The sequence below is a fragment of the Nymphaea colorata genome, chromosome 8, assembly GCF_008831285.2.
Source record: "Nymphaea colorata isolate Beijing-Zhang1983 chromosome 8, ASM883128v2, whole genome shotgun sequence".
NCBI classification, from domain to species: Eukaryota; Viridiplantae; Streptophyta; class Magnoliopsida; order Nymphaeales; family Nymphaeaceae; genus Nymphaea; species Nymphaea colorata.
In genome coordinates this window covers 4,869,639-5,013,817 of record NC_045145.1, presented here as the reverse complement: position 1 = coordinate 5,013,817, position 144,179 = coordinate 4,869,639, and the positions used below count along the sequence as shown (strand labels likewise).

At 37.8% G+C, this 144,179-nt stretch overlaps 3 protein-coding genes and 1 non-coding gene across 4 annotated transcripts; 3 read left to right on the top strand and 1 right to left on the bottom strand.

Moving 5' to 3' along the window:
• The first annotated feature begins 23,003 nt into the window (after positions 1 to 23,003).
• On the top strand, positions 23,004 to 26,293 carry LOC116258518 (protein transport protein Sec61 subunit gamma-like). The gene is made up of 3 exons (XM_031635692.2): positions 23,004 to 23,175; positions 23,327 to 23,442; positions 26,135 to 26,293. Exons 1-2 carry the CDS (start codon positions 23,082 to 23,084, stop codon positions 23,440 to 23,442), a joined length of 210 nt encoding a protein of 69 aa, XP_031491552.1. The 5' UTR covers positions 23,004 to 23,081; the 3' UTR covers positions 26,135 to 26,293.
• Positions 26,294 to 27,841: 1,548 nt separating this feature from the next.
• On the top strand, positions 27,842 to 27,915 carry TRNAN-GUU (transfer RNA asparagine (anticodon GUU)). Its single transcript has one exon. It is a non-coding gene; the product is annotated as a tRNA-Asn (tRNA).
• Positions 27,916 to 29,996: 2,081 nt separating this feature from the next.
• LOC116258872 (ATP synthase subunit gamma, mitochondrial) lies at positions 29,997 to 63,376 on the bottom strand. Its single transcript, XM_031636308.2, has 9 exons — positions 63,155 to 63,376; positions 62,312 to 62,355; positions 62,048 to 62,200; positions 60,405 to 60,518; positions 58,667 to 58,794; positions 45,060 to 45,182; positions 44,864 to 44,980; positions 30,533 to 30,654; positions 29,997 to 30,319 (listed from the first exon to the last, which is right to left on the bottom strand). Exons 1-9 carry the CDS (start codon positions 63,250 to 63,252, stop codon positions 30,250 to 30,252), a joined length of 969 nt encoding a protein of 322 aa, XP_031492168.1. The 5' UTR covers positions 63,253 to 63,376; the 3' UTR covers positions 29,997 to 30,249.
• A 7,401-nt stretch (positions 63,377 to 70,777) lies between these two features.
• Positions 70,778 to 79,088, top strand: LOC116259276 (S-adenosylmethionine carrier 1, chloroplastic/mitochondrial). Its single transcript, XM_031637008.2, has 9 exons — positions 70,778 to 70,957; positions 72,268 to 72,383; positions 73,344 to 73,401; positions 74,371 to 74,520; positions 75,565 to 75,775; positions 76,852 to 76,897; positions 77,083 to 77,203; positions 77,516 to 77,588; positions 78,339 to 79,088. The coding sequence occupies exons 1-9, from the start codon at positions 70,876 to 70,878 to the stop codon at positions 78,550 to 78,552; spliced, it is 1,071 nt and encodes a 356-aa protein (XP_031492868.1). The 5' UTR covers positions 70,778 to 70,875; the 3' UTR covers positions 78,553 to 79,088.
• Positions 79,089 to 144,179: the final 65,091 nt, after the last annotated feature.

Below are 144,179 nucleotides of genomic sequence, written 5' to 3'. Positions count from 1 at the left end.
TTGTTCTCTCTCTCTCTCTCTCTCTCTCTCTCTCTCTCTCTCTCACATGTATAACCCGACTTCAATGACACTCCCATACCCTCCACGCTCCTCTCCTTTAGCACCCACCTAGCCAAGCTGAATCCCTACCAAGTCCCTAAGCACCCATGCATGTTATGCCTCCCTCCTTATCCTCACCCTAAAGGTCGCACCACATCACTGTCCTCGGACTCACCAAGGACTCCAAGGAAGAGTGACACCTTGAGATCCTAAAGCAAGGACCTAGTGGCTCGAAAGCCCACTCCTTCTCATAGACATGAACATGAGCTCTAACTCTAGAGGAGACCTGAGTGAGGAAGGGCTCGAACAAAATAAGGCAACCAAAAACTTTACTAGATAATTTTCCTAGCAATAACACACAAATATATGCAAAATCACAATTCTCCCTACTAAACAAAAAATCTAAAACCGTGTAGGTTGGAGTATTGGCTTTGATATGGATACAGAGCCCTAAATAAATAATAATAATTATAATAACTAGAAAATTTCACTAAAAAATTTGTAAAAAGTAAAATTGAAAAATCTGTTTCCTAGATAGAATTCAAAAAACAAGAAATTGAGCTCAGTTTTCAAAATTTTCATTTGTGAGAAATAGAAACAGCGAAAAGTTTAACAACAATCTATCAAAATACTCAAAGTTGAAAAAAAAATTGAAATTTTGTCGGCCGATTTTCACACAAGAAACTTCAAACCAAGAATCAAACTCAAATTCAATTTTATCCCAGATCAGAAAGTCAGAAGTCTTCTGACTCTGAAACAGAGAATGATTTTTGTAGTTTTTATTGGTTTGCCAATCATGGTTAAAAGGACCTGTCTTTGTAAAGAGTTGATACCAAAACTAAATGTTGTATTGACTCAACGGAAATAGTGGACCTTCAAAAATACTGAATGCTTATGATGTAAGGAATGTCAACGACCAGAAACAAATAACGAAAAAACAAATCGATGACTAATATATGTTTGCAAAATAATTCAGCTAACTAACTAGGTTTGACCCATTCAGAAAGGCTTGACTAATGAAGAGAAACAAACACACAAAGTAAATACCAAGGCATAACAGCTCCAATATTCATATACATTCTAAAATATAAATCGGTGTAACCATGCCATGCGCAACTAACATACATATTCAAAATCACAAGCTCAATGAAGAAAACACGACACTTAACAATCAAACACCAACCACTCTAACTAAGATTCAAACAAGCATGAAATCAGAAAACTACCCACGTCCCCACTGGATTAGACTACAAATAAAATATGCACCTAAAGAAGGCCAGTCAAGCACCACAAGAAGAAAGTCTGAACAATTGACCTTCAACAATAGTCTTACATGATAAGGACTCTAGTTAACTGACGCAATACATGAAACTAACTGTAAACTGAGCACGGCCATAGGCCGGAATCACATGGAACATAAAAAAAGATACATACTGAACCTAGGTCTCAAAGTTTAAAGACTATAAACCTGTTTGACACGGAATCACATGGAACATAAAAAAAGATACATACTGAACCTAGGTCTCAAAGTTTAAAGACTATAAACCTGTTTGACACTCACCAATAAGACCTGACCTTAACACGATTCCAAATGGAACCAAGTCCCAACCTGTAAAGAGAAAGTTCAATGGAGGACCCAGCAGCGTGGTGGACAGTGTGCTCAATGATGCTTGAAGATGGAACACCTTCTCTTACTCTCACTTTTGAGACTTGAAAATTCTCTACGCCAGCTAAGAAGAGCAAACAAGAAGGAGGGATAAATAGAAGGCAATCTAATGCATGCTGGAGATGGGGGGTTGTTAAGATGAATGGTTAGATTGTTAAGATGAATGGTTAGATGGCTAGATTATGTGCCGGTAACACCATGGGGCCTTCTCAAGCATATCCAACATTTTAAGACAACTAAACGTAGCAAGACTACAAGAAATAGTTAGCTAGTATAAGATTATGTAAATGAAAAAAATCGAATCAAATAAAATATGGAATCATATTTCAAAAAAACTACTACCTAAACAGCGATGAGAAATAGGACGCATGAGTGAGGAGAGGGGATTAAGTGTGATGCCCTTCGAATTTGTGTCCATAAAGGAAACCAAATAAAATCACGTGCTTACCCATGTTCTCCCTTAGTTTCCTTATTGCTCATCCACATCGTCCCAACTTATCCAACATATGTCTAGCTAGAAACCAAACTCAACTAAACTAAGAATCAAAATCAACTAAAATCATACTAAGACTCATATGCAATTGACGACGCTTTAAAATTTTCAACAAGATGCCCTAGGGACTAATACCTCTACGCAACAAGACTAAAACACAAGTTAAGACATAAAGATAGCTCAACTTGCAATGAGATAAACAGGCATAGCATATATATATATATCATACAGGTACGTACATAATATATTAAATAATATGTGTCATATAATATAGTATACTTATATATAATATGTAACATTATATATATATATATATATATATATATATATATATATATATATATATATATTGTGCATTACATAATAGGTTATAATTACAACATATTATATTATACACAAATATTATACTACTAGTACATATACGTTATATTTCACATAATATATATAACATACATGTATATTATACAGGATATGCATGTGATATATGTCATATGTATATTACATACGTAATATAACATATATATCGTACATACATATTATAATGTATATTATATGTACATTGTACACATGTACATACATATTATAATGTACATTATACATATTATATATATATATATATATATATATATATATATATATATATATATATATATATATATATATATATATATATATATATATATATATATATAATATGTATATGTATTACATAATGTATATTGTATATATTGTTGTATACTATATATGTATGCATACATGTTCATATATGTATATGTATATATACACATGTACATATACATACATACGGTTTATTAATTATGCATACATATTATTTATGTATAATATAAATATAATTATGTGTATATATGTATAATATAAGACATAAAGATAGGTCAACTTGCAATGAGATAAAGTGGCATAGCATATATATATATATATATATATATATATATATATATATATATATATATATATATATATATATATATATATATATATATATATATATATATATATATATATATATATACATGTAGATACATAATATATTAAATAATATGTGTCATATAATATAGTATAATTGTATATAATATGTAACATTATATATACATATTGCACATTACATAATATGTTATAATTACAACATATTATATTATACATAAGTATTATACTACTTGTACATATATGTTATATTTCACATAATATATATAATATACATGTATATTATACATGATATGCATGTGATATATGTCATATGTATATTATGTATACGTAATATAACATATATATCGTACATACATATTATAATGTATATTATATGTACATTACATGTAAATACATATTATAATGTACATTATATGTACATTATACATATTATATATATATATATATATATATATATATATATATATATATATATATATATTACTTAATGTATATTGTATATATTGTTGTATACTATATATGTATTTATACATGTACATATACATACAAACGGCTTATTAATTATGCATACATATTATTTATGTATAATATATAATATAATATATGTGTACATACGTATATTATTATATATGTAATTATAACTATTAATAAAATTGTAGCATGTATTATACATATATATTGTATTACATGTGTAATATTGTATAGTATATGTCATATATGTACATGTGTATATGTATATGCATATATATTATTTATTATATGTACGTAATATATATATATATATATATATATATGTTATATAGTACATATACATGCCATGTGTGTATGTTATATATGTATTATGTTTTAATATATTATATATATATATATATATGTGTGTGTGTGTGTGTGTGTGTGTGTGTGGTAGACGTCATACATAAATGTGCACTTTATCTATATATATATATATATATATATATATATATATATATATATATATATATATATATATATATATATATAGCGCAAATAATTCAAACCAAAAAATTAAATAAATTTTCAACTATATATATATATATATATATATATATATATATATATATAGAGAGAGAGAGAGAGAGAGAGAAACCACACACCAGCTTCAAACAGACTGATGAGATGTAGATAGCTAAAAGAGCTTAAAGCCAACTCCACCTTCCACAGACTCTGCAGAAGCAGATTGACAGATACTATGGAACTTGAACATGTACATGGTAATGCTCAGAAAACAAATATAGCAGACCTGTTTCCAGTACTCTTTTCAACGCCATTCTTTTCATCTTTGATATCTTTACCAATTATAGCAGCATCAATAGCTCCCTTATTATCTTCCCAATTTCTCCTTCCCATACAACCTCGGTAACTGAAAATCAAGACCACATTTTATCAGTAGAGAGCCTCTCAAAAAGTAACACTTACAAGTAACCCATGCACCACAAAGTAGACTAAACATAGGATACTCATAATTGGGCAGTATGATAGTCAGTTGCAGAAAGGATGTAATTGATACTTATCCACTGAATGTGATTAAACTGGAAAATAATAAAAGAAAAAGACAGACAGCCATGCACTTTCTCTTTCACAATCAACAATTCTTGTCTTTAGAATTTTGCTATCGTAAAAGATCTACTCTATCTCTAAAAAGTGTGGCCAAGCAAGTGTCGTTGCAAATGCACCTTTAGTAGTAGGTTTTTACGACATAAAATTTTTCAAAAAAAGAAAACCATCCTAGTGCAGAAATAACGTGTTGTTTTCAATCTCTCTCTCTCTCTCTCTCTCTCTCTCTCTCTCTATATATATATATATATATATATATATATATATATATATATATATATATATATATACACAAATGTATATATGCATAACATATTATACATATACATATGTTCTATATTCTTCGTACAAGCATATAGGTATTCCATTTATACATGTATATGAATACTCTGTGTACACATGTAATATATGTACTATATTACAAGTATACAAGTATACATATAATGTGCTCTCTAATATATATATATATATATATATATATACACACACACACAAAAGCACAGGACGGTATAAAATGAGATTATGCACTATGGCCGCAACTCATTTTTCTTTCATAAAGAGTCATCAGTGAAAATTGCTAACATTGGCAAACACAATTTTGGTGGGCATCCGGCTTCACTATATATATATATACCAGCCACGCATTTTAACATGTGCTTCCAGTTTTAACATGCTCATGATGAATCGACTTTACACATAAAGCTGGGATACAAGGAATCTTTTCCCGAACTAGACTTTACTTGGGCTAAAACAAGAGAGGAACCACGTGCTCATCCTGCTTGCAGGAAACAAACACACCAACTTTCCAAATTACTTTGGAGCTAGGATTTAAAGCCTAAATAGGATTCACAGCTAAACAAGAGTTCACTTCTTTCACTATCACTATCAGGTTGTCCATTTTAAAAGGAGTCGGATTCCAAATTTTAAGTGGCATTTTCTCATCAGTGAAATTGCCGTGAGATTTCAGTTTTAGCTGAGCATTTGCAAATTCTATCTTGTTGTTTTCACTGTCTATCTGTCTGATATGTTTTATAGACTGATGATTTGGAGCTAGTCCAATAGCTTGTTTGGTTATATTGTAATAGTAATGACCAAATTGCCATAAATGGAACAAGAACAAAAGCAAAAAATTGGCAGCAAAACCAGAAGAGAAGAAAATTGTGCATACTGTTGTAATCTTTTTGTTTAAGAGGGGCACACTGTGAGCCCCAAAGATGAAAATGGTAGGCACATTTTACTTTTCCATGGGTACAAAAACACATGCACACATCACATTTTTATTGTAATCTAAGTACCGTGGGCTTTCATTAGTATTACATTTTGCTTCTCTGGAAAATTTTGCATTAATTAATAGAAAAGGTGCCACTTACTCGTGTTACTGATGTCTTCTTTTCACTTGCTTGTAACAATGTCATCTTTGCGAATTCACAGGGAATGCTGCTCTGCAGGCTAATTGCTGTGGCCTAAAAAAATGAAAAAAATCACATAAATAAGCACATTGATCCACACTTCTTTCTGAAACATGATTCACAGGAATAGAACGGTCTCATCATCACAACAAATGCTATAGCTGTTAGCATTGCAGGTTGGAGTAGTCATAGAACTGACAACTTCATCCAGAGAAGTGACTTAACTCCTTTTACGTTAGGCCTAAGTCCAGCATCCATTAATATGATGCTCCCAAATTATTCCAAAAGAATCAACAGCTATGGTGATATCTGTTAGACATCTTTTTCTTCCACAAGCAGGATGAACCCAATTCATGTGACGAAGTGTATTAAGAAATCTCCAGAAATGTTAGCAGCCAGGAAAAAAGGAGAGGAAGGAGGGGCTAGAATATCACGTCTTCAATGAGAAAGACGTGATAAACTTCATTACTTATTAAAAAACATTGCCCTAGTTGGCCAAGTAACATCATAACCTTATAAAGAATGGATATTTACATAAGTGTACACATGTAGGACTAGATTGGATTCATATCCAGATACAAAATAATAAAAAAAACAATATACAAAGAATATAAACGTATGTTGACATTTTGATACACCTTCTAGAAAAGCACCCCATCCTAAGATCAAAATGGCCCTAGTACCATGTGAGAGCTCCAAATATGTTGACAGCAAGGAAATGAGAGAAGAGGAAAGGGATGCCAGAATATATTCAAATGAAAGCAATGGTGCTCTGTTTCATTGCTTATATAAAAAGAGCATCATAGTAATTGACCAATTATAGTAATGCCCTTATGAAGAAAGAGTACTTACATAATGTGTATACATGTAATACGTGGATGGGATTGGATTCAAACCAAAATCTAAAAAATAAAAGACAAACAATATACACAAACTAATATACATGTCTCCTAACAAAGTGAACCTAACTCGGCCATGCGCAAGCTGTTAATATGTCTATTTTTTGTTTTGCCATCACCTGACAAGATATCCATACAATAAAAGTAGATATTGAGAAATAAGAAATAGAACACTGTAGTCACTACGAGTATTATCTATTGAAGAACTAAATTGGCACAGAAAGCAATCCTTTTAGGAGTAGTAAATCAGTAATATCACATTATCAACAACAATACCTTGTTGACATTTTACTATTTGTTTGGACATCACTTGACTGGACACCAAATGCAACATGGGTAGACATTAAGAAACAAGAAATATAACATTGTAGTTACTACAAGTGTTCTCTATGGAGATAGAGACTGACAGAAAAAGCACTTATTATTTAATACTAAATCAGTTATAAGAAGAAACGACTGGTTCCCACAACCAAGGCGTCTGTAAGTTCACATGAAGAAGAAGAAGAAACGACTGGTTCCCAATCCTGTATAGATGACAGCAGTAGAGCCACCTGCTCATGGGTTGAAGAAGACGATGCTCGACCTAACATCAAAGGATGTCCATGAAGATTTTCTGTGTTATGCAAAATAGAGCACAACATTCCTCTGAATTCGTTCTTGAGTTCATTCATTGATCTACCGAAAGAGGCTTCCCATCCATCCTCTTTTCTCGTTAAAGTAGCAACTCCTTGTCTAATATAAGATAAATCAGATTCATGCCTTGCTAAGGTCAGCAAGGTTTGCTGAACTTGGTCTTTCATGTTCGTAAAGCCTCACTCTGATACCAATTAAGCAAAAAAAAAAAATTAAGATTAACGATCTTAATCAATCTGCACTCACAACTAAACTAAACTAGGCTTAAACTAACTAAAACTCAAGCAAATGACCAAATGACCAAGAAGAACAGAAGAAAACTAACAAAACATTTCATTTATTTCAACCCCTTACAAAATGAACCAACATCCCTTTATATAGACAAAGGGATGGATAATGGATCTAGATCCAATTACAAGTTTTGGTTATGCTTTCATCTTGCATCAGTCACTCTCTCTCTCTCTATAATATATATATATATACATATATATATATATATATATATGTATATATATATATATATATGTATGTATGTATGTATATATATATAGTGTGTCTGTGTGTGTGTGTTTGTGTTGCTAACCTGGTATGTTATATCTGGGCGGTGAATTGATCCCATTGTGACAAGTAGCCATTAGCATAACTTAGGTCACCGATATGGCGGACCATATCTATATTCTTCAGGTCCTTGATAAGCTGATCTGTAGTGTTTAAACACCCAGGCTGGTTATTGTTGTACTCGTTTGAACCATCACGCTCAGCCTGAAAAAAACAATCCGAGAATATGCTTTATGGACGTCAGTGACACATAAGTGTAGCTGATAATTTAATATATATTAGGAAGCCTATTAAATTGAATCAAGAAAATAGTTTCCATTTTGCATTCAAAAGCTTGCACAGGGAACATCCAAATCTCTCCCGTATCCCCGTAAACAATGACACACTGCAAACAGGCCTGTCCAGGATAAGGAGATGCTCTAAAACGATATACTTTGCTCCAAATGCATGAGTTGTTGAATAATCTATGTCCCAGGCGCTAGGCGTACCTGTATCAAGAAGTATGAAGGAATAACAGACTTTGGAGATGGGCATATAGAGCTAGCTGTAGCAGAATAAAAGATCTTTGGTGGAAAAACAATAAGCACAAGGAAATAGCAATTGGTAAAAGCTGCTAAAAGACTGATACACTGAGTTAGGCCATAAATCTTTCAGAAAGCTTGTATGAAAGAAGCCAGGGTCATGCCATCCCACTGTCCGTGCAGGAGAATCTGCAAAACAAAATTAAAATGCTGTATTCGTAGCGAATGGAGAAATAATTGTATCTTGGGAAGCATATTTAAAGGTGTTTTTTGTCGACGATAAAAAAATGAGTTTGATATCTCAAAAAGAAGAAGAAATTTGATATCTACTCAATGTTCGAAATTTGATATCTACTCAATGTTCCTTTAATCTGATCAAGAACTGAACCTATACATCAAAATCCTGAACAAGTTTGATCTCATTCAAAGCTCCAAACTTCTAAACAGTGTGAACTTCAAACTGTTGCCTACATCATATTGGTCATCTGCACCAGCCACTTTCATGCAATTTACTAAACTTGGTCACTTAGTCGAATTGGTAGTGAGTTTATTTTGTTTGCTCATGTGTCTCGATGTGGCGCTTAGTATACTGAGAATATGTAACTTGCCTAAGCTCTGGGTAGCAAATTCAACTAGCACTTGGTTGTGTTCTTGCTCTTGGCATGTTCATATTTATGAACAATGTTAGTTTCAACTTTCTGTTTAGATCATTATTGAACATCAAGACCACAGGCAACTGATATTCTTGAATGCATACTTCACGGCATCTAAATTTCGTCCATAAGTGACTTGCGTTTCTATGTGTGCTCATGCTTCTGAAGTGACCCACATTTGACTGCTGTGACACGGTTGCATAACCAGGTATTTTTGACGTTAATCATGTTATCAAACCAAGAATGTAGATGATGCAGCTGTAAATGAAGAATTGAGGTTATCCTTGGAAATATGCTCTGACTTGGACCTTTGTGTTTAAAGCTAATGAATATGTGTATTCATTTATGTTAACAGAATGCAAATTCTGAATTGTTGTGCTGATCATGGTAATAATTTAGAGCAGTCTTTACCAGGGAGTTAGCCAATCTTGAACCACTTTGCCTACACAGATACAATTAATGATTGTAACTGCTTCACCTTGTTCGTTCATGCATCTGAACATGGTGATCTGAAGGCCTTTTTCCTCCCAGAGAAAAACTTGTCAGATAGACATAACAGTATGTCAAGATCCTTTTCTGGGCCCGAGTGTAAGAGAAGCATCGACCTTTAAAAGATCTTGCAAACAACTTATTTGGCAAGAGCAAGGGCCATGGTCTCACCTAATAAATAAATAAAAATTTACATGTAAAATTAAAAAAAAAATTACTTGTCCTACATAAAAATTTTGAAAAATGATATTTCGGCCTAGGTCAAAATTTAGAAACTTTACTTCGGCCCACCTCATAAAAAATTTCTAGCTGTGCCCCTGAAAGGTTCACACTTGAAATCCTTAGTTTGCCTTTTTGCATTGAGAGGAGATCCAATTTAACAGCTAGATTGGATGGAGGGAATGAGAAGGAAATGGAGGAAAAGGGTAGTCAATCCTGTGTTTGGTTGGTTAATTAAGAATAAGGGGAATGTAAGGAAAGCAAAAAGACATGTTTGGTTGCAAAAAAAAGGAAAGGAAATAAAGGAAAAAAAAATAATAACTCAATGCTTAGTCCAATCCCTTCAAATTTGGAGGGATTGAGATGGAAAGGAAAATGGTTGTTCCTTTCTTTTTTATCCAAAGAAGCTTTATAATTATCTCTTTTATAATTATCTCTTTCATTCTCTTCCTTTTTTCCCTTCCCCTCTTTATTTTCTTCCCCTCCATTTCCTTTCCATTCCTTTTCATCCCTCTCTTTCCGTCCCTTTCCATTCTCTTGCTGTTACGACTGTAAGTCAAAGTTCCCGCAGCTCTTATGACTATAAGTCAAAGTTCCAACAGGAGATAGGCTTAGATAACGCATCTAATGCACCAGCTCAGGGTAACGTCCCCAAATCAATAATCAGTGCCCCCAAATCAGCAATCAACAATCTTAACGTCTCTAAATCAGAAATCAGCAATATTAAAGGAGAACGAATCGGGCAAGAAGATAACGCACCATCAGCCAGTGTTAACGTCTCAGATTGTGGTAATGTTGCAGCTCATCATTTCATAAAATCAGGTGCCACCAATATTGCAGGACACAAATCGGGCAAGAGAGAAAACAGATCTTGATAAAAATGAGAAATTTAAGGATGACATTGAACAAAAGGAAAGAATCAAGGCGAGAGGCTGTAATCCAATTGAAAACGGTGGACTGAATTCAAATTTGAATTCATCCAAACTAGGTATAAAATCGTATTGAGTAAGGGAACCAGATCGTCAAAGAATTGATGACTGAGTCGTGGAGTAGGATTTTTCCGAACCACGTTAATTTTTTAGTCATCTTCTTCTCCTTTCTTTTTTCATGGTATCAGAGTTGTAAAGCTTTCACCGGCAAATTGGTTCTGATCGTTAGCTCGTCATCAAATTGCGAGAAGCCGGCATGTAGGGCTGGGCATCGGGCCGGGCCGCCGCTGGGCCGGCCCGGCCAATTTAGGCCTGTTTAGGCCCGATAACTTAAAAAATATATATATTTTTAATTTTTTTTGTTTTAATAATATTTTTTATTCTTAATAAATACATTTTATATTAAAAATGTTATTTTATAATTAAAAAATATTTTTTTAATTTAAATCGGCCGGGCCGGGCCAGGCCGGGCCCGAAACGAGACCCGGGCCGGGCTGGCCGGCCCGGCACGGCCCGATACCCACCCTTACCGGCATGTTACAAGTGCCGCAGCTGATGTTGAAGGAGGCAGCCCCATGCAAACTCGCCAGAGAGGGTCTTCCAGGCGTGACTTTCTTTGGGGTGCATTTTCGACTGGAGGCGATTCACAGATTGTGCTAGGTGGCGTTGGATTTGGGCAAGTGTCTAGTGTTTTTGGACAAATTTGCATATTTTTTGGACAACCCTATGAAGAGATACAGAATTTACAAGTGCCACAAGTCTTCAACATGTCGACATCTGTAACAAATTCGGGAGCTGAGTACCCCTGTCCCTCCCCCGTGAATGTGGCTAATTTTGTTTCAATCAAACTGTCACACAAAAATTTCTGATTGTGGAAAACACAAATTTTTGGTCTCATAGAAAGCCAAGATTTGCTTGGGTTTATTGATGGAACGATTCTCTCGCAATCTTCTACCATTGAAACTTTTGAGAATAGTGAAACCATGAGATGACCAAACCCTGTTTATTCTGCTTGAAAAAAATCAGACTGTCTTTTAAGAGGATGGCTCACTGGGTCTCTCACAGAAGAAGTCCTTGGACTTGTCGTGGGTCTTGAAACCTCTGAACAAGTATGGAAAATCTTGACAAGAGCATTCGCTCGTGAGTCAAAGGACAGAGAAATCATGCTGACAAGAAAGCTACAACTCCACCGCAAACAAGATAAACCTGTGACTGAATATATTACTGGTTTCAAGGCTATATGTGATGAACTTGCAGCGATTGGGAAGCCTCTTGAGGATGACGATAAAGTTTTTTGGCTTGTTAACGGTCTCGAACCAGGATATGAGTCATTCATGACTTCTATCCTCAAGCCGTCGGCTCCCTCATATCTTGATGCAGTGTCACTACTTCAAGGGCATGAAACGATGAAGGACTTACATGCGGGAGAGGCTAGGTTGAACAGCCAAATGGCCTTCTTCACACAACAATCCAGTAATCAAACCAACAGAAAACGATATAACAATAGTTAGCGCAATATCCATAGCAACAATAGTTGGTTCAACTCCAAGGGACGTGGTTTCAATCCTTCAACCCAGACACAAAATCAGCAAGGATCGGCCAATGGAGAGACAAATAAATCTAAGGTACCATGTCAGATTTGTGGCCTAAATAATCACAACGTGTTTAATGTTATCACAGATTTGATCATGCTTATAGCCATGTGATACGCCACAGGCATTTGCTGCTATGAAAATTGCTGATCCTACTGATCAAGATTGGTTCCCTGACACCAAAGCAAGCTCTCATGTGACTGATGATCCAGGTAAACTCAAAAGTTGTATTCCATATAGAGGAACAAAAAAAAATTATGGTAGGAAATGGCCAACATCTTGATATTACACACATCGGAGCTGTTGACATTCATATAGGGAACTGAATGATTCCTCTCAACAACGTGCTTCTCGTGCCTGATATTAAGAAAAATTTTATTTCTGTCAGTAAACTTACTTCTTCTATGCCTTATGTATTTGAATTCTCTTCCAATTTCTTTGCTAATAAGGACAAGGAGACCAAGGAAGTGATTGCAACAGGGTCTAGAGAATGCGATTTGTATGCCCTCAAGCCAAAACCAAAGAACGTGTTCTTTTCAACGAGATTTCGATCAGCTCCCTTTGAATTTTGGCACGGATGTCTAGGGCATCCACATCATAAAATTTTAGAGTTTATGACTGCAAATAAATTGATTACTATGACAGAAAGTTTGCCTAAATATTTTACTTGTGCTAGTTGTTAGATGGGGAAGGTGCGCCATTCCCTTTTATTTCTGTTGAAGATGAGTGTGATTCATTATTTGCTAAAGTTCACTATGATTTATAGGGACCAGCTCCTATTGCTTCTTGCCAAAATATCAAATATTATGCTTTATTTGTGGATCAATTCTCTATATATTCCTGGATTTATCCATTGAGACGAAAATCTGAATTTTTTGTCAAGTTTCTTGAATTTCATAAAATGATTCAAACTCAATTTGATGTGAAGCTCAAGGTATTTCAAAGTGATCAGGGATGAGAGTTTAATAGTTTGGTTCTCGTGGATTACTTAAAGGAGAATGGCATCAAACATCAAAAGTCTTGTCCTAAGATACCCGAACAAAATGGTACAGTGGAACATAAGCATAAGTCGGTTACTGGATTGGGACTTACTACGTTGTTTTGTAGCCATCTTCCAGCTCAATATTGAGTCGAGGCTTTCTCCACTATGGTATGGCTTATCAACAGACTTCCCTCGCAAATTTTACACATGCAAAGTCTACATGAACTGCTTTTCAAGAAACGGCCTGATTATTCTTGTCTTCGTGCTTTTGGATCTAGATGCTATCCCTACCTTAAAGGGTATACTAATCATAAATTTCAGCCCAAGTCTCTACCATGTGTGTTTATTGGATATACCAACCATCATAATGGATATTGATGCCTATATCCTCCCACTGAACATGTATACATCTCACGTCATGTCGTATTCGATGAAACCATTTTTCCCTATCAAAATACCATGCCAACTCATAGAGCCATCACCTCCCATGCTGATTTTGTATCCTTTTCAGACTCGCCCACTGACCATCATCATGAATCCCAACGTCTAGCCCAAATGCACGATTCCGAAGATCCTTCTTCACCGCCATCTGAAGACCTTCCTTCACCGCTTCCTTCATCAATACCAATAACTTCATTACCTTCTCCTCACTCTCCCTAGCCCACCATTACCTTCCACGAATCCCTCTCTTTCCACTCATTCTATGACTACCCGATCCAAATCAGGCATTATCAAACCTAATCCTAAGTATGCCTTTACTACCTCACCCATTCTAACCAAACCCTCACATTATACTCTTGCTCTCAAGCACCCAGGTTGGCATCAAGCTATGAAAGAGGAAATGGCTGCTTTACAGGGCAATCACACTTGGGATCTTGTGCCTCGTACACCAAATATGCATGTGATTGGCAGTCGATGAGTCTTCAAAACCAAACTAAAAGACAACGGACAGCTTGACCGTCTTAAGGCCCGACTTGTAGCGCAAGGATATAGTCAAGTTCAAGGTCTGGATTTCTTGGAAACCTTCTCCCCAGTGGTAAAATCTGCTACTATAAGAATTGTTCTTAGTCTTGCCCTTGCATTTGATTGGCCTCTCAAGCAATTAGATATCAAGAATGCATTTGTGAATGCTTATTTACGTGAGCTAGTGTATATTGAGCAGCCTCCTGGATTTAAGGATCCATCCAAGTCACATCATGTTTGTAGATTGAATCGAGCTCTCTATGGATTAAAACAAGCTCCTCGGGCATGGTATGATAGATTTGCCCACTTCCTGTTTTCTATGGATTTCATTGCTAGCATCACCGTTCCCTCTCTTTTCGTTCGTAGACAAGACAAATCTGTTACTATTTTGTTATTGTACATTGATGATATTATTCTTACGGGTAATTCCCATTCATTCATATCATCTTTTCTGGTAACTGTCAGACAGCAATTTGCTATGAATGATCTGGGTGATCTGCATTATTTCTTAGAAATTCAAGTTGTACGCACTTATGCTGGCCTGTTTATGCATCAGTCCAAATATGCTCAAGACATTATTTCTAGAGCACAAATGCAGCACTGTAAATCTATAACCACACCGATTACTGCTAGTGTTAAATATCCTGAAGGGATTGATGCTCCCTATTCTGATCCAACAGCATATCGGAGCCTTGCAAGAGCACTTCAGTATCTGACTCTTACACGACCAGATCTGTCTTATGTTGTAAATTTTGCATGCCAATTCATGCATGCCCCAATGATGACACATTTTCAATTCCTTAAACGGATCCTCCGATATGTCAGTGGTACCTCTCACTATGGTATTCGATTTTTTAAATCTCACGATTTCCCTCTTCGGGCATACTCTGATGTGAATTGGGCTGGCTGTCTTGATACACACTGCTCAACTTGTCAGCTTGCTGATAGGTTTACCAAACCACTGTCTCAGCACAGGCTCACATTCCTTATTCGACATCTTGGCTTACGTCTGCTAGCTGTCCTTCGGTTGAGGGGGGATGATAACGCATCTAATGCACCAATTCATGGTAGCGTCCCCAAATCAGCAATCAACAATATTAACATCGCCAAATAAAAAATCAGCAATATTAAACGGGAACGAATCAGGCAAGAAGATAACGCACCATCAGCCAGTGGTAACGTCTCAGATCGTGGTAACGTTGCAGCTCATCATTCATAAAATCAGGTGCCACCAATATTGCAGGGACACAAATCGGGCAAGAGAGAAAAACGGATCTTGATAAAAATGAGAGATTTAAGGATAACGTTGAAGAAAAGGAGAGAATCAAGGCGAGAGGCTGTAATCCGATTGAAAACAGTGGACTGAATTCAAATTTGAATTCATCCAAACTATGTATGAAATCGTATTGAGTAAGGGAACCAGATCATCAAGGAATTGATGACTGAGTCGTGGAGTAGGATTTTTCCGAACCACATTAATTTTTGAGTCATCTTCTCCTTTCTTCTTTTTTCAGGCTTGTGCTCCCCCTTTGGGGCCCCATGAAACAAAAGGTTCAGCCTCATCGATGTTGTAGCCGCTAGTCTAGCTGAAGTTTGCAAAGAACATGCCATATTGCAAGCCGAAGGAGAGTACTAAAACCATGTCTGTCTCTCTGACTCTGTAAGCATGCATGTGGGCTCATTGGATGCCGTTAGGCTTATTCCTGGATGTTAAGCCTCTGACTTTAGGCTTTTTTAACAACAGATTTTCTCATTTCAGTTTTATTTTATGCTATAACCTTATATATATATATATATATATATATATATATATATATATATATATATATATATATAGCGAGAGAGAGAGAGGGGAATGGGTATATCGCAGATCACTGTGCTCAGAGTAGAGAGGAATGGGTTTCATTCCAGGACTTCCCTTGAGCAAGGCGTGGATAAGCGGGGGGGCCTTTGCATTTGCAAAAGAAATTGCATTTGAGACTACGACCAGCTTTGGCAGCAGTTAAAAACCTGAACCAGAGAGTTATGCTTCTAGTTTGATACCAGTCATGTACTATTAGCAACGATAATCATCGATTATTGTAACATGCAGAGGTCATTTGGCATGAACGAAACTATAAGAATATAGAATGAGGTAGATTCATAAAACATTAGAACTATTGTTCAATGAATATGCACTCGTTTTTTTAGTAGATTCATGAGACACTCCCAAAGTACCTCTGCTGCTAAATGACCCTCAAATTTTTTGAATATAAAATATATTTTTAATGATAATATATATATGTATATATTATTAAATTAAAATAATAAAAAATTAAAAAAAAATTAATTGGGCCGACACATGCCGGCTTTTTCTAGCCTGGGCCCAGGCCTGATGAAGCCGAGTACCAGGTACCCGTCGGGTATCCGGGCCCATTGCCTAGGCTTAATTCCAAGCCTAAAAAAAAAAAAGGACTGCAAAACTAAATTATGGGACTAGTATGTTCTAGTAACATAGATCTGAAATATAAATTTTTAATATAGTTTAAACTAGAATTTTTAAATTTTATATGTATAATTTTAAATTTTTAAAAATCTAAGGCGAGGCCGTGGCCCCTGGCCGCCCCCATGCCTTTTCCCCAGTGTCTATGTCTATTTGCCAGAATAAGTACCCGCTTAGACCAAAGGCAAAATAGTGGAATTTAAAAGTAGGTACTTCAAGAAATTTGTGAAAAAAATGAGTCCTAACAGAAAAATCAATTTTTTACCCCTAATCACAAGTTTCATCTTTTGGCTGCAGTGCTCGTGCTATAAATCATGATCAAGGATTAGTCTATCTATCAACATCAACTTCAGAGATACCTTCATATGTTTTTTTAAAATACAACAGCTTTAGTTTCATTTCACGAACAAGTGAATTAAATAGGATGTTTTTGCGTGGATTAACACAACAATTGGTATATCAAACTTCAAAAGTAGGGCAGTTCATCCACTCGGTTAATTGAACACAAGCTAGTTTGTAGACCTCTGGGCTTTGATTACCAAGGAATAGAGACTTTGCATGGTAGAAAGAACTTCTACTGATGCTTCCACACTACAACAACTTCTGCAGCATTATTTGTAAGCATGATCACCCTATGCATGGTAGTGCTTTTTGTTGGGAATTAGTGGCAGAAATCCTTTTTCAGAAGCAATACTACAGTGCATAGCGGAATAGAATATTAAAAACTGTTGGAGAGCACTAAGAGCATACATTTGAGATACCCCCTGAAAACAGTGCAAAAGAAAAGTCAGCCCTCTGATTGATCAGTTGAAGTTTCAAAGTCTCAGCCCCTGCTTTTGTGTAGTTTGGATTTGAATAGTTTGCATACCGATACTGCAAATGAATAGTGGTCCGTCAAAACAAGTGTTATTCTGGTGAACATCATAATATACGTCCAAGAAGTACAGCTCCCAGCCAGGGCGGAGCTATAAATTTTTCATAAAGGGAGCCAAATTAAAGTTTCTAAATTTTGACAGAGGTCGAAATATCATTTTTCAAAATTTTTATATATGACAACTGCAATTTTCTAAAATTTACATGTAATTATTATTTTTTTGAGGAGGTGCTAGGGCCCCTATGCCCCCCCCCCCTTGGCTCCACCCTTGCTCCCAGCAAACATTAATAGTGGAAGTACATAACAATGGAGCCAAATCTCTAAGAGTTCACGGCTTCACAGATTGACGCACTGTGAAAACATGCCGAAAATTAATGGGTTTTTTGTGATAGCAAGTTAACAGCATATGGATGCTTAATTGAATTGACTTGGCTATAAGTTCATGGGCTGCTTTTGGGTGAGCGGGGTTTCCACTGTCCGGCAGAAGGCTCAACCTGCCACCCAACCTCTCATCCCCTTGTTTCTGCATGGACCTTGATTTCTGCTGAACAAGGCACTAGCAATAAACAGAAGTTAGATCAGGACAGAATGTCGAATGAACATAGAAAATACTTGAAATTTGAAGGAGAGAAAACGCCTATCTAGTCTTCAGCTGATGGTTTGGAATTTGAAAACTTCAAAGTTACCCATTCAATGTTCTCACCCTGATAAAAATCAAGCAATTTTCAGGTTAGTAGGAGCTAAGACTTCTTGATGGCATGAGGTCATGTATGTGGCTTGAAATGACCAAAGTACCGTGTATGGAAAAGAGAAAATGAGATTGAGTTGCGTGCACCCCTACCATATACATAATAAGAGCTGGGAGACATTTTGGAAATTTTCTAAGAAAGAATGTCCTACTAGTTTTTTTACTTTTTTCAATTTTCATTTTTTTCTTCACAAAAAAAGTTTGTTTTTTTTTCTGTGTGAACTGGGGGTATTTTCATCATAACCATACTAGCACACAAAAAATTTGTGCACCAGCATGGCGCATATAACCAGGTTCGTATGAACAAGAGTAAAAATAATAATAATAAATGACTAAAATACCTATTTTTTTTAATAATAGTAATAACTTTTTGTCCCTTTAATCTGTCTCAAAGATTGTCCTAAATTTGTAAGATGTGTTACTGTATTTCATAATTCTACTCCAATCTTTGGAGCAGATTCATGAGAGATAATAGCTTTTTACTATTGCAAAATAGCTCGATAAAGGAGATTGCAAGTCCTTCTCTTATCTTGGCACATCTAAACGTTTATGAAATATGGTAGCCCTATTATTAATTACTTCAGCATCAGGAAGCTGATATATGCACATGTTCATTAAAAAAGTTATGACACTAGTTTCAAAGACTATTGTTAATAGTCTTTCACACTTCTTATGTGAGTAGGAGGATAACAATTCCTTGAATAAGACATGAAAGGCTCCTCCTTCCTCTTGCTTCTAGGGTTTGGGCTGACCAAGGTGGAGTGTGTATATCCATGGAGTATCATGCTCTCACCTTTTATGATCTAGCACCCACGAGAATCCAGACAGTCATGAGTTGGGTGACCAAGGTAAAAACCTGAAAAGATTTCCTTCGTGGGTCGAGTGTAGGGATGTCAACGGATTTGATTCGGATCAGATACATCTTTAATCATATCCGCTTTTTCGGATATTCACATATTTAGATTCGAATTCGGATTCGAATTTGAATAAAAAAAGTCTTATCCGAATCCAAATCTGGAATCTGATTTTACAATCCAAATCTGATTTTTATATTTATATCCGAATGTGAATTTTGAACCGGATTTTGCCAATTTTTAAAATTTAATAGCTTTAGATACAAGATATTTGTCTAAAAATGAGTCCCATCTGAATCCGTATCTGAATCCGATCAGATGCCATTTATTAAATCCAAATATGTTCTCATTTCTTAATTGACTATTAATTTTTTTTTCATATCCGATTTTTTCAAATTGGTGATGCCGAATGTCCGATTCAAATTTGATATATTGACATCCCTAGTGGAGTGTCTATCTTCAGAAAAGAAGAACATGATGTTCTTTTCTCAACGGAACTTGATACGGAGATTTTTGCGAAAACATTCTTTCAGTTTTAAAGTTCTGAGTGGCTTAAAATTAAACACTGAAACTATTTGCTTCTACCGCTCATAAAGTTCATTTGGAATTGCAGAAGATAGAGACTACCTTCACGCCAAGAACAAGTATGGTCTCATCTACAGCAAGTATGGTCTCAAGAATGGCGATTTAACCGGCTGTTCTCCAGGCACAATCGCCTCACCGAAGCTCAAAAGATCCATGAGACTCCACAAAAACAGCGATCCCCATATCTTTCCGGTCATGCTTGGAATCTAAGATACAATAGTAAAGCACCAAAATCAGAAGAAAGTAAGTTCAAACATTCATGGTACAAAATGTATCAGAAATAGAACACGCAGATTGACTACACCATTCACATGAAACAGACTTCTAGCAGTGCATTCAATCAAAAGCACAAAAAAATTAACCAAACCTACAATGCAAAAACTTCATCCACTTAGTTTTCAGGTGAGCAAGAGATTCATCCATACAACCCAGAATGAGGCTCGAACACCCTCCAATTCCCCATGTCTCTGGGGGTCTTGAGTTGTGTCGATGAAGATAATACACCATTTAACTTAGATGTGGTGTCCTACCATGCCCCTTAAGACACATGAACATAGTGCTCGCGAGAATCAAACTAGAGACCTCGGTTTTTACAGGCAAGATGCCTGACCATCTATGCTATATGCTATACTCCTTGAAGCTCATCCTTTTTGTTTAAGAATGCACATAAAGGAAATGGCCAGTCCTCGTAAAATTTTCTTACCTTTTACTAAAAAGATCCAATAAAGCAATAATGCATGTATGTTAGACCTTTAAGCCAGCAAAAGAAAAACAGACACATACCATCAAAGTTTCTTTCATACCAAATAAACAAGTCCACATCAATGGCAATTAAAGACTTCCGCAAACCATACATGCATGGCTTCAAGATCAGTGCACCTCCAGCAGCTGCTTATGTAAAAAAATTAGATTTGTCTTAATTGGCCATCTTCAATTGCAAACATATATTATACTTATTCAAATTATAAGTTGTGGAAACAAATTAAAAAAAAATCCTAAATAGATGCTATCTCAAGTAATTTAATTAAACCAAAGATGTATAGAAAATGACTTTGAAAAAAAATTAACAAACTATTACAGTGTTTAACTTTGCAGTGAAAATAGCTATACAAGACCATTCTTTGTAATACTAAATTAAGTGTAGAAATGAGTGAAATTTTAAAACCACTACAAACATTGGCTCCTAATGTTCATGGTTAGAGTGTAGCTGATAAAGATTTGGAAACTCTCGCTTGCCAACCCAAAAATTAAATTTTAGGTGACCTTTCAAAACTAGAAAGACAAAGTATAATTATGAATAACATTACCCACTCCAACTTAAGATCATGAAGAATTACATGCTATGGTTATGACATAATTCATAAGAAATCCATATATGTTATCAATGAGGTAAACTAAACATATCATTCATTAGCAAACATTTCTCTCACATGGCTTTTTTCTTTGTAAAGCATATTGCATATTATAAATCTTTGATAGAATATCAAGAATGCGTGTATGTGTATGTGTGTATGTGTGTGTGTGTATATATATATATATATATATATATATATATATGTGTGTGTGTGTGTGTGTGTGTGTGTGTGTATTTTGAAAAATTACATTTTGTAAATGAAAATTTTTAAAATTTTCAGTTTGGCCCCTGTAAGACTTATGAGAAATAACAATTACCATATGAAAAATTTTCAAAAATCTTATTCACTATGTCGCATGACCATTCGTCCACCCTCAAAGATGAAATTCTGACTCGTTCCGTGATGACAACCATCTGGTCAAGTTTCAAGGATGAATCTCTAGTGGAAAATCTGTCCATATAAATTTGAAATGATTCTCAAATCTGCTTGCCTTTATTAATCTCAATCAGATAAATTAATTATCCTACGTGACATTCTCATTTCGAGTCAGATATCTTGGACTTCAAATTAATTAAACTCAATAAAGTCGATTGTTGATTGACATTCTCATGTCAAGTCAATTATCTTCAACCGTAACTTAATAAAAATTGATTATGGATGGGTCAATCATAGAGTCACCTTTATCAGTATTGCCTACTATATATGGCTGAAGAGAATTTCTCAAGCTCAAACCAAAGATGCAATATGTAAGAAATTTTTTGTCCACTTAGGCCCTGTTTTTGGAGGTTATTATACAAACATTTATTTGCATGTTCATAGCAAGAGAAGTCCACATTTTATCTTTATATATATATATATATATATATATATATATAAACGCAAAGCATGTGTTGAACTTGTTCGTCTAATTCTTTAAACAAACGGCAAACAAGGCAAGTTGAAAATTTTGCTTTTATAATCAAAGACTGGACAAAATTACAGCTTGTTCATATGAACAAGGACTCTTTGTCCTTAAGACACTTGACAAGTGTTTTAGGAAGAGTTGTCCTTACAACAAAACAGTATATAAATGTAACATCCTTAAAATACGGTACAAACCAAATGCATCATCCAAACTGACTGTTAATCTTTTTAAAGTTTTAATATATCATGCTATCTTATTTTAAGGGACATAGCGCAACCAAGCGACAAGGTGATTCATAGTTATCTCGTTGTCTGTAAACAACGAGAAGTGTGATACTTGACTTGTAAACAACGAGAAGTGTGATACTTTCAAGTGTATCATAAGTCTACTCAAGTCTAAAAACAAATTAAAACCTTAAAAAAAACCTTAAAATATAAGCCATTAAGGGTATTATGTTGGGGTTTGCGCTAAAGAGGCAGTCTCCTCAATATAGACATAAAATGAAAAACATAACATGATGCGGTATTGCTTCAACTTTTGGCAGTTGTCGCAAAATGTAGGGTTTATATAAAATGGTAAAAATGTGAAGGCTGATTTTGAAATTACAATCACTCTAAATGAACTTTTTTCCGTTTTTCCCCGGCTGTTCTCCCCCTGCTCATTTGCCGTTGCGTCCTTGCGGTGCCTGTCTAGGGTTTTCTCCGTCGCCGGAAAATGGATGCCCTGGACTCCGTTGTCGACCCGCTTAGGGAATTCTCTAAGGACAGCATTCGCCTCGTCAAGAGATGCCACAAGCCAGATCGCAAGGGTGCGTGGTTTCCCTGCAAATACGTTGATTTATCTGCTTTTCCATTTTTTCTTGTTGGATCGTCTTGAATTTCTCTCAATTCCGTGCTTGAGGTGTCTCTTCGTTTTTTTTCCTTGTTGATTTGTGTTGGGTTTACCTTGATCTGGTTCAGAGTTTACGAAAGTGGCGTTCCGGACAGCGATCGGGTTCGCGGTGATGGGATTCGTGGGGTTCTTTGTCAAGCTGATTTTCATTCCCATCAATAATATCATCGTCGGATCTGGTTAGGTACATGGATCATTCTTCTTCTTTGGCGTTTCTTCGCTTCACGTCGGTTTTGCATTGCCTGCTGTGTGTTTTGGTGTATTTTTCCTACTGCAGGAAGAATGAAAAGTCTAAGTTCATTTAAATGCTCCAATTCTATCTAATACGATAAACTTGCTGCCTCCTTCATAGCCTCCAAAGTCCGATGTATATAAGACATTTGTTACCGAAATTCTAATTCTATAATAATTGATCTGCTAAATCAGGAGAGGATCGTCCGTTAGATTTATGGTTAAGTGTTCGGACGCCTACATTATTAAGAAAATGAAAAGGTGAACTGTCGAAAGAGAAATCCCACAATCAATCTACTAGTGTGTTGTCCTGATGAGGTGGGAAGGAATGTGGATTTCTCTATAAACGACGTTGGTAGTGTTTCCTGTGATGCCTTCATGCGGAACACTGTTTTGAGACGGTACGGCTCGCAAGATGGTTCTTAAGCTCAAATATGTCAACAGCATGATCTCCTACTGCTGCTGCTTTCTAGGGTTTCATTTACATTTCACAGTGATGCTACCTTGATCTACTTCTATTGGAGTCGGATCGGCAGGCCAACAAGTTGACTCAGCAGCTGAACCGCGTCAATTCATAAATTTTTATAATGTATTTTTACTACAACTTCATGAAGAAGTTGAAACGGATCTATGAAATCACAAGTGTTGAGTAAATACTATCAAATAACTATAGTTTATGAACACAACTACAAAGTAATAACTAATAAACAACAACTGTCTGATTAGCTTATTTAATGAACAACCATAGTTTGTTTTCTGGTGATATTGACTAATAGTTAGAATTGATGCTGAATAAAACAGCCTGCTTTCAGGATATGTTGCATTTAGTCAACACTTGACTCGTCACCCTGTCCCTTGGTGATCCAAGTTGACTCGTGTAATCCCCAATTTGACTAGGTGATCTGCCACTTATGATTGTGAGGAAAGGGTGTAATGTCATTTCTACTCTTCCTCTGCCTATAATCCTATTGTCACAGATTTCAAGTAGCATCCTAAGTGTGGGAAGACTTGGCAATATTTTCATGCTAAGGATGTTGAGAAATTATAATAGCTGTATGTACGTGGAGTCTCATACTACTTTCATGGTCCTTTCACGGATTACGAAGTTGGCTTTGGGAAAAATTAGAGTCCTGAAAAAGAGAACAGAAATTCAATGGCAGCAGATGTCAAGATGAGAAATTATATATATTATACAAGAGAAGAGAAGTAGAATATATGAAACAAAGAGAAAAGATAATAGAAACAAAAAACCGAGAAGGATGGAAATCAGTTGAAGAATAGTTTCTTGCTTTGGATAAGATGATGGTCACAAAGTTTATACTTTTTGGAATCAACTTTGAGCCCTAGATCTAAACCTGGTTTGTTACTTATCTGGTTTTGGAAGTGCAACAGATTGTGTTTATAAGAGGGAAGAAGAAAAGTTGTAGATTTGGGGCTTGTCTTTGACGTTTACCAATGTGGGCATCATGGCAAATCTTCTAGCTTATATAGATTACAACTTCTGATTGGGCATAACTGTCCTTTAATGTGAAGCATTAATACAAGAATACCCTTACAAACGCCCTTCATGATAACAAAATGGATCTGATTCTGATCCAATCCTGTAATAACTCCTTAATAGTCTGCAGACTCTGCACTTGCACGTGCACCTGTACCTGCACTGATGTGGTCTTCATCACCATGTGTTGATGTTATTTCAAAGTATTTTTAACTGAGCAATTCTTTTGCTCCCGGTTACTACAACATCTTCAGATAAACACAAGAAGGTTGGAAGAGTCCTGTGTTTTCTCTAGTGTTAACCCAATTTTCTTAGGGTGCAGCTATTAAATAGTAATTGCTGAACAGGAGTAAAGATATTATCAACATAATCCCTGAAATTCAGTTAAAAACGAAAAGAAAGTAACTTGAAATTGACAAATTTTACAAGATGCAGTATGATGCATAAGACTACCAGAGTTGCCATGATTACTGTCGTCATCATGAAAGGTTGAGAGTCTGAGACACTTCAAGAACCAAGTCTTCTTGGTCAAATTTTACTTTCCGGAACACTTGTAAGCTGTTCGAATTTCATTTTCAATATTCATGAATCTCTAGCTCATTCGGGGGGGACGCATTTACATTTATCTCAAAAGTAACTAAATGTCAGATGCAATTTCTTGAGTCTTTGACCTGATGTATTTCTTGATGAGGTTTTATATAAAAAGCAAGTCTTGTAAATCAAGTCAATTATGTACACTTTTTATTTATTAGTTTCCACTTATGAAGTGATTCTGACACTAGTACAACCATCGCACATAGTTTAAGTAAAAAATTTCATGTAAGTATTCATTTCTAAGAAATATAAGCCTTGCTCTTCTTAATTCTGTGGCAGCTTTGGAACTTTTTTGAGAAGAAATATATTCAACTAACTTATGCTACTTGCATGCCAATTAATGATAAACCTTAAATTGTTTCTCCATCCTGTGTATCAATTTCTCTTTGTGAGTTACAAAGTGTATTTACTGTTTGCATTTAAGATAATCTGATTGAACTCAGGTAAAACATTTGTACTTTGTTTCACTAAGTTTTTTTGAAAAGCATTAAAGCAGCATGGGCCTTGTGGCAGTGAGTTTCCAATTAAACTGTATCTTTTCAACATGTGACAGGAACGACATACGGGCTGGAAGCATTTCGGAGAATATGAAAGGATGTATCTGGTTGAATCACTCCGGGATCAACTCTACTTTTTGACAGCTTTTGTATTCTGTATAATGAACTTATTTTGCAGATCTTAGAGTCGAAAATATGGATTCATATTTACCTAAGCTCTTGACGTTTCCATCTTACTTTCTCGCATATTAGCTCGGCGCTTTATTACTTCTTGAGATTACGTATCAATAAAGCCAAAAGCGAACATGATTCTGTTTTTTGGCTGGAAAACCATATTAGATTTTTAAAGGCCGTTCTCTCTATCCCGCTTGTGGCAAAGTATCATTAGACGATTGAAGTGGCCAGCCAATCGATGTTGAAAGCGAAGCTGGGAAAAGTAATCTATGCATGTCCACTTATCTTCACAGGCGCACACAGATTGGAGTTGGGTTTGGGAACAAACTTGAGAGCAACCTCTTTGAGAAATATCAATGTTCCCACCCCCCCCCCCCCCCCCCCCCTACCTAGCGAAGTCAGAATGACTAATAGCACTCCAAAAGCACAAAATGGTTGCTCCCTGGACGGGGTTGCAGACGACTAAAGGTCTACTTTCTCTTTATCTTTTTCCCTGGATGCTCAAATATTTTAGAAATGCTGAGTTTACGTTTTTTGTATCTTTTATTTCTTGTTAACATTTTTATCGTAAGGGACGAATTATTGTCAAATATTCGTAGTGACTAAAGGCATGGTCGTGATAGTTAAACGAACTACTCTGAAGAGAATCTGATCATAGGTTATTGAGGTCGTATTTGGACCACAGTGCAGCAATAGCCAAACAACTCTGCTGTTGGTGTTTTTCAAGGGATTAAATGGCTCTGATATTCAGTTATCAGCATCATTCACCAAATATCAATTCAGCTATCATATATGATTACCAGTTGGAGTCTGATCTAGTGCAGGTGCTCATGTTTGAATGCAAGGATGCCTGAGTTGTTCTACACCACACATTTGAACATGCATAAATAATTTGGTTCTTGCCATACGGTTCCATATTTTCGCATAAACCAAATTATCTATACGTGATATGGTTATACAGTATGCAGGATCCATTTACATTACCATCTGTTTAAACTGTCAGAATCCAGCAGCAAAGAGCTTATCTCCCTGATCTCTCTGGGTGATAAGGGGAAATTCACCACCCGGCAGAAAGTCGAAGCTCTCATTCAATCCATTGTTCCCTTAAGTATATGGCATGTTTTCGGTGCTATCCCTATTGCGCTTCAACTTGTGCATTGGTGACCCATTGTGCTGCCCTCTTTGAGACCATCTCTTTGGTCTCTATGATGCCCTTGGGCTTCGGAAGGTTCATGCTCGAGTTACAAAAGGTTGAAACGGGCTCCGATCTTCTCTGCTGTTGGCATCCATCCATCAGAAAATGGGTTGCCCATGCAATGAGGACCATTCTGGTTGGCAGTTTTGGAAACTCTAGTTTGATTATGGATCTGCATAGCACCTGGGCCAGTTTAACAGCCCATGATAATGCGCATGTTCTCGGCATTGCTAATCACCTTTTGAACGAAAAACAATGATGTATAGATTGAAGGGACATGCATGAGGAAGATTCATGGCGGAGACATGAAACTTCTGTAGGTAATAGGCTGCGTTTAGATAAGTCGCACGAATGAAAAAATTGAAAATGTGAATGTGAACTAAGTAACACAACTGCTGGAATAGCTCAGTTGGCTAGAGCGTGTGGCTGTTAACCACAAGGTCGGAGGTTCGAGCCCTCCTTCTAGCGCTCTCGGAAACCAATGTACGATTTTTGTTGTTTGCTGGACCTGTTTCTTCTTTTACATAATTTGGACGCGCTTAGGTTAGTGCAACCCGTTTTTTGGTATCTGCCCCTCTCTCAAGCGACAGCCGGTAGGGAGAAATGCTTCCGGCAACCCGCCAAGCCTTGATGCAATCCAAAGTGTAGTCCCAATGTCATGTCAGGTCACATTATTAGCAAATCTCTAACATCAAGTCGCATCATCACGAGCAAAGCCTTTTGCTTTGATGTGACCTTCAAAAGGTTTGGAGTGCTTACTAAAAAAAAGAATTCATGGTAATTGAAATTTTTATTGAATGGTTGTTGGTATTGAAGTTGAAGTGCTTCACGGCAATTGAAATTTTTATTGAATGATTGTTGATACTGAAACAAATAGTTAAAAGTAACCAAATTTGGTAGTAATTGCAGTTTTTATACAAACGTTTTTTGTTTGAATGTATTGAGGAGTATTGATTCTTTATGATGACATAGTTGGGTTTTACCCCTCTCTCTTTATATATACACAACATATGCCTTACGTTTATTTTACACACACAGATATATATATACATATATATATATATATATCTGTGTGTGTAAAATAAACGTATGACATATGGCGTTGCAAATACTAAAATGATCAACTTGCTTTGAGTTGCCAACGAGCCGTTTGATTTCTTGAAAGTCTACTGGTTGGGATATATATAAACGTAGGTTACATGGCGTTGCAAATACTAAAATGACCAACTGCTTTGAGTTGCCGTTTGATCCCTTGAACGCCTAATGGTATTCCGAGATCATTCCAACATGAAAGAAGTTATCTGAGGACAACTTCTCTAGAAGTAGTTTTTATGGCTCGAAAAAAGAAAGAATACGATTCGGATCTTTGGGGGTCTGACTTTTCTTCTAAACCTCATTTGCTCACTCTTACCAAATTGAGATGGAAGTAATCATATGCTCAGTGCTGATACGTGTCGTCAACGATCGACCCCTTTGAAAAGAATAAAGGAGATTGGTGAGCGTCATTCTGGAGGCTTTGCAAAACTTGACCCTTGCTGAGGTTTCCCTACGGTTACTCTCTTGAACTACCAACTGCAGTTCAAAGGAGTAGTGTCCAGAGCTTCCAGTGGCTCCACCAACCTGGCAAGTTATGCTACGCCTCTTGAAATGAGTTTCAATTAAGTTTCAATTAATGATCATTTCTTTTTATTGGATTTCTAGCTACAAAAAATTTGCCCGCTATACATGTACCTCTCCTAGTGGAGGACATTTACGGCCGACGCAACAACGGGTGGACAAAGTAACAAAATAATTTGGTGCAGATATTATAAAATTTACGTCCTGTAGAATTCCAGAAAAAAATTATTTGCTTTCATAACATATATACGATCTTTGAGTAAGATCGTTACGGCATATAGATTTCCAGAAGTCCTGTAAAATCCTATTCATGCATCCGACTAAACCGTTTCAAAAGTGGATTTGGGAGTTTCAGACAGGCCCGCAACAGATAAAGGGACTCGAAAAGTTTATCATCAAAGTGCACGATTTTTATGCAAGTGAGTTATGGTGTCACCAATTATTTACCCTTTTGAAATCCTCTTCCAAGATCAATGATTTTGAATATGAAGGGACCTAGGAACCTTACTCAAAGATCAAGTGAATATGGATTATAACTTGGCCTAACTAGCATCTTGATCGGAGGGGCAGATCTCTCGTTCGTAGATGAGACCAGGAAGTGAAATGTATACTGTTTTTTTTTTTTATTTCGACAAGTGCTCGATGTATCTCTGTCAAAATTAAAACAAAACCAGTCGCCGCTGCAAGCAGCAAAGGGCGTCTGCCCCTGGTGCCCAACTCCTAACCTCCAACCTATTAGACTTTAAGCTGCGGGCCCATGGAGCCCACTTCACTTGATTTGGGACTATGCAACTCCAGGAAGCACTTACAGGCTAAGTTCAGCTGGCGAAACTGTGGCAACAGAAAATAGCTTCAAGATTAGCATGTTCTTGGTAACGCTACCCCAAAAATATTCACATGAAATGATGGAAAGTGAAATGAGTAAAGAGCCATTATACAACACCGTCTTGCTCCTTTTTCAAGTATAGATTCTCACAATCAAAAGTTCCAGAGATGGATATTCGACAAAAGGCAGATCTTGAATCTAAATACCAAAATGTGGACAAGAAATTTCCGCTATGACATTGATCAAAGGGAAATGTTTCTTTTATTAGCAACTCAGTGGGAAACCGGTCTGTGAAAAGCACCACAAATAATTGATCAAAGTGACTGCTGCTATGTAGCAAAGGTGCGGCAATCCAATGATTAGCCCTCCAGTGCAGATGCACCCGATATAATCTCAATGAGTTCCGTTGTGATAGAAGCTTGACGGGTTCTGCAAGGGAAAAGGAAAAGCAAGGAAAAAGATGGATCAGTTGCCACATTCCATAATGACTCTACTGGCTAAAGTTGACTGACCAAAAGAAGACATGCCACACTAAGGGCTCAAGCACTCCCCTCATAACTAGAGAAAACCACTTGACCAAACCACCAGGCTTCAGCATTTGGTAACCTCAATAAGATGCACGTTATGACTAAGAACCTGTACCTGTTATACGTAAGAGTGAGCCGGTCAAGCATTTCCCCAGCATTTCTGCTTGAACTATCCATAGCAGACATCCTTGCTCCTTGCTCACTACATGCATTCTCCAAACTCGCGTTGAAAAGGACCTAACATTTATAACAGCCAAATTTACAATCAACCCAGAAAAAGGAAATTGTAACAGAATTAAACAACACAAGCAAGTTTGGACTACAGCGTGGAGAACTTAGGCAAGAATCCATTGCATTGTACAACGAACATATATTCCTTCTATATCTATGGAGAAATTTCTGTAGGTGGACTGGCAGCCAGTTACCTAACAATGCTTAATCTAGAGAGAAATATAACCAGCCCTGTAACCATAATTCAGCAAACTCTGAGATTTAAATGGATCATCCAGATAAATCGAGCTTGATAAGCAATCCGACAAAATGGCTTTATCTCAAGCAGCCAATGTCTGTTTGGAACTCAATCGAAGCAATAACATAAGCAAGCTGATGACAACTGTGGGCAAATGGATGCAGTCAACAGACCTATTTCACACTGCTAAACTATACATCAGACGCCAATACTACTTGCCACTGCAGATTAAAGTTTATTAAACAATCAACTGCCATTTTAGCTATGCTGTTGAAAGCACTAGGTGCAGCCGGGAGGATCAGTCATGCATAGAACCGAGGGTGGGACTACGCACATTAAGCAATGCCAGATACTAATAATAATAACAATAACAATAAATAAATAGTAACAGTAATATGAAATGTTAATTGTCAAAATTAACAGCAAAAATGAAGCACTTTCAATGAAAATCATATAACCATCAACTTATAAGTTATAACCAAAAAAAAAATACAGAATAACAATTGCACATTAAACATTCACAACATGAGAACAAAGTAATAAACCTAATTAAAATTTTGAAAGATCAAATGCAATAAAGTTCATAATTAAAGCTTGAAAATATATAAAAAGATTGATTTTGAGATTTAACTATAAAGGATGAAAAATCTTCTAATTCCTAAATATCAACCGCTAAATATTCAATTCTAGTTTCAAACCCACAAAAGCATAAACTGAAACCTAAATTACTAATCTAATAAGAAAATAAATGGAGGGAACATAAAACCCACAACCTAAGTCACATGGGTATGTGGTTTAAGCACAAATTGACGCTGGCATGGCAGTATCGGAACATGGTTACGTCTACTGAATGGAATATGATTGGATAGAGATCGAGGTCAGATCCAGATCTAACCCACTTTACTAAGATTTTTGCACACCTAACCAAAGTTAGCTCACAAGCTCTGTTTTCCTCTTTTCTTCCCCCTCCTCTGCTTGCTCCAGCCTCAGATGACTATTGGCTACCTCCAACAACAGGCTAAGCTTAGAACTGGTGGCAACTCGCAACAATCCTGCAAGGCATGTCTTCTTCTGTTTTCATGTAAGACCCACGATTTTTTTTAAGATTCCTTAAAAATTTGGAACAAAAATTGGGAAGGAATCACAAATGAAAGATCAAATGATTCCTAATGATTTTTCAAAAAACTGTCAAGTTTATCATAAAGGAGACATTTGTGGAAAAGATAGGGATAAGGTTGTACCAGAAAAGGGGAACTATTCTTTTACTGCAGCATTTGAAGAATAGGTCCAGCAAAAGAGAAATTGAGAGAGAGAAAAAACGTGAGAGAAACGTCTTCATTCTTGCTCTCTTGTTGGAATTGAGATTGGTGGCTACTGAATAGAAACCAGAGGCAAAGATGAAGAGAAGCCATCTCAGATTTTCACAGGTATGGAAATATTCAGTGATGAATAGCATGAAACCCTTGTATTTTGACTACTTATTGATGGAGATATATATGTTTGCATGATATACTGTGTTCGTAATTCTGAATATCTATGAGAAAGCATGCTAAATACAGATGTGGAGTATAAAACATGTCAGTCTAAGTTGTTTCTCTTTGTTTTCTATCTGTTATTGCCTTCGTGAAAAACGACACTAGAGTCGACCTTAGGTCCGAGCATGAATATCTATGTTAATGGCTTTGTTAGAGGATTCAATCAAACTAGAAGAAAGAAACTGGTATACCAGAACCCTCTCAGAGTGTCTGGCCACAGAACTTACGAGGATACCAAAACATAAACAAGAACAATAGGAGGAGCAGTCTGTGACGTCGCCGACAGAAGGCGGGAATGCAATGCTCTGCTCGACTTAGGGAAAATCTAAAAATCAGCAACAAATAAGATAAAGGGAAAGAGCGACCGCATTGACGAGCAAACGTTGTTGCCCAATCGACTGGAAAACCAGCCTTTTTCCTCACGCTGGTGGCAGAGAAGCGTTCTGGGTAAAGCTGAAATGCAGCGTCCTCCTCCTGTCATTCCTCCGTGTGGGCCGGTTCATCCTCGTCGCAACAAAAGGGGAGATCGAGAGAGACGCGTCTTGTTCGAATAGTGGTCTTCCTCACGGTGGCTATGCTGGGAGAACGAGAGAAGAGGAGGTGACAGCGATTGAAGGCGTCGAGCGGTCCGTAGGTGAGACAGCATGGAGACCCAACGCCGGATCTCGCGAGACGAAGAGCTTTGCTCTTTGGTTTTGGGTGGTGGAAGAACGGTGGAAGCCCCACCGCCGAACGAACAGGAAGAAGAAGAAGAAGGAGCTCTCGTGCCCTGAGGAGAGAGAAAATCGGGCCAGAAATGAAGGAAAACTTACGGTTCGACCAAGTTTATATTGAGTTGAAAATTTTTAGAAATAGTCCACCTTATTAGCGAAATTCTCAGAAAAACTGTAATAATTTCTAAAAATTCATGCCGCAACGTTTTTGCTAAAAACTTTTTCAGAAAGGGGCTTGCTTGCAAAAGTTATTTTCAATAAAAACCAAAGATTTCATACGAAATTGCGATTTGGGTACTCTCTAAGTTCTTAAAATTTGCAAAAAGGGGGATTTTATAGATTTGTTTGTAAATTCAGTAGAAAGACAAAATGTTATGTATTATTGCGCCTTGGTACCCTTATTTTTATGTAAATTTCAAACAAAGGGTTCTGAAAATAAAATCTGAAAGTAAAAAAAGGTCATGTTCTGAGAATTTAAAATATAAATCTCTTATTTCTAAACGATGATTATATTATTATTATTTGAGATTCCTAGACGTGATATTCGTTGTTTCTTGATTTCTCAACTTTGCGTTGTTTGGGTGGTGGGAGAATATACTTGATACGTATATATTCCATAGGTTGTCCCCACTCCCCACTCCTTAGAAATTGAAAATGACTTATTGCTTCTGTCTGGGAAACCGAGCGTGAGGGTGGTTTCTATGAGAGGTAATAGACGATGTTTAGTGATGAGAAGCCCTCACATTTGAAATTCGAAAGCGAAACGTGAACTGTGTGCAATCGTACATGCGAGAGCGAGATTGTGTTTTTGCCCATGAGCTCACTATTGACGCACACTCCTCCGTCTGCACTGGAGGGCCCATAGGGTATTGGGCGGCACAAGGGCCCGGGATTTTGTTCTGTTTCTGTTGGAGAGCAAGGCATCTCCTAGTCCCTCACCCTGGGTGCCAAGAGGGACCCTGCTGCTGCAGCGGCGATCTGGGATATCCTAGGAGGCTTCACTACAGGTTACCCTCGATCTGTTGAATCGCCTGGTGAAGATATGTTTTGTTCTGCCCGTGAGTGCCCACGGGGATTTCTGTTGTCGCTCAGCACGATGACCATGACATTGTCAAAGAACCAAGGTTGGAAGTCTACGAAATTATGGAGGTTTTGTACACCTCGTTTTTGTAATGTGACATACCTGCAATTTGTGTTAAAATTTGGAGACTTATAGTTATGGTTCATAAGGCCATTTTATGAATTTATTTTACAAAATCAAAGATTATTTTGTTGGGCCATGTTCCATTAATGGCTGGATTTCTCCATAATCAGAGGAATTTTGTCCCTTCTGTCCCTTCTTTATATCTCTACAAGTAGTTCTTGATAGATTTTGGCTCATGGAGTGACGACCTCAATTTTGCGATAGACGGGCAGTGGCAATCTGGACACTGCGTCGGTTTTGGGCTTAGTGGTCATTTTAGTTGTTTGAGTCCAAGTGTTTTATTTTAATACAGTGCATTTGTTTAAGTTTTAGTCATCACTCAATGTTACTTCAGCTATTATTTATGCAAATAAAAAAAAAATTGGTGTCAAATATTGGGTCGTGACAAACTTTGGTATCAGAGTATAGTGTTTAGAGTTTTTGTCCAATGCCAATGTCGATCACAAGCAGAGGAAAGGTCATCCAAGCCTGTTAGAGAAGAGTGTTTTTGATTTATTGTGAATTTTGAAGTTTTATAGTAGTCTTAACGGAATGCTTTACTTACGAATACAATTGTTATATTTTGTTTTCTTCCGTGCGGTATAGTTTAAATGGCACGCACTAGAGGATGAAGTGCTAGAGGTAGAGACAGAGGCCCTCACAGCACCAGGGGTCGAAACGTGGAGACTCATCCTACTCGACCTAGGACACCTGTTGGAAACATCCAACAACAGCAAGCGTTCATTATGAACACCTTGCACATGATTACGGGGTTGATGCATGGACTGGCGCTGGATGTTCCTTCAAGAAGAAACTAGTACAGATACAGAGGGGACAACGAATGGTGAAGCAAGGGGCGCAACTCACCAACAGTTTATGAGCTTACATCCTCCAAAGTTCCATGGGAAAGGCACGACTGACGATGCAGAAGAGTGGATAAAAGAAACCGAAAAGATTTTTACCACCCTAAAAGTACCTGACAACAAGGTTCGGTATGGAACCTTTATGCTAAAAGGAGATGTTGAGGAATGGTGGCAGACGCAACGTGAAGTGAAGTTCGCAAGTCACGAAGCGACTTGGGAAGGATTCAAGGAAGCCTTCACACATGCTTACATCCCAGCCTTCACACGGGAGAAACGCATGCAACAATTCTTGGAGCTTCAAGAAAGAAGTATGAGTTTGCACGAATACGTCGTCAAATTCAGACACCTGGAAAACTATTGCCTCCATGTGTATACTTTTGATACGGACAGAGCGAATAAGTTCATCAAAGGACTTAAAAGACGGGTTGCGAAGCAAAGTAATGGGTAGTCGCCCACGAGACTTGGACGATGCAATTGACATGGTCACACGTTTTGATGAGGACTGGAACAGGACGCATAAAACAGATAGGAGGAATGAATTTCTGCGGTCCAAGCATAGGCCAAACATGTTAAAGAGGAGGCGCAGTGACAAAGTGAACTAGGAGGATAGATTCAAGAGACAGAGGTCATCTTCATCCAGGCAGGACGAGGAATGCCCCAAATGTCATCGCCAACGTCCCGGTAAACCATGTTACAGAGATGTCAGGGCATGTGTCTACTGTGGAACGCAATGACATTTTATTCGTGAGTGCCCAAAGAAGAAAGAGGCGGAGTAGAAGCGTGGTGCAGCCAACCAACCAGCAGAGAAGAAGGTACTTGGGAGAGTTTATACAACCATGGTAGAGGATTTGAAATCCACCGACCTGATTGAAGGTACCCTTCTTGTGCATTCTCATTGGGCACATATTCTGTTTGACTATGGTGCATCACATTCCTTTGTTTCTGAGAGATTTGCTGAACTTTTAAAGTTTGAAAGAAAGAATATGCCTTATGAATTGTTAGTCGCTACGCCCATGTGAAGCAAAGACACATGCAGAACGTATTTAGAAAATGTGAAAATAGAAATACATGGACATTTATTACCAGCACAACTTGTGGTAATAAATATGATGGGGTATGAATCCCTTGCTGGCCAAATCTCGGATCTGTTTCTTTAATTCTTCCAGTTCTGCTAGTGCCATTCTATATGAAGCCTTAGAAATAGGTGCAGTTTCTGGTATCAATTCGATGTCAAATTCCACCTCTCGTACAGGAGGCAATCCGGGTAAATCCTTAGGGAACACGTCTGCAAAGTCCTTCACCGTTCGCACCTCACTGATGGGTTTTAATTTCTGGTCGATTGCATCCACGCTAACCAAATAAGCAATGCACCCATTTTCCACGTATTTCTTTGCCTTAACTGCTGAGAAAACTAACTTTCTTTGATCTTGGGACGCTTTTACCCCATATTCGATCTTTTGAGCGTTCTCCAACTCAATCTTCAACTTTTTCCTTCTGCAATCTATCGTCGTATAGTCATGGCATAACCAATCCATTCATAGGATTACATCATAATGTCCATGTATTTCTATTTTCACATTTTCTAAATAGGTCCTGCATGTGTCTTTGCTTCCCATGGGATTAGCGACTAACAATTCATAAGGCATATTCTTTCTTTCAAACTTTAAAAGTTCGGCAAATCTCTCAGAAACAAAGGAATGTGATCCACCATAGAAAAATAGAATATGTGCCCAATGAGAAGGAACAACAAGGGTATCTTCAATCAGGTCAATGGATTTCAAATCTTCTACCATGGTTGTATAAACTCTCCCATATACCTTCTTTTCTGCTGGTTGGTTGGCTACACCACGCTTCTGCTCCGCCTCTTTCTTCATTGGGCACTCACGAATAAAAAGACCTTGCGTTCCGTAGTAGAGACAAGCCCTGACATCTCTGTAACATGGTTTACCGAGATGTTGGCGATGACATTTGGAGCATTCCTCGTCCTGCCTGGATGAAGATGACCTCTGTCTCTTAAACCTGTCCCCCTAGTTCACCCTGTCATTGCGCCTCCTCTTTAACATGTTTCGCCTCTGTTTGGACCGCAGAAATTCATTCCTCCTATCTGTCTCATGCGTCTGGTTCTAGTCTTCATCAAAATGTGTGGTCATGTCAATTGCATCGTCCAAGTCTCGTGGACGACTACCCATTACTTTGCTCCGCAACCCGTCTTTAAGTCCTCTGATGAACTTATTCGCTCTGTCCATAGCAAAAGTATACACACTGAATTTGACGACGTATTCGTGCAGCCTCATACTTCTTTCTTGAAGCTCCAAGAATTGTTGCATGCGTTTCTCCCGTGTGAAGGCGGGGATGTAAGCATGTGTGAAGGCTTCCTTGAATCCTTCCCAAGTCGCTTCGCCACTTGCGAACTTCACTTCACGTTGCGTCTGCCACCATTCCTCAACATCTCATTTTAGCATAAAGGTTCCATACCGAACCTTCTTGTTGTCAGGTACTTTCAGGGTGGTAAAAATCTTTTCGGTTTCTTTTATCCACTCTTCTGCATCGTCAGTCGTGCCTTTCCCATGGAACTTTGGAGGATGTAAGCTCATAAACTGTTGGTGAGTTGCGCCCCTTGCTTCACCATTCGTTGTCCCCTTTGTATTTGTACTAGTTTCTTCTTGAAGGAACGTCCAGCGCCAATCCATGCATCAACCCCGTAATCATGTGCAAGGTGTTCATGATGAACGCTTGCTGTTGTTGGATGTTTCCAACAGGTGTCCAAAGTCGAGTAGGATGAGTCTCCACGTTTCGACCCCTGGTGCTGTGAGGGCCTCTGTCTCTACCTCTAGCACTTCGTCCTCTAGTGCGTGCCATTTAAACTATACCGCATGGAAGAAAACAAAATATAACAATTGTATTCGTAAGTAAAGCAATCCGTTAAGACTACTATAAAACTTCAAAATTCACAATAAATCAAAAACACTCTTCTCTAACAGGCTTGGATGACCTTTCCTCTGCTTGTGATCGACATTGGCATTGGACAAAAACTCTAAACACTATACTCTGATACCAAAGTTTCTCACGACCAAATATTTGACACCAATTTTTTTTTTTTCATTTGCATAAATAATAGCTGAAGTAACATTGAGTCATGACTAAAACTTAAACAAATGCACTGTATTAAAATAAAACACTTGGACTCAAACAACTAAAATGACCACTAAGCCCAAAACCGATGCAGTGTCCAGATTGCCAATGTCCGTCCATCGCAAAATTGAGGTTGTCACTCCATGAGCCAAAATCTATCAAGAACTACTTGTAGAGATAGAAAGAAGGGACAGAATTCCTCTGATTATGGAAAAATCCAGCCATTAATGGAACATGGCCCAACAAAATAATATTTGATTTTGTAAAATAAATTCATAAAATGGCCTTATGAACCACAACTATAAGTCTCCAAATCTTAACACAAATTGCAGGTATGTCACGTTATAAAAAACGAGGTGTACAAAACCTCCATAATTTCGTAGACTTCCAACCGTGGTTCTTTGACAATGTCATGGTCATCGTGCTGAGCGACAACAGAAATCCCCGTGGGCACTCACGGGCAGAACAAAACATATCTTCACCAGGCGATCCAACAGATCGAGGGTAACCTGTAGTGAAGCCTCCTAGGATATCCCAGATCGCCGCTGCAGCAGCAAGGTCCCTCTTGGCACCCAGGGTGAGGGACTAGTTGATGCCTTGCTCTCCAACAGAAACAGAACAAAATCCCGGGCCCTTGTGCCGCCCAATACCCTGTGGGCCCTCCAGTGCAGACGGAGGAGTGTGCGTCAACAGTGAGCTCACGCACACCACTACCTTCCGAGACGAAACCAAACACTGGGCAAAAATACAAGCTCGCACTCGATGTACGATTGCACACAATCCACGTTTCGCCTTCGAATTTCAAATGTGAGTGTTTCTCATCACTAGACATCGTCTATTACCTCTCATAGAAACCATCTTAAGGCACGGTTCCCCAAATAGAAGCAATAAGTCATTTTCAATTTCTAAGGAGTGAGGACAACCTCTGGAATATACGTATCAAGTATATTCCCCCACTACCCAAACGAATCAAAGTAGAGAAATCAAGAAACAACGAATATCACGTCTAGGAATCTCAAATAATAATAATATAATCATTGTTTAGAAAGAAGGGATTTATATTTTAAATTCTCAAAACATGACCTTCTTTTTCTACTTTCATATTTTATTTTCAGAACCCTTTGTCTGAAATTTAAATAAAAATAAGGGTACCAAGGCCCAATAACACATAACATTTTGTCTTTCTACTGAAATTACAAACAAATCTATAAAACCCCCCTTTTGCAAATTTTAAGAACTTAGAGGGTACCAAATCGCAATTTCGTATGAAATCTCTGGTTTTTATTGAAAATAACCTTCGCAAGCAAGCCTCTTTCTGAAAAAGTTTTTAGCAAAAACGTTGCGGCATGAATTTCTAGAAATTATAACAGTTTTTCAAAGAATTTCGCTAATAAGCTGTACTATTTCTGAAAATTTCCAACTCAATATAAACTTGGTCGAACCCTAAGTTTTCCTTCATTTCTCGCCCGATTTTCTCTCTCCTCAGAGCACGAGAGCTCCTTCTTCTTCTTCTTCCTGTTCGTCTGGCGGTGGGGCTTCCACCGTTCTTCCACCACCCAAAACCAGAGAGCAAAGTTCATCATCTCACGAGATCCGGCGTTGGGTCTCCATGTTGTCGCGCCTACGGACCGCTCGACGCCTTCAACCGCCGTCGCCTCCTCTTCTCTCGTTCTCCCAGTATAGCCACCGTGAGGAAGACCACCATCCGAACCAGACGCATCTCTCTCGATCTCCCCTTTTGTTGTGACGAGGATGAACCGGCCCACACGGAGGACGTTGCATTTCAGCTTTACCCAAAACGCCTCTCTGCCACCAACGTGACTAAAAAGGCTGGTTTTCCAGTGAATTGGGCAACAGCGTCTGCTCGTCAATGCAGTCGCTCTTTCCCTTTCTCTTATTTGTTGTTGATTTTTAGATTTTCCCTAAGTCGAGTAGAGCATTCCCGCCTTTTGTTGGCGACGTCCCGGACTGCTCCTATTGTTCTTGTTTATGTTTTGGTATCCTCATAAGTTTTGTGCCCAGACCCTCTGAGAGGGTTCTGGTATACCACTTTCTTTCTTCTAGTTTGATTGAATCCTCTAACAAAGCCATTAACATAGATATTCATGCTCTGACCTAAGGTCGACTCTAGTCTCGTTTCTCACGAAGGCAATAACAGACAGAAAACAAGGAGAAACAACTTAGACCGACATGTTTTACACTTCATATCTGTATTTAGCATGCTTTCTCATAGATATTCAGAACTACGAATACAGTATATAATGCAAACATATATATCTCCATCAATAAGCAATCAAAATACAAGGGCTTCATGCTATTCATCACTTAATACTCCCATACCTATGAAAATCTGAGATGGCTTCTCGTCAGCCTCTTTGCCTCTGGTTTCTTTTCAGCAGCCACCAATCTCAATCCCAACAAGAGAGCAAGAATGAGAACGTTTCTCTCACGTTCTCTCTCTCGCTCTCTCAATTTCTCTTTTGTTGGACGTGTTCTTCAAATGCTGCAATAAAAGAATAGTTCTCCTTTGCAGTTACAACCTTATCCCTATCTTTTCCACAAATGTGTCCTTTATGATAAACTTGACAGTTTTTGAAAAATCATTAGGAATCATTTGATCTTTCATTTGTGATTCCTTCCCAATTTATGTTCCAAATTTTTAAGGAATCTTAAAAAAAATCGTGGGTCTTACATTTCAATATTTGTTTCTTTTCTTTCCACTTAAATGTTTGTTTTGAGGTTCTTCTCTAACCATATCTGACCCCAACGGCTTTTTTTGTCTTCTACATGCTTTAGAGTTGGATTAGTCATACCTCCTTTTTTTCTCAGATCCATATTTCCTTTTTCAAGGAGATTTCAATTTGGTGGTTCCATGGTCCAGTTTGTGATATATGTTGTTTCTAATTTTTCTCTCTAACATATCCTTCCCAATTACAGTTTGTGTGGTAGCTTTGAATGAGCATATGTTGATCTATTTGTAAAATATTTAAGATTTCATTGAGTTAGTGGCACATTTGTATAAGTCCTATCCTTATGAGATTTGTGGGATGTGATTTGTTGATCCAATCTGATCATGCAAAACCGTTATCATGCACAACTGTTAATATATATATACATATATATATATATATATATATATATGGGAAACTTGAAATCAGGCTGGCTACTTCTACAGTAGGATAGTTATTTCCTTAATTTTGTGTCGCTAAAACCATCATAAAAGACACATTTCGTTGCTAAGGACGGTGGCCAAGCAATTAGCCATCGCTAATACATCTTTTGCAATAGTTTTTAGCGACACAAAAAAAACATACAGCCACAAAGGTAGCTAGCTAATTCCAATACCTCTCTCTCTCTCAATCAATCATACCTATATATATATATATATATAGTGTTAATATTTGTGCACTACTATGTTTTGAACATTTGGAGAGACAGAAAGTCAGTGTTGTCTAAATTCTGGTGTGCCCTAGGCTAAAAGATAGCAATTTCACTTGATTTCATAGCATAGATAAATTCAATGTACTTTTCATATTAATCACATTTTATTTTTATTTTTTTGGGAAACACATCATGAGTTTTTGACTAATCAAATTATGATGTAGCATGAGCCATTGAATTTTTTATGTTCTTGATCTTTGTTTTTATATAGCCAAATGATGTGCTCCAAAGGTTCTTAGTTGTCAAATAAACTAAGGTGTTATTTGTCCATTCAATCATTGGATTGAATGATTTTAGGGTAGGGAACATGATGCACAAGAAACTCTATTTACACCATGTAATTTGTATACACACACACACACACACCCTAATGATCTGGATGAAATGAAATGCAGCAGTCAAAAAGAAAGAAAAAAAGAAAATTTGCACGAAAAACAGAAGAAGAATAACTGCTTCAGACAGTAGAAGAAACAAAGTCTCAAGCAGCACATGAAGGGCAAAAAGAAAAAAAGGTTGACTGTCGAAGAAAAGAAAAAACCCAGACTGATGGGCACCAAGGGGGTGATTGCCTCGGCCACTCGCATGGCAGGTTGCCTAGGAACAGTTACCATAAGTGACCAACCAAGGCTTGGGGCCTAGGCAAGCCATTGTATAAATTTGGATTTTAGACTATTCAAAGTCTTGGAAAACCCACAGGAAGAATTATTTCATGTCTTGCAGGCACTTTCCACCTTAAATTGGGCTAAATTATGTATCTTTGGCCTCAACTATGTACCTTGTGCTACATGTCAACCATTATTTTGCTCTGCCTGATCTCATTGGACAACGATCAAAGAAAAAAGACAAATTTTTCATCCACATTATTTATTTACCTGACTTTTGTCGCTCCATGTCCACCCTAAGGGCACGTTTGATGCACAGGAATTTTCCTGTGCATCGGTTGAAATATGTACGGGCGGGTGAAATTTTACCCACCCGTCTCAAGCCGTATCAAACGGTGTGAAATTTCACCCGTTTAAATGTTATTTGATCGGATAAAATTTCACCCGCTCAAAAGTCCGACCTCACAGGTCGGACTTTTGAGCGGGTGAAATTTCACCCGATCGACTGCTCTCGATTTTTCCCTCACGCCAATTTTCTCCTCTCGCAGTCGAGAACATCTCCAGCAGCGTGTGTTCATTGGCAGCATCCCATCGTCATTGTTGGCGCACAACCAGTCCGCCACCGCCACAGTCGCCGCTCCTCCACTGGGCCACTGTTCGCCATCGCCACATGTAAGGGTTTCTCTCTTGCTCTCACTGTGTCCCTTTCAGAAACACCCAAAAAATGTGTCTTTGTCTTTCTCTCTTGCTCTCGTTGTCTCCCTTTCTCTCTTGCTTAAGCCCTACATGTGGCCGAGAGTGCCGAGGGGTTTCTGCAGCAGGAGCACGAAGGAATGAAGGGTGAAGCAGGTGGTGCGGTCGAACTTCGATTACCTCCTGCGGGAGGTGAAGGAGCGCATTCCCGACACCGATTTCATTTCCATCTCCACTCAGAAATCAGGGCTTTACTCTTCTCCGTGGCGTCGGATTCTTCCCATTGACACTGCCGAGACGGCCTACAACAAAGCGAAGGACGCGGCGGAGAGATTCGAGCTCTTCGAGTTCGCTGTCTGCCCTTTCCACTTTGACGGTACGAAGGTCGTCGCCTTCCCGTGAGTGTCTGTTCATTTTTTCTTCATAATGGTCACCTGACTGTCCGGTCAGAGATGATGATGAATGGGAGCGACTCCCTCGTGGATGGTTCTTTGTGATCTGGTATTCGTTGTGTTAGAATTTTAGGTGAATGTTGCGTTTGCTGATAATGTATCTAATTGTACAAAAATTTTGTAATGACAACTCAGAAATCAGTATGTTAATCGTCACTTCAAGTTTCTGACTTTTATACTGCACGGATGTGATATACAACATTTGTCCCTTACATCAGTTTATGTGAACGTGTGAGTAGAATCTGTACCGATCAGGGCAGAAATTCTCAAGATTTTACAACGTAATCAGAACTTATCTAAGCATCTGAAAAACTGAACTCAAAGGATTTGATCTTGGAATATGTTTCTACTTTCTAGGTGAATTTTTAACATGATAATTACATCTGTGTGATTAAGTTTAGGATTAAAAAAACATAAGGGAAACCGATGTAGAGATTGCAGGGATCCAAGTATGTCAGCCTAGTCCAGTTTGGTTGGTATGAAAGCTAGATAATATGAAGTTAATAGCTGAAGTAGAAAGCTGCAACCTTTCATTGTATCCAGCAAATCAACATAGATATCATGCTCAAATGCGTTCCTTGTAAATTGCAAACACATAGTAAAGTCATTATTCTTTTAACTGTGTTTTTTTTTTTTACATAAAAACTGTTGTTGGTACTGCATGCTTAATGCGTAGGTGTAGACATCAACATTTTGTTGTTTTGAAAGATCATCTTCTTATTTCTTCCCACGTCAAATTGGGGAGAATAAAAAAAAACAACTACTAACAGTTCTGAAAAAAGTCTCCTAATTTTTCTACCATGTGCATCAAACAGGGTTAAATTTATCAGGTTAAATTCTTCTTGTGCATCAAACAGGGTTAAATTTAGCACGTTAAATTCTTCATGTGCATCAAACAGGCCCTCAGATTGGAAGAGGGTAAATTTTCATCCTGTAAATTTTTCCAGAAAAATTTACCATGGTAAATTTACCACGTTAAATTCCTCCTATGCATCAAACGGGCCCTAAATGGTAACATCTTCCTTTTGTACTTTTTTCACTTTCTCTAAACAATTTACAGTATTTATTTAACTGATTTTTCTTTTAAAGCTTAATTACATGTTGTGCCTGCCCAGCTTAGATTTCTGGCTCAGAGCCACTGATATTTAGATATGAAGCACATGATTGCCTTATTCCATCTTCTGGTATAGGCATTTGACTCCGCTATTTCTAATTGAAAGTTAGGAAACCATAGAGCAAATAATACATTACATAAAATGACATGTTAGGGTTAATCCACTAAACAGATAGCTATAATTTAGTGCCTAACAGCAAAATGAACAAGAAAATTAGACACCATAAACGATAAAGATATGAAGCTTACACAAGCAAACTGAAATTCAGTTAGATTCTGAAGAACTTCTGCTTTGGTTTCACCCCCTTCTATTTCATACGAGTCCAGATTACCAAGCATTCCTCCTTCAGACTCTCTTTCAACAGTCTGAGCACATCAAGAGCCAAGTGAGATCAACCAATCAAGCAAAATATAGTTACCAATATAGATAGTACATAAAACTCACCTCAGGAGATAATACAGTTGTCACTGTGGGAATGAAAGAGACAACAGAATGAAATTTGTTAAAGACAATCCTCAAAGCATCATATTCGACATTCTTCAGGATATCATCTGCAAGAACAGCCACCTAAAAGGAACAAATGCAAAGTGGCTAGCATCAGAAGCATCAATAACTCTAAAAAATAGATAATGGGTGACAGTAATCTAACATACACAATGCATACAATAATTTTCACACCCATTTTTGTATAATCAAGCACCCAATGAATTTGTACCGCCAAGTTACTCAGTCACCAAGGCAAGTTCGATCATTATGGAAGCTGAAATACAGCACAAATCTAAATTGTCAAAATTAGACATTAGCCACAAGTCAGTCAAAATTGTAAAAAGACTACTCTTGGATAGTTGGTTCAAGTTGTTTGCATAAAATAAAACCAATGAAGAGGTACACAATATTTAAAGTTCTCAAAATAATGAAAGACATAAAATGTCAGTATCAATCACAGGTAACATATCTTTATAGCACAAAATTTCAAAATACACATAAATAAATAAATAAGGGGTGTGTGTGTGTGTGTGTGTGTGTGTATATATATATTCTACATAAATCATACATATGTCTTCTGCATATTTGTTATATATACATATAAGAACACACATACGGATGTATATATACTACACAGCTAAACAGTAGACATATATGATGCTTATAGCCTTACACACACACACACACACATATAAACAGCGAGAGACAGAGAGCAAGGGAGAGAGAGAGAGAGAGAGAGAGAGAGAGAGAGAGAGAGCAAAAAACATAATATAGCAGAGAAAGTCAAAGTTAAAAGCACTGTCATAGAAAAAGCATCCTATTGGAAGAGAACACGTATAATACGCCAAAACACAGTCAGCCGTATAAACCATGAAAAACGCATCTTTTTTAAAAAAATGCCAGAAAATAAAAACGTGAAAAGACGTGTATTATACGTGTATTTTCGTACTTTTTATGATTTCTTTATAATTTTCAGGATTTATTAAATGTTTTAAATTTTTAAAAAATTTGCCGAGATTTTTCCGTTTTATTCCTGAGATATATAACTTTGTCATACTATACCCGAGAAATTCCTCGCCGTATAATACCCGTACACGTTTTTTGTGACAATGGTTAAAAGGTTTATAATTTATATATAAGTTTGCAAACATATAGGAAGACGTTCACATTGGAAAAATAAATTTCTAAGAATATAATATTATCTACCACAAAAAAGAAGGAAGATGAAAATACCAATACTGACATTTGAAGCACCAAAAGAAAAACTAGTCGGCCAGGTTGGCTGACTAGTCCCTAACAGGGCCTGCCAGCTTAGAGGGTAGGGACTGGTCAACTAACTACCACCTTGCCAGACTAGGCAATTAGCCAGACTGACTTAGTCGCTTTTTGATAACTACGCTCAAATACATTAAACTTTTCTACTGAAAATTATTGTTCTATGCAATGGAGGATATGTGATACTGCTCAACAATGAATTTATTTCCAATAAAATCAAGAATGAACTTTGAGCTTCTTGTTTGATAACATGCAGAAAACATAGTGTAATTAGAATGCAGAACAAGGGTGCGCGGCAGGCAGGTACCTGACCCATTTCAGGCCAGGGTACCAAGCTGAAATAATATCTGAAAAGAGTTGGGCCAACCCTGCCCAATTATAAATAGCTAGGCTCAGGTTTGAATTGTTTGATATTGAGATTTTTACGTACCTCAATTTTATAAAAAAATACATATTTTATCTTTGTTTACCAAAAAACTCCTGCAGAGGAAAGTGCCCTCAATTTTATTGCCAAAATATGATATTCACAATCAAAAAACAAAATCCCACCACGGGGATGTATACATTAGAGCACAGCTGCTGAGACAAGGCTGGCTGTTGAAGCCATTCTTGGAAGTCCTCTCCTTCACTAGTCATAAAAATAGTGTGCATGCTTCATTGGTATGTAGTGAATCAGCAACATGTATCCTGTTTAGCTTGCCCAAAACTTCAGGGAAGGATCAAGGATTTGCAGTCCTGGAGACCCTTGACCAGGTAAACCACTGTTTCCACTTGCTATTGTTGTCTTGAACTACAAAACTACCTTTAAAAGAGCTTAATCTTTGAAGACATCTGTTTAACGCGCAGGTTTCCACTGTATGTGGGCTAGAGACCTTCTATGCTACACATGCAAATGGGAATGCACCATCCTCATCTTTTGACAGAACAGCAATCCCCTGTTTACATGTACCATGCCAGGACACAATCTGAATGGAAAGGGAAGGCGGATGGTCCTGACACCAGACCTCCGTACAAATGCCCGTTCTACTCCAGATCTTGATCATCTTCCGAGATCGCTCATCCATCTCCATAGAGAGAAACTGCTCACTGCACGCTTCCAAGCCCATTTCGCTATGGCTAAACTGGACTTCAGCGAGCTATGCGGTATTTCATTCCGGCGAATCCATATACACCAAATTATGATGTGGAAGGCAATAAGCCTACATTTGTTAGGGAGCTTCTTACCTTTGTTCCACTTGACCCAGCTCTTGAATTCTGACCACAGATCTCCTATTGGGGCCTTTCTCACTCCAAGTTTCTTAATTATCACCCTCCAGACCTTTCTAGCTGAGGGTCTACTAAAGAAAAGATGCCTCGCATCCTCCGACTGGCATTTGCAAAATGAGCAGCGAGAAACCAAACTAATACCCAACCGTTGCAGCCTATCTTCAGTTAATAGCATGTTTGCACAAGCTATAAATAACGTCCAAGAGGTTCTAGGCACAGCATGAGAGGACCACATGTGAAGTGTCCAAGGTTGCACCTCTCCCTACTGTCGAATTTCTTCTGCAATGCATTTTCTGGTTATGATAGTTGAACCTGATCATCCACTTTCAAATGATCTGCTTTGTTGACCTCATCGTGGGAGAGACTTGGCAGGGTGACAGAAGGGGAGCAGTTAGCAAGGATCATCCTAACTTCATTCTCTTTATCCTGCAGAATCTCCCTGACTGTGTCTCTATTGTTGGGACACGGAAGAAGCTAGCAGTCGACCGGAATCCTTTTGTCTATGGATTTGCCAAGCCAAGGGTCTGCACAGAACTTGGCCGAAGCACCATCATTGACTTCCAACACAATCCTGTTGCAGACACTCTTCCAGGCGCCATGAATAGATCTCCAACACGTTGAAGCATTGCAATAACTGGAATCATCCCATAGACATTGGTTATGCAGATATTTGCGCTTAGCATAGTCACTCCAAAGGGAGTTTGAGGTGAGAGGGCTAGATAGGGACTCCTTGTCTACGCATACCGATTCCCCCTTCCAGCTTCGGAAGGCATAAACTTTTCCAACTCATCAGATGAAGGGGCGAGGCCTCAAAGGAGTCTCCAAAGAGGAAATTTGCACATTGTTTTCAATGTTCTTAATGATCTGGCTTGGAAGTTCAAGGGCCATACACCAATAAGAAGACAGCAAGGAGAGCACATGCTTGACCAAGCACACACGGCCTACATAAGAAAGCAGTCTTTGCTTCCAAGCACCAAGTTTACCCTCCATTCTGATCATTAAAGGCCGACACTGAGCAACAGCCAGCTTGCTGAGTTGCAAAAGGTAGCCCAAGATATTTAAAAGGGAGAGTGCCGAGTTGCCAGCCCATGAGCGTAGCCACCGCCATGGCTTCCGAGTGACTGAGATTCATCCCAATACCTTGACCCTTATTAGTATTAACCGCAAGACCTGACTTTTCCTCCAACTCACAGAGTAAAGACTTCAAATTTCGTATGGAGCCTTTATGATAATCAGTGAAAAGCAGAATATCATCTGCATCGAGGATGGACGAGTTCTATATTTACCGCTATTTGGAACTCGAATAGTCCTTGCCAAGTTGCTTTTATCCAGCACCCTGCTAAACATTTCATCCACAAGTAAAAATAAATAGGGTGAAAGAGGGTCACCCTGACGGAGCCCTCTTCTCACCTCAAACCAAGGTCCCTCTCGTCCATTCAAAAGAATATCCATGGAGGTCATGCGAAGACAGGCCATCACATGCATCGTCCACAGCAACCTGAACCCTAAACACAAAAGAGCATTTTCTAGGAAGTCCCAACTCCCAACTAACTTTGTTGTATGATTTCCTAAGATCAACATAGGGCTTTGGCCTTCCTAGAGAACATGGAATGAATCACCTCGCGCCCAAGCAGAAAGCTATCTTGAATGCCTCTTCCAAGAAGAAAGACATTTTGATTCCTGCATATAATTCAGCACAAAATGGGCCTCATGCCATTTACAATCTCCATGTTGATAAACTTCGTCAGGCAGTTGCAAAGAGAAATCAGACTGAGGTTTTGGAGTTGTCGATCCCCTAGATACTTAGGAATGAGGACCAGATGGGTCTTGTCAGCTTTCCTCACAAGCCTTCCTTTCTCAAAGAAATCGCGAATGGCCCTGCTAACATCTTGGCCTACGAATTCCCAGTTTGCCTGATAAAATTTGTTGTTAAACCTGTCCGGGGACTGGGCAGAATCCGCGTTGGATTCCACCACGGCACTTCTGATTTCATCTTTTGATATAGGCCAAAGTAGCTCTCTTGAGGCGAGACAAGAGAACCCCCCTTCGACATTAACAAGCGTTATACCACAGGCTTGGTCATCACCTATGAAAAGCCTAATGCCAAGGAATAGGGGTGAAGCAAGAGAGTCTCCCACAAAGCGCTGGAGAAAGGTTTGTTGGCGAGGTTGGCGAGGGGGGGGGGACGATGGAAGAAGCTGAGAGAAGCACCAGATAGTATTGTGAGGCATTCTGGGAATCTCATCAACCCATGGAAGTTCAACAGGGCGATGATGACATGCCCAGGAGGAAAAGGGACTTCCCTTCTCTACACCAAGGTAGGACCTATGTCACACGGGTACGGGTACGCGGACACGGTAATTTTCAAAATTTTAGGATACAAGTGTTAGAATTTAAAGATTAGACATTATGTAAGTATACATATGTATATTTCATATATACTGTCATACATCTAGTTTCATGTATGATTTGTACATATGAATATCTATGTATGCATAGGTGTTTATGTATTTTATTTTATTTGTTTCTTTTTCTTTTTTTATGTACCTTTTTTATTTCTTTTCTTTTTCTATTTTTACTTTTTCTTATTTTGTAAAGGGGAACTAGCTGTTGGGCCAGCTTCCAACGGCTAGATTTCTAGCCGTTGGAGCTGGCCCAACAGCCAACTCCTCCTTCTTCTCTCCCTTACATTGTACTATAAATAAGGGACTGTTGTCCCTTGTTTTGTTAAGGCTTTTAGGCCTCTCTTGTGTTCTCTTCTCTTGAGATTAATATATTTATCTTCTCCTCAAGTTTGAGGTTTGGTTGTGTATTTACCTATTGAAGGTGTTGGAATCTTCAAGAGTGTATCTCTTGAAGTGTTTGCATTCTCAAGATTGGGACTGATTTACATGGTATCAGAGTCAGGTTTTGGCTCTTTGTCTTGCTGTCTTTCAAGCTTGAAGATCCCTGGTATTTCTCTTCCGTTGGAGCCGTGAAGCACTCCAAGTGTTCGATATATTGCTGCTTTGAGTTGACACAAGAAGGTGTTGTTATTTTACTGGCCTCTTTTGGTGATATTTATGACGGGATAAAGCTCCATTGGTGGTGAAGATTGTGGCAGTCTTTGACGCGTCAAAAGCTTCATTTTGTGTGGCTGTTTTTCATCCTAACACTACCTCAACGTCTCCTTTACAAGGTACACATTATGGATGAAAGAACTTCTTCTACTCCTCTTCCTAAATTAATTTCATCAAATTATGTTTCTTGGGCAAAAACTATGGAACATTTTATTAGAAGTAAAGGCCTATGGGGACTTGTTGATGGGTCTAAAGGTGAACCTCAATTAGTCCTCACCAAGACCATAGATGGTAAAGCCCAAGAACTAGATGGAGTTGAAAAAGACAAGGTTATGAATGAATATGAGAAAAAATGGAAAGAGTGGAAGATAGGACACCACAAGATTATCACTTGGATTATTGCTTGTGTTGATACTACAACCATGGGCCAAATAGCAAAACATAATTTTGCTCATGAAGCTTGGGAATTCCTCAAGAAAACCCACACTATGAAGGATGTAGCCTACATGTGCAATCTTCAAATGAAGATTGCAAGTCTCCAACAAGGGGATAAGTCTATTAAAGAATACGTTGGAGAAATGGAGCAATTATGGGACGAACTTGCTCTATTTGAACCCGAATGGTATGATCCAAGAGACATTGGAGTTAGAGAAAAACAAATCCAAAGAGAGAAATTTTATAAATTCATTCTTGGTCCTAGATCGGAATATGATGGAGTCAAAACTTCCTTACTCCATAGGCATAAAGTGCCATCTATGAATGAAGCCATAGCGGAACTTCAAATGGAGGAGAATAGTCTCAATTTTTCCAAAGATAAAAGTGAGAATGTTCTTGCTACCTCAAGACCCGGTGCTCATATGAGAACTTATAGGCCTCCTCACTTTAATCGAAACTATGAGCATAACAATCATGGCAACAAGAAAATCATATGTTTTTATTGTCAAGAAGAAGGACATACTAAACATAGATGTCCTAAATTGAGGAGATTTGATAAAAAGACAAGTGTGGCTGGGACAATGTATGAAGAAAGCAATCGATTTGACCTAGACAAACTTGTAATTGCCCTCCAACCAAAGCTTATTGATGCTCTTCAACCGCTTTTCAAATGAGGAGGGACTTCTCCAATCTCCGGAGCAACGGTGGCATCTACATCATCAAGTAAGTACTCTTGGATTCTTGATTCCGGAGCTTCATTTCATATGACCCCTTGTAGTTCTTTACTTACCGAATGCACTAAGAAAGAAACTTGCCCATTTGTTAAAACCGCCGATGGAACTCCTCTTAAAATCAAATGTGTTGGGAATATTGATCAAAATTTTAATTCAAAAGTTTTTAAAATACCAAAAGTTAGATTTATTCCCAAACTTAACTTAAATCTCTTGTCGGTTTCTCAAATAACAAATCATGGATGTGATATTATCTTCTCACAAAATAAATTTTTGATACAGGACCATCTTTCCAAGAAGACGATTGGGGAAGGTTCTAGGAAAAATGATCTCTACTATGTTGATTTTTTGGATCTTTCCAACCCTACTTGCAATGTAGTCAAGAAGAGTGACATTCAAGTTTGGCATCAAAGACTTGGGCATTCAAGTTTAGGAAAAATGTCTTGTATCCCTTTTTGGAAAGAGAAATGTAAAGAAATGATCTCTTGTGATGATTGTATTAAAGCCAAAATTAAGGCTTTACCTTTTGGAAATAGAAATTTTGTTGCAAAGGCACCTTTTGAATTAGTGCATTCGGATGTATGGGGTCCCGCTCCTATTATGTCTAAAGGTGGTTTGCTTTATTATGTCATTTTTGTGGATGATTACTCTCGATATGCTTGGGTTTACTTTCTTAAACGTAAATCGGAAGTCTATGAATTTTAAAAACTTTCACAACATGAACAAAACTCAATTTGATGCAAATCTTAAAATTTTTAGAAGTGATTCCGGGGGAGAATTCATTTCCAATGAATTTGAAGAATTCCTAAAGGAAAAGGGAGTTATACACCAAAAGTCTTGTCCAAAAACCCCCCAACAAAATGGAGTTGCCGAAAGAAAACATAGACATATTCTTGAAACAACAAAAGCTCTTCTTATATCAAAAAATGTTCCAAAAAATTTTTGGGCTGAAGCGATTCTAACATCCATTTACTTGATTAATAGAATGCCCTCTGAAGTTTTAGAAAATATTTCACCTTTTCAAAAACTTTTTAATTTGGAGCCAATTTATAAAAGATTCAAAGTCTTTGGTTGCAAATGTTTCATTTTAAATGACAAAAATGACAAACTTTCATCTAGGGCTATTCAATGTGTCTTTATTGGCTATTCCGAAACTCAAAAAGGATATAGATGCTATGATATTGAAAAAGATAAAGTGTATGTTTCAAGAAATGTGATATTTTTAGAAGAAGAAAATGGCTTTAATGAAAATAAAACCAAGCATGAAGATGACTATTCTTTTTTATGGATAAATGATGATGATGATGATGTTTTGCCTTCTTCACATGATGATGCTCTAAATGAGGTTGAGAGTACTCATTTTATATCTCCACCAAGAGAAGTTATAGTTTATAAGAGAAGGCCTCAACAAAACATCCAAGAGTCTCAACCTACTCTTAGGAGATCTCAAAGAGTTTTTCATCCACCTCAAAAATTTGTCTCCTACGAGTCTTTTTCCCCAAAACAAAGAGCTTGCTTATTAGCTATTCACTTTCATGTTGAACCTTCATCCTATCTTGAAGCCAAAACTAACCCACATTGGATTGAAGCAATGAACAGTGAACTTAGAGCCCTTGAAGACAATAAAACTTGGGACATTGTGTCTCTTCCTATAGGGAAAAGGACAATAGGATGTAGGTGGGTATACAAAGTCAAGACTAGAAGTGATGGATCACTTGAAAGGTATAAAGCTAGACTTGTTGTCAAAGGATATGCTCAAAAATATGGGATTGATTACGAAGAAACTTTTGCCCCTGTTGCTCGTATGACCTCTGTTAGAGCTCTTATTGCCATTGCTTCCATTAAACAATGGTCGATATATCAATTGGATGTGAAAAATGCATTTTTGAATGGATACTTAAATGAGGAGGTATACATGGATTCACCCCCTGGGCTTGATTTACCTCAAGGAAAAGTTCTTTATCTTAGAAAGGCATTATATGGCTTGAAACAAGCTCCAAATGCTTGGTTTGACATGTTTAGCAATGTTATGTTTAAACAAGGTTTTAAATCCTGCTATTCTGACACTGCTATGTTTGTTAAAAATACTGCTGTAGGTATAATTGTGTTACTTTTATATGTAGATGATATGATTATTACAGGTAATGATGCCAACGGAATTATGCAGGTAAAGGATTTTCTAAAGAATGAATTTGAAATGACTGATTTGGGTAAACTAGCCTATTTTCTTGGTATTGAAGTAGCTTATAGTAGAAAAGGATACTTACTTTCACAAATGAAGTTTGCCAATGACATTATAAACAGATCAGGAATCACTGATGACAAGGTGGTGGACACTCCTGAAGCCTTAGGAGTAAAGATGAAGATTGATGATGGAGAAATTCTAGAAAATCCCACTCCATTTCGTCAATTGGTTGGAGCTCTCACATATTTATCCATCACAAGGCCTGACATATCACATGCGGTACATGTCATAAGTCAGTTTCAACAAAGACCCACTTCTGTACACATGGGAGCCGCATTGAGGATTGTTCGATATGTCAAACACACAATCACTAAAGGACTTTTTCTATCCTCCTCATCAAACTTGAATATGATTGCCTATACTGATGCTTATTGGGGTGGATATCCTAATAACAGGCATTCCACCACCGGTTTTTGTGTTTTTCTAGGTGGCTCTCTTATTTCGTGGAGGTGCAAAAAACAAAATAAGGTCTCTCTATCATCAACTGAAGCAGAGTATCGTGCCATGGCCACCACCACCATGGAGATTGTATGGTTAAAAAGCTTATTGAAGGACATTGGAATTGACTTTATATTCTAAAAAATTAAAAAGGATAATAAAATTAAAAAAAAACATAAATTAATAATGCACTCTTACAATCTCACAAGTCATAAGAAAGAAAGTCTCAGATTCTCAAACAAAACATTGTTCATCACCAATCTCATAAGTCATAAGAAAGAAAGTCTCAAACAAAACAAAGAATGTCGGGTTAGTAAAGTAGTTCAGATCGGGTCTGACCCAGACCCGATCCAAAACGTATCTTGCCGTGTCCAAGTGTCGGTATCCAAGTGTCGGAGTGTCGATAACGGTACGTGGCTCATTTTGCCGTGTCCGTGTGACATAGGGTAGGACGCATGGAAAACTACAGAGGTGAAAGCCAGGTCTTGGAGTTCTATTGTGGAACGGAATGGCACCGAGGTTGGTATGGAGGGATGTATCCCCCCGCTGCTGCTTAAAGAAGAGAACTGAATGAAGCAGTTGGGTGGATATCCTAATAACAGGCATTCCACCACCGGTTTTTGTGTTTTTCTAGGTGGCTCTCTTATTTCGTGGAGGTGCAAAAAACAAAATAAGGTCTCTCTATCATCAACTGAAGCAGAGTATCGTGCCATGGCCACCACCACCATGGAGATTGTATGGTTAAAAAGCTTATTGAAGGACATTGGAATTGACTTTATATTCTAAAAAATTAAAAAGGATAATAAAATTAAAAAAAAACATAAATTAATAATGCACTCTTACAATCTCACAAGTCATAAGAAAGAAAGTCTCATATTCTCAAACAAAACATTGTTCATCACCAATCTCATAAGTCATAAGAAAGAAAGTCTCAAACAAAACAAAGAATGTCGGGTTAGTAAAGTAGTTCAGATCGGGTCTGACCCAGACCCGATCCAAAACGTATCTTGTCGTGTCCAAGTGTCGGAGTGTCGATAACGGTACGTGGCTCATTTTGCCGTGTCCGTGTGACATAGGGTAGGACGCATGGAAAACTACAGAGGTGAAAGCCAGGTCTTGGAGTTCTATTGTGGAACGGAATGGCACCGAGGTTGGTATGGAGGGATGTATCCCCCCGCTGCTGCTTAAAGAAAAGAACTGAATGAAGCAGTTATTCATTCCGAAGGAATCTTATAAGGAGATGACAAGAAGGTAAGACTATGCGGCGGTAAGTGCCATTGCAAGGAACAATGGAGATAAGTTCCCAACCATGTTTACAGTGGTCAGAAAAGTAACTTCGTCATTCACACAAACTCAGAAGAAGACATCAGTGTTGTTCTCTCACGGAGGCCTGGAGGGCGGGGAATCGCACGCTGATTGCGAATCGATGGTACCTTGGCCAACCGATGAAGGTGTAAGCATCAAATAAGGTCTGTCTCTAGATTTGCTTACCGGATCTCCCAGTCGAGCTCTGAAGGGAGAGGGTCTTTTGCGTATGTGTATCGCATATATCGTGCAATACACAACCTATATCGTACGATACAGAGCAATACACCCCGTATCACACGATACATGTCTATTTTGAAAATTATGGGGTTAAAAGTTAAAACCACCTTTTTTTCAAACTAATTTTTAAAACTTGCCTCCCTCTTCATTTCTGAACATATCTAATAGTTGGAGGGGGAGATTCTGGCAATTTTCAAAAGGAATAATCAGTTTCACTATGGCATCGTCGATTTGAGGCAGATTTATAAAAGATGATTGATTCTTGTTTAGATACAGGGGGTTTATATCTTCTACGAAAGATGAAAATGAGAATGAGATGATAAAGATTATGGATGAAGTTGTTTTCATTTGTTATGTGCATTAACATTGAACAATTTTGTCTTGTGATGTGATGTATAGTGTAGGTAATACTTGGTTTTTGATGTGTTATGGATATTATGACTTATGAGTTATTATGCAGATCATCTTATAAATTATGTTTCTTGATGTCTTAGATCATGTTGTGTTACAATATATTTTATGACTACTAATTAATGTTTGTGAAGTAACTCCATACCTATAATATAATAAATCTGTCATTATGCATAACATGTTTTTTCATTAAAAAACATATTTTTTATTTTCTTGATTTATCTGATTTTTCTCTATTTTTTATTTTTTTTTCTTTTTTTAATCAAAAAAATAAATTTACGATACATTATGATACTTTACGATACAGTGTATCTATTGGCCGGACCGATACGACTTACGATACACTTTTTACAACATTGAAAGAGGCTAAGTCAAATCCAAAAAGAGGCCTCAAGTGCAAGGAGGTCAGCCAGTTCAAGCGCAGAGCAGCCCATCCGAATGATCGAAGGGCACCTGCAGATATCCAATATGTTAAAAAAGGAGGCCATGGCAATTCAAAGGGTAAAACGGCAAGGCAAAATTTAGATGACATAATAGCAACAAAAACTTCGGACCCATCGAAGTCGGATGAGGAAATGAAACCAGGGGATAAGGGATAGATTTAGGAGATGAACCTAATCCTTTCGAGAAGGATAATCAGACAAAGGTAGCACATTACAACGGGACCTTGCGATCCTGCTTGCTAGGGAGAAACCTTCCATTTCGTTTATTCTGGACCCCAAAGTATTTGTCTGAAAGCCTGGGCAAAGCCAGGTTGAAGTTCCCTGCCTACCAGATAATATCCAACTTGGATGCAGCTGGTGTTTGGGCTCGTATCTTACCACTGTGGGATGACATAGAGGTACAACTGATGTCCTTTTCTCCAAATTTTGGTTGGACTGAATGCCATTTTTGAACTATTGATTGTCTTGATAATTTTACTGTATCTGGGGCCTATCTTCAGCCAGATTTCTGATGGAGAAGGCATCAATTTCTTGAGCTCAATTCGGTGTTGGGCACAACCATGGGCCCTGTCTTTTGTGTAGGAAATTTTAGTTCTGGCTTATCTGGTATGGAGAAACCAGGCCACCCTCCAACTCCAGCCGCATGTGCTGCCTTCTCCAATTTCATTCATTCCTGTGATCTGGTTGAACAAGTAGACAAAGTCTATAAGTTCTCTTGGACGAACCACAGGGAGGGAACTACCAACGTCATGTGTCGCCTAGATTGAGCCTTTTTCAATTGTGCTTGGCTCGACGAATTTTGGCAACAGTCTACCATCTCGTTGCTTCCTTGATCCTCCTCCGACCATAACCCGGTTCTTGAAGATTGTAAGAAACCAGGTCAAATACAGTGGGCAAACAGACTTTTCGGTTTTTTAATTATTGGCTTGATAAGCCTCAATGCAGAGAGATCATCCAGAGGGAGTGGGAGACGTGAGATCAAGGGTTCCCGCTGATACAAGTGTTAGGTAAACTCCAAGCAGGCCTCAGGAGGTGGGCTAAGGATTCAGGTGAGAGCCTATCCAATCAGATCCAACTTTCTAGAGGTCGTCTAGCTCCGTTTCAAGAGGAAATTGAAAGTGGTCAGTCGCACGCAACTATTCAAGAGAAACAAGAAACCTCCAATCTGCTCCGTCTCCTTCGCATGAAAGAGGACTTCTGGAGGCAAAGATCTAGGATGAAGTGGTTGAAACAGGGTGACGCGAATACCAGATTTTTCCACGATTCAGATAAGGCTCGGCGGCGACGAAACAGCATCCATTCCATCGCAGTAGGTCAAAGAACCATTGAGGGCCCGAAAGATGTCATGAAAGCGCTTACTGATCTTTGTTTCATATTTACAGTTCTTATGATATTTAGTAACTAAAAAACCATAGTATCATTTTTTTTTCCAATTCTTTTCCTCCAAAAGCACATGCATGTGTTTTAGTTAATCTGTTAGCTATTAGGCTAAATAGAGTGAAAACAGCAGAGAATGTACATGTTGGATCAGGTTTAACCCAATTCAAAATAACTAACTCAATCATGGTTATTGGGCCAGATAGAACCCAAGCGCAACTTTTTTGTTATCAGCTTTGTACTCAGGCAGGACTGGCCCCGCCAAATGATCAACCCTACTCTAGGAAAATATAGAAAAAAGAATCATGGGTTGACAAATGAGGAATTTCAGTTAACTAACCTGGGTGAAATTTAATGGATTCTTCTGCAATTCTGTTATGGATATCTCGATGTCCTTCCTGGAATCACGTACAAGTTGCACTTTCGCCTTCTCTCCCAGAATCACATACTTTACCTCCTTATCAGGACCTGATTGCATAAAACCAATATAAGCAGCTTTACTTGTATACATATATGAGATACTAATTTTCAACTTTTCAGCATTTGTCCTAAAGCACATTAACAGAAGTTGGCCTGCATGAGAATGCAGGACCACTGAAAAAGGAGAAGCCGATGCTCAATGAAATGTGGAAATAGAACTTACAAGAACAAAAAAAAACATTGACAAAAGCCAAAACTAAGGGATATACATAACAAATTGAAAATAAAATGCTTATGACTTCGGTAACTGACTCATAAAAATTAAAATCAGTCTGCTTTGAAAATTTAGAGCTATAAAATTAGATGGAGAATGTTAAAGGCTGTTTTCTATTTTTCTTCAACTTCAGGGAAAAGGAAATCATGCATTTGTATAAGCAGATATATGAAAACATATACACATACAGGGAAAGAGACGCCCATATATGACCAAGATAATCACACAGTCAATTAATTTAACATAATCATGTCAGACCTGGTTAGTATGTGATTCACTGAATTTTTCTGAGAGCATTGACCAGAAACACAAGTTCCCATAAGGTCTGTGGCCAGCAACTATTAGCTGATATACATGTCAAATTCTTCTTCGCACCCCATGATGCTACAATTAAATCAACTGCCTGGATTCATGCCACTATAAAGTATAAATAACCAAAAGTCCAAAACCAAGGCCTGAATCCAACTAATGGCAGCCAGAAATTTTTCAGTTCTTTGTCTATTGAAACTCGATAATACCAAGCTGCAAATTCTGGTTGCTATGTATAAGAGAAGACATCAGAAGATGTGCATACCATCATCATGTTTCCAATGCATTTGGATATCAATGTATCTTAATTTAATAAATCCTACAAACCAATAGCAGCAGAACATTCTGGCTAATGAAAAGATGCATCATCTGAAAAGATGCCATTGGAAAACTGAGAAATCAACAGTCTTGTTTGATCAGTTTTGGGCTTATCTTTCCTATTTCACTATTTAGGTTGGATTTCAAGCAACTTAGATTACTTTCACAATGTAAAGTTCATCAACCAATTTTAGCATTTGAGAAAAAATAATCACATGTTTGCACTCCCACAAACAAATCTCCAACCATAAATTAAGGTATGCATTATTTACTTGATTCCATTTGCATTATTTACTTGATTCCATTTCCCCATCTAATGGGATCATGTGGTTGAAAAGCACTAGGTGGCACACCTTCAAAAAGGACTAGATAGCATCTAGGCAGACCAAAAGCAGTAAATGAAAGAAAAATGAGAACAAGGAGGAACTAGGAAGAAGCAGAAAAGGAACAAAACAATAATAAGAAAAAGGGAGAAAAGAAGAGAAAGAATAAAGAATGTAGAAACAGTTGTAAAAGAAGAACAAGAAGGGGAAGGATAAAAAGAGAATTTGACGACATTTTTTATTTTTTCCTTTCATGGCTAAGTGACCCAGCCCATCAAAAAGGTGACCATCTAATGGGCCTCCGCAAATTTTGAATTCATAGGACAAGGGGAGGAAATAAAGGGCCATACAACACTCTGAAGATATTATCCTTTTGGTAGGAAGAAAAAAAAAAACTCAATTGACAGAATTCCAAAGGGAGCAGTAGTACTAACCGGAAGTCACCTTGTGAAGTCCTTTGCTGACCTTCACAGATGTTGAGTTGATCCCACCACAAAGACCTTTGTCAGAAGAAATTGTGACAATAACACTCTTCTTTACATCAACACCTAAAACCACAACAGAGAATTGGTCAAAGAAGAAGTGACAACAACAAAACCAAGTTCACAAAGAGCCACACAGCATTAGCTCATGCAGGCAAAATGCATGACCATTGCGTTAGTCCATGTAAGATGCCACTCATATGCAGCCTAAACCATGACATGCAACCACAACTTTTATATCATGTCCCCTAGAACTGTTGTTCAACCTATGTCACATAGGTACGGGTATGGGTACGGAAAAGCGGGTAGGGGCACGGCGTTTTCGCCAATCTTGGTACCGCGATAATTATATATTTTTAATTCTAAGAAACAAAATTGATATTATCACATCATTAAGGTAATGTTCCTTACATAGTTCCTACATATAATCTCATAAATAAAAACATAAACAGACCAACACAATGTTTTTTTTTTTTGTGGTTTGGATTGGTTCTGACCCGGAACCGATCCAAACGTACCCAGCCCCGGTACGGGTATGCCAGTACGCTGGTACGGGTACGTGGGCTCCCCCACGTACCACTGTGACTTAGTGTTCAACAACCATTCATCTTTGTGTATCAGAGACTTGCATCAACCTCAATATCCATAATTTTAAGTAGAAACCAGGAACTGAGAACACAAAAGAATAAGACCTAACACATTTATATCAAAGTTCCTCCAAGAAGGAAAACCTAAATGGCACTTTCAGAAGAGCTTGATGTAGAGCTGAAATCCTTCCCAATACTGTAAAATGTTGGTTAGCTAGGTAGTTATTATCAGGTCCCCTTGACCTCTTGAAGCAAAATTTCATTTAACTGTTTGACAGGCATTGAGATCCTAATTGTGATGCTTTGAGGAGATAGGATGTAAAACACATTATTGATTTTTGAATTATACCAAGTCTACAGCTATAGTATCAAAAGCACGGATTAAAAGCAATGTTAAAAATCTAAGTTTCTGTCTCATATTAGAGACCTTGAAAACTTGGGCCATACTGGCTAATACAAATTAACTTAAACAATTAAATTAATTGTTAATTAGTTTTTTATTAAAATATTGGTGATATGGGCCTGTATCAACTGATATGAGCTGTTGGGCCAATTCAGCCTCCTACAGGCCAGTCTTTTAAGGGGGTCATATCAGGCCCCATAAACAATTTAAACCCTACCTGAAACCTGAAGCTGAAACTAGCTCCTCTTTTCCTTGTGGTATTTTTCTGGAGAACAAGTCTTGACAACTTGCATTTCTTGATACTATTTGACAAATTCTTGAAAGAGAAAAGGTAAGCAGAGAGTTAACATCGGCTCAATAAAGAAATAAACAAGAGTCACTTCAACTCCTTGTAAAGAACGGTTGTCAAGTGAATATGTATGTATTTGGGAAAAAATGAAGCTCCAGAACCAGAAGCGTACCAAGATAGATGGCTCATATTGGGCCAGTTCAGAACATATTGAAATGGCTTTATGATATTTAACAAAATTTTAGTTTCCGCTGAAGCTTATAAATTCCTTCGGGTATTAATATTTTTAAGAAAGGAAAAAAAAAAATAAGCATACCAGCAGCATCCCCGAGAAGTGCAGTAAATGGCTGCCACAAGCCACGTGAATTTTCTGCCTTGCTTTGAATCGCCCGTAGTTTTGAGGCTGCAACCATTTTCATTGCCTTCGTGATCTTCTGAATATTCTTCACACTTTTCATCCGATTCCTAACTGCAGGAATAATACTGTCGACAATGCAGATCCCAATATACACAAGAAGTACACTCATATATCATAAGTGTATAGCACATCCATAAGGAACAACAAGAATGAGGTCCATACCAACTTGGGTTGAAATAGAACGTGCTCCAAACGGGACCATCTCCCTGTAAATTCTAAATACCATCAGTTATCTAACATTTGAAACTGTGAAGAAAAACTGAAGCACAGATGCAAGCCCCAAAGAAAGGGAGCATGATGCACGAACAAAAACAGCTACTAGATGTACCCATTAAATAGATCTATATTATCAAATAAGGCTTGAAGTAAAATTGCAGTACTCTAACAAGTCTACTGCTCCAATCTGAAAACATGAAATTTTTTGCACCTTAACAAACAGGGAAGCAGGAATCACTTTAGCGAAAATCTCGTTGAAGGACAGACTGAAGGAAATAAAGGTTAAAATACCAACAGCGCGTCTCTTGGCATAAAACTGACCTATATCGGCACATTTAGCCCCATTCGTCACCACTAACATAACCAATCAAGTACGACCATATAATCAAATACCAATCCAGAAGAGAGACATCTCCGTCTCGGTCTGCAAGTTACAAGTCCTTTGATCCTAAAAGAAATGGGGGATCCCCGAATGCTGATAACACTCTTACTGGTACCCAAAGAACACCCGGCGTATTCATCCCAAACAATGAGATCAATCTATATCAAGTCGACAACGAAAATCAGAAAATCGCAACCAAAAATGATCAAAGGATCGGCAGAGGCAGATATATACAAATAACATTCTGCGATCAAAACGAAATTTTCTCTGCCCCAATCACGAAATTTTCGTGAATTTCGCTGCGAAAAGGAACAAATAATCGAACGGATAGTTCGGAGATCGAAATGATACTGAAAGACGAGAGGTAGATGAACGGAAGGCGGAAAAGAAAAGCCCGAGAAACTTACTCAGCAACGAGGCCTGATCGTGCAGCTCCAATCGTAGCTTGGGATGCCATAGGGAGGAGGAGACGCCTCCCTTCCCTTCTCAGAGCAGCCATCGCCATATTGGTTGTGCGAGAGGAGAACACCGACCGTTGAGAGAGAGACAATGTGAGAGACGAACCCTAAATTGCAGTCTGGTTCTTGCCTTTACTTCCCGTCGGTCGGGATCTCGAGTACTTGGGAGAACGAACAACGCGATTTGCGAAACGGAGCAGAGCCCGTAAAGTGGATCGGACTTAACTTGATACCATATCCGAATCTCGCGGATATGGATTTCGATATAGGTTTCACAATAATACGGTGAGCAATCAAATTTGGATCCATAGCTTTCGTGGATCTGTAGTCTGGATCAGGATTTAACCAATATGAATTCAACCCTATTTGTACTGGACCCGAAAGATGCTTAACTGTACAACATAATCGAATCCTTTCTTTTTTTTTCTTCAATCCAAATCGCTGTCATTATCTATTGGGATGCTCAAACTTATATCATATTGGAATAACCATTTCATGTATTATTTTCATGTCCATCTGTAATATATACCGTTCTTACTCAGAAACGATATTACTTGTAAGGTGTTGTTTTCTTGTGAGCAAGAGGTGAACTCACTGGCATCTTTAGTTGCATTGAAGTGTATGTGGGGTACGGTATATCCGTCTGATCATACCTTTTACAGTCAATAAGAATAATACCTACTATAATCAAACTAACAATGTACCTTGTATACGACCGCTTGCCCGACCAACTATGTTGTGCTCTTCAAAGGCCGTACGTCATTGTTTACTGTTGTTTGTTGGGCAACTTTTTTTGCTTGTAACATGATTGAAACTTTTCTGGAAAAAATAGTCAAAACTATCTACGACTGACCTTTTTGTCAAAGCAAAATGGAAAAAAAATTCACTCTTGTTCTGTTTTAGAGAGTTTGAATTTGCATGCATACGATAAATACTCAAATGTTTTTTGAGAAGCTTGTAGATAAAACTCCAAAATGGTGTTTTAGGTGGCATCAAGACCAGGTTTACACTTCTACGGCCATTGAAGCGAGCTGATGCACCAACTCTCATCGGCATAGTTGGCTGACTTGTTGAGTTTGCTCATGAATCGCCCAAGCCAGCTGGGATCACTAGAAAGTCTGGCCACAAGACAAGGAAGGCCCAGCTTGAGTCGGCTTGAGTCTGCCCGACTCGTTCCTCACTTGGCTTGACTTGGCCCTGACTCACCCAATTCTAGTTATTTTAAAACTTGACCTAGTCGACGAATCAACTCACAGACCCAGTAACCAGGTCATTTGCCGATCCGAGTCTGAGTCACGGGTTTGCTAACTATCCTCATTGGGGCCAATCCAAAACCAACCTAAAACATGCATATGCAAAAACTCCCCTTTTGTTCCTAAAAAAAATTCCATTGTTATTTGATCGTATAATCATCAATGCTCGAATTCTACAAATTTGGATCTTCTATTATTAGGCTATAGTTGGCCTTTCTTGTGACAAGAAGGAGAAATGAAAGGTGGTTGAGACCTTGGTAGTTCTCTCGGTATTTATAATGATTTTTTTTCTTTAAAAACTACAAAAAGGGCACCCAAAGTTTGTGCATTTTACATAAGCAGGTTAAGTTATTAAATATTTACACTAATGTTTAATTTTTCAGATAATTTTCATAAGGACACCTCCACTCCATCACAAAAGCAGGAAAATCATACCTAATGGTTGCAATTGAAGCTTGCCACTATTCGCTCAAGGATCTCTCAATGGCCATGTTTGAAAATGGGATAGTTCACTGTAGAAACGGAACAAGGTCTAAAAAATTCGGGAGAGTTTCATGGCAAAATGAACATGAACATTAATCCCTAGTGTTTTTGCTCAATCCTAGTATTGTTGCTCCAAAGTTTTGCTTAAATAGGTGGAATTTTTGAGAGAGAGAGATGTCGTCATTAGAGTTCCACGTAAACAGGTGAAACGAAAGTTTCAAGTCATCACACAAGATGTGGTAGGTGAAACCTTGAACTTTTGTTCCACCTAATAACTACCCAGTACTAAATGTTTGGCATTTTAATGCATGACATTTTAATACCGCATTTTCAAGTGTGGCCTATAGAATTTTTATAGCTAAGTTATGGAACCTAAGCTTGATTATTTTTTTGACACATAAAAACTTGATGTGATGAGGTAAACTATATTTGATATTCAAAACTTTGATTTTGGACTGGGTTTTGGGTGTCAAACACTTGCTAGATTTATTGCTAAAGTCCAAACTCTATAGCAATTCGGTGCAACCTTGCTAGGGGAGGCTAAATTCCATGGAAACTAATCTTCTAAATAAGCATAGGATCATAATAGTTGATTGATTTTATTACCAAGTGATCATTTTGTGGTTAGGTTATGATAGATCAGTTGTATGATTAGTCACTTGGAAACCTTATAGAAGATCAAGTTTTATTTCTTGTTATCAAGAGAAAAGAAACAAAATGTCTTAGGACCACTAGCAGTGCCAAAAATTTTGATTGGACAAGCGTTAATTCAAAAACTTCAATGTCTTTAAGGGCACCTATATATATGACCAATCAAATATTTCAAGCCAATAATGTGAAAATAAATATGCTTTGTATAATGCCTCACTTTGAGAAGTTTCCTTTCATATTAAAGATGGTAGCAGATCTCCTCAAGGGTTTGTAAAGTGAAATATTAAATTACTAGTTGTCATGGTTCCAGTCTTTTAGAGTTGAAACCAAAACTATCAGGAGGCCAGCGATCTGACAGTCCAAGGGTCCAAGCCCCGTGTGGGAGTGGACTGAGTTGTTATGTTGATTTTGAAGCATAGTTCATTACTCCGGCCTAGGGTCCCTCACTCACTGATGCATGTCTTAAAAGGGTGGATTGTAACTCTCTACTTTAAAAAGTTTAGTTACGTAAAAGATTATGAGAGATCTTCAAAAGCTTATAAAAAAAAGGTTGTTGAGTGACTGATTTTTCTGGTCCATAAGTCTTTTTGGGGTTAAATTGAAGCCGCTATGGGGCACATTGAGATCAATCAAACTAGATACTTGAGATTGATGTGGGAGCGAGCCGAGTTGTTATATTTTGTGCAACTGGTGCAGGTAATTTCTTATACCAGCCCCCATGTAGCTTTGCCACCGTCTTGGACCTAGTACAGGGGGCGCCCAGAGAGATTTCGAATTCATCCACCACCAGTCTCCACGATTGCCACTTTCTCCCTAACACACTAAATCAATAGATTGGTCTCCACCAAATGGACTTGAGATGGAGCCATGCTGCTAGCTTGTTTTACAAGTCAATGCCCTCTCTTCAAGGTATTCCTTTTACACTATCTTTGTGAGGACATGCTTTTAGACTTTACAAAAAAGTGTATCCATTCAATTTTTTTAATATATTATTTGTTAACAAATTGTGACATTAATGTATAGCAAATACTAACAAATGCTAATATAATTTACTATTGTCTCCAGGAGACATCTGCTAAAATGGGAGTCAACATAAGCTATTATCATTGTATAAAATTAAGTCGTATATAACTGTACTCTTGTTAGAACTTATTAAACTGAGAAGTTAGTTAAGTTGAAGCATTACAAAAGTTTCAACAACCTTATTATCTATTTACAAACATGTAAATGTACTACGATCAAACCATTTACATTTACATCAAACACCAAATGAAAGAAAGCAAAATTAAATAAAGAAACCAATACTAAGGTAGAGTATAACATTCATAAATGAGTATTTAATAGAAAGGCACAATATGAAAACAAGAATGGTCACTATGATTAAGAAACTTTTTTAGTGTTTGAGTGACATAAATAAGTTGTCTCGGATTGTTGCCCTTATATTTGCTTAAAATAAGCACAGACAAAAAAACTCCAATTCAACATCGTTGAAAGTATAATTGTTGCATCATCCAAATTTAATTTACCATGGAACATGTAACACACGTTCCCCATAAGAACATGTGCATGTAGTTGTCCTATATGCCTTAAGAGATTGAACCACTATGTACACAAAATAAAGAGATTAGAAAGCCTGTGGGAGTAGAAACAACACAAATTTGGGATTATAAAAATCAGACTTGAAGTAATGAGGTTTTGATTTCCTTTTAAGAAATGTTGATGAAAAAATTATATATTTGTACTTTAAAGTCTAACACAAATTTTTATCGATTTAAAATAAAGCTTTAGCATAAATAATAACAATATTTTAGTACAAATGAATTGACATCATGCCTACTACTTCCAAGGTATATATAATTTCATTTTTCTATTTTCAATGTATAAATTTAAACACCATCAACTGATCTATTTATTTGTTGAGTTTGGCCATTTAACAATTTCAACTAATATTTCAAGCTTAGGCAATAAGCTGCCAGTCTAACTATTCAGTTGCCCATCATTGTTAGATGTAAAATTTTTGCTTCATGTGCATACCATGTAGAAAATATATGCTTTCAAGCTACACATCAACCTACACAAAAAAATATTAAAGCACAAATGATTCCTAATCTTCTCTAAGGAAATAATTGTTCAAATGGAAATTTAAAAACCAAATTGGTGGCACAAATAAAGATGAACAAACAAATTGAATGTAAAATATTCATCATCAATTGAGGTATATACCAAAGGAAAGCCACCTGAAATGGTGATGTGTAACTATATACGTATGAAAGTAATGTGACATGGATGACCATCAAATTGCATGTTTGCTTAACATCTAACGAACAAATTTCAAAACAATTAATTAGAAGTTTTTGTACATTGTTTCATTCATTTCTTACACACATAGATGGTTAGACAACGTTGATTCTCTTCTGCTGCAATTAATCATGTAGATCTTTATGTCCAAATATGTTAAACTCACAAAGAAAATGAAATCGTTTATAGGCATAGTAAAAAAAACAAGTCATCAGATGAAATCAAACCATAAAGCTTGGTTTTTCTTTGTAGTTTGTGTCCAAGTGGGATTTTAACAATGTTCGTTAGGCAGAGACAAGCCTCAAATCCAACAATAATGGAGTAGGTGTGGCAGTCTACGAGAAGTGAAGCCACCCCCTTCGCCATGCCCCTAATTGGGCGGAGCTAGAAATTTGTCATTGAAGGGGTTGACCTGTAGTTTCAAAATTTTAACAGGGACTGAAATATAGCTTTTCAAAATTTTTATATAGGCCAAATGCTTTTTTTAATTACATGCTAAAAAAAATTGAAGGGGGTGGGGGGTGGGCATGGCCCCGGCTGGCGCATGGCTCTGCCCCTAGGTCCAGGGTTGATTTGGGACATCGGTGGTCCTACAGTATACCTTTTAACTCAAATGTCATGCATGCCCTTGTTTGCATTAGAAGGGGCAACATCAAAGGAATCGAATTAAGGACGCATCATCAATGTGACATTCATGCCGATCTGTTATGCTACGCCCCTCCAACAAAATAGAGTTGATGTGATGAAAAGGGTTCCCATAAGAGAAGAATAAGAAACATGAACCACCTAAGTGTCTAAGTGTCTTTTTGAGAGGGGAGGTGTTCAGGGGAAGAAGATGAAGCATAAGATGTGAGCTTTTCAGTAAGAGTTTTAGACACAAGCAATCACATATGGAAGACATGGGATTCATACAGTGGAAGAATAATATACAAGCAATGGCTCAAAGTAAGGACAAAGATTCCCATGGTAGCTCATGATCAGCTGACCTCTTATGAGCTAAAAGTCCAGGACGGGAGGTAAGTGTGGGCTGCATGGAGCATATGCCCCACGAAGTCCATTCTAAACATTGTTCATTTAATGATTAATCTGGATAGAATTGAGTCTAATTATATAGATCGGACCTATGAGACCCAGGTCAGTCAATTGAAAATTTGTTACCTATATATTTAGTGTCCCATAAACAAAAATTTTTTACTCTACGTTCTCACTAAAACATGAGTGTGGTCATTGAACTTTTAGAACTTGACCTCTCACACAACCACAACAATGAAGGTAAACACTACTTCCAATGGTGATTCACATGGTAAACACTGAGAGATGGAGAAAAGAGGCTCTATAGAGGGGGTGGATCCACATATGGGTTTGTATTGGCAATCACCTATGCAGTCTCACAAAATTCTTTTTTTTACAAATTGGATGACCCCGAATATCTACATATTTAAATATATGGTGCTCCTCACTTTTTATTGGCACCCCATAGCTAAAAATTTTCCACTGCACCATTGCTATTATATGAAGAAGAAAAAACAAGAAAAAGAAAGGAAGAAGAAGAAGACACATTGCCTTGTAAAGAAGACACTGGTAGTAGACTTGAACACAGGCCAGCTTGAGCTCAGTTCGAACTCGAGTAGAACTCCACATAATAGGCTCAAGCTCGACTCTGTGAACTTGTTTCATTTAAATTTTAAATGTTAACTTCAGCTCTCGTTTGAAGCTCATTTAAACGAGCTCGATAAAACTCATTAACTGGTAAGAAATATAGTGAACAAACTCAGTCTTAGGATACTTAATGAGAGTTTGAGATGATGTTTTCTCTTTTAATGAAAATAAGAGAATCGATATTTACAATAAGGTTAAGACTCGAGCAGGATCGAGCTTAAACGAGTAGAGTTAAGAAAGCTCAAACTCTGTTCGACTAAATGAATGAGTCAAAACATCAACTCAAGTTTGACTCATTTGACAAAAGAGCCAACTTGAGCTCTAGCCAAAGCCAAGCTTTAATGTGCCAAGCTCAAGTTGCTCTGCTCGTTGGTCAGGCCTAAGTGACGGAAACGCCTGACCATAGACTTGTATACTCGACTGTAGAGTACTTGACTCCCAATGTGAGGAACATATCATGCATAAAATGTTGGCAGTATGGCAGGCAACAGCAAAACGATGAGCTCGATGGAACTTATTCATGCCTTCAAGCATTTCTCAAATACGTGACAGCAAGGGCGGAGCTAGAAAATTTTCATGAGGAACTTGAAAATTTACATGAGGAATTAAAGTTTTTAAGTTTTGACACGAGCCGAAATACCATTTTTCAAAATTTTTATATAAAACAAGTAAAATTTTCTAAAATTTATATGCAAATTTAAAAAAATTTTTGAAGTGAGGCCAGGGTCCATGCGGCCCCCCCTTGGCTCCTCCCATACGTGACAGAGCGACAACTAATAAAAGCAAATTGAAAAGCTTAATGCAACTAAGCTTAATGCAACAAGCAACTTAGTTAGGTTCCCTGGTTGGTGCCGATGCAACTTTGGATCCTGAGGATAAAAGGAAGGAGATTGGAAAAAATTCGGCTGTCATTTGAATAGTAAAGCAATCACCCGTTCACTCAGTGCCTTTAGTTTAAACGGTGAGATGTTTAATCAAAACTTGAAGACCGTCAAAGTGCCGATGAAATTTTGGATGAGGATTTTTTTTTTTAAAAGGAAACGCTTGGGCGCTCTCATTTGAATAGTAAAACAATCATCCGTTCACCCAAAAACTTCAGCTTTAGTTTGAACGGTGCGATAACTTGGTTAAGGCCGCCAAAAGGTTGGTCAAGATTGCTTCTCGTTAGGAAAAAAACAGAAAAAAACTCGTATCAGGTAGACCGTTTAAAACCCTCCGTCCGCCAAGAGAGAGAGAGGCACGAGGGAAATTCACCGTCTAAAACCCTACTAGTACGGCACCGACAAATTTTAGAGAGAGAGAGAGAGAGAGAGAGAGAGAACAGCTATGGCGACGGACTCGGGTTCTGGGAGAGCCCGAATCACGGAAGTAGCCAACCCATCATACGGGAATCTTCAGAATTTCTTTGGTAGTTCTTTCTCCTCTCTTTTGTTCTTCAGTATCGATGCTCTGGCTACATTCGCACTCGGCCAGCTAGTTCCTTCGACGCCCTTTACTTTGTGCGATAGAGGAATATGCTTCACCTTCCTTTTTGTTGCCGTTCTGCGAAATATATGCTTTTGATGGTTTTGATAGTTTTTGGTTTCAGTACTCTTGTTCGAATGGCAAGAAGGTCGTCTATGTTGTATTTCCTGAATTTAGCATGCCATTTCTTTTCCCTTTTTCTTGTATGTTAAGTCTTTATGAATATTAGCTGATTTAGCTGAGGCGGAAGATCCATCTTCTGATCAATTATGTGAAGTTTGATTTGGCTTAGCAATGGCAGTATCATTTGAGTGTCAAGAAGAATCAGTTCTAGATGCTAGATGTAGTCTAAGTAGGGATTGTGTGAAATGTTTGGGCATACCTAGAGAATTTGGACCCGGAGCATTACTTGAGATGGTCTCTTGAAGCCTTTTTGCACTTTAGAAGAAAATTGTGGTAAGATAGTGCGAAGCTTGTGATAAGACAGTGTGTGGAATCATGTAGAAGAACTGTCTCCTCTTTTGAGGTCAGAAAGGAGGTGTTACTGGAGGTGAAACATGGCATATTTATTTGAAAGTTTTTCTTGTATTTTAATTTTCTTATTTTTTAACTAGTTACCACTGAAGGCATTTTACCTGTTAATTCTATGTCTGGAACCACTAGTAACAAGTGGTTTGTTTGTAAACAATTATAAATAAACTTGATTAATGTTGTGTGAAAAAAGAAAGTGGTTCAAAGAAAAGAAGCGAATATTTGAAATTAAACAAAAGCATTGACTGCTTGATATGGAGATTTCAGGGTGTGAATTGTCCTTCTACTAAAATAATTAGGGTGCAGAAAGGAAGTCAGTAGGAGTAAATGAAAAATGAACATTTATTCAGTTTACTAGTTTTCGATTAGGTACATTCCATAATTTCCTGTTGTCATTGAGCTTCAATCCTCTTTGTCTATGAGAGAGTGCAATTGTGTTAGCACTTTGAAGTATTTGAATTTCAAATGCTGCACCTCATAGAAAGTGTTTGCTACGATCTCTAGTTGATTGAGTTCTGGCTACATTGTCTCGGTACATGCATAAGATGAAAAATGGAATAATTGGCAATTGAATGAGAAAATACAGGTATTAGAATGGAGATGATAAACCTTGCATGCATGTTTTTGCCTTTTGTTGATTGAACCACTTCTACAGTTTGATTGTTCTGTCTCTCTCCCTCTCCCTCTCTCTCTTTCTCTCTCTCTCAACTTCCAATATTGTAGTTTGGAGGGAATTTGTATGGGGTGGTCTTGCTGGGGCTTTTGGGGAAGGCATGATGCACCCGATTGATACACTGAAGACACGGGTTCAAAGCCAAGCAGTGCTAAGTGGATCCCAGGTACCCTGTCATGCAACTTGATCTGATCATTATGTGACTACTTGCTGTCTTTGTTCATATCGCTTACTTATATAGTTTTATTTTGCAAGATATTTGGTCATTTGTTAATATTTTTTGTATGCATCTATCTCTAAGGGAGATAATCAAGTTAGCGAGTCAATGTTCTCTTTATTCTCACAATATGGGGCTGTAAATTAACAATAAAGGATTAAAGATGATCTACTAAATGGAGTCCTAAGCAATCAGTTACAAAGTAGATGGTGTACCGTCATAATGAATAAATAAGTGGTTATGGAGTATCTTAACCCTACTAGATAGTTAGATTACCCTAATTGTGCATGAACATGATTATTCAATTACATTAAACGGTGGTGGCTCCTAAAATGGTCATCCAAAAATATTGCTCAAGAAACATCCTCATTATAGGACAGAACAATTTTTGATGTCTTGGTACTCATGCTTGTGACAACAATGAATTATCTTGTAATTATATTATAGTATACAATTAAAAGACAAACTAAAGAGAAAGGAAAGGAGTTTAAATATTCAACATAGTGAACACTCCTGCATCTTCTGGACATGCAAATTAAGGAGACGGGAGATGTCTCTAAGGAGGATCTGTTCTAAAGTATGCCTGACTAGTCATGCTATCTTAGTGTTTGAGCATCTCTTTGAGACTGGAAGGTACTCTCTGTATTCTTCTAGCCATTTGTGCAATTACATTTTGCAGTTTGATTTTGTTTTATCTGCTCTTTATATAAGCATGCTAGTTTCTAGTTAGAGTTGGTGGCGATATAAGTACTTTTGACTGCATTTGCAAGGGTGCTGTTTTTGCTTGTTATGTTTGCTTTCATAAAATTGAAATTGTGTTACGAATATTAGTTTCCATACTTCATTATGCCACTACTGGACTGCTTCCAGGCTTTGGTGATCACTGTCTCTCCCTTTTATTTTTCTTAGACACAGAAGGGCATTTTGCAAATGGTTCGCACAGTCTGGCTAGCTGATGGATTAAAAGGTAACAATTTACATGCTTACTGCAGTCAATAGATCATGGTTCAAGTAGGAAAGGCACTTCTGGACTAAACTTTTGTATATACAAAATTACAAATATATCATCATAGCTTGTTCAACTTGCAGTTCATGTCTGTCCAGGTTAATTCTTGTTGACACATTCTTTCATCTTATTGCTTGTTTAGCTTCACACTCCACCTTGCATCTTTCTTGCCAACCTGGGGATGCATTTCATTCTAAGAACATAGTCACAAAAACATGTTTAAAAAAAAATGTTAAAAACGTGAAAAATAAGTCAGCCGGAAAAAATGGCAAAAAAAGCTAAAACGAAAAAAACTTGTTTTTTGGCATTTTCCCAAAATTTTCATCCTTTTTTCATTTTAGACGTTTTGTTAGGTTTTTTTTAATGCCATATTGCTTGTTTCAATTTTCTATTTTTATTTGTTGATAATCTATTTACTTTTTGATGTTGTCTTATTAGTTTCTCATTTATTTTATTTTCCCCAAATTTTAGGATTTTAATTTTTTTTACAATTTACCATATTTTTTTCCCTTTTTTTCAAGCTCGTTGTATTATACCCGAAAAACATCTTGCTGTTTGAAACCCAAAAACAATATTTATGACTATGATTCTAACTTAAATAAGTAACTTGTAGGTTGCATGTAGTTCCCAAAAATTGACCGAGGTATGCTGACAAAGCTGTTTAATATTTGATATAGATCTTCCATATTATTTGCATGCATTTGATTGGTACTACTTTCCAGTTATACGATGGATATGGAAATACATGTTCATTCTATTCATATGTTCATGGGCACTTGTGCCAAGTGTATATCTCCATTGTCATGGTTATGTCCTTCACATGTATGTAGTACATACTTGTTCTAAGTTTCTGACATTGACAGGAAACTTTCATTGCATATGAACCTAATCCGTGCAGCATCTATTGCTCTTCGATAATGATTATCTCAGGGTTTTATCGAGGAATAGCTCCAGGATTAACTGGATCATTGGCTACTGGGGCAACGTATTTTGGTGTCATTGAATCGACAAAGAAGTGGATAGAGGAATCACATCCTAACCTTAGAGGACATTGGGCCCACTTCATTGCTGGTGGTGTTGGTGAGCATTTTCTGCTTCAATATTCCCAGACTTCTTTTAGTTGGAAGAGTGGTTTTTGTTGTCATTAAAACTTCTATTCATTTTAGAAGACAATATGACAAATCTTAAGGTACATTAGCGTATACGAGATAGAAAAAGAGAGTTTGAGGAAAATTGCATACTGATGATTCGTATTTAGTGGTATCTCTTTGGCTGGTCTACAATGATATCCATGAGGACAAAGTGGGATTGTTAAGCACACTTAAGTGAATAAATCCTTGACTAGTAAAGCTTAAAGTAATTATTGTGTGCAACCAAGCTTGTAGCAGCTTTATTGGGAATAAACATGTTCTCTATGTTATACGACTGTACCCCTCTAGAGGCTTTTTTGTGCCCAGCAGTGAGAGCCTGCCAGTAACAAAAATTGTATTTTTGTCCTGAATCTTGGTTTAAAGAACAATGGGAATCATGTTCTGTCTGAACTCTGAATACATTCATGGGACACCTAGTCAACATGTCATGACTAATCTGATGTTATAGACCGATATCTTCTTTCTACAGAACAATTCTCGTTTTATCTGTCTGCTGAAATATGCAGGTCAATTAGTCTTTTGATAGGATAATGATTGTTGCTTGTAAGCTGCAAAATGTTCGCTTCCTTCAGTTTGCTTTGAAGCAATGTTTGAGAAGGTGGTATAAAGCAGAGGGCCAAGGAACCCTACTCATTATTGGTTTTGCACTGTGGATACTACTGCACTGGGAGATCAGTACGAGTGAGGATGGTTCTGTAATATTGTCCGCTTACTTGTAAATAGTGTGAGGGTAAATCATGCTAAATTTTGATTCTGTTATGAGTGTGTAGATATTTTAGGTCATTTCAAAGGTAACAGATGGATAGTTCATGATAGCCTTGTAATTAAGAGTTGGACTATGATTGCTTGTTTATTTTGTGCTTTCTTGTGCACCTACTTTGAGGGAAATACAAGTGTCTTCCTTCTTCAGCAAGCTTGCTGACTTTGACATTCAGGTGATATATCTGAGTCTGCCAATCTTCTTTGCACTCAGGTGATACACTTGGGTCATTTATATATGTGCCATGTGAAGTGATGAAGCAACGGATGCAGGTCCAGGGCACCCAAAAGTCCTGGAAATCTTGCATATTGCAGGAGAATATTTGCTCTAAATCTGGAAAGCAAATGTATGGTTACTACACCAGCATGCTTCATGCAGGATCTTCAATATGGAGACAAGAAGGTGTAAGGGGATTATATGCAGGGTACACTTTTAGTCCTAACCGTTGAGCTTGGTTACAAGAGCTATACCTGTTACTTTTTCATTTTGCTGATAAGGAAATAATTTCTAGGAGAAATTGCCCTTTTTCATTGGCCTTTTTTTCCCAAATCATATAATAATATAGTTGGATCTTGTGAATTTTCTTTTTGTCCTTATTATAACGTCAGTTAATCCACAGTAGCAGGTGACCACTAGATTGCTACATTTTATCTGCACAGTACTTCTATTCAATGTTGCTATGTCTAGATATTCTGTCTGATGCTAATGAAAGATCCTGTGTATTGAGGTTACTGTTGTTGTAATGAGATCATTATGCTGGATGTTTATGCTCTCATGCATGTTGTATTTGATCCCCTGCCAGTTGGTTAGGCTGGTTATTGACAATTTACAAGTTGTCATTTTTTATGATGAAGTTCAATATAGCTCTGTGCTAACTTAGATATGTTTACCATCTTAGAATGTGTACTTTCCAAACGATAATTTGACCATTGCCTGTAATTCTACAAATATAATTTTTTATGCATGAAACTCAAGAAGGCGGACTCGAATATGCTTCGCATATTAAAATATTTTGTGTTTATGTAAACCCCAAGTGGAAAGATAACTTGCAGTCACTAGAAAATCATGAAACAACACAAATTATATATGTTAGAGTGGAACTTTAATCAAGCATTGACTATCCAGTTTGCAGTTAAAGAGGAACTCAATTCCGAACAAATGTTCATTTACTGAGTGAGAGATTTTCCCTATCTTTATCCTTAAGATAAATGCCTGCATACTCCATTGGAATGTATTGCTTTAATTCCATTCCACTGATAACTAAAGAAAGAAAAGCTTGAAAGCTGGAGCCTGGCATTAAAGTTCTGGAGCACGGAGACTTCAAATTTAGTCTGCAGCATGCATGTAATTCTGGTTAAGGTCTTTTAATTTATTGCTGCAGGTAGCAGTCTGTGTTTCTGGTTCTTATTTTGGGTCCTATCTTGCATACATGTACTTCATTCATTCCTGCATCATGGCCCTGAATGATCTAAAATATGACACTTGATGGCAATTTTTCAGGTATTGGTCCACACTAGCACGTGATGTACCATTTGCTGGTTTAATGGTATGCAATCACTGTGAACACATAAACTGAAAAATATTGGAAGCAAAATACTTATAAGATATGCCATTCATGCCCTTCTTTTTTTATCCATCTTTCAAATGATTTTAGGTTAAGATTGTGTAGGTTGTCAAGTTCATATTTGGTTTGGCCCTTGTCATCATTATTAGTTTTTCCCTTTGCAACAGGTTATGTTCTATGAAGCACTTAAAGATCTTTCAGAGTATGGGAAGCAAAGATGGTTTCACTCTCTGAATGATCATTCCCACAATTCTGCGACTGGCCTGCTATTAGGTGGATTAGCTGGAGGTAAGTCTCTTTTCTCGTCTGATATATGATATGTATATCTGTTTTCTTTTTCACTGGCAAATTTAGCTTTACTTTTCCCTATCTTTTGATTCTCTGCTAGCAGTTTTCGCAATTTAGAAACTAGCCTCAGCATATCATAGGTAGGTTGCTGACTGAGTTCCTCCAATGGTATCAAAATCAATCAATATGTGAATCTTTAATGTCAAATTAGATTTAAGTTACACTCATAAATGACCTTGCTTATCACTATATTCAAGTTTCTGGAGGGAAAAGATACTGAAGCAGCATTTATATTTAAATTTTCTTTCACAGGTCTCAGTGCATATCTGACGACTCCATTTGATGTCATCAAAACAAGGATGCAAGTGCAGGGATCTGGGATAAGGTACAAGTACAATTTACCATTTTGGTCCTTACCCTAAATTAACATCTGTAGGTCTTTTTAAATAATCTTCAGTACCTTTTATGTGTTGAAGAAGCTAAGTTTCCAGGTAACATGAAAATTCCAACATGATCTCTTTGGTGGTTTATTAAAGCCACTATATGCAATTAAAGGCACTAGCATTTCAGTTTTTACCAGGTAAATGTTGTTGTTCACATATCTTTTGGGAAAACAAAAAGTGTGTACTTGCCAATGTAGTGCATCATGCAAGGGAGTCTAGATTGTTTGGGTTCTTTTGGCTGCTAACAATCAAGCTATTGCATAGCGCTCAAGTATGCAGGTGCAATGGATTGTGTAACACTGTTGAGTTTTGGAGACTTTAGCTAGTAATAGTCATGCTGCCACTGCCTTCTTATAGGTACCTTTGAGGGCTGTTTGATTTGTCATCTTTCATGTTTTTGAGTTATCCAATATGGTCTTCTATGCTGCCACAAACGGATGAAGAACTTTTAAAATGTTCAGAAGTTGTTTGTCTGGGTTGGTTACTGCAATACTGTGAGACGAGACAATTAAGTTGTTTGATTATCCAAGGCCATTCATTAGCTTCTGGAATGTTGTGGATTAACTAGGGGGTTGGTTATCCAGTTGAAAGTCAAAATGTTTCCTCTTTGATGTGGCAGTATGGCTCGCTTCAGTACATGCTCAGTCACATTAAAAGCTTCTATATTATCATTTTCTTGTTTCTGATTACAGGTATAATGGCTGGGGAGATGCAGTCTGTAAGATTTGGCTAGGTGAAGGCATAAAAGGGATGTTCAGGGGGAGCGTTCCCAGAATAATCTGGTACGTTCCTGCATCAGCTTTCACATTCATGGCAGTGGAATTTTTGAGGGACCATTTCAATGATAATCGTGAAATTGCGAGCATATCAGTGGAAACATCCTCTGCAATAAAAGAGGTGGCTTAATCATTACTTGTATTGTGAGCATATCAATGAAACTGTTAGAAGATGAATGGAAGCGGCTTCTACAATGGAAGAGTGGTTTATATTTTCTTGCCGAGTCCTCCCAATTGCTCTTCTGGTAGATGGCTTGTGAATCACTCACATTTCCACCATCGAAGGTTCACCATTGGGAAGCTTGTTCGGTGCATCGAAGCTCTCTGATTCAATTGTATTATGTTCAGCTCCTTAGCATTATTGTCCTTCAGATTGTTCTACAAAGAAATTGCATTGCTGCTAATTCACTGGTTGCATGATTTTTTGATATGCATCCCTGTTGAGTGCCTAGAACAGTTTGAACAAAGAGAATGAGACGGCTGCAAGAAGCGTATGGCTGATATGATGGAGAGGAAGACACTGCCGTTGGGGTTTTTGGTTCAAATGTAATGGACATGAACTAGCGGCTTACAATTTTGACGTATACTTGTATAGCATAGATGCAAATTTCAAATTTCATATAGCAACACATTTTATTAGAGTAGCTAATACTTCTTTGACCAACCCCCCTTTTGCAACAATTTTTTTTAAGGCTTTTTTTTTGTGTTACTCCTATTTCTGTTCACTATCCGTTTGAAGAAAGGATCTGTTCGTAAGGCATAATTCAATTGACTGCCAAGAATATGGACATGGCAGGCTGCTACGAAGATTTTCCTCCAACAACAGGTATTGTTCGGTTTAATTGGATGGGAAAAGTATGACAAGCTATAGCTAATTTTCATTTGTTTTCAGTCCAAGATTTTACATATGAATCATAATCCTACATGGCTGTGACGAATTTCAATTCGATGTGATTAATTTGAATGCAGTAATATTATGTTCCCATCCAACATTCTAACAATTCCAACTAGCTGGCATATTCTAATCACAGGATGCTCTAATCGGATCGAACCCATTTATATAACCCATGGAGTGATCGAAACCACCCTTGCAACCGGGTCCAGTGATGCTTCGGGACAGTTTTAAATCAAAGAACTATTTCGTTCCGTTAAAACGCTGAAGAAAACTGTTTTTTCGTCCATATCGAAGTGACATAAAAAGAAAAGAAGGAACTAATAGCGTAGTAGCAGATTAAATGAGCGGACCAGAGTAGTGTATTCATTATTCAATGCTCGGGGTGCCTAAATGACTAAAATGCTCCTACAACCAAAAAATGAAAAAACCCTCCTACAAGGACAAAAATGGGAAGGAAAATAACGCCTTTGGAAAAAAAAGACAAAAATGCCCCATAGAAAAGCAAAAATACCTTTCTGAACTCAAAACAACTCCGTGGTAGGCTGTGAGGCGTCAGACTACTGAATTCATGAGCATCCACCGTTCTCAACCTATAGTGGCAGCATGAAAGCACTTTGCAACTGAAATAAAACCATTCCGATTATAAAGGCATGAGTCTGACAAACTGCAATCATAGTTAAAGTAAGAAAGGAATCAACTTGTCTTGAAAGCACAAAAATTGGAGATTGAATTTGTCAATTAAAATGAACCAAGGATGGATGTCTCAATAGCTGTGTATAAGATAGGGATGAACTTGGAAGACACTTTTTCTTGAAGTAAATGAAATTGGTAAGATGAGAACAATGTACCTATCAAACACATGCATTTGATAAGAAAAATTGAAAAGAGAAAAGGAAACTTGCGTATTTAGCTTACACAAACACACACACATAGAGAAAAAGAGTTTGCTAGATTTGCAGTTTTGCAGAAATGTCCCACTTTGCTAGAAATCTTCAATTATATGTGAAGCAAAGATAAGTTTCTTTCTTTTGAATATACCTAGTAGCAAGATAATCATTCTGACAAGTAGAAACAACGCTATTTTTGAGACACTACATGGCAAATTGTGATGTTTAATATTACATTTCCCTGGTTCAACAAAATGACAACTATAACGGAGTACTAGCTGACAATACGCAGCTTGCATTTAATCAGTAAATGTTTGTGTACCCTTTGGCAAACAACTTGGACCTTCAAATCTTGAGAGGTTGAAGGAGAAACTTAATTTACTATGAAACACGTGTGGACCCAATTTGTGTGTTTTTTTAGCCAACAATTTGGGGCTGCAAAGGTAAGAAGTCATTTGATAGCTCTCAAAATTTTTAAGCTTGATCTAGGAAAACGGTCCCAAATTTTGACTCAAAATTAGGGGGGTGAAGCCACATGCAATGGCGGACCAAAAAATTTTTGAATAAGGAGCACTTATTATATTTTAAACTTCAAGGGGCACTTATATACAAGTTAACAAAAATTAGAAAGGAATCAATGTAAAAATAAGGAAGTTCTTTTGTGCTGGTATGGGCCTAACCTGCCTCTGCTACTGGCCACATGTGGGTTTGTATACATGATAGTTGCCTACACAGTCCTATAAAATTCATTTATATGCATACTGGCTGGCTCCAACTATTTGCTTTATTTATATATTGGTGCACTTTGTGGGTTTTTAGAAGGATGTCAGATAATATTCCTAAAGATAAAATTGATAAGAGGGACTTGCCTTGTGTACATTTTTAGTTCACAGGGAGAATAAAAGTTGCATTTATTTCAAAATGGAAGAAGCAGGGATCACGGCTTATAGTAGCAATGGCTTTGGTTCTTATTTCACACCAACACGAACTCCTTTGGGTAAGAATGGCAAGAGAGGCATGAATATGCAAGTTATTTTGAGATGCAGGTAACTTCCTGCCATTCTACTTTGGTTTTGTAGTACAAAGAACATGAATTATGTTATAATGAGTATCTTTGAGTACGTGAACCTGGAAGAAACATGTGGCAGCTTCTTTTGCTTCTAGTTTCATTGGTCCCGCTACTGGCTTGACAAACTTGACACATAGCATAGAAAAGCAATGTCGGCTATAGCCATTGTCATTAGGGTAGGGAAGTTAATGCATCATATTTAGCTCGGATGTTAAAGAATTGTTTCAAAAAGTAGGATATGAAAAAAAATTTAATATACGATTAAGAAATCAAAGCAATCTCAGATTTAAATAGCAACATATGATCCTATTGCGATTTGGACTTAAATAAATATCCAAACAGATTTGAATCCAGATTTAATTTTAACTAACTATCCCATATACAATATTACATTCAAAATTTTTAAGGTTGATCTAGGAAAATGGTCCCAAATTTTGACTCAAAATTTGGGGGAGTGAAGCCACATGAATGGTGGACCAAAAATTTTTTGAATAAGGAGAACTTATTATTTAAGTTTTAAACTTCAAGGGGCACCTATATACAAGTTAACAAAAATTAGAAAGGTATCAATGTGGTTTTGGAAACCAGTTTTTAATATATATAACGTGGTTTTGGTCACATATTTAAAGTTGGATTTAGATATTGAGTACGAAATTCAGATTTGGACAAGCCATATACTTTTCCACATTTGCATTTGCATTCAAATCCGAATTCACATTCAAATATGCAAACATCCGATCAATGGTATACATTTAATTTGAATCCGATTTGTTGGCATCCCTAATGGCCATAGTTTCTCCAAAACTATTTGGTGATAAAATTTGGATTTACCATTTGTTTTCTTTTAATCTTATTCTTTGTTTGGCTCTAGGCAGCTTCAATGGTTTTGAGAAAGAATATCTCATGAGATACATATTTCTTAGCACAGCCTTCCACTTAAGGAGGCATGGATATGTTTTATGATCATGTTGATTTGAGAAGAGGTGTTTAGTCGCAACAAGCCTTGTACCATAAACAATATCAAGAGATTTTTTTCGTAGGTGAAGAAATAAGTGGAAGCCCAAATGCATTGCAAAACCATGTTCTTTTATACATCCATTGGGACTTTTAATACCAAGTGATTGCTTATTCTTTTGTCAATGTCGTGCTTTTTTTCATTGAAAAAAAAGCTGTCTAGTTGAAGCCTGTGAATCCATTACCTAATAGGTATGATCAAATCTTTGGCATTCTTAAAGCTAAGCATCACTAGATGTATTCAATTTGATGCATGCTTTCTCTATTCACTTTTTTGACCAATCTACTATGTTTTGTCAACCTCTTTATTGGAACAATAAACTTCCAAAAAAAAAAGTGAAAAAGTAACATCTTAGGCCTCAGAGGTAGGTGTAGCACGGCCATATTGAAATAGCAGTAAATGGATGGTTGGTCTTTGTTTTGAGAGGCATGGGTATTTATCTCAATTCTCATGTGCTAAGCATTAAGGAAACTCTTGGTTTTGGGGATTAACAAAAAAACCTCTAATTCCCACTCGGTGTTGGTGTTGTGAGTTTATCCTTCTGCACTCACCCTAAAAAAACAACTTCACAATCTATCCATGCAACCAAATTGGGTCAATTGTTACAAGTAATTTAAGAATAGAGATGACCATATGTGTACAACAAATTTGAGGACTAGAAAGCTACCCTTATGGTCTTCTTGATTGAATTCTAACAAAAAATTGCTGTTGATGTGAATAAAACCAAATGTAAGTTAATTATTTACAATTCTTGTATATGAAAAAAGTAAAGACAATTTTCCATGATGCTTTGCAAGATGAAAAGGTGATATGATTGAGTTTAATTTTTTTATGAAGATTTCTTGTACATTAAGAAGATTTAAAATTTTTCGATAACCTACTTCATGGTTTGGGAAGCCACTCGATGAAAGGCCAAAGCTCTCATCCCCATCCCCAAGATCCATGGTTGCCTTGGGTACCTAGGTGGGTTTGTGATCCACCCATCAACTATATTTACCACACTACACTGTTTGCAGTTCAAATGTAGTACTCATGGAAATCAATTTGATGATTGAATTTTCACTAGTCTTAAAGCCTAGCTGGCTAAGCTATGTTCTTGAGGCTCTTTCATGGTTTGTGAGATACCATAACAACCAATTGCTTGAACGAGGTGGATACAAAACTAAAAAAGAAAAAGTGGTTTAATTTTCCTACGTTTGAACTTTGGTTATGCCCTTTCCTTGACTCATCCTCCTTTTACTTCATATAGACTGGCAAGATTAATGCCATCAAGAGCATTGTTTGTTCTCAATTTACAATAGAAGATGCTCCTAATGTCTCTCATCAAGCTTAGTTGATAACCATAGCAAAACTACTACATGCTAAGCTTATGATAAGGTCAATCCAATTTAAAAGTCATATCATGAAGGAGTGCTTCATGCGGTCTTGGCTTTGGGCTGGGGACTTTGTCTAATTTTTATGTAATTCTTGCTGCTCATCGAAAGGATGCAAAACAAAGAATAGGAGTCATGTCATTGCTTTAAACATTTTTTTTTTTGCAGAATTAGCATCAGGGTTAAAATGACATGGGTCATTTGGAAACATCAAATGATAGCTTATTGTTTGTTTATTTAATTTCCCAAGGATATTGCATAACCTAGTCTATGATTTTCTTATTGATAGGGCAAACATGGTCTTCAAAGGCTCTAAGAGGCTTCTGCAAATAAGTGGTGCTTCTTATGACCAAAAGAATGCACCTAAAGATTTTACAATGAGGGATAGGAAAATGAACCATGAATTGATCTCCAAATATATCCAAAGGTGGCACCACTTATTGCAATGAACCAAAAAACAAAACAAAAAAATATTAATAAAGAGATAAAATAAGCAAACAACCTATAATATAAAAAACATCAATTCAATTGACTAGAAGACACAAAAATAGTTGTAAAATATTATGAAGTTAGTGTTCCTCCAACTGATAAATGAGAAAAACCATAACAATGTTACGGGAAGTATTGGAGCGTTACACCCCACATAGCCTAGACGAATTGAAAGCAAACACAAAGACTCAAAGGGAGGAAGTTATTGCACATGCATTTTTGGAAATCAAAGTGTGTGATATGTATTAAATGATCTTTACAAATCACATAGATTATTGAACTGATGCACAAATTGCATTTTTGCATCTTGAATATTTATAGCACTTTGAGAGTAACTGCAGTCTTTCTTTGAAACCTTCTTGGATGAATATTTAAAGTCACAAGAGAAAGCTTTGATATAGAAAAGCTTACAAAACTAGTCAACCATCAGTCTCAGAGTCAGATGAGCTCAGCTCAAAAGTAGTACTTCTAGTGCTATTGATTGCATTACAGGCAGCCATTAGGATTAGGAGTACTACTTCTCAGCTAAGCTCATCTGGCTCTGAAGCTGAAGGTTGATTACTTTTGTAAGTTTTTGTGCATCAAAATTATCTATTATTAGGATCCACCTAAGAAAGGTTTTGGAAATAGATTGCAGTGGTTCTAAAAGTGGCACAGATATTGCATGATAAGGAGTTGCAATATGATAAAACAAGTTCAACACTCTATTTGTCAGTAAGTATGTTCTCTAAAGAACATCAATTATATGTTACACATGTCAGATTCTAGAAATGAAAGTGCAATAAATTGCTTACAATATTTCCAACACTTCGAGAGTAATTCTAATATACATTGATGCAGAATAAGTAGCGTTGGACTGCTTCTGAGTTGAGTTCATCCTACTTTGAAGTCGAAGGTTGACTAGTTTTGTAAGTTTTTCTACATAATTTTTTTTCTATTTTGATTTACAATATTCACCTAAAAAATTGCCTCAAGTTCCTTTAAAGGAGTTGCAAATATCGCAAGAGAATGAAGTGCAACATGTTGCATGAATTCAATACTCCACATATTCTGTAAATACATTTTCTAAAAATAATCAAATGGATGTTATACTTGTCAGTTTTTGTAATTGTAAGTACCATACATTGCTTGTACTATTTGTAAAACTTTGCAAACAACTACAATATATCTTTGAGACAATTTTAGATGAATCTTGAAAATCATAATAAAAATTTTGATGATGAAAAACTTATAAAACCAGTCAACCTTCTATCTATAGAGTCGTACGAGCTTAGCTTAGAAGCTGTACTTCCAGCACAACTAATTGCATTATAGAAAATCAGTAGGGTTGGGAGTACTACTATTGTGTTGAGTTCATCTGACTTTGAAAGTAGGCTAGTTTTATGAGTTTTTGTACATCAAAGTTATCTGTTATCATTTTTAGGATTCACCTGAAAAAAGTCTCCAAGATGATTGTAGTTGCTCTAACAATGTCACAAACATTGTGTGAGAAAGAGTTGTAGTATGGTGCACAAGTTCAATAGACCATATGATGTGTAAATATTTTTTGTAAATATCATAAAATATATGTCACATGTGAATTTGTGTAAGCAGAACGACAATGTGTTGCTTGCAATATTTGTAAGAGATTTTCAATATTCATAAGAACTCAACTCAGAAGTACTCCCAACACTACTAATTGCAACAACATTGGGATTACTACTTCTGAGCTAAACTCATCTAACTTAGAAGATGAAGGTTTATTACATATATATTACACATAGTTTGTGAAAATGGAAGTATAATAAGTTGCTTGCAATATTGGTAACACTTTAGAAGTAACTACATTTTGTCTTTGAGACTTTTCTTATAAAGCTCAAAATCCTAATAGAAGGCTTTGATTTCAAAAAGTTTATAGAACCAGTCACCCTTCAGCTTTAGAGCCTTATGATCTCAAAACAGTAGCACTCCTAGCACTGCTGATGCATACATATGACCTATAATTTTTTTCTAGCTATGTAGATTCTTCCTTATTTAATCATAAGGGCTCATGATGAATTAGTTTTCATTTTGTTGATGATATACTTACTAGAAGAAATCAGACTGGCACATTTAAGGAGTTTATTTCTCTACTTAGCCACTTTTTTCAATGACTAATTTAAACTATATTCATTGTTTTCTTGGTATTGTGGTGAAACTTGAGACAATTACCATCTTTTTAAACCAGACACATTATGTTGCAAATAATCAATGGAGCTAATACAATGAATTACTAAAAACTGTGTAACATGCCCATGGATATTCTTCATACTACGCACATGATAGCCCCCGATTTGGACCTTACGTTTTACTGAAATTAGTTTGCAGTTAGCATTTCACATGGAGATTGGATATTCCTCATACTGCAAACAAGCTAGCCCATAAATTTCAGATCTTGCATTTTATCAAAATTTAGTTGATAGTTTGCATTTCAGTTGTTACAGTTTATCAAAGTTTAGTTACGTAGAAGGACCTGATATTGTCTACAGTGTCAACCTTGTGTCTCAATGGACACAGGTGCCAACTAACTTTCACTTTAATTCATAAATAAAACATGTCAAAGCTAGACTACAACATGGTATCCGTCTCCAATCCTCTTCTTCATTCATTCTTTGTAATTTTACATGTTGATCTACTACTATTTATTTGTATATCTTCTATCACTTGGTCCAAACTGCGTTTCATGGCCATAACTTAGACACTCTAGTTCCATTACATCTCCATAGCGGGATATCCAAGCCTTCACTTCTGCTGTTGCTAAATTAACATGGTTGTCATACATTTTGAGAGATCATAGCATTTTTTATCTTGCATACCAATTTTTGACTAATAGTCTCTCTCATTTCCCCCAACAAACACTAACCAAACGAAGAGTAGAAACGAACCAATGACCAACACACATTTATATCTTTTTCCAAAGCATACTAAACTCGATTAGTTATAATGATCATTATGTTGACTATCATTTCATCATCAGCTTTGTTCATGTACCCTTCCCCAACCTATTTCCTCATTCCAGACGAATCACAAATCTCTTCACCAAGCCATTGGATGAGATGAAAGAGTGACTATGATGTTAGGGTTTTTCTGGTAGGGAGAGATTCGGGTGAGTGCGGGGAGCCTCCCCGCAAGGGGGAGGGCTTCATGGAGGTGGAAAGGAGTGTAGGGGAGACTAGAATGGAGGTAGAGTTACCACTGTCGGAGAAGAGTTCCCGTCATTGGAGACTAACTATTGGGAAAGAGGAGTTAATGACCCGGAGGCACATGTGGATGTGGGCTCGCATGGCGGAAAGTGAGCCAGCAATGGTTGTGTTGATGGAAGACATCCCTCCTCTTGATGTGTGGGAGGGGCAAGAAGCCCTTTGAATGTTCAGCAAATCGCAGCCCTAGCTGGTAGAATAAGAGGTTGGATGAATTACCTCTTCATCTTTGCTTCACTAGGTGAGCAAATGGAAAGGTTTCCAAAACCTCTAGTTTACCACCATTAGAAAGGGAACTTTCATATTCATGTTGACGGTCCTTGCTCCAACAAAATAGACGATTGAGGGTCGAGGGCTGGCACCAAACTAATGGAGGCCAGGCTAGTTGTTTATGATTGAAGCAACTAATCTGGTTAGAATGTGGGTTCACTTTCCAGAACTTCTCGTATTAGGGATTTGGCATCTCTAATTGGAGCCAAGTTCATGGGCACTAACATATTCATGTAGGCAATGGATTTTTCCACTATTTGATCGAAGTTCCCCTTGAATTTGCCCCAGTGGGGGAGTTGGAAATTGAGGTTGTGGCACAGGTGATTGAATACTAATCAAAAATCAAGTTCTGTAATGCTTGTCATTTGACCAGTCATTTGTTGCTGAACTGTGATGGTTGTCGACAGGCACCAATCAATACCACCCCAAAGAAGAATGAATTGAGTACAATGAGGATGGCGAAGAAGACACGAAAACCTCTATAGCATTGGGTAAGGAGCCCTTAGACCATAACACAACTTGTTAACAAATTTGAGGCTTTACGAGAGCCTAAGGAAGATAATCATCAAGAATGTAATGCCCAGACCCTGTAGTCACAGGACTTTTGGGGAAGAGGCTAAACAGCCAACGCCCGAAAAGGAAGTGGTCCATGAGGAGCGGATGGAAATTTGTGTGGATTCTTCAGACATAGAGGAGCTCAGAAATAGGAGAACCACATTGATAGGGCATTTCTCAGCCACTCTTGGTTGGAAGCCTTCTTAGCGGATGCAAGTGTGCAGGCATTGGAGCACTCGTCCTGAGATAACCATGAATTATTTCTAACCTGTAACTCTCAGAAATGAAAGAAAGCTAGTTGAGCAGTTTTTCGGTACTTCAATTACTAGAGTGAGTTGGGGGGAGGCAAGGAGGAGGTTAGAGTCATAAGGGGCCATCAGCAACGTGGTTGTGCCATGATTCAATTGCAAGCGAAGCTTGCATCAGTAGCCTAGGCACTAAAAACGTGGGAGGAAAATGGTAAGTCAAATCTCCAAGCTCCTATCTAGCTGCTCAAGAAGGAGCTCAAGGAAGTTTAATATGCTTTGGAGAGGTGCAATATTTAGGTTGTGGTTAAGGAGAAAATTTTGCAAAAGGAACTGACCAGAAGCATAACCTAGAGTAATCTTGCAGGAAACAAAAATCTCACATAAGATGGCTCTAACTTGGTGACCAGGACACCAAATATTTCCATGACTGTGCCAAAGGTAGAAGGTGCATGAATCATATTGCTAAGATATCAAATGGTGAGATTTTAGTGCAGAAGTTGGAAGAAATCCTTAAATCAGTACCTAGCATTTTGTTGATATGTTGGCAGATGAATCAACATCTAAGGATCTTCCAAGGGATTTGGAAGATGTTCTATGAGTGCTGCAGGCAGACAACAATGGGCTGCTAGAGGATACCAGTGATGAAGAGATCAGCTAGGCCATCTTGTAGGCGGATCAAAACTTTGCCCCGGGACCTCAGGGGTTCCTCAATTCCTTCTACAAGGAAAATTAGGATTTGGTTTACAATGATGTCAGGAAGGTGGTTTGTGATTTTTTTCATTCGGGCAAGCTGTTTAGGAGTGTGTTTGCATCCCCAAAATTTTTGGTTTTTTTTAGAGTGCTCCAAAAAAATGAGATTTTTATTTAAAAATAAAAGAGAAAGGGACTCGCCCATTGGTATGAGGATCAACCGTTCCCGGCGCCTTTACCGAGGGTAATCAATCTAAGGGCTATGTTTATTATTGATGCATTTCATTTTGGCTTAAACATCATTTTGATTCTATATGCGGTGTAGAAGAATAATGGAAGTTTGATGTTTCAAACTTTTGAAAAGGTTCTTGAACAATTGCTTGAGAATGTGAAACATTTTGATGAAAACTAGAGTTGAGAAATCTTTTAAATATCATTTGAAAAGCTTGGGGAATCACTTTGAAGTCATTTTAGTGTTCTCTTAAGACTTTAAGTGGGTTTGAGATTTTGCTCTAATTCGGTTACCACCTACTTAGAGCTCCATCTCATCTTGCTTAAATTCTTTTAGAGATGTGTTTGTGCTCATTTGTGATATTGAGTGGAAATGAATGCATGGATGCATCGATCCTAAGATGAATAGAAGAAAAATGACTCATTCCTACCACAATATTCATCTAAGGCATTCCTATCATAACATACATCTAAGATTATTGTTTTTATAGTTATCATATATAAGAAAGAAACATTTTTGAAAATGGATTGGGATTGTACACCATCAAGAATGAATCCAATATTGGGTCATTACTTGAGTTGTGGTCTTAATGAAGTCAGTAAATGAAAAATTAAAATCTTAAATGGTAAGATATTAGAAGAATGAAAAAGATGAAGGACTACATCCAAAGAGAGATATAGAGAAAGAAAAAGATCTTGAAAATAATAAAATCACATATTTTGAAAAAGAAAGATATGTATTTGTATACATATATGAAAGCTTATGAAAATGATGTTTATATCAAGTAGAGAAGAGATGATCATTTTAGAATGAGAAAGAGAGATTTTAAAATGAAATACACGTACATATATATATTTATATATATACGTATACGAGAGTTTATAAAAGTATGTTAAATCATAGAAAGAGAAACAACAAAGAAAGATATTCATGTGCATGCATACGTATATAACATGTATATACGCATACATTTTCATGAATATGAAAATCAAGGAATGATTTGAAAACAGCCAACTTCAAATTTTGATATAAGCCAGAAGGGAGCTTGGGCTCATGCAAGAGCCTAAGCTAAGTCTCCAAGGCCGCATTAGAGAGATTTCTTTTGTAAATGTTTTGAAAAATATGATTTATATAAAAACATAGAATGTTATGATTTAGTTTGCCACAAGGGATATATTTCTTCCACCGTTGGGTATGGAAGAAAACAAATCATACAATAAGATATCCATTAGGGTTCCTAATGGAATGATTAAAAGGAAACTAACGCGAAATGTCATGCAAATGCATATTAACATGTACATATTCGTGAGAGTTTTCTCGGGTTGGACAAGTCCCATCCTCAAAAATCAATATGAAGATAAAGAATCCCCAAACCACACTCTCATTCCCACCATACGTTTACATATAAATAGAAAACCAAGCAACTATGCATGGATAATATATAGACAATATTCAAGAAAGGAAAGAGAGAGAGAGAGAGAGAGAGAGAGAGAGAGATGGAAAGATAAAGATTCAACTAGGAGGGAGGGCATGAAGTAACTATGAAATGAAAGATCATTTCATCTTTTCATACTCTCGGTGCACTTGAGCATAGCCTCTTGTCTCTAAAAGAGATTGAGTGCTATCTCCTTTGGCTGGGGAGAGAAAAATGAGAAGAAAATGAGGAAAACAAAAGAAGTATATGTTCAACAAATGAAAGAGCAACAACAACAAGATTATATTTGAGAAAATGAATAAGATGATTTAATCATAGAATGAAAGATTATCTCATCTTCTCATGCTCCCGGTGCTCTCGAGTATAGCCTCTTGACTCTAGCATAGAAAGTGAGAGCTATCTCATATGGCCATGGAAAGATGAAGAAGAGAAGAAAAAAAATAAAGAATGGAGTGAGGTTTTGATTACATACCTCTAAATGAGAAAAACTTAGAGAAAATGAACACCTTAGCTTAAAGATCCCCTTGAGTGAAGCTCCAAGATGATGCCTGCAAGAGGGTTATGGCTTGCTCCAAGTTGGAGAGAAATGAAAAGAGAGAGAGAGAGAGAGAGAGAGAGAGAGAGAGAGAGAGAGAGAAACTCTAAGTCTTCAAGTGAGAATACATTAGAGTTTCTTCCAAGAACCAATCTTAACCAAGAGGGGGGAAATGAGGGGTATTTATAGAGGATTTTGGAGCCAAAACCCAAAATTTGAATTTTTTTTTGTAAAAGACCAAAATCGCCCTCTAAAAAAGGAGGTTCTTTGTAAAAATGGAGCAAATGAGTCTTGTTACAAAAAAAGAAATCAAAATTTTCCTCTAAAAGGAGGTTCTTTATAAAAAAAAAAAGGGCAAATGAGTCTTGTTTACAAAAAAAACCAAAATTTCCCTTTAAAAGGAGGTTCTTTATTAAAAAAAAGGGGCAAATGGGTCTTGTTTAAAAAAAAAACCAAAATTACCCTCTAAAAGGAGGTTTTTTACAAAAAAGGAGGGGCAAATGAGTCTTGTTTACCAAAAAAACCGAAATTACCCTCTAAAAGTAGATTCTTTATAAAAAAAGGAGGGAAAAATAGGACTTGTTTACCAAAAAGACCAAAATTACTCTATAAAAGGAGGTTCTTTATTAAAAAGAAGGGGCAAATGGGTCTTGTTTACCAAAAAGGCCAAAATTGCCATATAAAAGGAGGTTCTTTGTAAAAAAGGAGGAGCAAATGGGTCTTGTTTACCAAAAAGATCAAAATCACCCTCTAAAAGGAGGTCTTTTTTGTTAAAAGAAAGGGCAAATGAGTCTCAAATGCTTGATTTGGATTTGAACTTGGGTTTTTGGACCTAATTTGGATTTGGGTTGTGGCTTTGGACCAATTTAGATCCAAAATTGGGTTTTGTGTTTTTAATAAAAGAGGGCATTCTTTTTGAAAAAATTTGGGGTGATTACAGAGTGGTAACAAGGCAAACATTGTGTTGATTCCAAAGTTGGTGGGTGATCACCGGTTAGCAAATTTCCATCCTATCTCCATGTGTAATAGCATATATAAGTTTATTAGTGGTATTGTTGTCAAACGATTGAGACCAATCCATTTTCATATCATTGGCCCAAATAATAATGCCTTTTTGTAGAATCATAAAATTCAAGAGAGTTTCCTTTTAGGTCACGAGATGATCCATGCACTCAGCTATGGGAAACATAAGGGTGTATGTGTTAAATTAGACCTCAGCAAGGCCTATAATTGTGTTAGCTTGAGATTCTTGGCCAACACCCTTCTTTTCTTGGGGTTTAATGATAAGTGGACCTGCCTTATCATGATATGCGTCTTGATTGAATCTATGGCATTTCTCATCATTATGTTGGAAACACCAAATGCCTTGGCGTGAACTGTAGAAGATGGAGCAAAGATATCTAGGACAGAGATATGCACCATATTGTGATGATCAATTGCTCTGCCTATCAAAACTTGCCGGCTTTTGTGAACGAGAAAAATGGAAACCTGCAAAACCATTCCCCTTGCCAGCTTCTTTACTATAACAGCCATGATGGATGTCTCAGTGTTTTGCTGTAACAGCCTTTCTTTTTACTTACATACTTGTTATTTTAATAGTTCTTAATTTTAACATTATTGTTATGGATACTACGCTTTGCCTCGCTTCACATAGTTGGCGCTTTGCTTGGCATCATCACATTTAACAACATTGCCTCCGAGAGAGCCTGGACAGAGAAACTTCCTTGCCTAGTCCCGGCATCAACCATGCTCTGATTCCTATCCCTTCTTTCTTCCTCCTACAAGGGCCAAGGGAGCTGAGGAACCATGGTGTCCACTTATCTGGAGTAGTCATTTAATCCCTCAGGTGGCATGGACAGCTTATCTGGGTTGTGACAAGAGGCTTGTGATAGAGGAGTGCATGAGGACTCTTGGTCTCACAATGGCCTGTAGATGCAGCCTTTGTAAGGAGGCGGAAGAAACTCAAGATTATTTGTTCTTCAAGTGTCGAGTAGCAAAACTAATCTGGTGTAGGATTAGTAGAGGGTTTGGGGTGCAATGGAAGCCAGAGTAGGACATCATGAGTTAATTCGTTGGTATGATAAGAAATTTAGGGAAAAGGATTTATGAAAATGCAAAAAAAATGTATACCACCTCTCTATTTGGTTCCTCTAGAAGCTTAGCAACATGACCACACATGAAGATGGGGAGCTTTCAAGGCATGCAGCTGAGGTATTTTGGACCAACTCCAATAGTATATCCTCAAGATGCCTTGGGATCACAGGAGAAGGAGGATCATCGAATCTTGGCTGGCGACAGGGATCCAGTGGGAACCATGAAGGAAGATGGATGCCAACACCACTAATTTATGCATAGTAGGATGGTGTAAACTGGGTAGGTCGATCATGGAGGGTTTGAATAGAATGCCACTAGGGGTAATTGGGTAGGGGAATTGCGGTGTAGGGCATGGACTATAGGAATGATGAAGGACAAGTGCTGGAGAAATGCATAGAGATTTTTTTAATGAAACTAGAGCCTTTCCCTCATGTGGTGGTGCAGACAAACAATACAGCGTAGAACAGAAGTGCTGGTAGAAGAATGCTTGACGGAGCAATTGGCATGAATATGCAAGTTATTTTGAGATGCAGGTAACTTCCTGCCATTCTACTTTGGTTTTGTAGTACAAAGAACATGAATTATGTTATAATGAGTATCTTTGAGTACGTGAACCTGGAAGAAACATGTGGCAAATTATTTTGCCTCTAGTTCCATTGGTCCAGCTTCTGGCTTGACAAACTTGACACAGCATAGAAAAGCAATGTCGGCTATAGCCATTGTCATTAGGGTAGGGATGTTAATGCATCATATTTAGCTTGGATGTTAACGATTTGTTTCAAAAAGTAGCATATGGAAAAAAATTTAATATACGTTTAAGAAATCAAAGCAATCTCAGATTTAAATAGCAACATAAGATCATATTGTGATCGAGACTTAAATAAATATCCAAACAGATTTGAATCCAGATTTAATTTTAACTAAATATCCTATATACAATATTACATTTTGGAAACCAGTTTTTAATATATATAATGTGGTTTTGGTCATGTATTTAAAGTTGGATTTAGATATATAGAGAAAGAGTTTGCTAGATTTGCAGTTTTGCAGAAATGTCCCACTTTGCTAGAAATCTTCAATTATACGTGAAGCAAAAATAAGTTTCTTTCTTTTGAATGTACCTAGTAGCAAGATAATCATTCTGACAAGTAGAAACACCGCTATTTTTGAGACACTACATGGCAAATTGTGATGTTTAATATTACATTTCCCTGGTTCAACAAAATGACAACTATAACAGAGTACTAGTTGACAATACATAGCTTGCATTTAATCAGTAAATGTTTGTATACCATTTGGCAAGCAACTTAGACCTTCAACTCTTGAGAGGTTGAAGGAGAAACTTAATTTACTATGAAACACGTATGGACCCAATTTGTGTGTTTTTTAGCCAACAATTTGGGGCTGCAAAGGTAAGAAGTCATTTGATAGCTCTCAAAATTTTTAAGCTTGATCTAGGAAAATGGTACCAAATTTTGACTCAAAATTAGGGGGGTGAAGCCACATGCAATGGCGGACCAAATTTTTTTTGAATAAGGAGCACTTATTATGTTTTAAACTTCAAGGGGCACTTATATACAAGTTAACAAAAATTAGAAAGGAATCAATGTAAAAGTAAGGAAGTTTTTGTGCTGGTATCGGCCTAACCTGCCTCTGCTACTGGCCACATGTGGGTTTGTATACATGATAGTTGCCTACACAGTCCTATAAAATTCATTTATATGCATACTGGCTGGCTCCAACTATTTGCTTTATTTATATATTGGTGCACTTTGTGGGTTTTTAGAAGGATGCCAGATAATATTCACAAAGTTGCCTTGTGTACATTTTTAGTTCCCAGGGAGAAAAAAAGTTACATTTATTTCAAAATGGAAGAAGAAGGGATCACGGCTTATAGTAGCAATGGCTTTGGTTCTTATTTCACACCAACAGGAACTCCTTTGGGTAAGAATGGCAACAGAGGCATGATTATGCAAGTTATTTTGAGATGCAGGAAACTTCCTGCCATTCTACTTTGGTTTTGTAGTACAAAGAACATGAATTATGTTATAATGAGTATCTTTGAGTACGTGAACCTGGAAGAAACATGTGGCAGCTTCTTTTGCTTCTAGTTCCATTGGTCCTGCTTCTCGCTTGACAAACTTGACACATAGCATAGAAAAGCAATGTCGGCTATAGCCATTGTCATTAGGGTATGGAAGTTAATGCATCATATTTAGCTCAGCTGTTAACGATTTGTTTCAAAAAGTAGCATATGGAAAAAAATTTAATATACGATTAAGAAATCAAAGCAATCTCAGATTTAAATATCAACATATGATCATATTGCGATCGAGACTTAAATAAATATCCAAACAGATTTGAATCCAGATTTAATTTTAACTAAATATCCTATACACGATATTACATTTTGGAAACCAGTTTTTAATATATATAATGTGGTTTTGGCCATGTATTTAAAGTTGGATTTAGATATCAAGTACAATATTCAGATTTGGATATACCTTATACATTTCCACATTTGTATTTGCATTCAAATCCGATACAAATACTTAAACATCCGATCAATGGCATACGTCTAATTTGAATCCGATTTATTTGCATCCCTAATGGCCATAGTTTCTCCAAAACTATTTGGTGATAAAATTTGGGTTTTAATCTTATTCTTTGTTTGGCTGTTGGCAGCTTTATTGGTTTTGAGAAAGAATATCTCATGAGATACATATTAATTAGCACAGCTTTCCACTTAAGGAGGCACAGATATGCTTTATGATCGTCTTGATTTGATAAGAGGTGTTTAGTCGCAACAAGCATTGTACCATAAAAAATATCGAGAGATTTTTTTCATAGGTGAAGAAATAAGTGGAAGCCCAAATGCATTGCAAAAGCATGTTCTTTTATACATCCGTTGAGGCTTTAAATACCAAGTGATTGTTTATTCTTTTGTCACTGTCGTGCTTTTCTACATTGAAAAAAAAAGCTGTTTAGTTGAAGCCTTTGAACCATTACTTATTAGGTAGGATCAAATCTTCGGCATTCTTAAACCTATGCAGTGCTAGATGTATTCAATTTGATGCAGGCTTTCTCTATTCACTTTTTTGACCAATCTACTATGTTTTGTCAACCTCTTTATTGGAACAGTAGACTTACAAAAAAAAGGGAAAAATAAACTTCTTATACCTGAGAGGTAGGGCCAAATTGAAAAGCAGTAAATGGATGGTTGGCCTCTGTTTTGAGAGGCATGGGTATTTACCTCCTGTGCTAAGCATTAAGCAAACTCTTGGTTTTGGGGATGAACAAAAAAAAAACCTCCGATTCCCACTCAGTGTTGGGAGATTATCCTTCTCCACTCACCCTGAAAATAACATCTTCACAATCTACTCATCCAACCAAATTGAGTCATTTGTTATAAGTAATTTAAGAATAGAGATGACCATTTGTGTACAATAAATTTGAGGACTAGAAAGCCATCCTTATGGTCTTCTTGATCAAATTCTAATAGAAATTGCTATTGATGTGAATATAACCAATTGTAAATTAATTATTTGCAATTCTACTATATGAAAAAAAGTAAAGGCAATTTTCCATGATGCGTAGCAAGATGAAAAGGTGATATGATTGATTTTAAATTTTTTATGAAGATTTCTTGTACATTAAGAAGATTTAAAATTTTTCGATAACCTACTTCATGGTTTGGGAAGCTAGTCTATAACCTACTTCACTTTTTTGACCAATCTATTATGTTTTGTCAACCTCTTTATTGGAACAATAGACTTATAAAAAAAAAAGGAAAGAAAAAGTAACATCTTAGGCCTGAGAGGTAGGTGTAGCACGGCCAGATTGAAATAGCAGTAAATGGATGGTTGGTATTTGTTTTGAGAGGCATGGGTATTTATCTCAATTCTCATGTGCTAAGCATTAAGGAAACTCTTGGTTTTGGGGATGAACCACAAAACGTTTAATTCCCACTCGGTGTTGTGAGTTTATCCTTCTGCACTCACCCTAAAAAACATATTCACAATCTATCCATGCAACCAAATTGGGTCAATTGTTACAAGTAATTTAAGAATAGAGATGACCATATGTGTACAACAAATTTGAGGACTAGAAAACTACCCTTATGGTCTTCTTGATCGAATTATAACAAAAATTGCTGTTGATGTGAATAAAACCAAATGTAAGTTAATTATTTACAATTCTTGTATCTGAAAAAAGCAAAGGCAATTTTCCATGATGCTTTGCAAGATGAAAATGTGATATGATTGATTTTAAAATTTTTATGAAGATTTCTTGTACATTAAGAAGATTTAAAATTTTTCGATAACCTACTTCATGGTTTGGGAAGCCACTCGATGAAAGGCCAAAGCTCTCATCCCCATCCCTGATATCCATGGTTGCCTTGGGTATCTAGGTGGGTTTGTGGTCTGCCCATCAGCTATATTTACCACACTACGCTGTTTGCAATTCAAATGTAGTACCCATGGAAATCAATCTGATGATTGAATTTTCACTAGTCTGCAAGCCTAGCTGGCTAAGCTATGTTCTTGGGGAAGTTTCGTGGTTTGTGAGATACCATAACAACCAATTGCTTGAACGAGGTGGATACAAAACTAAAAAAGAAAAAGTAGTTTAATTTTCCTACGTTTGAACTTTGGTTATGCCCTTTCCTTGACTCATCCTCCTTTTCCTTCATATAGACTGGCAACATTAATGCCATGAAGAATAAAATTTCCAGTTTTACCTTTAATATCAGTAAGAATAAAATTTAGCATTGAAATTAACATCATCTAAGATAACTAGAAAGGATGGTATCCATTATTACCAAAAATAAGTAAAGTTACACAATTTGAAGCTCAAAAAATGAGGCCATTTTCCCCTTTTAAAGAAAGAAAGGATTTAGACATTTAATTTTCTTTTTGCAATTCTTATATGTTACTTAACAAATAAATTTCCTTGCCTAAAAATTATCGTATGCCATCTCCTATAAATTGCCAATTGCTTTCTTCGATCAGTGCATACGCAATTGTCTACTTGGCTGGCAAGGTAAGCCACTCTCATTGGTTGGTAGGATCACCCTCGTCAAACATTATCTTGTGCCCATTCCTTTTCCTGCCACCAACATTTATAAGCCCCCCTTAGCTGCTTTCGTTGGTTTCACCACATCCTTTGGTGTTTCCTTTAGGGTGGAGATAGGCCCTTAGATCATTTGACTCGTGGGAAGATAGTTGCTAACCCTCCTTGGCTTCTCAGAATCATTTACCTGGCCGGCAAAGTAAGCTTCTCTCATTGGTGGGTAGAATCACCCTCCTTGGCCTCTCACTTTCTCTACCTCCTTCAACTTTGGCTCTTGCTACATCACTACTTTAGGCCTATATGTTCCTTTCCTTCCCAGTCATGCTTTAGGGTTCTCCGACCCTTCATATCGAGCAATAATCATTGCCTTTTTGTTGCTTGCTGGCCATATAACTAAAGCAAGAATACATAATCACCAAACTGATTGTAATTACTCTGTATATAGGTATCATGCTTACACTTATAGGGTAAAAGATGGTAGCTTCTTCAGTTATAAGAAGCTTTCTAGTAGATTGTTGGCATCACTGAAGAAACATGTTATGTTTCTATCAACATTAATTTGGCAAGATGTTTCATAGATATATCCAATGTTTGTTCTCAATTTACAAAAGAAGCTGCTCCTAATATCTCTCATCAAGCTCAGTTCATGACCATAGTAAAACTACTACATGCTAAGCTTATGATTAGGTCAATCCAATTTAAAAGTCGTATCATGAAGGAGTGTTTCTTGAGGTCTCGACTTCGGTTGAAATTTTGTAGTTAGTAACAACTACAACTATGTTGTTGTAGATTTGGTGTGGGGACTTTGTCTAATTTTTATGTAATTCTTGCTGCTCATCGAAAGCATGCAAAAGAAAGAATAGGAGTCATGTCAGTGCTTTGAACATTTTTTTTTTTGCAGAATAAGCATCGGGGTTAAAAATGGCATGGGTCATTTGGAAACATCAAATGATAGTATATTGTTTGTTTGTTTAATTTCCCAAGGATATTGCATAACATAGCCTATGATTTTCTTATTGATAGGGCAAACATGGTCTTCAAAGGCTATAAGAGGCTTTAACTGCAAATAAGTGGTGCTTCTTATGACCAAAACAATGTAACTAAAGATTTTACATTGAGGGATAGGAAAATGAACCCTGAATTGATCTCCAAATATCTCCAAAGGTGGCACCACCTATTGCAATGAACCAAAAAACAAAAGAAAAAATATTAAATAAAGAGACAAACTAAGCAAACAACCTTAATATTTTTGCATTCACCTCATTTTGTCTTCTACTTAAGCTATAATATAAAAAACATCAATTCAATTGACTAGAAGACACAAAAATAGTTGTAAAATATTATAAAGTTAGTGTTCCTCCAACTGATAAATGAGAAAAACCACAACAATCTTACAGGAATTATTGGAGCATTACACCCCACATAGCCTAGACAAATTGAAAGCAAACAGAAAGACTCAATGGGAGGAAGTTATTGCACATCCATTTTTGGAAATCGAAGTGTGTGATATGTATTTGATGATCTATACAAATCACATAGATTACTGAACTGATGCACAAATTGCATTTTTGCATATTGAATATTTATTGCACTTTGAGAGTAACTGCAATCTTTCTTTGAAACCTTCTTAGATGAATCTTCAAAATCATGATGGAAAGCTTTGATATAGAAAAACTTACAAAACTAGTCAACCTTCAGTCTTAGAGTGAGATGAGCTCAGGTCAAAAGTAGTACTTCCAGTGCTACTGATTGCATTACAGGCAACCATTAGAATTAGGAGTACTACTTCTCAGCTAAGCTCATTTGGCTCTGAAGCTGAAGGTTGGTTAGTTTTGTAAGTTTTTGTGTATCAAAATTATCTATTATTAGGATCCACCTAAGGTTTTGGAAATAGATTGCAGTGGTTCTAAAAGTGTCACAAATATTGCATGATAAGGAGTTGCAATATGATAAAACAAGTTCAACACTCTATTTGTCAGTAAGTATGTTCTCTAAAGAACATCAATTATATGTTACACATGTCAGATTCTAGAAATGAAAGTGCAATAAATTGCTTACAATATTTCCAACACTTCGAGAGTAATTCTAATATACATTGAGGCAGAATAAGTAGCGTTGGACTGCTTCTGAGTTGAGTTCATCTTACTTTGAAGTCGAAGGTTGACTAGTTTTGTAAGTTTTTCTACATAATTTTTTTTCTATTTTGATTTACAAGATTCACCTAAAAAATTGCCTCAAGTTCCTTTAAAGGAGTTGCAAATATCGTAAGAGAATGAAGTGCAACATGTTGCATGAATTCAATACTCCACATATTCTGTAAATACATTTTCTAAAAATAATCAAATGGATGTTATACATGTAAGTTTTTGTAATTGTAAGTACCATACATTGCTTGTACTATTTGTAAAACTTTGCAAACAACTACAATATATCTTTGAGACAATTTTAGATGAATCTTGAAAATCATAATAAAAATTTTGATGTAGAAAAACTTATAAAACCAGTCAACCTTCTATCTATAGAGTCGTATGAGCTCAGTTTAGAAGTGGTACTTCCAGCGCTACTGATTGCACTATAGTAAACCAGTAGCTTTGAGTGCTACTTTTGTGCTAAGTTCATCTAACTTTGAAGGTTGGCTAGTTTTATAAGTTTTTGTACATCAAAGTTATCTATTATGGTTTTTAGGATTCACTTGAAAAAAGTCTCAAAGATTATTGTAGTTGCTCTAACAATCCCACAAATGACAATGAGTTGTAGTATGGTCCACAAGTTTAATACACCATATGTTATGTAAATAATTTTTGTAAAGATCTTCAAATATATGTTACACATGTCAATTTTTGTAAATAGAATGACAATGTGTTGCTTTATTTGTATGAGATTTTCAATATTTGTAAGAGATCAACTCTGAAGTACTCCCACCACTTCTAATTGCATTACATAAGACAAATAGCGTTGGGATTACTACTTCTAGGCCAAACTCATCTAACTTAGAAGATGAAGTTTATTACATATATATTACACATAGTTTATGAAAATGAAAGTATAATAAAGTGCTTGCAATATTGGCAACACTTTGGAAGTAACTACAATGTGTCTTTGAGACTTTTCTTATAAAACTCAAAATCATAATAGAAGGCTTTGATTCCAAAAAGTTTATAGAACTTGTCACCCTTCAGTTTTAGATCTGGATGATCTCAAAACAGTAGCACTCCTAGCACTGCTCATGCATACATATGACCTATAATTTTTTTTCTAGCTATGTAGATTCTTCCTTATTTAATCATAAGGGCTCATGATGAATTAGTTTTCATTTTGTTGATGATATACTTACTAGAAGAAATCAGACTGGCACATTTAAGGAGTTTATTTCTCTACTTAGCCACTTTTTTCAATGACTAATTTAAACTATATTCATTGTTTTCTTGGTATTGTGGTGAAACTTGAAACAATTATCATCTACTTAAACCAGACACACTATGCTGAAAATACTCAATGGAGCTAATACAATGAATTTCTATATAAACTGTGTAACATGCCCATGGATATTCTTCATACTGCACACAAGATAGGCCACAAATTTTGATGCTTATGTTTTACTGAAATCAGTTGGTAGTTAGCATTTCACATGGAGATTGGAGATTCCTCATACCGCAAACAAGCTAGCCCACAAATTTCAGATCTTGCATTTTATTGAAATTTAGTTGGTAGTTTGCATTTCAGTTATCACAGTTTATCAAAGTTTAGGTATGTAGAAGGATCTGATATTGTCTACAGTGTGAACCTTGTGTCTGAACAGACACAGGTGCCACCTAACTTTCACTTTAATTCATAAATGAAACATGTCAAAGCTAGACTACAACATGGTATCTGTCTCCAATCCTCTTCTTCATTCATTCTTTGTGCTTTTACATGCTGATCTACTACTTGGTCCAAACTATGTTTCAGGCCATAACTTAGAGACTCTAGGTCCCGTTACATCTCCATAGCGGGATATAAAATCCTTCACTTCTATTGCTGCTAAATTAACATGGTTGTCATACATTTTAAGAGATCATAGCGTTTTTATTTCACATACCAATTTTTGACTGATAATCTCTCTCTTTTCCACCAACAAACACTGACCAAACAAAGGGTAGGAAGGAACCAATGACCAACACACATTTATATCTTTTTCCAAAACGTATTGAACTTGATTAGTTATATATATCATTTCATCGTCAACTTCATGGATGTATCCTTCCCCAACATATTTCCTCATTCCAGACGAATCACAAATCTCTTCACCAAACCTGGGATGAGATGAAAGAGAGGCTATGGGGTTTGGGTTTTTCTGCTAGCGAGAGATCCGTGTGAGTGCGGGGAGCCTCCCTGCAAGGGGGAGGACTTCATGGAGGTGGAAAGGACTTTTGGGAGACAACGATGGAGGCAGAGTTCCTGCCGTCGAAGAAGAGTTCCCACAATTGGTGACTAACTATGGGGAAAGAGGAGTTAATGACATGGAGGCACATGTGGATGTGGGCTCGCATAGTGGAAAGTGGACCAGCATTGGCTGTGGAGACCGAAGACATCCATCCTCTTGTAGTGCGGGAGGGGCAAGGGAAGAAAAGGCTCTTCATCCCAAAATACTCATACTAGAAAAATGATGAAGCCCTTTGAGTATTCGGCAAATTGCAGCCCTGGCTGGCAGAATAGAAAGAGGTAGGATCAATTACCCCTTCATCTTTGCTTCACTGTGTGAGCAATGGAAAGGTTTCGGGAACCTCCAGTTTACCACCATTAGATAAGGAACTTTCTTATTCATGTTGACAGTGAGGATGCTGTCAATGGTGTCCTTGCTCCTACAAAATAGACGGTCAGGGGTCGAGGGCTGGTACCGAACTGATGGAGGCCAAGCTAGTTGCTTAGGATTGAAGCAACTATTCTGGTTAGAATGTGGGTTCGCTTTCCAGAACTTCCCGTATTAGGGATTTGGCATCTCTAATTGGAGCCAAGTTCATGGGCACTATCATATTCATGAAGGCAACGGATTTGCCCACTATTTGTCAAAGTTTCCCTTGAATTTGCCCCAGTGAGGGAGTTGGAAATCGAGGTTGTAGCTCAGTTGATCGAATACAAATCAAAATCCCTCAGTTGGCATGGATAATTTATCTGGGCTGTGACAAGAGGCTTGTGATAGAGGAGCAGAGGACTCTTGGTCTTGCTATGGCTTGTAGATGGAGCCTTTGTAATGAGGCAGAAGAAACTCAAGATTATTTGTTCTTCAAGTGTCGAATAGCCAAGCCAATCTGGTGTAGGATTAGTAGAGGGTTTGGGGGTGCAACGGAAGCCAGAGTAGGACATCAAACAGGAGTTAATTCATTGGTATGACAAGAAATAAAAAGGAAGTGCTGAAAAAATGAATACGACCAGTCTATTTGGTTCCTCTAGAAGCTTGGCAACATGACTAGACATGAAGATGGGAACCTTCAAGGCATGCAACTGAGGAATTTTCGACTAACTGTTAATAGTATATCCTCAAGTTGCCTTGGTATTGTAGGAGGAGGATCATCGAAGCTTGGCTGGTGACAGGGATCCGGTGGGAACTGTGGAGGATGATGGATGCCAACACCACTAAATTATGCATAGTAGGATGGTGTAAACTGGGTAAGTCGATCAGGGTGGGTTTGATCAGAAACCCACTAGGGGTAATTCAGTAGGGAATTGTGGTGTAGGGTATGGACTGTAGGAATGATGAAGGAAAAGTGCTGGAGAAATGCCTAGAGGTTTTCTTAACGAAGCAAGAGCCTTTCCCTCTTGTGGTGGTGCAGACAAACAATACAGCCTAGAAGAAAAATGTTGGTGGGAGGATTAGAGAGATGCTCGACAGAGCGATTGGTGGTCAGATGAACGCAAGAGGTATTGCTATAACAAACAATTTTTGGAGGAGCTCCAGTGCTTGAAGAAGCTTGCCTTTTGATGATGCCTCAAGGCGACGGCTGTGTTGAAGAACGATTGGAACTCAACCGCCGGTGGAACCCTCTAGAGGGTGACAATAGAATGTAACATCCTATTCAAGGGACTTATTTTTTTCTCTTGTAAATACCTTATTTTTTTGGCAATAAAAAAGGTTGGGAGGCCTACCTTCTTGCAGGTTTTTCGGAGCCCAGCTTCTCCATATTATTTATCAAGTTTAGAGACCATTCAGATGAGTTCAGTTTCTTTGTTCTCCCTACCAAGTTTGGAGAATAGATTCGTTCCTTCTTCCAATGGAACTGCAGACCTCCTGCATTAAACTATTGGGATGAGCACAATTTCTCTACGTCAGAAAGTAACTAATCGGTCTTTGGCATTTTTTTGCTAGACAAGTTGTATTCTTCCTGACCAAGTTTTTGGAGCACATATATAGTAGTAGCATTGGCGTCATGAGAAACAGCAAATCATAGTTAAAGTAAGAAAGAAATCCGCTTGTCTTGAAAGCTCAAAATTTGGGGATTGAATTTGTCAATTAAAATGAACCAAGGGTGGATGTTTGAACAATTGTGTATAAGATAGGGATGAACTTGAAAGACAGTTTCTCCTAAAGTAAATGAAATTGGTAGGATGAGAACGTTGTACATAAATCAAACACGTGTTTGTTAAGAAAAAATTAAAGAGGAAAGAAAACTTTTTTACATAGCATACACGCACACACACAAAACACACACACATATAGAGAGAGAGAGAGCGAGAGAGAGAGGAAGACTTTGCTAGATTTGTCATTTTGCTAAAATGTCCCACTTTGCTAGTAATCTTCAATTACATGTGAAGCAAAAATAAGTTTCTTTCTCTTGAATATGCTTAGTAGCAAGATAATCATTATGACAAGTAAAAACACCTTGATTTTGGAGACAATACATGGCAAATTGCGATGTTTAATATTACATTTCCGTGATTCAATAGAATGACAACTACCACAAAGTACTAGCTGACAACACATAGCTTGCATTTAATCAGTAAATGTTTACATACTGGTTGGAAAACAACTTAGACCTTCAACTCTTGAGAGGTGGAAGGAGAAACTTAATTCACTATGAAACAAGTATGGACCCAATTTGTGTGTTTTTTAGTCAACAATTTGGGGCTGCAAAGGTAAGAAGTCATTTGATAGCTCTCAAAACTTTGAAGTTTGATCTAGGAAAACGGTCCCAAATTTTGACTCAGAATTAGGGGGATGGCAGACCAAAAAAATTCTGAATAAGGAGCACTTATTATTTAAGTTTTAAACTTCAAGGAGCACTTATATACAAGTTAACAAAAATTATAAAGGTATCAATGTAAAAATAAGGAAGTTTTTCTGTGCTGGTATGGGCCTATGCCTGCCTCTACTATTGGCCGGATGTGGGCTTGTATACATGATAGTTGCCTACACAGCCCTATTAAATTCATTTATATTTATACTGGCTGACTCCAACTATTTACTTTATTTATATATTGGTGCCCCTCAATCATTTTACTTTGTATTTGAAGGGTCTAAAGTTTTTTGAATTTCAGCCCCTTAGACACAATTTTTTAGCTCCGGTACTGCACTTTGTGGGTTTTTAGAAGGATCTCAGATAGTGTTCCCAAAGATAAAACTGATAAGAGGGACTTGCCTTGTAGTGTACATTTTCAGTTCCCAGGGAGAATAAAAGTTACATTTATTTCAATATGGAAGAAGCAGGGATCACGGCTTATAGTAGCAATGGCTTTGGTTCTTATTTCACACCAACACGAACTCCTTTGGGTAAGAATGGCAACAAAGGCGTGAATATGCAAGTTATTTTGAGATGCAGGTAACTTCCTGCCATTCTACTTTGGTTACGTAGTACGAAGAACATGAATTATGTTATAATGAGTGTCCTTTAGTACGTGAACCTGGAAGAAACATGTGGCAGCTTTTTTTGCTTCTAGTTCCATCGGTCCCACTTCTGGCTTGACAAACTTCACACATAGAATAGAAAACCAATGTCGGCTACAACCATTGTCATTAGGGTAGGGGTGTTAATGCATCATATTTAGCTCGGATGTTAACAAATTGTTTCAAAAAGTAGGACATGGAAAAAAAATTAATATACGATTAAGAAATCAAAGCAATCTCATATTTAAATAGGAACATATGATCATATTGCGATTTGGACTTAAATAAATATCCAATCAGGATTTGAATCCGGATTTAATTTTAACTAAATATCCTGCATACAATATTACATTTTGGAAACCAGTTTTTAATATATATAATGTGGTTTTGGTCACATATTTAAAGTTGGATTTTGATATTGAGTATAGAATTCAGATTTGGATATGCCCTATACTTTTCACATTTTCAAATCCGAATTCACATTCAAATACGCAAACATCCGATCAATGGTATGCATCTAATTTGAATCCCATTTGTTGACATACCTAATGGCCATAGTTTCTCCAAAACTATTTGGTGATAAAATTTGGATTTACCATTTGTTTTCTTTTAGTCTTATTCTTTGTTTGAGCCTAGGCAGCTTCATTGGTTTTGAGAAAGAATATATGATGTGATACATATTTATTAGCACAGCCTTCCTCTTATGGAGGCATGGATATGTTTTATGATTGTGTTGATTTGAGAAGAGGTGTTTAGTCGCAACAAGCCCAAATGTGATGAAATGAGTGGAAGCCCAAACGTGTTGCAAAAACATGTTCTTTTATACATCCATTGGACTTTTAATACCAAGTGATTGCTTATTCTTTTGTCACTGTCGTGCTATATATCATTGAAAAAAAAGCTGTCTAGTTGAAGCGTTTGAGTTCCTTACCTATTAGGTAGGATCCAATCTTTGGCATTCTTAAACCTATGCAGCACTATCTTTATTCAAATTGATGCATGCTTTCTTTTTTCACTTTTTTGACCAATCTACTGTGTTTTCTCAACCTCTTTATTAGAATAGTAGACTTACTAAAAAAATAGTTGAGTGAAAAACTACCATCTTAGGCCTAAGAGGTAGGTGTAGCACGACCAGATTGAAATAGCAATAAATGGATAGTTGGTCTCCATTTCAAGTGGAATGGGCATTTACCTCTTGTGCTAAGCATTAAGGAAACTCTGGGTTTTGGGATTAAAAAAAACCTCTAATTCCACTCGGTGATGTGAGAATATCCTTCTGCACTGAATCTAAAAATAACATGTTCACATCTATTCATGCAACCAAATTGAGTCAATTGTTACAAGTAATTTAAGAATAGGGATGACCATTTGTGCACAACCAATTTGAGGACTTGAAAGTCACCCTTAGTCTTCTTGATCAAATTCTAATAGAAATTGCTATTGATGTAAATATAACCAATTATAAATTATTTACAATTCTACTAGTCCCCATCCCTAAGATCCATGGTCGCAGGTGGGTTTGTGGTACGCCCTTCAACTATATTTATCACACTGCACTGTTTGAAATTTAAAAGTAGTGCCCATGGAAATCAAACTAATGATTGAATTTTCGCTGCTTCTCTGAATCGTTTACTTGGCCTGCAAAGTAAGCTGCTCTCATTAGTGGGTAGAATCACCCTCATCAGGCACGGTCATGCATCCATCCCTTTTCATGATCCCACCATTTATAAACCCCCCCTTAGCTGACTTTTGTCAGTTTCACTGCTTCCTTTGGTGTTTCTTTGAGGATGTGACGGACCCTTAGATCATTTGGATTGTTGGGAGATGGTTGCTCACCCTCGTCATCTTGAGGGAGCTGACATCTTGGACCTTTGACATACCAACACAACAATACTTTGCTCCCAGTGGTGGCGTACTGCCACCTCTAACCACCCCATTTTTCTTCTTCTTTGTGCCAAATATGCCTTTTCCACCCCTCATACCTAGCATGAACTTTTCTCTTTCCCCTCTACCTCCCACATATGGGCCAATATTTTTCACCACTCTTCCCCATTTACTCCATTTGGCTGACCTACCGCCTTTCGCTGCTTCCAGTGACCTCTCACTTTCTCTGCTTCCTTCAAGCTCGACTGTTGCTACATCGCTACTTTAGGCCTATCTGTTTCTCTCCTTCCTAGTCATGCTCTATGGTTCTATGACCCTTCATATTGGGCTACAATATTTACCTTTTTGTTGCTTGCTGGCCATATCAACACCTTTGACCACATGTACCATCTTGGTCTTCATCTTGCTAACTAGTGCACCCTTTGATATACTACTGAGGAGTTCCACATTCACATTTTCACCTATTTCCCTTTCTTCTGCCACCTCCTTTCTCGTGTATTGCCTTTTTTGCCTGCCCTTCGACCGACTCCCTCACCCCGCACACATTTTCCATTTTTGTCTCCTCATCTATTGTCAGCCATGCCTGGCAATGCACCTGCCAGACTTGGTTAGTCATGAGGATTTGGAAGGAGCAAAATAACAACATCTTTAGAGAATTAGCAGCTTCAGTCCTCTATGTGAGCAACGTGGTCCAATCCGATGTTTACCTTGCGCTTCGCATTGGCCGCCACTTGCCTTTCGTCACCATGTGGCCCCACCCTCCCTTCCCCTTTTCTCCAGCTTCTTTTACATTGTTTTCTTTTTCTTTATTTTTTTGTTTTACTCATTTTTGTACTTGTGATGACTTTTTGTCACCATGTTTTTGGGGTGATTAGGACTGTGTATTGGGCTGGGCCAAGCTGATTTTCATCAATCAAGTTTAGGCCCGACTGAACTAAAACTGGGCCCATTACCTATCATGATAGCAGTCGAGCCGGGCCTGGCCTGGCCCAAAGATTATTGGGTATCAGGCTGACACCCTTGGCCTTGTACCTAGCCTGACCTGACATTTATTAGTAATTTTTTTATAAAACCCACCATTCAAAGCAGCTTGGAATACAAGGATGAAAGAAACAAGGTTTCTTGTTTTTATAATGTGCTCACCCACCCTTTTACCTCATATATAAGCTATACATGATTAAACTTATGTTGTTCCTTTTACATTTATTATTATTTACATTAATAAGTATTTTAATGTTCTTTCATATTGTTATTGTTTGTGGGTTTCAAGGCACAAAATTTGTTATATGAAGACCCATTTGAAGAAGTTTTATGCTTTGCGAGTGCATTGTGGGCTTTGCTATAATGCAAAAAGACTTTGCTCTTTGTAATCAATGAAGACAAAAGAACATTTAGTTTTGCATCAAAATTTTTTTAAAGAGCACCTCAAAAAATTGTTATAAAATGGGCTTGGTTCATTTTAGTCCGGCGTATCTATTCGGGCCCAACCGGATCTAACCGGGCCTAGTGTACCGACCCGGGCCTAGCCCATTTTTTTTTCGGGCTGGGCTGAGCCCGAGCCTTTTTAGCCCGTTAGGCAAAATCCATGGCCCGGCTTGAGCCCATTTTTGCCTAGGTATCTGGTACCCAGCCCGATGCCCTCACTTAGTGGTAATGATTTTTCATTTAGTCAGCACTCTAAGGACCATCAAAAGCTAAAATTTGAATTTCACTATACTTTCTATTAAGCCCTTTGAATGAAAAAATTTCAACTATTTCATTTTCTTAATTTACTGCACATTTTCTTTGCAGAAACTATCAACACTTTTTTGACAACACATTTGTTTCAACATTTTCTAACCTTTGAAGTTGTAAAGGAGCATCTGTAAGTTGTTGAGCCTTATTTAAATTCTAGTTGACTACATTATATTTTTAAATTGGGAAGCCTTATTGAAATCATAGGTGATTGCATTCATGAATTGTAAAAAATATCTCCTAGCTTACTTGGTTGAGTATGAGACAAATCAAAATTTGCATCAATTCAAAATCCAAGGGTGGAGACTTAATCATGAGTATTCAACAACATATCAAAAGGAATGAATCGTGCATATGTAACTGAAGCAAGATCACAATCACCAAAATGATTGTGATTACTCTGTATATAGGTATCATGCTTACATTTATATGTTAAAAGATGGTAGCTTCTTCAGTTATAAGAAGCTTTCTAGTAGATTGTTAGCACCGATGAAGAAACATGTTATGTTTCTATCAACATTAACTTGGCAAGATGTTTCATAGATATATCCATTGTTTGTTCTCAATTTACAATAGAAGCAGCTCCTAATGTTTCTCATAAAGCTCAGTTCATGACCATAGTAAAACTACTACATGCTAAGCTTAAGATTAGGCCAATCCAATTTAAAAGTCATATAATAAAGGAGTCCTTCTTGAGGTGTTGGCTTTGGCTGGACTTTTGTAGTTAGTAACAACTACAACTACATTGTTGTAGATTTGTTGTGGGGACTTTGTCAAATTTTTATGTAATTCTTGTTGTTCATCGAAAGGATGCAAAACAAAGAATAGGAGTCATGTCAGAGCTTTAAACATTTTTTTTTGCAGAATTAGCATTGGGGTTAAAAATGGCATGGGTCATTTGGAAACATCAAATGATAGCTTATTGTATGTTTATTTAATTTCCCAAAGATATTGAATAACATAGTCTATGGTTTTCTTATTGATAGAGAAAACATGGTCTTCAAAGGCTATAAAAGGCTTTAACTGCAAATAAGTGGTGCTTCTTATGACCAAAACAATGTAACTAAAGATTTTACATTGAGGGATAGGAAAATGAACCATGAATTGATCTCCAAATATCTCCAAAGGTGGCACCACTTATTGCAATGAACCAAAAAACAAAAGAAAAAATATTAAATAAAGAGACAAAATAAGCAAACAACCTTAATATTTTTCCATTCACCTCATTTTGTCTTATACTTAAGCTATAATATAAAAAACATCAATTCAATTCACTAGAAGACACAAAAATAGTTGTAAAATATTATGAAGTTAGTGTTCCTCCAACTGATAAATGAGAAAAGCCACAACAATCTTATGGGAATTATTGGAGGGTTACAACACATAGAGCCTAGACGAATTGAAAGCAAACAAGAAGACTCAATGGGAGGAAGTTATTGCACATCCATTTTTGGAAATCGAAGTGTGTGATATGTATTTGATGATCTTTGCAAATCACATAGAACACTGAACTGATGCGTAGATTGCATTTTTGCATCGTGAATATTTATAGCACTTTGAGAGTAACTGCACTCTTTCTTTGAAACCTTCTTAGATGAATCTTCAAAGTCACAATAGAAAGCTTTGACATAGAAAAACTTACAAAACTAGTCAACCTTCAGTCTGAGAGTTAGATGAGCTCAGCTCAGAAGTAGTACTTATAGTGCTACTGATTGCATTATAGGCTACCATTAGCATTGGGAGTACTAATTCAGAGCTAAGCTCATTTGGCTCTGAAGTTGATGGTTGATTAGTTTTGTAAGTTTTTGTGCACCAAAGTTATCTATTATGATTTTTAGGATCCACCTAATAAAGGTTTTAGAGATAGATTGCAGTGGTTCTAAAAGTGTCATAGATATTGCATGATAAGGGGTTGCAGTATGATAAAACAAGTTCAACACTTTATTTGTCAATAAGTATGTTTTCTAAAGATCATCAATTATATGTTACACATGTCAGATTTTAGAAATGAAAGTACAATAAATTGCTTACAATATTTCTAAAACTTTGAGAGTAATTGTAATATACTCTTGATGCACAATAAGTAGCGTTGGCCGTAAAACATGGGTGAGGAGGGATTGATAAGGCAGGCAGATTCTGAACCTGTTCTTTGATCCTTTTGACGGGAATCCAATCTTGTTGGTTCAGCCTTTTCTCTCATGTTGGGCTAGTTTTGCCATAAAGTGGGACAAGTAATTTGCCAAGATTAGGAATGAAGCTCCTAGCATAATTTAATATTCCTAACCAGGATCATAGGCCAGTTTTTGTTGCTAAATCCGCTTCTTGCTTCTCTACAATCCTCTTGATGATGTTGGGTTGTAACCGTATTTCCCCGTTACCAATGATTGCTCCGAGAAATTCAATTTGCTTCTGCCCGATTGTCATTTTGGTAGGGCTTAGAATGAGTCCATTATCCTTGCATCTTTCTAACAGGATGCGCAGATGCTTTGCATGCGCATCTTCTGTTTCAGAGAAGACTAGAATGTCATCTATGTAAACGGCAATGAAATTTTCTGTTCCTCTAAAACAGTTATCCATTTTTCTTTGGAAAACTGCATGGGCATTTTTCAACCCGAATGGCATGACCAGCCATTTAAATAGCCCTTGGGGTACCCAAAATGCTGTGAGTGGTATAGATCCCGGATCCATCATGACTTGATGGAAACCACTTTTTAAATCAAACTTAGAATAGATTTTGCTACCTGATACTTTTATGATAATTGTATTGATACCTGGTAGCGAGTACTGGTCCTTTTCTGTATTGTCATTGAGGCGTTTGTAGTTGAAGACCATTCTTTCTTTCCCCTTCTTCACTTCTCCTGTTTGGGGGTCTTGGGTAGTTCCAGAATGTACTATTATGGCAGTTGTCCTGTGCTGACACTTTGATGGCCGAATCACTCCTAGCTTTAGCAGTGATGAGATGTGTCGTTCAAATGAGTCCTTCATTTGTGGTGTGACATGCTTCAAAGGCTTGTCTTCAATGATAAAATCTGGATTTTTCAAGGTAATTTTGCATGTTACCTTGTTTTTTGACCAGTGTTTGAGGGGCTCTTCTCCAATATATCCTGCTTCTTTGAGCTTTTCCATGATGGGTTGGAACTTGGCTTTGAAATTCTGAGGCGTTGGTCCTGCTGTATATAGGACTGATTCTTGGAGTTGGATATATTCGAGATCATCAATTTCTTCAATGAACGAAGAAAGGATTGCCTGCTGTTGTGTGTTGATGGTGGTGACATTCTTGTAGAAGGTGATAGTGTCTCCTTCGATTCTTAGTCCACCTTGCATAGTTCGGATAAAGTTACAGCCAATGATCATTTGAATTTCGCCTCCCAGCCTCATAGGAAAGGCGTATGTGTAGGGAACTCTGAACTGGTTCTCCCCTATGATCATTTGTCCATACTTTAGCTTCTTGTTGGCGTCTTGTTTGGAGTTAACGCCGGTAAACTGAACAGTGAAAGTATTATCCTCAAGGGCTTCTTGAGGCACAAAATTTTCGTCAATGCAGCATGTTGTTGCGCCAGTATCTAGGATTGCTCTGACGGAGAAGGATTTAACTCCTGGAATTTCAATTTGCGCAGTGAGGTTGTAGAGACGATTTTTTATGAACCTCACTTTTCTTGTTGCTGCGTTGGCAATTTCCTCATGTAGGATCTTTTCTCCCTGTAGAACAAAATAGTTATCATCGGTAGAAAGGATCTTCTTACCATTTTGTTCCTTTTGTTTGTCTGCAAGAGTTAATTCTTCGAGATCATTGGAGAGATGTTTGATTAATAATTGATCTCGGAGGTATTGATTTTCCTTCTTCAAGCGGCTGATTTCTGCTTCGCACCAGATAATATATTCTGATTGTTGCAGGATTAGTTTGTGGAAGGAGGAGGGCTGTTCTGTTGTCTGCTACACTGGCTCAACAGGGACTTCCTTTTGGAAATAGTATGGGCCACAGAGATTATAGACAACAATCAAACATAATGGGTAGTTGATTCATGCCCGCTCAATTGACTGCCTCTTACAGCAGGTGCAAGTTGGATTGTCGACTTGATGATTGTGCTGCCACTCATGATTGCAGGTCATCTGATGTGGGGGTAGTTTGATTTGAGGACGGTAGCCTCCGTCTTCTTCTCCTAGCATGTTTATACTGAGGGTCTGTGTGAGATGCTCTAGTGATTCATCTATATCTTCATTCTCTGAGATGGAATATATTGCATCACTGAGTTCCTCGCCTTCCTGGATAGAAACAATGTCATGATCTTCTGGTAGATCAAGTCCCTCAAAAATAGCTACCCTTTTTATATTTCTTTGATCGTTGGGGCATTCTCTGGCGAAATGCCCTTCCTCGCCACATAAGTAGCACTTGCATTTTTGTTTCGAAGTAGGTGCTTTCTTTTCTCAATTCAGGCATGTGTTGGATGTGGCTTTCCCCTGTAAGTAGTAGATCTTCGTATGCCGTATCTCCTCGGGGCAGGGTTGTTATAATACCCTGGAATTGGTATTTGAGAGCAGAAGGATAGATTCTTTAGAGATCTTTTGAATGCAGCATCCTTGCATTCCTGCTCTAGGTACTGATATGTGAATAGGATCCGTGGGGTGAGTCCTATTGTAACGCAGGGATAATTGGCATCAAACGCTTGTTTGATTCTATTTCCTAGGTCACCTAGCATTTTCATCCAATACTTTTCAGAGAGTTCTGGGCTAATAAACATTCTCCCAGATTTTGCTGCTAATCGGAGGTAATCATTCATGTACAGAATGATATTTTTCATGTTGGCACAGGATAGTTTTTCAAGGTCTCGATATGCTTGATCCTGTATTCCTGTTGTTCCCTGTGTTGGATCCTCCAATGAGAAAACCCTGCGCATCTGTGACAGGATATTTTGGGTGCCTTCTCGACCATCTGCAGTGGCAATTAGGGCTTCATACTCAGTTCGATATTCCATTCTCCATTGTATCCAGATTAATTTCTCGATTTCACCGAGCAAGTTTTCCATAAATTCTGCTTTATCTCTGGCATCCGAGAATCCTTTTTCCGAAACTAAATTTTTGGTTATGGACTCCCATCTCGAAAACACATCATGAAATAAACCTATTTGAGCTGGGATGACAAAAATTACCCTGGTTGATTGGGCAGCAGTTGGCAAATTCCACATTTCGTCATTTCTTCCTCCTCGAAATTTTGTGCGACTGCTGGAAGGAACATCTATATTGGGCCTGATGGGGGGTGTTCTTCCTGTAGCTGGGGGGTATCCTGGCATGCTCATGGATATTTCTGCCGGAGGATTGTATGGCGACTGTGCGGTAGTTGTTCCTGAGGTTGCCGAAGCGACTATTGAAGATAGTTCTTTCATCTGAGGATATTCATATTCATTGAGTACGAACACTTGCTCTTGACATGCCCAAGGGTTTATGAATTCCTCGGGGTCTTTATCGGAGTCATATTTTGGCATTGGCTCAGGTCCCTGCTGAGTGGCAAGGTATTGATAATACGCCATATCGTCTTCCTCCTCCTCTTCTTCTAGGAGAGCTAAAACGGTGTGTTTCGTAATTTCAGCTTCGTTTTCTCCTTCAACAGTAGCGGGTTCATATTCGGAAAACCGAAGGGATATGCGTCTGTCAACTAGGTTTGATGTCTCCATTTCTGTTGGTTGCATGGGGATCGAGGCTGATGAGGGTCGGATAATCCAGTTGAGACCCTGCATGTCCTGATTGTTTATCCTTCTTCCCGGGATAGCAGTTACTCCATGGCTTGCCAGATAATCAGTGACATGGCTGATTTGGTAAGCAAAGGCCATATTAGGTGTGTTGGAGAGTCCTATTAATCCTCTTGTAAGGATTAGGTTTGCCTCCCCATTTCTCCAATTAGTGTATCCTCGAGTCTGAATGGAGATTTGGAAGTGACGGTAGAAGTCTCCAAGGGTTAAGATTGTGTCGGGGATGATAAAAATAATTTGATTTCCCCTTGACAAATCTACTTCCATAGTGGCGAATATGGCTTGGTCATTCTGCCATCTGTTGTCCCGGAATACAACCAATGCGTGCGTGCCTTCGTCCCTCCTGTGTAGGATTTGTAGCCTGATTTGTGCTAATCCGATATGGATAAATCAGAAATTGCTTCGATACAACGCCTGATAGCTTTCCGGTTGTATGAATGGCCGATCCACCTGTTGATCGTCGAGGCAAGAGATTGCTTCCTCCGATAAGTGTTGATAAACACGATGTTGGTTGGTATTGCTGCGAGCAGAGTATAAAACTTCGGCTGGTACCATGTTTGCTCTTTCTCGCAAGGATCTTGCCAGCTGCTGTTCTGGTTGCAGCTGTTCTTCTAGAATCTCCTGATGGTTACGCCGTATCAGCGAGTTGATTCTTCGCTGAAGATTCAGGCGCCTCCTTTGCCCGGTGCGGTAGCCTCGGATCTGATCTTCAAACTCTGGCTGTGAGTTTGAGATTTGAGTTTGAGAGGAGCTAACCGATGGTCGTCGATCCATCCTTAAGTTTCTTTTTCTCGTCTGCTAGGATGGTGTAGGGATCTTTGACGACGTGAAGTTTGACTTTCTTTTCGGCTGGTTTGCCTATTGAAAGGTTCTTGAATTTTCTTCCGAGTTCGTCTATCAAGGAATCTGATAGAGCGTCTTCTTTGGGAGTTGCTACCTTGAGTATGTTCGAGAGCTCACCTATTGTAGCTACGAGCTGTACTTGGTTGTCGATCACTTGGGTGATTAACTGAATCAAGGTGTTGTTTTGCTTGATCAGGGTAGAAGTTGCAGCTCCTACTGTGGAATTGTCTGATGGTTTGGCGTAAGCAATAGCTAGTGGTTCAACAGTATTTGTGATTGAAAGGGCTTTCTTGATGGCAAGATTGTCATTCATGAGAGTTGCCTCTTGATTTTTGTAACTTTTGTTTCTACTGTTTGGGTTCGTTCTTCAAGAGAAACCAAGTAATTCAGAATGGTATTCTGAACGGGACTTTCTGAAGAGGTATATGAAGGAATAGATTTGGTTTGTGAAAATAAGCTTGAGAGATGACTAATCTGAGCTTCTAATCGCAGACAATGGTTTTTCAAGCTGAGAAGTTTGGTCTGAATGTCTGCAAGTGCAGAGAGTATCCTTTGAGTTTCTTCTATCTTGCCAAATAGGATTTAGGGTTTTAGGTTTAGTTTTCAAAAGCAAGGTGGTGCGCAACTTATGACCTTTGTGAAGGCTTTCTCTAGCCTGAAGGGTCTGGGTCTTTAACACGTACTTGCCTGACTACTAAACTTTAACCAAAAACTGAAACAAGAAGGAAGGAAGAAGATCAAAGATCGGGCTCTTACTTGTAGATGTTAATCTCTGATACCAAACAGCGTGGCTGTGAATATTCCGTAATCCGTAGAACGAGAAGAATGCACAAAGCTAGAATGAAGGAAAAGCCTTCAAACGGAATGCTGGAATTTTATTTGAAAGAGGAGACGATGCTCCAAGCTTTCAGAAACACAAGTAAGAACTTAGACACTGGAAGAGAAGAATCCTTGAGGGCGTCAAGATGATGCTTCACCTTCGGCTAGAGCTCCTTATATAGAATAAGGGAGCCTCTCACTACGCGCCGAGAAGACGCCTGAAAAGATAAGGGTAACGCGTGGCACAGACGCCGACGCTACTCGACAAAAGTGCAAAAGCAAAGACGCGTAAAATAAAGTGGGACGCGTGGCACAGACGCCGACGCTACCCGACAAAAGTGCAAAAGCAAAGACGCATAAAATAAAGTGGGACGCGTGGCACAAACGCCAACGCTACTTGACAAAAGTACAAAAGCAAAGACGCGTAAAATAAAGTGAGATGCTGTTTATATGCTAATCTTTTTGCCATTCAGGAGAAGAACGAGATGATGGGCTAGTGTTCTGAATCGCTCTAGATGGGTCTGAAGGCATCCTCTAATGTCAGACCAATAATTGTCTTTGGACGAGCATTTGGTACAGACAGTAAGCTTAATCTTTAATAATTCTTCAAGACTTTCAAGATTGGCTTGAGCTTGGATGCACAAGGCTTTCTCAAGGCGGTCCATTTCTCGTCCAAGTTCATTGAAGCGGTCTAGAGGAATGCTTTTGGACTCGGCTTCATCTTGGTATCCCCAGTATTTGGCAATTTCTGGGTGACGCTGCTTGGCTAGCATTTTGTACCTGTTGACGAGCATCGGTCCTGGTTGCATGAAGGCTAGTCCTTCCCATTCTGGCTCAGAAATTCGTCTGGCTTGAGCCATGCTTTCTGAGCTGTAAGGAGATGTTATTTTACACAGATTAATGTTTGCAGAAAATAAAACTTAAAACTAATTTGTACAAACTGGTGGGACTAAAACATTAATTGTTGACTCTGTGAATTCTCTTCATGATCTCTTTGAGGTGGGAAATTATGTCTTCGATGTCATGGCTCATAGGCTGGCGTGTGATACGCCAGTAGTTGGCTTTGCTGGCAGATCGAAAATTTGTGCATGAAGTAGGTGCTTTCTTTTCTCAATTCGGGCATGGGTTGGATGTGGCTTTTCCCTGTAAGTAGTAGATCTTCGCATGCCGTATCTCCTCGGAGCAGGGTTGTTATAATACCCTGGAATTGGTATTTGAGAGCAGAAGGATAGATTCTTTAGAGATCTTTTGAATGCAGCATCCTTGCAGTCCTGCTCTAGGTACTGATATGTGAATAGGATCCGTGGGGTGAGTCCTATTGTAACGCCGGGATACTTGGCATCAAATGCTTGTTTGATTATATTTCCAAGGTCACCTGGCATTTTCATCCTATTCGGCAAGATAGAAGAAACTCAAAGGATACTCTCTGCACTTGCAGACATCCAGACCAAACTTCTCAGCTTGGAAAACCATTGTCTGCGATTAGAAGCTCAGATTAGTCATCTCTCAAGCTTATTTTCACAAGCCAAATCTATTCCTTCGTATACCTCTTCAGAAAGTCCCGTTCAGAATACCATTATGAATTACTTGGTTTCTCTTGAAGAACGAACCCAAACAATAGAAACAAAAGTTACAAAAATCCAGAGGCAACTCTCATGAATGACAATCTTGCCATCAAGAAAGCCCTTTCAATCACAAATACTGTTGAACCACCGGCTATTGCTTACGCCAAACTATCAGACAATTCCATAGTAGGAGCTGCAACTTCTACCCTGATCAAGCAAAACAACACCTTGATTCAGTTAATCACCCAAGTGATCGACAACCAAGTACAGCTCGCAGCTACAATATGTGAGCTCTCGAACATACTCAAGGCAGCAATCCCAAAGAAGACGCTCTATCAGATTCCTTGATAGACGAACTTGGAAGAAAATTCAAGAACCTTTCAATAGGCAAACCAGCCGAAAAGAAAGTCAAACTTCATGTTGTCAAAGATCCCTACACCATCCTAGCAAACGAGAAAAAGAAACTTAAGGATGGATCGACGACCATCGGTTAGCTCCTCTCAAACTCAAATCTCAAACTCACAGCCAGAGTTTGAAGATCAGATCCGAGGCTGCCGCACCGGGCAAAGGAGGCGCTTGAATCTTCAGCGAAGAATCAACTCGCTGATACGGCGTAACCATCAGGAGATTCTAGAAGAACAGCTGCAACCAGAACAGCAGCTGGCAAGATCCTTGCGAGAAAGAGCAAACATGGTACCAGCCGAAGTTTTATACTCTGCTCGCAGCAATACCAACCAACATCGTGTTTATCAACACTTATCAGAGGAAGCAATCTCTTGCCTCGACGATCAACAGGTGGATCGGCCATCCATACAACCGGAAAGCTATCAGGCGTTGTATCGAAGCAATTTCCGATTTATCCATATCGGATTAGCACAAATCAGGCTACAAATCCTACACAGGAGGGACGAAGGCACGCAAGCATTGGTTGTATTCCGGGACAACAGATGGCAGAATGACCAAGCCATATTTGCCACTATGGAAGTAGATTTGTCAAGGGGAAATCAAATTATTTTTATCATCCCCGACACAATCTTAACCCTTGGAGACTTCTACCGTCACTTCCAAATCTCCATTCAGACTCGAGGATACACTAATTGGAGAAATGGGGAGGCAAACCTAATCCTTACAAGAGGATTAATAGGCAGACTCTCCAACACACCTAATATGGCCTTTGCTTACCAAATCAGCCATGTCACTGATTATCTGGCAATCCATGGAGTAACTGCTATCCTGGGAAGAAGGATAAACAATCAGGACATGCAGGGTCTCAACTGGATTATCCGACCCTCATCAGCCTCGATCCCCATGCAACCAACAGAAATGGAGACATCAAACCTAGTTGACAGACGCATATCCCTTCGGTTTTCCGAATATGAACCCGCTACTGTTGAAGGAGAAAACGAAGCTGAAATTACGAAACACACCATTTTAGCTCTCCTAGAAGAAGAGGAGGAGGAAGACGATATGGCGTATTATCAATACCTTGCCACTCAGCAGGGACCTGAGCCAATGCCAAAATATGACTCCGATAAAGACCCCGAGGAATTCATAAACCCTTGGGCATGTCAAGAGCAAGTGTTCGTACTCAATGAATATGAATATCCTCAGATGAAAGAACTATCTTCAATAGTCGCTTCGGCAACCTCAGGAACAACTACCGCACAGTCGCCATACAATCCTCCAGCAGACGTATCCATGAGCATGCCAGGATACCCCCCAACTACAGGAAGAACACCCCCCATCAGGCCCAATATAGATGTTCCTTCCGTATCTAGGATTGCTCTGACGGAGAAGGATTTAACTCCTGGAATTTCAATTTGCGCAGTGAGGTTGTAGAGGCGATTTTTTATGAACCTCACTTTTCTTGTTGCTGCGTTGGCAATTTCCTCATGTAGGATCTTTTCTCCCTGCAGAACAAAACTGCTATCATCGGTAGAAAGGATCTTCTTACCCTTTTGTTCCTTTTGTTTGTCTGCAAGAGTTAATTCTTCGAGATCATTGGAGAGATGTTTGATTAATAATTGATCTCGGAGGTATTGATTTTCCTTCTTCAAGCGGCTGATTTCTATTGGAAGCCGAGATCCTCACAAGTGTCCTTGAAGATCTTGAAAGGCTTCAGAAGATACAGGAACTGAAATGGACGGCAAATTTTCGATCTGCCAGCAAAGCCAACTACTGGCGTATCACACGCCAGCGTATGATCCATGACATCGAAGACATAATTTCCCACCTCAAAGAGATCATGAAGAGAATTCACAGAGTCAACAATTAATGTTTTAGTCCCACCAGTTTGTACAAATTAGTTTTAAGTTTTATTTTCTGCAAACATTAATCTATGTAAAATAACATCTCCTTACAGCTCAGAAAGCATGGCTCAAGCCAGACGAATTTCTGAGCCAGAATGAGAAGGACTAGCCTTCATGCAACCAAGACCGATGCTCGTCAACAGGTACAAAATGCTAGCCAAGCAGCATCACCCAGAAATTGCCAAATACTGGGGATACCAAGATGAAACCGAGTCCAAAAGCATTCCTCTAGACCGCTTCAATGAACTTGGACGAGAAATGGACCGCCTTGAGAAAGCCTTGTGCATCCAAGCTCAAGCCAATCTTGGACAAGTAAATCTTTGCAAAAACTACAATGTATCTTTGATACATTTTTAAATTAATCTTGAAAATCATAATAATAATTTTGATGTAGAAAAACTTATAAAACCAGTCAACCTTCTACCTTTAGAGTCATATGAGCTCAGCTCAGAAGTAGTACTTCCAGTGCTACTGATTGCATTATAGAAAACCAGTAGCGTTGGGAGTACTACTTCTGTGCTGAGTTTATATGACTTTGAAGGTTAGCTAGTTTTATAAGTTTTTATACATCAAAGTTATCTATTATGACTTTCAAGATTCACTTGAAAAAAATATGAAAGATGATTATAGTTGCTCTAACAATGTGGCAAATATTGTATGACAAAGAGTTGTAGTATGGTGCAGAAGTTCAATACACCATATGTTATGTAAATAATTTTTGTAAACATCATCAAATATATGTTATACATGCAAATTTTTGTAAACGGGACGACAACGTTTTGCTTGCAATATTTGTAAGAGATCTTTGATGCATACAAAGTTACAAAAACGTTACCCTTGGAGTTGGATGAGCTCAACTCAGAAGTATTCCCAACACTACTCATTGCATTATAGGGGACCAACAACATTGGGGTTGCTACTTCTGAGCTTAACTCATCTAGCTTTGAAGATGTGGGTTTGTTATATATATATATTTCACATAGTTTATGAAAATGAAAGTATAATAAATTGCTTGAAATATTGACAACACTTTGAAAGTAACTACAATATGTCTTTGATATTTTTCTTATAAATCTCAAAATCATAATAGAAGACTTTAATTCCAAAAAGTTTATAGAACTAGTCATCCTTCAACTTTAGTGCCGAATGAGCTTGACATAGTAGCACTCTTGCACTGCTGATGCATACATATATCCTATAATTTTTTTCGTAGCTATGCAAATTCTTCCTTATTTATTTATAAGGGCTCATAATGCATTACTATGAGAAATCAGTCCAGCACATTTAAGGAGTTTATTCTTTACTTAGCCACCTTTTGCAATGACTAATTTAGACTATATTCATTATTTTCTTGGTATTGTGGTGAAGCATGAGATAATTACCATCTTCTCAAACCAGGCACATTATGCTGCAAATACTAAATGTAGCTAATATAGTGAATTCCTATAAACCATGTATCATGCCCATGGATATTCCTGATACTGCAGACAAGATAGCCCACAAATTTCAGACCCTTACATTTTATCGAAATTAGTTGGCAGTTAGAATTTCATATGAATATTGGAGATTCCTCATACTGCAGACAAGGTAGCTCACAAATTTCAGACCTTACATTTTATTGAAATTTAGTAGGCAGCTTGCATTTCAGATGTTATAAAGTTTAGATATGTAGCAGGACCAAATATTGTCTACAGTCTGAACCTTGTGTTTAACTTTCAATTTAAAAGAAAACATGTCAAAGCTAGACTACAGCATGGTATCCATCTCCAATCCTCTTCTTCATTCATTCTTTGTGCTTTTACATGCCGATCTACTACTATTTATTTGTATATCTTCTATCACTTGGTCCAAATTGTGTTTCATGGCCATAACTTAGAGACTTTAGGTCCCATTCCATCTCCAAAGCGGGATATCCAAGCCTTCACTTTTGTTGTTGTTGAATTAACATGGGTGTCATACATTTTAAGAGATCATAGTATTTTTATCTTGCATACCAATTTTTGACTGATATTCTCTCCCTTTTCCACCAACGAACACTGACCGAATATCCCAATGACTGACACACTTTTATATCTTTTAACAAAACATATTGAACTTGACTAGATATATGTCATTATGCTGACTATCATTTCATCGTCAACTTTGTGCATGTATCCTTCTCCAACTTATTTCCTCATTCAAAAGGAATCACAGATCTTTTCACTAAACCATTGGAATGAGATGAAAGAGAAAAGAGAGAGGCTCTGGAGTGAGCATTTTTCCACTAGCGAAAGCATGCCTATGCGGTGGGAGGGGGTGGGGGAGGTTTTCATGGAGATGGAAAGGAGTGTAGGGGAGATGACAATGGACGCAGAGTTCCCACCTTTGGGGACTAACCATGGGGAAAGAGGAGTTATCGACACAGAGGTACATGTGGGTTTCAGCTTGTGGGCTCTCATAGTGGAAAGGGGTGGCTGTGAAGATGGTAGACATCCCTCCTCTTGAAGTGCGGGAGGTGCAAGGGAAGAAGAGGCTCTTCATCCCAAAAGACTCATACCAAAAGCTGACGAAGCCCTTTGAGTATTCGACAATCACAACCCTGCCTGGTGGAATAGGAAGAAGTAAGATCAATTACCCCTATATCTTTGTTTCATTGTGTGAGCAATGGAAAGGCTTTGGGAGCCTCTGGTTTACTACCACTAGAGAAGGGAACTTTCTTATTCGTGATGACAACGAGGATGCTTTCAACGGTATTCTTGCTCCCAAATGGTAGATGGTGGGGGGGGGGGGGGTCGAGGGCTGGTAATGAACCGATGGAGGCCAAGCTAGCTGCTCAAGATTGAAGTAGCAAATATAGTTGGAATGTGGGTTTGCTTTCCAAAATTTCCCATGTTAGGGATTTGGCATATCTAATTGGAGCCAGGTTCGTGGGCATTGACAATTTTATGAAGGCAATGGATTTGCTTGCTGTTTGATTGAAGATCCCCATGGCTTTGCTCCAGTGGGGGAGATGGAAATCGAGGTTGTGGTCTAGGTGATCAAATACAAATAAAAAATCAAGTTTTGTAATGCTTGTGGTTTGATCAATCATTCGTTGGTGAACTGTGATGGCCGTTGAAGGGCTCCAAACAAAACCACCCTAGAGAAGGATGAATGGAGTTTATAGTGAGGATGGCGAAGAAGACGCAAAACCTCAATAGCATCAGGTGAGGAGCCCTCACAACCAAACACAACTTGTTTACAAATTTAAGGCTTTACAAGAGCTGGAATTTGAGGTGGTTGTAGCTAAGCGGCAAGAATGTAACACCCAGGCCCTACAATCGTAGAGCTTGGTGGAAGAGGCTTAACAACCAATGTCTAAAAGGAGGTGGTCCATGAGGAGCAAATGGAAATTTGTGTGGATCCTTTAGATGTGGGGGAGCTTAGAGATAGTAGAAGCACATCGCTTACCTGTGTCTAAGAAGTTGGGGTAAAGCAATGGCTAGCCTTGGCTAAGGAGCAAACTGGGAAGACATTGGGGACCAAAGTGAAGAAGTGAACCCTCAAATGCAAGAAAGTTAGCAACTTCAAAAAGTAGGCAAGCAGCGGTGAAGGGGAAGAAGTGCTGAAGGAGGCAACCAATGGGGATCCTATGAGTCCTAAACTAGGGCCGGACAGTGATCCTGTGAGCATGCATAGAGCAAGAAGGTTGGAGGTAGAGGGGAACGACAAGGAGAACGTGAAGAGCGGTGACCCTGGACATGGGAGTCATAACTCTTTGTATTTACCCTGAGACTGCTTACCATGCGAGTACTTGCATCGAATGTGAGCGTCTAGCTAGAGCCACTACCCAATGAAAATTGCAAGTGACTCTAACTGAGATAAACCCTCTTGTAACCATTTTGATAGGCACAAAATTGACTCATGGCAGTGTGTGTAAAATGTCCCTCAAGTTGGTTGATCCTCATGTGGTATCTAACATAGGAGTCAGTGGCCTTTGGGCCAGAATCCTGATTTTGTAGTGGCCTTGTGAGTTAGAGATGCAGGCATGAGTATCAATTGCGTGCATATGCAATTCTGGTACACTGTGATGGAGAGAGATTTTCAACTGATTGGAATTTGCCTCAACCCCAACTTAGAAGTTCATAGGTATGAACTAGTGGATCTAAGTTCAGTTTTGAATTGCATAGCAATAACTTTCATATGTTCAGGGGATTTTAATTCCATCCTAAAGGAGAAAGAGAAAACAAAGAGAGCACCAATCCCGACTGTGTGCAAAGCATTCTCCCGATTTGTGGTGGCATGGTCCCTCATTAAGATTAGTGATCCCCAATGCAAATTCACATGGTCAAACAATAGATAAGGAGAGGACAATGTGATGAATCACATCGATAGGGTATTTATCAGCTACTCTTGGTTCAAAGCCTTCCAAGGTGATGCAAGTGTGTTGGCATTGGACTGCTCATCCTTAGATCACAATGGATTATTTCTGACCTGTACTCCTTAGAGCATACTGGAAGCTGGTCAAGTAGTTTTTTGGTACTTCAATTACTGAAGTGAGATGAAGGGAGGCAAGGAGGAGATCAGAGCAACATGGGGCTGTTAGCAATGTATTTGTGCATTGATTCAATTGCAAGTAAAGCTTCTACTAGTAGCCTCAGCACTAAAAGCATGGGAGAAAAATGGTAAGTCAAATCTCCAAGCTTCTATCCAGCAGATCAAGAAGGAACACGCAATATGCTTTAGAGAGGGGCCATTTTTGGTTATGGTTAAGGTGACAAGGCTGCTTAACCTGGAAGAATCTTTTTGAAGACAAAAATCTTGCATAAGATGGCTCCAACTTGGTGACCAGAACACCAAATATTTTTATGAATATGTCAAAGGCAGACGGCACATAAATCATATTGCCATGATATCAAATGGTGAGATTGAAGTGTGGGAGCCAAAAGGAATCTTTTAAATCAGTACCCAATATTTTGTTAATCTATTGGTAGGTGAATCAGAGTCTGAGGTTCTTCCAAGGGATAAGCCAGATGGTTCATGAGTCTTGCAGATTGACAACAATGGGCTGCTAGAAGATATCAATAACAAAGAGATCAGCTGGGCGGTCTCACAGGCGGATCACAACTCTACCCCTAGACCTGATGGGTTCCCCAATTCCTTCTACAAGGAAAATTAGGATTTGTTTAAGAATGATGTTAGCAAGGTGATTCGTGATTTCTTTCGCTCGGGCAAGCTGTTAGCAGTGTTTACAGGACAAACATCATGCTGATTCTAAAGTTGGTGGGTGATCACCAGTTACCAAATTTTTGTCTTATTTTCATGTGCAATAGCATATATAAGTTGATCAGTCGTATTGTTGTCAAATGATTAAGAACAATCCTCTTCCATATCATTAGCCCAAATTAGAATGCCTTTTTGCCAAATCGTAACGTTGAAGAGAGTTTCCTTTTGGGTGATGAGTTGATCAATGCACTCAGCCATGAAAAAAATAAGCCATATGTGTTAAATTAGACCTCAGCAAGGCCTAGAGATTCTTGGCCAACATCTTCTTTACTTGGTGTTCAATGATAAGTGGATCCCCCTTATCATGACATCTGTATTGATGGGATCTAAGGTGTTTCTCATCAATGGAAAGGAATGACCTTGGTTTTCTCCTAAACATGGTTTGAGGCATGAAGATCCTCTTTCTCCCCATCTTCTCTTGATAGTAATGGAAATGTTGACGAGGAACATCACAACTAGCATTCAAGGCAATTAGATGAAGGTTCTATATATTGAAAGAGGAGTGCAGGGAGTATCCCCTATCATGTATGGAGATGATCTATTGCTGTTTTCAATGGGATAAAAACCATGATTGCAACAAATGCAAGAGGTCGTAACAAGGATTGCTAAGGGATATGTTATGAAGCTCAACAATGAAAAGAGTAGCTCCATCAGATTCAACATTCCCCAGCGTATGTAGTCGAACCTACAATAGAATATTGGTTCTCTCCCAATCAAGTATCTTGAGGCTCCCTTGCAGCTGGGTAAACTCAAAGAGATACAATGCCAAACTCTCATTGGGAGGCTAGATCTTGGCAAAAAAAGTTTTTGTCCTATGCAAGCCATGTGTGTTTAGTGAAGCGCATGCTAGCAATCATACCCCTTTTCTAGGCCGCTTTCTCAAATTTTCCTCTAACACAATTAAGCATACTTAAAAGATTTGTGCAGGCTTCAAGTGGGGAAGGAAGCGATTCTCTCAAACTCCATCAAATCGGGTGGTTTGCCTCCCCAAGGTAGAAGAAGGAGTTGGTCCTTGGTGTCTTCAAGAGGTGAACTATAGCAACCTGGCCTACATGGCTTGTAAGGCAATGTCTGGGCAATTTGAGTGGGCTCTTTTTTGTTAGAAGCAAATACCTACACAAGAGAAGCATGTGGACCTGAACCTCTTTTCAATTGGGTTCTTCATGTTGGAGAGATATTGTGTGAGCCTGGACGATGATCAAGAGCAAGGACAAGAAGAAGATTGGTCATGGTAGCCTCCCCAAATTCTGGACGGATTCATGGAGAGAGCTGATGCTGAACATCGTCCCGAGGGAAGCTTATCACTTAGTTGAACCATGGTTAGACAAATTAATCAGACAGTTTAGAAAGGACAAGCTCACGAATGGCATGGACGTGAGCCCTCTTATCGGTGACATGTTCAACACAAGCATGATTATGAGGGAACACCAGATGCCTTGGCATGGACTGTAAAAGAAGGAGCAAAGATCTCTAAGACAAAGATATGAGAGCGAAGAAGGACCCAATGAGCTGAGGAACCATGGCATCGACTTATCTGGAGTAGTCATTTACTCCCTCAGGCAGCATGGACTGTTTATCTGGGCTGTGACAAGAGGCTTGTGTTAGAGGTGCACATGAGGGTTTCGCTATGGCTTGTAGATACAGCCTTGGTAAGGAGGTAGAAGAAACTCAAGATCATTTGTTCTTCAAGTGTCAAGTAGCTAAGCTAATCTAGTGTAGGATTAGTAGAGGGTTTGGGGTGCAATGGAAGCAAGAGCAGGACATCAAACATGAGTTAATTCGTCGGTCTGGTAAGAAATTTAGTGAAAAGGATTTACAGAAGTGTATAAAAAATGTATACCACCTGTCTATTTGATTTCTTTGGAAGCTTTGCAACATGGTCAGACATGAAGATGGGGAGGTTTCAAGTCGATCACTGTGGGTTTGATTAGAACCCCACTAAGGGTAATTTCATGTGGAATTGTGGTGTAGGTTATTGACTGTAGGAATGATGAGGGACAAGTGATAGAGAAATGCTTAAAGGTTTTCTTGTCAAAACTGGTGCCTTCCCCTCATGTGGTGGTGCAGACAAACAGTACAACCTAGAATAGAAGTGCTGGTGGGAGGATTAGGGAGATGCTCGACGGAGCGATTGGTGGTTAGATGAACACAAGAGGAATTGCTGTAACAATGTTTGAAGGAGATCCAGTGCCTCAACCAGCATGTCTTTTGATGACACTTCAAGGCAATGGTTGTGTTAAAGAATGATTGGGTTATGTTAAAGAATGATTGGAACTCAACGAAGGGTGGAACCCCCTAGATTGGAGACCATTGAGTTGAGCTTAGTTTCTCTATCTTCCCTACCAAGTTTGGAGACCAGATGCATTTTTTCTTCTGAAGGAACTGCAGACCACCTCCATTAAACTATTGGACAAGTGCAATTTCTGTACGTCAGAAAGAAACTAATCAGTCTTTGGCATTTTTTGCCAGACAAGGCATATTCTTCTTGGCCATGTTTTTGGAGCATATACAAGACTAGCATTTGTGTCATAACAAACTGCAAATCATAGTTAAAGTAAGAAAGGAATCAGCTTGTCTTGAAAGCATAAAAATTGGGGATTGAATTTGTAAATTTCAATAAACTAAGACTGTGTATAAGATAAGGATGAACTTGAAAGACACTTTTTCTAGAAGTAAATGAAATGGGTAGGATGAGAACATTGTACATAAATCAAACACATGATTTTGATAAGAAAAGTTGAAAGAGGAAGGAAACTTTCCTATATAAATCACACACACACACAAAACACACAGATAGAGAGAAAGAGTTTGCTAGATTTGCAATTTTACAGAAATGTCCTACTTTGCTAGAAATTTCCTATTATATGTGAAGCAAAAATAAGTTTCTTTCTTTTGAATATAATTAATATCCAGATAATTATTCTGACAAGTAGAAACACCATGATTTAGGAGACAATACATGGAAAATTGTGATGTTTAATATTACATTTCCTTGGTTCAACAAAATGACAACTACCACAAAGTGCTAGCTGACAATGCATAGCTTGCATTTAATCAGTATATGTCTGTATACCCATTGTATACCCATTGGCAAGCAACTTAGATCTTCAACTCTTGAGAGGTGGAAGGAGAAACTTAGTCCACTGTGAAACAAGTATGAGCCCAATTTGTGTGCTTTTTAGTCAACAATTTGGGTTTGCAAAGGTACAAAAGTCATTTGATAGCTCTCAAAATTTTTAGGCTTGATCCAGGAAAATGGTCCCGAATTAGGTTGGTGAAGCCATTGTCAATAGGGTAGGGATGTTAATGCATCAGATTTAGCTCGGATATGTGAATGAATTGTTTCAAAGAGTAGGATATGAAAAAAAAAAGAATATCCGATTGAGAAATCAAAGCAAATTCAGATTTAAATAGCAATATATGATCATATTGTGATTTAAACTTAAATAAATATCCAATCAGATTTGAATCCGGATTTAATTTTCTCATAAATTTAAAGTTGGATTTAGATATGAAGTACAAAATTCAGATTTGGATATGCCATATACTTTTCCTCATTTGTATTTGCATTCAAATTCAAATTCAGATTCAAATATGCAAACATCCAATCTATGGTATACACCTAATTTGAATCCAATTTGGTGGCACCCCTAATGGTCATAGTTTATCCAAAATTATTTGGAGCTAAAATTTGGATTTACCATTTGTATTCTTTTAATTTTATTATTTGTTTGGGCCTAGGCAGCTTCATTGGTTTTGAAAAAGAATATCTCATGAGATACATATTTATTAGCACAGCCTTCCACTTAAGGAGACATGACTATGTTTTATGATCATCTTGATTTGTGAAGAGGTGTTTAGTTTGAAAAAGCCTTGTACCATAATATCAAGAAACTTTTGAATAGATGATGAAATAAGTGGTAGCCCAGATGCATTGCAAAAGCATGACCTTTTATACATCCCTTGGACTTTTAATACCAAGTAATTGCTTATTCCTTTGTCACCGTCGTGCTTTTTCTCATTGAAAAAAAAGTCGTCTAGTTGAAGCCTTTGAGTCCATTACCTTTTAGGTAGGATCAAATCTTTGGCATTCTTAAACCTATGCAGCGCTAGATGTATTCAATTTGATGCATGCTTTCTTTATTCATTTTTTAACCATATGCTGTGTCTTCTCAACCTCTTTATTGGAATAGTGGACTTACTAAAAAATGGTCAAGCGAAAAAGTAACATCTTAGGCCTGAGAGGTAGGTATAACACAGCCACATTGAAATAACATTAAATAGGTGGTTGGTCACTTTTTTAAGTGGCGTGGGCATTGTCCTCTTGTGCCAATCATTGAGGAAACTTTGGGTTTTGGGGATGAAAAAAAAACCTCTGATTCCCACTCAGTGCTGTGAGATTATCCTTCTGCACTCATCCTAAAAATAACATCTTCACAATCTATTCATGCAACGAAAATGAGTCAATTGTTACAAGTAATTTAAAAATAGAGACAAGCATTTGTATACAACCAATTTGAGGACTTGAAAGTCACCCTTATGGTCTTCCTAATCGAATTCTAACAAAAATTGCTGTTGATGTGAATATAAACCATTGTAAGTTAATTATTTACAATTCTACTATATGAAAAAAAGCAAAGGCAACTTTCCATGATGCTTTGCAAGTTGAAAAGGTGATATGATTGATTTTAAAATTTTTATGAAGATTTCTTGATTTTTCTATAGCCTACTTCATGGTTTGGGGAAGGCACCTGAAGAAAGGCCAAAGCCCTTGCCCCCATCCCTGAGATCCAGGGTTGCCTTGGGGACCTAGGCGGGTTTGTGGTACACCCATCGACTATATTTATCACACTGCACTATTTTCAGTTCAAAAGTAGTACCCATGAAAATCAAACTGATGATCAAATTCTCACTAGCCTGCTAGCCTAACTAGCTACACTACATTCTTGAGGCTCTTCCATGGTTTGTGAGAGACCATGACAGCCAATTGATTGAATGAGGTGGATACAAAACTAAATAAGAAAACGTGGTTTAATTTTCTTGCTTGACACTATGTTTGAACTTTGATTATGCCCTTTCCCTTGACTTACCCTCCTTTACCTTCGTACAGACTGACAATATTAATATCATTATGAATAAAATTTTCAATTTGTACCTTTAATATCATTAAGATTAAAATTTAGCATTGAAATTAACATCATCTAAAATAACTAGAAAGGATACTATCCATTATTACCAAAAATAATTAAAGGTACACAATCTGAAGCTCATAAAACAAGGCTATTTTCTCCATTTAAAGAAAGAAAGGGTTTAGACATTTAATTTTCTTTTTTCAGTTCTTATCTGTAACTTAACAAATAATTTTTCTTGCCTAAAAATTATCATACACCATCTCTACAAATTGCCAATTGCTTTCATCGATCAGTGCATAGGTGAACTAATCTCATTAGTTGGTAAATCACCTTCATCAAACACTATCCTGTGTCCATTCCTTTTCATGCTTTCACCATTTATAAGCCACTCAAGCTGCCTTTTGTTGGTTTTACCACGTACTTTGGCGTTTTCTTCATGAAGCAGATCAGCCCTCAGATCATTTGGCTCGTTGGAAGATGGTTGCTCACCCTCATCAACTTCTCATATTGTTTACTTAGCTGGCAAAGTAAGCTGCTCTCATTAGCGGGTAGGATCACCTTCGTCAAGCACTGTCCTGCATCCATCCCTTTTCATGCTCCCACCATTTATAAGCCCCCTCTTAGCTGTCTTTGGTCAATTTATCCACTTCCTTCGGTGTTTCCTTTGAGGAGGAGACCGACCTTATATACTTTGGCTCGTTGGAGATAGTTGCTCACCCCTGTGACCTTGAGGGAGCTGGGGTCCTAAACCTTTGTCATACCAACACAACAACACTTTGCTCATTGTGGTGGCATACTACCACCTCTGACCACCACATTTTAATTCTTGTTCATGCCAAATATACCTCTTCCGTCCCTCATACCTATCATGACCTTTGCCCTTTCCCCTCTGCCTCCCACATATGGGCCAATATTTTTTACCACTCTTGTCCTTTTCCTCCATTTGGCTGACCTACCACCTTTTGCAGCCTCTTTGTGACCTCTCACTTTCTTTGCTTCCTTCAACCTTGGTTCTTGCTACATCGCTACTTTTGGCCCACCTGTCCTTTTCCTTCATATCAGGCCTTCGACCCTTCATATCGGGCCACAATATTTGGTTTTTGTTGCTCGCTGGACATATCAACACATTTGACCACATGTAGCATCATGGTTTTCATCTTGCTAACTAATGCACCCATTGTTATACCGCTGAGGAGTTCCACAATCACATTTTCACCTCTTGCCCTTTCTTTTGCCACCTCCTGTCTCGTGCCTAGTCTTCTTTGCGTGCCCTTCGCCCCACCCCCCACACCCAACACCGCACACACATTTTTCATTTTTGTCGTTTCATCTTCTATCAGCCATGCCTGGCAATTCACTTGGCAGACTTGGTTAATCAGGAGGATTTGGAAGGAGCAGAATAACCTTGTCTTTAGAGAATCAACAGCTTCAGTCCTCTATATGGGCTACATGGTCCATTCTGACATTCACCTTGTGCTTCAAATTGGCTGCCACTTGCCTTCTGTCGCTGTATGGTCCCACATCTCCCTTCCCCTTTTCTCTAGTTCTTTTGTATTGTTTTTTTCTTTGTTTTTTCTTTTACCCATTTTAGTACTTAAGATGACTTCTTGTCACCATGTTTTTGGAGTAATTTGGGCTGGGCATCGGGCCGGGCTGGAACTGGGCCGATTTTCATCAATCAAGTTCAGGCCCGACTGAACTAAAACTGGGCCCATTACCTATCCCGATAGTAGTCGGGCTAGGCCGGACCCAAGGATTATTGGGTACTGGGCTGACACCCTCGGCCTGATGCCTGGCTTAACCCAACATGTATTAATATTTTTTTTTTATAAAACCCACCATTCAAGGCAGGTAAGAATACAAGGACCAAAGAAACAAGCTTTCCCCTTTTTATAATGTGCTCACCCACCCTTTTTCCTCAAAGATATCCTATGTAGGACTAAACTTGTGTTGTTTCTTTTACATTTATTATTATTTTAATGTTAATAAGTATTTTAATGTTCTTTCATATTGTTAATATTTGTGCAGGTTTCAAGGCATAAAGTTTGTTATATGAAAACCCATTTGAAGAAGTTTTATTTTTCATTCATGTTTTAATCCAATAATGCAAAGAGATTTTTCTCTTTGTACTCAATAAAGAAAAAATAAATTTTAGTCATGCACCAAAATTTTTTTAAAGAGCACCTCAAAAAATGGTTATAAAATGTGCTTCGTTCATTTTAGTCTGGCGTTTCTGCTTGAGCCCAACCGGGCCTAGTGAACAAGCCTGGGTCGGGCCCATTTTATTTTCAGTCCAAGCCAATCCTAGGTCCTTTTAGCCCATTACCTTTTAGCCCATTAGGCAAAATCCATGGCCCGGCCTGAGCCCATTCTGGGTCGGGTATTGGGTACAGTCGGGTACCCAGCCCAATGACCTCCCTTAGTGGTAATGATTTTTCATTTAGTAAGCACTCTAAGGACCACGAAAACCTACATTATAAATTTCACCATACCTTCAAGAATTCTCAAGCCCTTCGGATGAATTTTTTTTTACCCTTTCATCTTCTTAATTCGCTGCATATTTTCTTTGCAGAAACTATTAGCACTTTTTTGACAACATATATGTTTCAAAATTTTCTAACCTCTGAAGTTGTAATGGAGCTTCTGTAAGTTGATAAGCCTTATTTAAATTACAGTTGACTACAGTATATTTCTAAATTAGGAAGCCATATTTAAATTTTAGGTGACTGCATTCATGAATTGTAAAATAGATGTCTCCTAGCTTACTTGCTTGAGGATGAGACAAATCGAATTTTGCATCAATTCAAAATCCAAGAGTGGAGACTTAATCATAAGTATTCAACAACATATCAAAAGCTATGGCTCGTGCATATGTAACCAAAGCAAGATCACCTAACCACCAAACTGATTGTGATTACTCTATACATGATTACAAGAAGCTTTCCTGTAGATGGTTGGCATCGATGAAAAAACATGTTATGTTTCTATCTACATTAATTTGGCAAGATGTTTCATAGTTATATCCATTGTTTGTTCTATATTTACAATAGAAGTTGCTCCTAATGTCTCTTAACAAGCTCAGTTCATGACCTTAGTTAGGACTAATATACTACATGCTAAGCTTATGATTAGGTCAATCCAATTTAGGAGTCATATCATGAAGGATTGCTTCATGAAGTGTTGGCTTTGGCTGGACTTCTTGTAGATTTGCTGTGGAGACTTGTCAAAATTTTATGTAATTCTTCCTATTCATCGAGAGGATGCAAAACAAAGAATAGGAGTCATGTCAGTGCTCTAAACATTTTTTTTTTTTTGCAGAATTAGCATCAGGGTTCAAATGGCATGGATCATTTGGAAGCATCCAAATGATAACTTATTGCTTTGTTTCTTTAATTTCCCAAGGATATTGCATAACATAGATTTTCTTATTGATAGGGAAACATGTTCTTCAAAGGCTATAAGAGGCTTTAACTGCAAGTAAGTGGGCATCTTTTATGACCTAAAGAATGTAACTAAATATTTTACACTGAGGGATAGGAAGATGAACTATGAATTTATCTCCAAATATCCACAAAGGTGGACCACTTATTGCAATGAACCAAAAAAAAGGGAAAAAAAGTATTAAATAAAGAGACAGAATAAGCAAACAACCTTAATATTTTTGCATTCACCTCATTTTGTCTTCTACTTAAACAACAAGATAAAAAAAATCAATTCAATTGACTACAAGACACAAAAAAATTTGTAAAATATTATGAAGTTAGTGTTCTTCCAACTGATAAATGAGAAAAACCAAATCAGTCTTATGGGAAGTATTGGAGCATTACACCCCATAGAACCTAGAAGAATTGAAAGCCAAATAGAATGACTCGATGAGAGGAAGTTATTGCACTTCTATTTTAGAAATTGACGTGTGTGACATATATTTGATGATCTTTACAGATTACATAGAATAATGAACTGATGCGTCAGATTGCATTTTTGCATCTTGAATATTTATAGCATTTTGAGAGTAACTGCAATCTATCTTTGGAACCTTCTTAGATAAATCTTAAAATTAATAATAGAAAGCTTTGATATAGAAAAACTTAGAAAACTAGTCAACCTTCAGTCTCAGAGTCAGACGAGCTCAGCTTAGAAGTAGTACTTCCATTGGTACTGATTGCATTACAGGCAACCATTAGCATTTGGTGTTCTACTTATGAGCTAAGCTCATTTGACTTTGAAGCTGAAGGTTGATTAGTTTTCTAACTTTTTGTGCATCAAAATTATCTATTATGACTTTCAGGATCCACCTAAAAAGGTTTCAGAGATATATTGCAGTTACTCTAAAAGTATCACAGATATTACAAGATAAAGAGTTGTAGTATGATAAAACAAGTTCAACACTCTATTTGTCATATATGTATGCTTTCTAAAGATCATCAATTATATGTTGCACATGTCAGATTTTAGAAGTGAAAGTACAATAAATCGCTTGCAATATTTTCAACACTTTGAGAGTAATTGTAATATATCATTGAGGCACAATAAGTAGCTCATCCTACTTTGAAGTTGAAGGTTGACTAGCTTTGTAAGTTTTTCTACATAAATATTTTCCTATTTTGATTTACAAGGTTCACCTAAAAATTTGCCTCAAGACACATTGTAGTTGCTTTAAAGAGTTGCAAATATTGCAAAAGAATGAGGTACAGTATGATGCATGAGTTCAACACTCCACATGTTGTGTAAATATATTTTCTAAAGACATCAAATAGATGTTATACATGTCAGTTTTAGTAAATGTAAGTACAGTGCATTGCTTGTAATATTTGTAATACTTGGTAATAACTTTGAGACATTTTTAGATGAATCTTGAAAATCATAATCAAAGTTTTGATGTAGAAAAAAATTAAAAACCAGTCAACCTTCTATCTTTAGAGTCATATGAGCTCAGCTTAGTAGTACTTCCAGTGCTACTAATTGCATTATAGAAAACCAGTAGCGTTAGGACTACTATTTCTATGCTGAGTTCATCTAACTTTGAAGGTTGGCTAGTTTTATAAGTTTTTGTAGATCAACGTTATATATTATGATTTTTAGGATTCACTTGAAAAAAGTCTCAAAGATTATTGTATGACAATGAGTTGCAGCATGGTGCACAAGTTCAATATGGCATATGTTATGTAAAAAGATTTTGTAAAGATTATCAAATATATGTTACACATGTAAATTTTTAAAAACGGAACGACAATGTGTTGCTTGCAATATTTGTAAGAGACCTTCAATGCGTAAAAAGTTACAAAAACGTTACTCTCAGAGTTGGATAAGCTCAACTCAGAAGTAATCCCAAAACTACTAATTGCATTACAGGCAACCAGAAGCATTGGGATTGCTACTTCTGAGCTGAACTTATCTAACTTTGAAGATGAAGGTTTATTACATATATATTACACATAGTTTATGAAAATGAAAGTATAATAAGTTGTTTGCAATATTGAACAAGAATTTGGAAGTAACTACAATCTATATTTGATACCTTTTCTTATAAATCTCAAAATAACAATAGAAGGCTTCATTCCAAAAAGTTTATAGAACTATCCACCGTTCAACTTTAGAGCTAGATGAGTACGACACAGTAGCAGTCCTAGTACTACTAATGCATACATATGGCTTATAATTTTTTTTGGTACCTATGTTGATTCTTGCTTATTTATTTATAAGGGCTCATGATGCATTAGCTTTTATTATCTCGATAATACACTTATTAGAAGAAATCAGACCAGCACTTTTAAGGAGTTTATTCTCTGCTTAGCCACCTTTTGCAGTGACCAATTTAGAATACATTCATTGTTTTTTTTGGTATTGTGGTGAAATATGAGAGAATTACCACCTTCTTATACCTGGCACATTATGTTGCAAATACTCAATGTAGCTAATACAGTGAATTACTATATGCCATGTAACATGCCCATGGAGATGTTAACCTTGTGTCTCAACAGACACACGTGCCAACTAACTTTCACTTTAATTTATAAAGAAAACATGTCAAAGCTACACTGCAACATGGTGTCCTCTTCCAATCCACTTATTCATTCATTCTTTGTGCTTTTACATACCAATCTACTACTATTTATTTGTATATCTTCCATCACTTGGTCCAAAATATGTTTTATGGCCATAACTTAGAAACTATAGGTTCCATTCCATCTCCATAGTGTGACATCCAAGCCTTCTCTTCTGTTGTTGTTGAATTAACATTGGTATCATACATTTTAAAAGATCATAGCATTTTTATCTTACATACCAATTTTCGACTGATAGTCTCTCTCTTCTCCACTAACATACACTCACTGAACAAAGAGTAGGAACAACCAAATAACTGATATACATTAATATCTTTTTCCAAAACATGTTGAACTTGACAAGCTATATGTCATTTTGACTATTATTTTATCATCAGCTTCGCGCATGTATCTTTTCCTGACATATTTCCTCATTCCAAAGGAATCACAGATCTCTTCACTAAACCATTGGGATGAGACAAAAGAAGGGAGAGAAACACTATGGGCTTAAGGCTTTTCTACTGGCGAGAGAACCAGGTGGGTGTGGGGAACCTTCCCGTTGGGTGTGGGCTTCATGGAGATAGAAAGGAGTGCATGGGAAACGATGATGGAGGCAGAATTCCCACCATTGGGGATGAACCATGGGGAAAGAGGAGTTAATGACATGGAAGCACATGCGTGTTCCCGCTTGTGGGCTTGCATAGTGGAAAGGGGACCAGCATTGGCTATGGAGACATCCTTCCTCTTGAAGTGTGGGAGGTGCAAGGGAAGAAGAGGCTCTTCATCCTGAAAGACTCATACTAGAAACTGATGAAGCCCTTTGAGTATTCGGCAATCACAGTTGGTCTGGCAGATTAGGAAGAGGTAGGATAAATTAGCCCTTCACCTTTGCTTCATTGCATGAGCAATTGAAAGGTTTTGGGAACCTCTGGTTTACCACCACTAGAAAAGGGAACTTTCTTATTCGTGTTGATAGTTAGGATGCTTTCAATGGTATCCTTGCTCTTCGATGATGGATGGTGGGGGGGTCAAGGGCTGGTAGCAAACCAATGGAGGCCAGGATAGCTGCTCAGGATTGAATTAACCAATCTGATTAGAATGTGGGTTTGCTTTCCAGAACTTCCCATGTCAGGGATTTGGCATCTCTAATTGGAGCTAGGTTCATGGGCACTGACAATTTCATGAAGGCAATGGATTTGCCCATTGTTTGATTGAAGTTCCCCTTGGCTTTACCCCAGTGAGAGAGGTGCAAATCGCAGGGCTTGGGAGAAGAGGGTGTAGCTAAGCAACGATAATGTAACACCGAGTCCCTACAGTCACAAGGCTTGGGGGAAGAGGCTAAACAATCAATGCCTAAAAAGGTGAAGGTCCATGAGGATCAGATGGTCAAGTAGTTTTTCGTTCTTGAATTACTAAAGTGAGATGGAGGAAGGCAAGAAAGAGATCAAAGCAGCATGGAGCCATCAGCAACATGGTTGTGCAATGATTCAATTGCAAGCGAAGCTTGCATCAGTAGCTTGAGATGTAAAAGCATGGGAGAAAAATGGTAAGTCAATCTCCAAACTTCTATCCAGTAGGTCTAGAAGGAGCTCAAGGAAGCACAATATGCTTTGGAGAGGGGAAATCTTTCGGTTGTGGTTAAGGAGAAAAGCTTAAAAAAGGAACTGACAAGGCTGCTTAACCTGGAAGAATTTTACTGGAGACAAAAATCTCACATAAGATGGCTCCAACTTGATGAGCTAAACATCAAATATTTTTATGAATATGCCAAAGGCAGAAGGCACATGAATCATATTGCTAAGATATCAAATGGTGAGATTGAAGTGCAGGACCTGAAAGGAATCTTTCAAATCAGTACCCAGTATTTTGCTGATTTTTTTGCCAGATGAATCATCGTCTAAGGTTCTTCCAAGGGATTTAGTAGATGGTCCATGAGTATTGTAGACAAACAACAATGGGCTACTAGAGGATATCAGCGATGAAGAGATCAGTTGGGCGGTCCTATAGGCGGATCAAAACTTTGCGTCTGGACCTGATGGGTTTCCTAATTCCTTCTACATGGAAAATTAGGATTTGGTTAAGAATCATGTTAGGAAGGTGATTCATGATTTCTTTTGCTCAGGCAAGCTGGTTAGGAGTGCTAACAAGGCAAACATCGTGTTGATTCTAAAGTTGGTGGGTGATCACCAATTAGCAAATTTTTGTCCTATCTCCATGTGTAATAACATATATAAGTTTATTACTTGTATTGTTGTCAAACGATTGAGACCAATCCATTTCCAAGTCATTGGCCTAAATCAAAATGCCTTTTTGTAGAATCATAACATTTAAGAGAGTTTTCTTTTGGGTCATGAAATGATCCACGCACTCAGCTGTAGAAAACATAAGGGCATGTGTGTTAAATTAGACCTCAGCAAGGCCTATGATAGTGTCAACTGGAGTTTGTTGGCCAACGCCCTTCTTTACTTGGGGTTCAATGATAAGTGGACCCACCTTCTCATGACGTGTCTTGACGGGATCTCAAGTGTTGCTCATCAATGGAAGGGAAGCACCTTGGAACGTGGTCTGAGGTATGGAGATCCTCTTTCTCCTTATCTTTTTTTGATAGTAATGGAAATGTTGATGAGGAGCATTACAACTAGCATTCAAGGCAAACAAATGAAGGAGTATCCTCTATCATGTATGCAGACAATCTATTGTTATTTTTAGGTGGACAGAAACCAAGGCGGCAGAAAATTCAAAGAGGTAATTACATGATTTTTTGAGGGATCTGGCATGAAGATGAACAATGAAAAGGGCAGCTTCATCGGATTCAATATTCTTCAAGGTGAGCTCCAATGTATGCAGTCAACCCTGCAATAGAATATTGGTTTTCTTCCAATCAAGTATCTTGGGGCTCTGGTGCAGCTAGGTAAACTCAAAGAGACACAATGTCAAACTCTTATTGACAAGAGAGAGGCAAGATTGGCGGCTTGGCAAAAAAAAGTTTCTATGCTATGCAGGCAGTGTGTGTTTAGTGAAGCACATGCTAGCTAGCATACCCCTTTTTCTTGGCTTCTTTCTCAAACTTCCCTCTAACACGATTAAGCATATTGAAAAGGTTTGTATAGGCTTTCTGTGGGTTGAATGAAGCAATTCTCGCAAACTCTATCAAATTCAATGGAAATCTCTTTCCCTCCTCAAGATGGAAGGAGGAGTTGGTCTCCGCGTCTTCAATAGGCAAATTATAGCAACCTGGCCTACTTGGCTTGTAAGGCAATGTCAGGGCAATCTGAGTGGACCTTTTTTGTTAGAAGAAAATACCTACACAAGAGACTTGCACCTCTTTTCAAACGGGTTCTGCATGTTGGATAGATATTGTGCAAGCATGAACGGTCATCAAGAGCAAGGTTAAGTGGAAGATTGGTAATGGTAGTTTCGCCAAATTTTGGACGGATTCATGGGCAAAGGCTCCATTGCTGAACATGGTCATGGGGAAAGCTTATCACTTAGTTGAACCATGGCTGGACAAATCAGTCAGACAGTTTACATAGGACAGGCTCACAAATGGCAAGGACGTAAGCCCCGTTATTGGCATGGACGTGAGCCCCGTTATCGGTGACCTGTTCAACAAAAGAATGATTATGAGGGAAACACTAGATCTTTTGGTGTGGACTGTAGAAGATGGAGGAAAGATCTCTAGGACAGAGATATGAGAATGAACAAGGACCAGGGGAGCTGAGGAACCATGGTGTTGACCTATGTGGAATCGTGAAATAATCCCTCAAGCAGCATGGATAGTTTATCTGGGTTGTGTCAAGAGGCTTGTGACAAAGGAACGCGTGAGGACTCTTGGGTTTGCTATGGCTTTTAAATGCAGCCTTTGTAAGGCAGAAGAAGGTCAAGATCATTTGTTCTTCAAGTGTCGAGTAGCTAAACTAATCTGGTATAGGATTAGCAGAGGGTTTGGGGTGCAATGGAAGCCAAATCAGGACATCAGACATAAGTTAATTCATTGGTATGACAAGAAATTTAGGGAAAAAGATTTATGGAAGTGCTGAAAAAATGTATACTGCCTGCTGGAAGCTTCGCAACATGGCCAGATATGAAGATGAAAATGCTTCGAGGCATGCAATTGAGGAATTTTGAACTCACTGCCAATATCATATCCTTAACATGCCTTGGGATTGCAAGAGAAGGAGGATCATCGAAGTTTGGTTGGCGATAGGGATCCGGTGGGGACCGTGGAGAAAGATGGATGTCGACATGACTTATCTATGCGTAGTAGTTCAGCCTGGAATACAAGTGCTGGTCGGAGGATTAAGAAGATGTTCGACGGAGCGATTGGTCGTCAAATGAACACAAGAGGAATTGCTGTAACAATTTTTAGATCGTCAGATGAAAGCAAAAGGAATTGCTTCAACAATTTTTAGAGGAGCTCCAATGCCTAAAGCAGCCTGCCTTTTGATGACGCCTCATGGCATTGGTTGTGCTAAAGAACGATGGAACTCAAGGCAGGGTGGAACCCCATAAACGATTACAATATAGTGTAGCGGCCCAATCAAGGAACTTATTTTGGCTTTTGTAAATATCTTATTTTTTTTAGCAATAAAATGGTTAGGAGGCATACTCCTCACAATCTGTCTTCCTTGGTAAGTTTCTTGTCTTCCTTGGTAAATTTCTTTACCAAGTTTGGAGCTCAGTTTCTCTGTCTTCTCTACCATAAGACCAGACACATTCCTCCTTCTTCGAACTCTCTGTCCTCTCTACCATGTTTGGAGACCAGACTTCCCTACCAAGTTTGGAGACCACACACACACACACACATTCCTTCTTTTGAGACCAGACACATTCCTTCGTCTGTCTTCTCCATACCAGACACATTGACACATTCCTTCTTCTTTACCAAGTTTGGAGGCCAGACACACTTCGCCTTGCGACAATTCCTCTACATCATTCTCTACTTCATAAAGAAGTTAATGTTCGCTTATTAAGGAAGGAGGCGGATCAAGCGAAGATTTCTCTTGATGAATCTATCAGATTGGCAACAAATCTGAAAATCAAGATTAATGGGATAGACTGTAATCTCAAGTTTTTCTCGATAAGGATTAATTACTATCTCGAGTATCTCCTGGTGGCTAAGGATTTGTTAACCTTATCTTTGTCTATTCCCTGCCTATATAAAGAAGAGCTTGTAACAGAGCATTGTAACACAGGAAGAGCAATATAACAAAGTTTTCATTCTTTCCTCGTGGATGTAGGTTGTACTGCCGAACCACGTAATATTGTGTGCCTCTTTGTCTCTCTAATCTCGTATTACTTTGTTTCTCTCCCATTCCATGATTTTAACATGGTATCAAAGCACAGAGACCACAGCCATTGCTTCCCCAAGATATGTGCTGCTTGAGAGACTGAAGAAAAAGCCATCGATCCTCTGTTTCTGACTTTTTTAACACCGCCTGCATAGTCTTCTGTTGCTGTTCCAAACCCATGCCCCTCGACTACTGTTGTCTCTATTAGGAGAGCATTCCCATCTATTTTTTTCCTACACAGAAGCCATCTGGCAGTGAAGAAGAAAGGCAAGGGGAGATTCGCCTGATCGACCCAAAGTTGGACAGGGAGATTCGCCTGGAAGTTATGGTATAGACTGTAATCTCAAGTTTTTCTCGATACGGTGGCTAAGGATTTGTTAACCTTATCTCTGTCTATTCCCTGCATATATAAAGAAGAGCTTGTAACAGAGCATTGTAACACAGGGAAGAGCAATATAACAAAGTTTTCCCTCTTTCCTCGTTGATGTAGGTTGTATTGCCGAACCACGTAATATTGTGTGCCTCTTTGTCTCTCTAATCTCATATTACTTTGTTTCTCTCCCATTCCATGATTTTAAAATGGTATCAAAGCACAGAGACCACAGCCATTGCTTCCCCAAGATATGTGCTGCTTGAGAGACTGAAGAAAAAGCCATCGATCCTCTGTTTCTGACTTTTTTAACACCGCCTGCATAGTCTTTTGTTGCGGTTCCAAACCCATGCCCCTCAACTACTGTTGTCTCTATTAGGAGAGCGTTCCCGTCTGTTTTTTTCCTACACAGAAGCCATTCGGCAGTGAAGAAGAAAGGCAAGGGGAGATTCGCCTGATCAACCCAAAGTTGCACAGGGAGATTCGCCTGGAAGTTATGCCCTACGTCAGGACCAGCGCCAATCTGGTTCAAGAGCTTCAACGCCCCTTAGCCTTCTCGATCGTTTGACGGTGTCCGACAGAACGAGCAGTAACTCTGGAATGAACTCAATACGGTGGCTACGGGCGAGGACGAGGGAAGGCACGACAGAGGAGGCCAGGGTGGAGGCCACGGCGAATGGGCGAGCCAACGTCGGTCTAAATCGACATTTTTTCCGACCGTCTGTGATTGACAACTCTGGCAAAGGGGCTTGCGTTCTATCTTGTTCCCTATGGCAACCACTCACCAAGAAGGAAGCGCCTGCAATTCAAAAATTGGATCATCCGACCAAGGCAACAACACT

Excerpts from the sequence above, each read along its gene's own strand:
- LOC116258872 (XM_031636308.2), bottom strand. The coding sequence starts at position 63,252 with ATGGCGATGGCTGCTCTGAGAAGGGAAGGGAGGCGTCTCCTCCTCCCT. Across the intron at positions 58,795-60,404 it reads ACTTCACAAGGTGACTTCCG|GTCCTGATAAGGAGGTAAAG; the intron begins GTTAGTACTACT and ends TTATGCAATCAG. Across the intron at positions 30,655-44,863 it reads CTGAATTTCAGTTTGCTTGT|GTCCTTTTCAACGCGAGTTT; the intron begins GTAAGCTTCATA and ends TATAAATGTTAG.
- LOC116258518 (XM_031635692.2), top strand. The coding sequence starts at position 23,082 with ATGGATGCCCTGGACTCCGTTGTCGACCCGCTTAGGGAATTCTCTAAG. Across the intron at positions 23,176-23,326 it reads CCACAAGCCAGATCGCAAGG|AGTTTACGAAAGTGGCGTTC; the intron begins GTGCGTGGTTTC and ends GATCTGGTTCAG.
- LOC116259276 (XM_031637008.2), top strand. The coding sequence starts at position 70,876 with ATGGCGACGGACTCGGGTTCTGGGAGAGCCCGAATCACGGAAGTAGCC. Across the intron at positions 74,521-75,564 it reads CTTCATTGCTGGTGGTGTTG|GTGATACACTTGGGTCATTT; the intron begins GTGAGCATTTTC and ends CTTTGCACTCAG. Across the intron at positions 76,898-77,082 it reads TACCATTTGCTGGTTTAATG|GTTATGTTCTATGAAGCACT; the intron begins GTATGCAATCAC and ends CCTTTGCAACAG.